The sequence below is a fragment of the Phalacrocorax aristotelis genome, chromosome Z (assembly GCF_949628215.1).
Source record: "Phalacrocorax aristotelis chromosome Z, bGulAri2.1, whole genome shotgun sequence".
In the NCBI taxonomy this organism is placed as follows: domain Eukaryota; kingdom Metazoa; phylum Chordata; class Aves; order Suliformes; family Phalacrocoracidae; genus Phalacrocorax; species Phalacrocorax aristotelis.
This window is the reverse complement of record NC_134311.1, coordinates 38946552-39090730: the sequence shown is the minus strand read 5'-3', so window position 1 is coordinate 39090730 and position 144179 is coordinate 38946552. Positions and strand designations below refer to the sequence as shown.

Here is a 144179-nt window from a genome sequence, read left to right as displayed (position 1 = left end):
TTTCTTTGATTTACTGTAGCAGAGAACTAACACTCCCGGGTTTTAAGCAGAGGTTCAATTATTTGCTTCTATAGGAAAATAATATTAATTAATGATAAGGTACCTTACTTCAGATACAACTTTATAAATCTTCTGTCAACTTACATTAGAAATTAGCTCAGCTTTGAGATCTGAACAGGTCCAAGCCCACACGGTCCACATATCCAGAGCCAAACTTCATCTGGGCAAACGTTCTGTTCCAGTTATTTGCTGTTCCCAAATATCATGAAAGGGACTCTTAATATTATGTCTGGGAAGTGTAGCCTGGGCTAGTAATCTTCATTCTTTTTTGGTCACCATTTTATTAAAGAATTTTAAGATGAAAAAAAAAAAAAAAAACTATATGAAAAAGATTAAATAATACACTAACTTGCTATGGGAAGACACCTACACTTACATGGAATGGATCTTCTGGATCGTATCTACCTGTTAAAGGATAGTAAACTATATGATTTTAAAAATAACATACATGCCTCAATTTTTCTAAAACAATAATAGAATTAAAGCATGGTCCTGATGATAAACATCAGCTGGATCACACCTGGATAATAATGAATTCTGTTTAGAGCACATGTATAACCACCACTGATAACAACACTAAACTGAAAAAAAAAAAAAAAAAGAGAATAAGATATAGCACAGGGGACCACCTTGATCAATTAAAAGACTTGCTGAGCTGGACTGGGAGTCAGCAAGATTAAATGGAACAGACATATGAGAGTTTTAAAAGCTAAGAGAACCATGAAAACTGGGATTGTGAAACAGAGTTGAGATGAACAATAAAAGAAAGATTATCACGCTCTCACAAAGATGCACTGCACCTGGCCCTTTGCAATTATTTTCTAGCATTCCCACAGCGGGCAATGCACCGTGTGCACAGAAAGAGTCATTGTTCTTAGTAGCTATAAATATTTACTCTAAAAAACAAAAAACTCAAAACAGAGCCATTTCCCTCTCTCCTCCCACTCCCTGTCCCCCACCTCCCAAACTATAGTTAACTTCCCACACCTTGAGTGAGACGGCTGACAGGAGCAAAACAACAAAAAGGCACATTGCCCAGTTTTGGACCCCTCCCTCCACCGCCACCCCCTACCTTTAGTTGTGAGACTTAAACTGCAAGTTGCAGGCAGTTATCTACATAATTATTTGATGAGAACCCTATTCTTGTTTCAGCCTGTTACTATTGCATCTTGCGTAACTCAAACAGTAGCTTACAGTCTAATTACTTTACTCTAACAATCTACTCCCACCAGTTCTGTCAGCAGAATTTGACCCAAGGAGATCTTGCTGTTCACACCATCTTGCAATAAATCAGGAGTCATATAGAAATACCTAAATACTACTTCTGCACTGTAAAACTGAAGATAACTGTAAAGGATTGCTATGTGTACTTCCACGCGTACAATGCTCTGAAAATAGGAATCTAAATAGCCTAACAAGGTGTCTTCCATATATTGTGTTGGAACAACTCTGATGCCCTCATGTGGGAAGAAGGTATTTTAACACCTGCTAACTTGGCTAAAAATTCATGCTAGGAAACAAACGAAATCTTGCATGAATGAAATCTTGAAATAAAATTTTGTAACAAAATTTTGATATTAAGAACAGAATAAATTCTATTTCCATTTCAAATTGAGCAGGAATATGCTCCAAATACACACACACACACACACAAAAAAAAGACAAAAATTATTTTAATGCAAAAAGTCTTTCTGAATCTCGGAAAAAATCAGGTTACAAACACATAAAATATGCATCATTCCTATGATAGGCTTTGCTTCCTGTAATTTCTTATCTAAGTGTCAGTCTTTAAGCATCTTGAATTGTGATTTAGTTATCTATTTAACTAAAAACTGCTTTCAATAGTGAAAGAGACATTAATCTCGCTCTGCTTATTACAACCATCAGCTCTTATAAATACAGTTGCTCTTTTGTTTAAATTCACTCACATCTACATCCCAGGGTAGAATAAAATTGTAAAAAACTTGTCTTTTTACTGATTATCTCTCTGTAGCTTATTCTTCATGTCACACTGAACACGAATAAAAAGCAGATCTGTTGAAATTGATTATGTCTGCATTTGGAAATGTACTATAACTACATATTTGTACTGAAATCGTACCAAGTTGTTTCAGGACTAACCTACACTTCTAGACTTATTATAAACACCCAGGAAAAAGAATTCCCTATGTGCCAAAGACTTCAAAATTTGTGTATTCTTATGACCTGACTACATCAGAGCTGCTGAAAAAGTAAGACATAAGGGCTACATGATTTAAACCATTCCTTGGGTTTTTGCCCCCAGATTGTCTACATAAAGGTTATTTTATTCCCTATGGAACCCCTTTATTTCTTTTTCCATGATAAAATATATATGGCAAAAAATTACTTAAAGGACTCAGGTTTTTTTCTTCTGTTAAATGATCTGTGAACAGTCTATTTTCTGAGTGTATTCATTATTTCACCATAAATACTTCATGTGAACATAGCTGCCCAAGGGTCTAGTGCAAACTATTTACTTTGGTTACTGTATTTCTTTGACTATTTTTTATTCATTATTTGTGCCCTGTGACTAAATCACATGAGGTACATGGCATTGTTTCTGTTTGCCAATTACTCAACTGAAGAAAACCTTTGTAAAACGGGAGGCAGATCATTTTGGCATGAATAGCATATTCCCAAACAAATGTCATTGGGTTTATATGTACAGGAATATTCTTCTGAATAATAGTAGTTCCTCAATATTCATATAAACAAAAGTCTCTTCAGAGCAAGTGTTTTCAGCAAAAATCAAAAAGGTAAAGAGAGGCCTACACTTCTGACGGTCCAAAACCAATCAATCAGGGCTTTAGGCCACAAACATACTTTTTTCCCCATTACTTACTCAGCTTTGGTGTCTTTGATTAAAAAATGCTAAGGAACTAATAAGCACTACAATTTCTAAGCCAGAAAACAAATACAACACAAGAAAAATACAGTGATGCTTCAACTAGCATGAGTTAGATCTTCAACTTCATACACAAGTTTTTGAATGGTCATTCATGGTTATTTAATGAGATCCTGCTTATAAGGACAGAGGAGAGAGGACCATTGAGGTGCTTTTTTACTATGGGGTGCATGATTTTCCATTTGAAGAGATGCTAGAGATAGGATTGACAGCAGCTGGTCCATCAACAAACTGCCTTAGCCTGGGGTGGACTTTTACCTATAGGAATAGAAAGCAATAGAGTCTACATAATTTAGAATTTTATTATATTTCCCACATTTTGATATCTAAGTGCCGTTTATCTAATAATATTGGAAGACGCATCTCTTCAAAGGATTATGGTAGACCCCACCTCCCAGTGCATCTCAAGAAATAGATACAAGGAAATTGAATTCTGCTCCAATAACCAGGAGAGTCAGATGTGGCCTGAAAGTCAGCCTTCAAAATATCACACCTTTTGTCTCCACATTCACAGAAGCTTGTATGTGAGTATTGTATGGCCAGGGCTTTATTTCTTCGGGGAAACATTGTTAGACAGTGAAGCTGTCTATGAACTATGGAGGATAAAAAAAAGTCCATAAAGCAACAAGCATCTTAGAACAATGTCATAGGATTATCTTTTTAAGAGTAAATATTGGCGCTGTCATAGTTTAATTCCTATAGAGCATTTTCTATGTATTGGGTGGGTTTACCTGTAAGGCAATGGGTGACACATGGGCAGACAGAAACAGTCTCAGAATAAAATCAGTGAACCATCCTCTGGTTTTGAAGATAGGCTTTTAAAATCACACTGAAAATCTCAGAAACTTTGAGTATTCAAGCTGACCTTTCTTTAGTGTATTCTTTTTCTGGATACCTACCTGGCTTTGAATCCAGCTCTCAAATATCCTAGGAAAAAGACTGTTCCTTTCTCCTACATCTCCTACATCTCACCATCTTAGGACAGACCCCAAGATCATAACAAATCTGATCCATAACATTCCCACATTACTGTCTGTCAAAGTGGAACCCACAGTTCATTGCTTACAAGCAACCTGATAAATGTTAGTCTCCCATTCTGTTAAAACTAATGCTTTTCCTAATGAACAATATAATTTTATTATACACCTGGATCTAACACTTTTTTATTTGCCCTTTTGCTCTTTGTTGAAAGGCCTCTCTTTTTGTTCTATCTTTGCACAGTTCAAAGAATTCAGTGGAATTCTGGACTTTGAATTTTGAGCATTTCAGTATTATAAAATACACTTTAAGAGTGAAAGCAAATCTTTACATATTGTTGCACATAAATTAGACAACAAAAGGAGAAATTGGGCCAGGGAAGAAGAACTGTATAATTATAAACAAATTAGATTTGAGTAAGAGGAAATTACAGTCTTTCAGACATCTGTGAAATCAACCAGTATATTTTGATATTTTGGAATACTCACTTCATATTCTGTATGAATATCCATCCCATGCCCATAGAGAAGAAGTAGTATAAGCTTGATAAATATCCAAAGGATATAGCTATGAGAAAGTTGCACGAGGTATTAAATGCAAGATAATCAGCATATTAGATTAGGGTAGGTAAAAAGTACTTTTGACTGAGAAATATTGTATGATTAACTAAGAAACTCAAATGTGGTGATAGGAGCAGAGTTGTGTCATGAGAATGAGATGCCCAGCTCTCAACACACTTTAGTGTTTTCATTACTAATGGGGCAGATTGTATGAATAATGTTAATGGTGTTCCTGTGAAATAAGATCTGAAGTTGGGAAAGACAGCAAATACTGTAAAATTCAGTACTGGAGGATACTAAAATGTACTAAAACTCAGTAAGAGCAATAATATAAAATTTTATAAGGATAACAAGCAATTCATGTAGGAAAGAAGAACCAAAAACAGGTAAATAAGGGTACAGAAGGTAGTTGGTAACACTACAGAGGTGTATGGAGCTGTATAAATGGATTAAAAATAAATTTGTATGAATATACTGTTGCAAAAATGTAAAATCCTACAGTGCTGAATACTTCTAAGAATTGTGTAATAAAGCTAACTATTGCATTTTGAACCGTTTAGATCTCAGCTACAGCATTGGACTCAACTTTAGGCAGTTCATTTTTTATTGCCAAATGCTCAGACAAAAATAAGAAATTTGGAGCATTCAAGGGAAAGTAAGAAACAGTATAAACTATTTGGAAAATGTGATACCGCAATGACAACCTTAAGTGCACAGAACATGACAGCGGAAGATACAGTAACTACCAGTGCAAAAAGGAAAGTTCTAAAATGAAGTGCAATCAATTATTCTTATCAGCCAATGATGATGAAATGATTATCCTAAATACTCCATACACAGCAAACTTACAACTGGCAGTACTATAAGCTTCTAGGGCAGCCTAGGGGAGGTGTGAAGTTTCCACCTGTAGAAATAAGACAGGACAAGAATTGGTCTATTAATTACTGAATCAGCTTGATCAAATGCAAACACATGAGGCTAGACTCATCACTGATGTTCTGGGTTTTTTTAATGGCAGGGAGCAGCAAGGCATTTACTCATGACCCACAAATGCATTGTAACAGTTGTGATTATGCTAATGTTTTCACAGTCTGTGTGGAAGACTATTACAGCAGCTAGTTTGCAATGACATGCCAGTTCTTTAATACATTCTTTTTTCGCTGGTAAAATAAAGTTAACCTATTTTAAGTTACATAGTGACAAACACTTTTACTGCAAATGAGCTTAAAGGCAACATACCAAAGAGCAGCGGTGAGTTTGGTTTCCAAAAGACATATACAAAGAAATTAGTTTAGTATAGTGCATCAAGAATTAACATAGTATTTTACTATTAAGGAGAACCAGTAAATCCCTGACTAATTCTATGTGTGCTGAGCTGAAAAAGTATTTCAGACCTCACAAAGAGCTCAACTTTCAACAGAACAGAAATACGAATCAACTTTGGCTCAAAGATCACTTGAACTACTGTCCAATAATTCTGCTTTGAAGTACCAGCCTTTAGATAGAAGTGTGTAGCATGAATAAGTTAATGCCTTTCAAAAACAAATAAAAAGCTCCTTGAACTCTCCAAGATATTGTTCTGAACTTCTGCATCTACAAGGAGTTTTGGATCATGGTTCACTCAGAAAAAGGAAGGAAAACCTAATATCACTTATGTTTCTTAAGGCCAATATCACCTGCTTGTTCACATAACTCCCTTCAAAGTTGCACTGAGGAGTCTCACTACACTTCCTCAGAAGCCTATTTAAAACCACCTCAAAAAAAAAATACAACCAAAACACCCACCCCACAAACAAAAAACCCACAAAACAAACCAAGTAAAACGAAGTAAAAAGGCCCACTCTCCAAAATAACGCAACAGTTATCCTGTGAGAGACAAACCTCTCATGTTGTCCTTTAGTGGTCTAACAACCTTGGAGGAGGATTTTAACATCCCTTCTGTTGTCATTCAAAATCTCCTTAAGTTTCCAGAATTAGGGAAAATTCCTGGTGTTCAGGAAAGACTTGGTGGAATTTAGCTCAGATTTAATTAAAACTGAAGTTAAGTATGACTGACTATATTCTACTCCTTTTCAGATTCTAATAAAAACTACAGGCAATGTGTCTCTGTCACATTTAATGTCTTTCAGCCCACAAAGACTCCAAGCCAGGTCTGTGACGAACACTGGAACTGAGACCAAGGAATTGCTTGCCTTCCAAACATGCCTTCTTCTGGCACCTCATCACCCCTGAAAAGGAAATTCCCCGATTTGAATACAGAGGAGACCAAAAATGGTTGTTTGACAGCAAAAATGAATGGAGTAGACAGGAGTGAACAGTATGTTAACGATAAGGATGGAAGAGGTGAGAGAAGTTAGGCTTGGCAGTGAGAGGAACAGAGAAGTCTCAGAATGGTGAGGACGGACTGAGGAATACTCCACCCAGAAGCTAGCACTGTGAAAGAAGCACTTTGGGAAAGGCTATGAGCTGAGAGAACGGGTAAGCGTGGATGGGCTTTTCAGAGACACAGAGCATAAAACCAGTAACAGGTAGGTCAGAAAAAAAGAAAAAAAAAATCATTCTTTCCTATAGTGCTGCATCTGTAAAGCTACACCTAGAAACCCAAGTCAGCAACTCTTACAAGCACTAGCACTTTTACAGTTCCCTTAAGGGCATTTGGTACAGCTGGACACTGAACAGCTGGCTACCAACCAACCACTGAGTCTAAAACTGGTTGTTAGGAAGATTATTCCAGGTCAGCAATCCTGCTGAAATTTATAGAATTAAACCTAATTTAAATTTTAATCAATGAACTTGTATTTACAAGTTCAAAGCCAAATATGCCCAAAGCTTGAAACAAGGAAATTAAATACTTTGGTAAAAACTTATTAATTAAATGCTGGGGGAAAAAAAGGTAGATTTATCATTTTATTTAAAAATAGCTGCTAAAAATGTGAAGAATGCCTATTAATAGTGCATTTACTTTTATCCTGTGTACAAGTGACTTGTGCTAGGCAGCCTCATTTCTAATGTGGATCAGACATTCAGTCTGCCTCGTAGCTGCCCCTGGATCCCTGTCTCCCTTGTTGCCAGCACCTGGACACGCACACACAGAGCAGGCCAGGACTCCCCTGGCCCACAGTAGAACGCCATGTGCTCTCACCCTTAGAGAGACACAACCACTCTCACACCCATAGCTGTCTGTTGGAGACCACTCACCCCTTGCCCCCAGGTCCCTTCACCTACTCACCAGCTGGCCCAGCTTGATCTTTGCTGGCCATCACACACTCACTCACACACCCACACTGGCTCCAGTCACTGGCACCATGTACACAAGGCCCTCCCACACCTGGTCTGACTCCAGTTGCTGGAATCACACACACACGCACACTGAAGAGTGTCCGTCACCTAGGAAAGAATTTAAAAGGAATTTAATAAGAAGATAGGACAGACTGTGCTGATCAGGCACGTGGGAAGGCCAAACAAGCATATCAATCACACATGAACAGCCCTTTTTATCCCCTTACCCCTCTATTTTGCCACATTTCTTCCCCTCCGAATCACCCAAGTTCTTCTCTTTTTCCACCTTTGGTTTCTTCCTTAGTAAGTCTGGTGCAATGCTGAAACTCTCTTCACCTTCATGCCATTATGTCTCACGCCTGGACAGCAACCACCCTTAGTCCACAAGGTGATTGAGAAGGCTGCTCTTCATGACTCATCTTGGAGGGTTTCAAACCTGGATGTGAGGGTTGAAGGTCTCCTGGGTCAGCTCTGGAAAGATCCACACAAGGTGTTCGTTGCTCAGGAGTCTGTAGTTTGAGTTGCCATCTCCTGTGTTTCTCCAGGCTTGTGCAGATGGGGCTTTGATAGGCTGGTGGCTCCTGGAATGGGCAGCTGGGACAGGGTATCATTCTGTTTCTCAAGTAATACTGACATTGTCTCTCTGTGCTCCTTGGTGGGTGTGCAGACGAGTTTTTATCGCATAACCTAACAAAGTTTATTTCAATTATGAATCATAGTTCAATACTTTGTATTAGTGCTAGCAGCTAAATAGTGGCTAATATTTCCCTGCTTATATTTTCCAGAGAGAATATTTGACTGCTTTGAAAGCTTCAAGTAGTAGTTTAAAGTGAAATATAAAGATATAGAAGGCTTCTTTTATGCCAATGTCTATTATATCAGATGGTTTGTAAATTATTTATCCTTGAGAGTTATCCAGTCTCATTAGATATAGTTATTCCTTTGAAATGCTTGACTAAAATCCAGTTATTGTTCAAGTCAGTATTCTGAGTTTGTCTGATCAAACCTGACAAACAGCTTATGCTACAGAAGTCTTTCCAAAAGAAAAGTTATAATGATACTGAACTGTTGCTGAACAGACCAGATATTTCCAGATTTAAAGTTAGGCTGTTGACTGTAAATGCAGAACTTCTTTTTTTAAAAGGTCTATAGTTTGATTTGTTTGTACTAATGATAGAGCATTTCCATGTTCCAATTTAAGTAAAACACCTTCCAAAATGAGCCTACATAAACTTTTCAGTGAAATTAGTTATTTCTTAATCGGTAACTTTTTCTTTCATCTGTTGATTGTAATTCTATTCTAGCCCCATGCTCCCTGAATAACCAAGGTCAAAATTAAAATAAAATAGATGAATTTTTCCTCTAACGAGGGGCAAGAACTTCCAGCAATGCTGATACTAAGGTTGCCTCTTTTTTCCTTTTACACTACTTGACACCTTTATTATAATTATTGTAACATTTTATAATATCACAGTTTATTCGTTTTTTCAAAGTCTGTGGTATTTACACTCATGTACTCAGCATAGGCTTATATGTTTACTTCATTACCCAAAGTAGAGCTGTGCATTTTAACTTTAAACATTGCACAGCAGCAGATTTAATTGAAAACAAGTAAGTGATAGATCTTTTTTGGTAAAAATACTGAAATGTACTAATGATGACAATGTATGTTACTTTATGCCAATATAATTTATGGGCCATAACTCAACAATATTCTGCAAAAGCTGATGAAGTCTCATATGAGGTAAAACAGTAAGAGAAAGGGGGAGAAAGGGTGCTGCTTCCATCACACATTACACACAACTCATATTAAAGCTCCTTAGAAGTACTGATAAAGCCCTGCATCAAGTGTCAAGGAGAGAAAAAAAAAAAAAAAAAAAAAAAGACTACCTCTGAACTACAGACTGTGGTTTCTGGAATTCATAGGAAGGGAGATTCCATAAACCAGATAAAGTGAAGCGTAAAAGTTGAAAGGGTGTGAGTTCTATTTTGCCCTTTGTAGGGTTCAAAAATATTTCCTTCACCTCAAAAATAAGAATTGAATGAATGAAACAAATTTAAAGCCCCATAATTACAGAAGGTGTTTCATGTTTTCTTCTATATGAGCAACAGAACTTGTATTCTGGCTCGATAAATTGCACTATGTTCTGACACAATAAAGTGCCTTATTGATGCTGGCATTGCACTGGATTTTCATTCTGATCTGTTTTGGTTTTCCCATCACAGCTTTCACAGGTGAACGCTAACACCCTTTCTCATGACTCGTTATTAGAAGCTAATATCCTATATCCAGAGGAAATAGCAGCCTTTAAATATGGGAACATTGCTGATGAGACTGTATTTATACAGACCATCTGACACTACCTCTATCGTAAGATACAGTACAGGCTTCTGTATTGTAATTTCATGCAGGAACAACTGCAGCGATTTCACACTATCTAATATGTGTTTATGTATGGAGTACAACTAAAATATTGCTGACTATTAGACTGTCCTGGTTTCAGCTGGGATAGATTTAATTATCTTCCTAATAGCTGGTATAGTGCTGTGTTTTGGATTTAGGGTGAGAAAAATGTTGATAACACACTGATGTTTTAGCTGTTGCTGAGCAGTGCTTACACTAAGTCAAGGACTTTTCAGCTCCCCATACTGCCTTGCCAGTGTGTAGGCTGGGGGTGCACAAGGATCTGGGAGGGAACACAACTGGGACAGCTGACCCCAACCGACCAAAGGGCTATTGCATACCATATGACATCATGTTGGAAAAAAAAAACAGGGAGAGTTAGCTGTGGCGGGGCGCAGCAGCTGTTCAGGAGCTGGCTGTGTATCGGTCAGCAAGTCATGAGCAATTGCATTGTGCATGACTTGCTGTGTATATTTTTTATTATTATTATTATTTTCCCTTCCTTTTCTGTCCTATTAAATTGTCTTTGTCTTAGCTCATGAGTTTTATCTTTTTTCTGGTTCTCTCCCCCATCCCTCTGGTGGGGCAGCAAGTGAATGGCTGTGTGCTGTTTAGCTGCCTGCCACATTAAACCACAACATAGACCAAATAGTCTCAGAAATTCAGACCCAGTACTCAGAAAACTCTGCATAGTCCCCAGGCTTTGCCATGCTGAAGAAGTAAGAGCCATGATATTTTTCTTTCCTTGTTAAGCTTTGCCTTGGAAGTTTTTTTGCGTTTTAATCCCCAAAAAACCTTTTTAGAATCCCACTGTAATTAAACTAGTCTTCCTTTAAACAATACAAGTCTTCCTACACTGTTATTTAAATCATTGATCTCCCCACCAGGTACAGATGAAAGGTAACTGTGATTTGCTAGCCATCTAGAATGGCTTTTATATGGGAGTATTCTGTAGAAGGGATGCTTTCAGCTAATACTTTATCAGCACAGTCACAGCAAAAATTATTTTTATTCTCCAATACCATATACAACACCATTTAAGAAACACTGCCAGATGCTGAAATAATTAACCAGCTGGATGTATGCAGCATCTGCTTGTGTTTGTATACCTCTGTATCAAGCAGAAAACAGTGGTTTCCAAGCTGCATAAAAAACCTCTGGTCAAGCACTGTGAAGGACTGACTACAATCACAGAGTTAGGTATATTCTTCACATTACCTCCTGTACAATAAAAGCAATAAAACATTCAATAACAAATGAAAATCATGTTTTATTTCAGCAACACTGGAAGATTCCTATGGTAGCTTTTTAGTCTCTTCACTCTGGAAACATGAAGATATAACACTTACCATCAGATATCCAAAATATTCATTATTTAGAATGCATGCATTACCCGTCTGCACTTGTATGCAGAATGTCAGCACTGGGCAGAAAGCTGGCATCTCTAAAATCATGTGAGAAACCTATGGTCAAGCAAAAAGAATTTTTTTCTAATGATCTTGCTCCTAAGACAGTGCATCCTTAATATGCCACATAGAAAAGCCATCACCAATAAATACAACTGAGCAGTAATTTTATAAAAAGGAACTTATTGGTGAAATTATTAACTGCTGAATTAGAAATCTTATGCTGATTTTCCATAGTATTGTGTTACACACTTGCTAATAGAGAAAGAAAGCCAGCCCAGGGGAGTCTTGAAAGGATGTCCTCCAATGGCTAGTACCTGCCATGGATGAGTTTCCTCTATAAATTTAAGTACTTCTCAACAAGTTGTCACAGAGTCCCTCAAATGATATCAAATCTATTTTTAGGTACTAAAGAGATTATTCTGAAAAGAAAATATTTTGAGCGAAAAACAACCTCATCCCTTAACATGCTATAATAGAACAAAAAAAAGTAACTTTTTCTAAATTTATATTAGAAAATTTTCCCAAAAAAGAACTGCTTGTATTCTACTCTTTAAAACAGGTTTAGTAATTTCAAGAAAAAAATAAAATTCTCCCTGTTGTAATGTCCATAAGGCAAAAGCAGAAAAAGAACAATTGTAAAAATCTTACTGGAAAGTATTTGCCACTCCTGCTCCCATCCTTGTTCTGTAATTCTAGATTATGCCAACAAATGCATATTTGCTATGCTGTGACTACATGTGCTGTGGTCACAGCATCCAGAAAAACATACAATGCCTCCTAGCAACTTGGAAGCTTCCAAAATTATTTTTTGCCATAGTTCTTGTTTAATTATGAAGAGATAAGGAAGAGTTCAAAAGGGTCACATCACAGCATGTTAATCACAGAATCACAGAATGGTAGGGGTTGGAAGGAACCTCTGGAGATCATCTTGTCCAATCCCCCTGCTTCAGCAGGGTCACTCAGAGCAGGGGGCACAGGAACGCATCCAGGCGGGTTTCAAATATTTCAGAAGAAGGAGACCCCACAGCCTCCCTGGGCAGCCTGTTCCAAGGCTCTGTCACCTTCACAGTAAAGAATTTTTCCCCTCATACTCAGGTGGAACTTCCTGTGTCCAGCTTGAGCCCATTCCCCCTTCCCCTGCCATTGGGCACCACTGAAAGGAGCCTGGCCCCTTACTCTTGACACCCACCCTTTAGATATTTATAAGCATTGATGAAATCCCCCCTCAGTCTTCTCTTCCCCAGGCTGAACAAACCCAGGTCTCTCAGCCCTCCCTTATAAGAGAGATGCTCCAGTGCCCTGATCATCTTGCTAGCTCTCTGCTGGACTGTGTCCAGTGGTCTCCTGTCTTTCTTGAACTGGGAAGCCCAGAACTGGACACAGCACTCCACCTGAGTAGAAAGCTGGGGTAATATGTTCACATACCATTGGCAGTAAATAAGCTCAATCACTCAGAGAATTCCTTTCTGTCTCTCATGCAATTGGCATCATTGTGTTTTTATGACTGCTTAGTAATTTTTTGTAGCAGAACTTTGGGCTCCCATGCAGAGGAGTCTGGAAATTCAAATAGTTTTCAGCCAACTGACCTCTAGGCTTATGTTATTTGTTTGGTCCAGCAGCAACCCATGATTTGTTTCACTTCCACAGAAATGAACATTATCAATGTATAAATGTAAAACCTCAATATGTATGTTATACAATTTTACAGGCTAGAAAACCAGTAAAAGATTTGATGTATGTCCAAAATGGTCAGATATATAATTTTGACTCTAAACCAGACTACATAATAAGTGATATATATTAAAGGTTAAATATTCTTACCTTTCCCATGTGAAGATTTACATTAAAAGTCTGACATAATCTGGGCTTTGTACTTCTTCAATACTGCCAAATATGCTAATAACATTTCACTGGTTCTTCTGGAAAACACTAAGTTCAGGGTTTTTCATTGTTTTGTTGGGGTTTTTTAAGAAAATGAACTTACTTATTCATGTTCAATGATATTACGGTACCCGGGAAAATAAATATGTTTAACAAATACTAATAAAAGGTGTGCTCCTTGTCTTAAAATACTGCAGCAAAACATGCAGCTGAATACCTACAAGTACTTATCAGTGAAATTTGAACTGTTTTAACTCAGAACAAGTGTTGTATATTTTTAAAATACTTTGCTATGCAAATATTTAGGATATGCTACCTATGATGTGAATAGACTTCCACATATCTGCTATTTAACACTGTTAAAATATTTTTTTCTAAATGCATACAGCTCTTTCCAATTAACTGCTGCAATATGTGGAGGACTATAAGCAAAAAGAATGGAAAAGACAGACTTCTGGCAAAGAGTTCAGCATATGAAGAGAGATAAGCACATTTACCCCCCCACCATCCTTCCTTCCATCATATTAGGATGTAAAGTCATTTACAGAATTCTTTTGAAGAGCTCAGAGCTCCTTTATGAACACTATTACAACACTTCCTTCTTTTTTAAATTATTTTTTTTTCTAAAATGAACCGTATTAGTTACTGTAGAAAATTATTTAAAACAGACTTCAAAAGAAAGGCAAGTCACAGTGTTACAGTCATATATCCTATGCAATTTTTCAGATTTGCTCTCTCAATGCCTTTGCCTCCTTCCTTTCCCACCTCTCTGGAGTCATCCATTTAACATGGAAGTCATCACTGTCTAAAGTTTTCCTGAAAGTTTTTCCATTGGAACCCAGCTTTTCTTCAGAAACAAAGATTTCCTTTCAAATAACTGAGCCAGAACTGGTCCTTCAAACTTTAGATTTGTCTCCAAGATCCATCAAATGTCTCCCTTCCTCTAGAAACTATCACAGCTTTGATTTATTTTTAGAAATTGCTTAAAGTAATGCAGAAACAACCAAAATGTTTGAAATAGCCTTACTAGACTTTTTTTCCTGTTGCATTGTTTGAATTCAAGGGAAGTACAACTTCAGAAATGAGAAACCCATTAAGCTGCCTAAACGAAGAGAAGGAATGCTTAGATAATCAGTAGTATTCTGAAAATTAAAAAGATAAATAAAAGTTATCAGACCCTACACCAGAAGACAAAATTTTTTTATCAGTTTGCAACAGGTGACGTTTGGAAGTAAAACCAATAAATTTTTCTGGAGTAGAAGAGTATTGTGCAGAGGAACATGTCAGTCTCTTTTGGATTAGCCAACCTACCTGTTCTCTGTCTATTTTCTTCTATTGCGCTCCATCAGATTATATTTGGAGTTTATTTTACTTACCCTCCACTGCTTTTACTCAAGGTAATTCAAGCAGCTGCCCTAGTTCCAGATCACCTGTTGCTGAATTACTACTAAAATTGGCTGCTAGATGTTCCTTCAAAGTTTGCCTGTCTAGAGAGTCTCATTAGACTTCAGTGGCAGCTCCACGCTGATGGGCAATTGTATTCTCTTTCCACATTTATTGTATAACAGTCACCAACCACAACAGGTCAGAAATATAGATTATTTAAGAAGAGATTCTTCATCTTTTCTTGAAATACCAATTCAGAACACTGATCCCTACTGAGACAGTGAATGGCATTTTGCACCAGCGATCGCAGAAACCTGGTGGAGCATGAAAGCCCATATTGCCCTTAATGTTATGCTCATTGATCTGTTTGAAGAACAACAAGAAGAAATGTATCATCTTTTAACTCCAGGAGCCTCCAACCTGCACAAATTCTAATTCCTAACCACATTATTTCTTGGTCACATGGTGGTTTAGAGTCCTGATATATTGCACTCATACAGGTTGAACATCAATACACATCATCATGTCATAAACACTTGTGATGAGCATCTATTTAATCACTTCACTTTCAGTCCTGACAGCTAACTTTGGTTCCTTCCAAAATGACCCTTGAGTCTTTGCACCAGCAATTTTGATCTTATATTACTTCCTCAAACCGTTGCCATTCCCTGAGTGAAAAACATTATCTTCTTGGAACAAGTTGATTTTTCTTCTCCTGTAACTTCTCAGTTCCTACCATATAGAAACTAAGCATGTTTATTTTACCTACAGGTTTGGGGCATTTGAAAACTTCAGTTAAATCTCCTTTTGTCAACTATTCGTATCAACAGTATTTGTTAGGATTCTTTACCTCTCTTATACACCAAACCACTTGATGATAAGATCAGGAGCATTGCCTAGCTTCTGCTCTTAATGTTGTTGCTTCTGGCTTGGAATGTGTACACAGAGGACTTAATTTCTCATAATCATATGTTCTCTAGTACTTTTACCTCCATCTAGCAGGTATTTTATAATTTAATGGCTCTATTTTAAAAAGAGATGAACACCTGCATCTTCCTCCAAAGCAGCCCATAATCATTAAGTGTGTATAGTATTATTTAGCTACAAACCCTCTTTATCTTCTCTTAATCATATGGGGAATATTGACAGATACTTTAAATAACCTCATCACCTTATTTTTGCTTACCATTATCATCTCATTTTCTTGTATATAGTTTTGTTTTCCTTAGCTTTTAAGATTACAAGTGTTGTCCAGAATTATCTTAATTTCTCTTTTCTAAAGTGTGTTCCTAGCTTGCTTTGTCCTTCTTTGCCATGAAGAATATTTTAAATGTATAAAACCAAGTATTTGCACCTATTCCTGAAATGATGGTAAAAGGTATTTCTTTTTACTTTGTTACTCACAGCTTCCTTACACAGTAAGAAGAGGAAACACAACCCTAAACCCAAATATGATACTTATTTTTGTGAAAGAAAGCACTAAAGTAGATTATTCAAATTTTTAAAGGTGGCTTATTCAGTAAGACCCAAGAAAATATACACAAATCAAAATAAGTAAAATCTCAGCTAAACAGGCACACATTGCAGGACAGCTAAAATCCACAATCACTGCACACCTTCAAGCAAAAAGTCAAAAGAAAAAATTAATAATGATATGGAAGGTTGACACAATGAAAATCACATCACTTAAACCAAACTCCAAGCCTACTTTCAAACTAGTTTTCTTCATATTAAATTCATTATATGATACCAGGATCCAATGCTCAAAATATGTGGAAAAAAATCTCCAGAAGATATCAGCACTTACAAACTCACTAAGCTGGGAACTTTTTCTTTTTTCTTCTGTAACCTTTCCACAGTTCATTTACTCAAAACTAGATAATCTCTATTTTATACCACTAAAAATAATACTAAGCGAAATGATCAACCTACTCTCTCTCCAAGAATTCTATGTTAGTAGATCAGGATAGATAAAAGCATGATGGAGTCAAAGGCTGTTAGTTTTCTAAAAATGCCGTATTGTTTCATTATTGAATTTTACATCACGTTAATCTGTTAGTAATGCAATAATTAACAAGGAACTGAATAATACGGGATTTATAGAAGTTGCACAAAAATTAGTGATATTACAGATGAAAAAAACTTGTGTTCTTCTGCTATACATAAGTTCCAAAATGCTAGACTACAAATTATAATTCGTTATGGTTAGTTGCGGTATGAGGCAAACCAACTAGTTCTCAGCTCATTAGTTCTTCTTTCACACAAAATTAATCAAAATTTAAGGCTGTATGTGTAAGCAGTTTAGTAGTGTGATTACAGATCAGCAAAGTGTTTTTATTCTAATATATGGGTTTGAGTTTAAATCATACATTTAATCATCTATTAATTTGCAGATTCATAAAATCTTGCAATTAACTCAAGCTAAGAGGTATTTTTTCCATTACACTTATGTTAAGTGCTTACACACATATGCGTGCATATATATGTAAATTTCTGATGCTTTTCAAGAGCAAAAGCTTTATTTTTAAATACTTATATTCCCATAATCTGCTTTACAGGTTCTATGTGTCATCTCACATAAAAGTTTTATTGCATATTTGACATCATATTTTCCAGTGAAGGGCCACAAAGTTGGTTAAGGGAATGAGGCATTTCACATATGAGAAGATGCTGAGAGATCTGGAACTGTTCAGCCTACAGAAGAGCAGGCTTAAGGTGGATCTTATTAATGTGCATAAACGCCTGAAGGAGAATGTAGAGAGGACAGAGCCAGACTCTTTCCAGTGCTGCCCAGTGACAGGACCAAAGACAACGGGCACAGACTGAAACATGGTGGGTTCCTCCTGAACATCAGAAAACACTTTTTTGTGAGCGACCACAGGCACAGGTTGCCCAGGACAGTTGTGGAGTCTCCATCCTTGGAGATATTCAAAAGCCATATGGACATGGTCCTGGGCAACCTGTTCTAGGCAGTCCTGCTTGACCCACCCCTTGGGGATTGGACCCTTCCAATCTCAGCTGTTCCGTGATTCTGTGATTTGGTGATTCTGTGACACAGTAAATAATAAATCTTGGTTGCCTCAGTTCAGTCACTAACAGTTTCTGATGACTTTCAAGCTCTCTACCCACAAGAAAAACGAAACAGGCTTAAACAATGTATTTTTAGGTATGCCACAATCCACTTGATTAACATTTGAAAGTATCTCTTTCATATTTTCTATGTTAATTTCACCCAAAACCCCCAAACCTGAAACCATTTCCAGGAAACACACTTCAATGGTCAACTTTTCCTTCATGCTTCTCTACATATGTACTCTGAGGGTAAAAGGCGGGATCATTTACAAGGACTAAGGATCTCTTTTTCAAAGTTCTCCCACAACAAATAAAAGCTATAAGGCATCATATAAACCATAAAGAAAATACATATCTGCATTGACATAGAAGAGAAAAGAGACACTTGGACGTGTACCTAAAGATCCCAGGTCAACAGTGCAGAGTTTGATGATGAGACTGTTTAGAACTCCCTTTTCCACACAGCACAAAACTCTTTTTGTTGTAAGAAAATGAAATCCCAACACTGCTATCTCATTCACTGAATGACCTACTGGTTGTTCTGCTATGTCTCCATCTTGTTATCAGCCTGGATCAGGAGAACTGCGAAGTACTGTCCTATGTCCTATCACTGATTATTTAACACCAAATAAAAGGGGGGTGGGAGGACAGGCCTTAGTGCACTGCAGTGGAAGACAACAAATAATTGCACATCCCTTGATCTCACCAGCAAGTACAAAAGCAGATACCATCAGACTCAACTGAGAAATATACTAGTAAATTAGTTAGTTTCACCACTAGATGTTTGAGTTTTATTTCAAGTCTGACTTCTCTATCAGTCTCTGGGTCTCATTAAGCCACAGGACGACAGGGCAGAAAATTCTCTGTTCACAAGTATCTTATCTTCACACATATTCTTCTACACTTCAGCTGTAGGAACCAGACCTAAAGGTCTACCTGACCCTCACTCTGACAGTGGTCCTACAGCAGATGTAAAACAGTAAGCCTTGCACACTCTCCCAGACCTCAGTAGTTAGCAGCCCAAGACTTTCTTGATTCTGAGGTGATTTTAGTTTGTTTCGTTTTAGCTTGAGTTTTCAATGCATTTTTATCATAAGTTCCTTCAGGTGCTTTTTCAACCAACATTACCTTTCTGCATCCACATCTTATGAGTTCTAGTGCTTAACTCTGCATAGTGTAGAGAAGCCTCATTTGTTTTTAAGTAGTCATTTGTTAATTTTGCTTTAAATTCTCTAGTTTTTAAATAAGAGTAGACAGCCCACAGTCATTCCTTATTTTCCCCTTTCATGTTTTTGTGTTTTCCAGGTACCTACTCTCTCTACTTTTGCTCATGTCCCTTCCAGTCTGAAAGATCCCACTGGCTTTAATTCCCAGCTGCACAAACACCGCCCATACCTTTGATGTTGCCACCTTTCTACAAAGGTGGAACCTTTTCCAGTTTGACTTCCAGCTTGGCTTCTCCTTGCTGAGACTGTAGAAGAATGAGGACTATGCACACTGTTCAAGATGCAGGCTTATTATCCTCTATGCCAGATTTTAGCATACCTGAGAGATTTTGGCTATTCCCATAGCTCTTCTTTAAAGCCTGTTCAACCTTTCAGTGTCCACACTGAGTAGTTGGTACCTGACCAAAATGCACTGGTCCAGCAATAATTACATGGGTTCCAACCAAGCACAGAAATAATGGAAAACTATTCCCAACAGAATTTTTTTGGCCACAGTACTATCCTCACATTCAGTTGATGATCTACGATGAGCTGCAAGTCTTTCTCAGAGCTACTATTTCCTGTCATAGGAAGCTCTGACATACTGTAGGTGGCTGGACCATATTGGTTTAGAAGGATCCTGATGCCAGAACACTAGGCATGCAAAAACAGTCTGCAGTAATTTTTTTGTCCCTGTAGGAAGTATGTATCACTGGTTACACACAGCTTACAGAGGTTTTAGCCAGGATAGGGTTAATTTTCTTCATAGTAGCTAGTATGGGACTATGTTTTGGATTTGTGCTGGAAACAGCAGTGATAACGTGGAGACGTTTTAGTTGTTGCTAAGTAGCACTTACACTGGTCAAGGACTTTTTCAGCTCCCCATGCTCTGCCGGGTGCACAAGAAGCTGGGAGGGGGCACAGCCTGGACAGCTGACCCAAACTGACCGGGGGGATATACCACACCATGTGACATCATGCTCAACATATAAAACTGAAGGAAGAAGAAGGAAGGGGGGCATGGTCAGAGTTATGGAGTTTGACTTCCCAAGTAACTGTTACATGTAACAGAGCCCTGCTTTCCTGGAGATGGCTGAACACCTGCCTGCAATGGTAAGGAGTGAATTAATTCCTTGTTTTGCTTTGCTTGTGCAGGTGGGGCTTTTGCTTTACCTATTAAACTGTCTTTATCTCAACCCATGAGTCGCCTCACTTTTACTCTTCCGATTCTCTCCCCCGTCCCACCAGAGGGGAGGGAGGGAGGGAGGGGCTGCGTGGTGCTTGGCTGCTGACTGGGGCTAAACCGCAACAGCTCTAGACTGTTTGGTGTCAGTGCTCTGACTTCTTTTTTATTGATCCTCCAGCTTTCACATCATTAGTGAATTGATCAGTAATGATTTTATGCCATAGATAAAAAAGTTAAACAACTCTGGGCCCACAGAACTCAATGCAGAGAAACATCCACTCAGCGATGCTTACTCAGCAATTGTTTCTCAGAGAACATAGTTTATGTAATGTTTTCACCTGACTGATACATATTGATTTAGTATTGGTTTTGCTTCTTATTCAAAATGCTTTGCAATATCAAGTTAAAATACCTTACAGATCCCTAATTGCATTAACTCAACACTTTTAGCAACCAAGCTTACTGTGACAATTTTTTTCCTAAGTTAGCTTAACAAGATCAATTTGCAATAAATTTATGCCTATTGACATTAATTAACTTTTCTTAACTCTTAAAAAATGTCACATCTATTATCCACCATTCCAATTGTCCAAAATCTACACAAGACAGACAAGTTTATAATTACTTGAGTCACCCTATTTCCTCTCTTTAAATATTGTCACAGCAATAGTTATCTTTCGGTCTCCCAGAACTGTCCCAGCATTCTACAACACATAGACAGTCCAGAAAGTTTAGCAGCTCCGATACATTACAAAAGTCAGAAGCTAATATGCCCAACTTTAAAAAAACTGTTTGAGTTTACTGGCTAATATCTTTCAGAAAGAATTTGATCATGATCTTCACATCATGCAAATACATTTTCTGGCATTTTCTCAAATGTATAACAGAAACACCTATTCTGCCATTTTCATGTACTAATGCACATGAACACTGTTCCCATTTCCTGTTTCAGTCATTATGAAGCAATACCAAGACTTTCAGTTGTGTGCACACCATCAGATATATGTACATTACAGGACAGGACAGGAGACTTTTTTTTCCTAGACTGATAGATGGTTTTTTGGACATTATCTTCTCTGTGTTTCCCTCTGCTTGGTGTGTTCTGACATTTTGGCTTGATTGCACTACAGATACAACAGGTTGTTTTTTTCCTGGAAGTACAACAATATGGCCACTCAAAATCACCTCAGCAGCAAGTTACTGTTGAGTTTTTTCCACATAGTAGTTTTGAGATAGCCTAGACAAGATCACTGCAGACAGCTACCTTATCTTAACTGTAAGCCTCCCTCAACTCTCTGATCCTGCCCAATGACTCTCAGAGTCTATTTCTTCTATCTGAAAATTATAGACAATAGTCACACATGCTACAATAGTCACAATAGCTACACAATATTGTCACAATATTGTGACAATAGTCACAATAGCTACATGCATGTGTTGCTCTTACGCATACCTGGGATCCTAACAGTTTTTAAATACCGTATGTGATAGCATATACTAGTCCTTCAAGATACTGTGCTACAGAGCAAAAGGAAAAATGTAACATATTTAATTGTATAAGTCAACTTATTCCAGTTCAAATTTTTACCTGAAAGAAGTTAAAGACAGGTCTCATAGTTCTGCTTTTATCCACAAAAAAATAAATCAATGTGGTATCAAGCTTTGGAGGATAAAAGCCACATAAAACAATGGATTTCGCATGAGTGAAGTGTGGAATGGACAAAAAGCCATAGCTCCACACTCCTTAATGTTGAAAATGCCCAACACTTACTTTCTGTCAAATTACTCAGGGTTCACACTAGATTTACTCCTTCACAACAGCTTCATGACAAATGCAGGAAACAGAAAGTGCACATAGTACAAGGTTCAAAGATTAATCTGTTAAAGCATTTTTTTTTTTAAATTTGAACCAGCAGAATGAGTTTATGCTTCAGGAGTACTTTGCATTACATGTCCAAAGTGTTTCTATTCTTGCAGTGTCATCCAAGTGGAAAAAAAAAATCATCAATGCTTCTGGCTCTGCCTGGAAGCTCTAGTGCTTGTCAAGGTTTGTACCCTCTCTAGGCTTCTCCTGGTGGCTCCCAGACAGTGTAAGCTCTAACTATACCATAGTATATCTGCATAGGTAATAATTCCATTCTTTTCCCCACAAAGTAAATTTCCACTAAAAAAAAAAATAAATGTTTGCCAGATCAAATGCAAGCATTAAAAATTAAAATAAAGCTTTTTTTTTAATATACTACTTACCCTTGCATTCACATTATGGTCACCTTGTTTCACCAGATCTCATATTAGTTCGCCTAAGGAACTTGGTAGGCATGTAACCAAATTCAGATAGTGATACTAAATACAGCAAGATAGAATTATAAAAAAGAGAAGTAATGAACAGGAACTAACCTAGAGCTAAGAGCATAAACAGCCTTGTCAATGTAGGCGTAGCTCTTATTCTAACGCAGATAAAGTACAAATTTTTTTCCAGACTTTTAGGTATTTTATGTTTGGATTGATATACAGCTTCTCCTTTCTTCCTACATCTGCCAACCCTGATATCATGATACCCTGCCAGCTAAACTCTACTCTCATTTGAACAGTCAAATTCATTGTGGGTTCATACGCTGTGTTCACACAGGGCTCATGATATTTGCTCAGTTGAGATAACTTGGACCTCCATTTCCAGCATATTGACGTTCATGGTACTATAGAGTTCCATGCCAAAGAGCAAAGTCTTGCTGGGTTTTTTCCAATTATCTTTCAACATACCATTGAATGTTTGTCTATTTAAATAAGCTATTTACTTGTCTGGACACAGCCATAAGATATTTCAGCAGTAGCCACATGTCCCAAAACGATTTTAAAGAATCTTTTCTTCACATGGCTCTGATGGAATAGGAGGCTATTCTCACTTGGAAAGCAGGAAATAAGGCAATGATTAAATTAAGGTAACTGTTTAAGAACAGAGTGACAGTCTCCAGCTGGACCTGTGCCTCCCAAGTTTCATTGTGCTGCCTGATATGCCACTTTTCTGCCCCAGCCTGCAGATTGATATCATACTTTTTTTCCCCCCTTGCTATACTCCATAGCCTAAAGAAGGCTAATGACATCATAGGAAAATGAGATATGTAGCTATGTTTGTCTTTTGTGTTCAAGTTATTGAAAAATATAATAAGACCATATTTCTCAATGCCACCAGCCTATGCCAACAGTTTCTTGATGAAATATACCCATAAGCACAGCAGTATACTATGAGTCGCAAAGAAGCCTAGACTTGGATGAACAGAAGGTGATAAATATACACTGAAATTTCATGAAAATTATTGATTCCATATAGTCACACATAGAAGTCTACTATAAAGTGTTTTGTTTGTGTGATTGCAAATTATACATGTTGCATTGAACTGAATAAAATCATGTTTGAGCGAACTCTAATAAAGTGAAATGTCACTTCATACATTTGAATTAAAGTCCAGTTACTTAAATGAATCAGGCTGTGCAAATTGCAATTTTAATAATAACGAACCTTTAATTAGTGATGTTACACTGTGTGGGAAAGACTTTTGAAATGAGCATGCACATGACAGCCTTGTCTTTGATTGCTAAGTTAATGAATGCTGCTTAAAACTGTCTCCTCTCATTTTCACAGCTTAGAGACTTCTTAAAAGTAACACCACCTTTGAGCACTATGAAAAACATCAGCAATGCACTCGTTTATAGGCGCTGTATAAGAAGTATGCCAATCTGATTGAAAATATGAAGAAATAGATAAAATTAGACAGCATATTTATTCTAAGGACATCACTTTTTATTATTTAAAATTTTGTCGTTTTAAGGTTTGGGCTGGGGAATTTCCCCCCCCCGCCCCCCCTCCCGTCAGGGGAAAAGGGGAAAAGTCGTTGTACCAGTCACAGTTTGTGCCTTTAAAAACTTGAAAAGATCTTACACAGCTTGGAATAGTTCAACTAAAATAAATAGATCATGACTGTATTTGGTTTAAACTGTCCCTAATTGACTTTCCAACACCTCAAAGAAACTCATAGACTTAAACTGTTTTTATTGACCTGGAAAGGGTCTGGATATTTTTTTTTTTTTTTTTTAAATCTAGAAAGAGTCAGCAGGGCTTAGACAAGAAACGCGCTGACCTGGAAAGACTGCTATTTCAGCCTTGCTTGCTACAGAATGATTGTAAAAGACTTTTAGCAACTTTGCCCTTACTAACAGATATTCTACTTTGCTGAACTGACTAAGGCTGTTACCCTTATTGCTTTCATTTCTAAAAGCACTTTAAGGGACCGTGCATTAATTAAGAGAATACTACATTGCGTGCACAACTTCTATTGGGTGAATTAGTTGGCACAGAACATTTCTAGTACTTTAACATGGTTTTGTTCAGTCTGTTACTGAAAACAATCTGTTATCTGAGACTACTTAGCTAGTGCAAGGACTTTTCAAGGTACTATTTATTCTTAGCTAAAAAAGACCAGTTCAGAAAAAGAAATTATTCGGAAGTCGTTATCCAGAAAGGTTTCTTGATTTAAAATGGTATTTCTGGATATAATCAGCTGTAGCAAGAGATCAGGGATTTGGGATCTGGTTTTAATGCTGTAAGTGAATGACCTGATGTAAAGAACCTAAAAATATTTTGTAATATTTTACATTGATTGTTCATGCTTTTGTTTCCCATCTTTCAGTACACTGTTTATAGAGGAAGAGATACTTAAACTTTTTTTTTTCCTGGATGAAAGAAGATTTGAGTTCATGGGTTGTTACCTAAGACATCATTTAAGAGGTGAAAATACATGGGCCATTGACTGAGTATCAGTCACCAACGAGCTCTCAAGCAGCCAGTTTTCTTGCTTTTTCTTAAACCTCTGTTATTAGAGGTGTTCTAAGTAGGTGTGCACATTAATTCAGTAGAGAGCTGACAATAGTTCAGCAGAAAAGAATCAAAGGACAATTACAGTCCTGCTGTTAAAAAAACATGGGCTTGTGCCCTATATGTTTGGTTTTATAACAAATGACCAATACACGTCTCTTAGAAAAGCTGTCTTTGCAAGCTATGTACGCCTTGCTCCCTGGTGCTTCCTGTTTAAAAGAACTTACATTCAAGAACAGAGGTAATTAATTCTTACAGGTTAAGATGTTTAAATAATCACACTGTGACTTTCTTAAAGTCGGAAGAGTAAGTACAAGAGCTTTCAGGGTTCCAAGGAAAATTTGTAAGATCATGGCCTGGAGAAAAAAGAATATGTTGGTCATTCTTGAGTCTATCAGTTATTCGAGATATTCTATATCCCACAAAACTACAAAAGATCCTAATTGCACCATGACATGAGTAGTATTGTTTCTACTAAAAGTTGTTTAGAACAACACAAACTGAGCTGAAAATAACGAATTATGCAGAATGGGAGATAGCATCTAAGTCCTACACGCACCCTGTAGTTCCAGTTTTCAGCTGTGTGCCCATATTGCATGAGAAAGGACTGCAAAAATAGTTTTCTCACCATCAGTTCCTGCATATTTAAAATATATTAAATTAACTAATTACATTAATATATAAGGAACATTAATTGTCTTCAGGCAGGGAAGGCTGCTTCATGGTACAACTTCAGCATCACGCGTCACCAGCACAAGGAAATGTATGAGTTACCAATAAGAAAATAGCAGGAACATCATGTAACCAAACCATAAATATCTGATATATTTTCTGAAGCAGTAATTTTTTCTTATTTGAGGTGAAAGGAGAAAGAAACACAATTCAGTCTCTATGCCAATAGCTTCATTTTAAATTATAACAGTTTCTCCTCAGACTTTTTGATTCAGAACCAACAGATCTGTAGTCATTTTTACTCAGAGAAATGAACATATATCAGTTTCATTATTCCCCCCAGCAAGCAGCTATTACAAGGATTAAAACTTTTTTGTATCATATTCTGTGATGAAGGAAAGGTAATTGTCAGCAGGATTAGTCCAAAGAAAAAAAGGCAAAGATTCCTGAACAATTAGATGACCATACCTTCCAGAGAAAAACAACCTGGCCTGGTATGATTGTTCAGCAATTTTTCCTGCATGGTGGAGGACAAGCCAGATATGCACACCCTGAGCAAGCGTCATAACCTAACTAAGCTTGAAGTGAATGAAGGCTGTTTGCAATTCTCCCTCTCCTCTTGTTTTTCCAAATATTGTATAATTAATTCCTTTTTCTTCTGTTAAAAGGGCCTGATATGGAAATGAAACATTATTACAGGCCAAATCTTTAAAAAAAAATATCATCACATCCAGATATTGGTCTTAGCAATTCATCAAAATCAAAAGAAGAGTGAAGACTTTTTCCTCTCTGCATAGGATAAAATGTAACCAAAAAAAAAAAAAAAAAAGAAGAATCAAAAGTCCATTTTATCTTCCTTTAAAAAGAAGGTTCCTGAATTCCACTACATCACACAAGTGAGAATGTCCAAAAGCAATAGAACAAGGGAATACAGTCAATATGGTAAGGAAATTCTTTCAGATTGTCAATTAAAAAACTTAAATGACTAATAAAATAATTTTAATTCTGTTTTAAATTAAAAATTGAATCCCTTAAAAGAAAGAAAGAGAAAGACCAGAGAACAGAAATTGTCTATTAACCAAATATATTTTTATTTTCTCCAAAAGACTGGGTTTTGATTAATTTCTTTAGTTGAAGGAGAGAAATTTCTATAATATAGAATAGAAAGCTAAAGCAGATACAATAGAAACCATGTGGTTAAAATAATTGACAGTCTATACATGGTAATTGCTTTGTATCCAGCGTGATCACTATCAAAATATTTGTGAAGAAAAGTAGGACTCCCTAGAGAGAACAATATTGCTGAATGTTTTTATGGGATCTTTACTTTTTACCAAGGAATACAATAAAGCAGCTTATTACGAGAAGTTGTTCATGGTCTTGCTGCTTTGAAATCATCTAAGACCATTATGATTGTCTAGTTATACTGGGACAAATCCTTGCACAAGTCATTTTAAGTGTACCCACCTCAATTTACAAGAACTATGGATTTGACCTGGACATTTTCTCTTTAAAGAGAAAGGTTGCAAGTTAAATCAGGCTAGCTATAGCAAACTTTTTTATTGAACTGGTAAATTTTAATGCCTTTAGAAGGGGGATTCCTGGAGCGGGAATAGGTTAAATATTACGTTAAAAGTTGAAGAAAGAGAACATTAAAACAAACCTTGCTTTTGAATTCAGCAGAATATTTATAGAAAATTGATTTCCAGTGCCGGACTGTATTGTTGTTGGGGGGGGGGGGGGGGGGGGGGGGAGTTTAGAAAGATACATAGAAACAGCTGAGATTGTTGTGTTTGTGATGAGAAACCCAGACCCAAAACCAATTGGAATTGTTTTTACTGCATGACAGGAAAAGTATCAGTAATCCTTCTTACACCTGTAAAGGCTGCAAAACCACACTGTGCATTGACAAGATTTAAAGTTCAGTAACAAGATTTGTTAGTGGAGAAGGTGTCCCAGAAAACTTTGTCAAACTGTGGAATAATTTAGATGGAAAGGACCTCTAGATATCATTTAGTCCAACTTGGCTTGTGCCCTTGTTCAAAGTAGGGACAACCTGAAGTAATTTTCTTAGGACCTTGATCAGTTAAATTTTGGTTGTCTCCATGGATGGAGATTCATGGTACAGCCATGCAGTTAACTGATCTTTTTCTTAATTAGCAATTTTCCCTTCTTGTTAACCACAGTGCTAATAGATGCAAAGCTAGAAAATGCTGTAAAATAACTCAGTGACTCACTTTTACCAAAAACTAATTATTTTCGTATGCAATTGCACTAAGGACTCACATGCATTTTTATATACATATATATCTGTTGGAATCTATTTTCAACAACTTTTAAAACAAAGCCAGGGAAACTGTAAGTTCAAGAAACAAACAACAACAACAAAAAAAAAGAGGAGAAACAGAAGGTCTAACTCAACATTTTATTTTAATTTCAGCTGATTGTCCAGAAAAGTTCTATTTAATTTATTATTTGCTTCAAGTTCCTTCACTCTAGAAAGATTGGGGTTTTTTTTCTTTTTTTGTTTTAGTTTGGTTTTATTCTGGAAAGAAAGAAAAATGGATGAAGTAATTTTCAGAGGGTTTTTTATTTTTAATGCCTCCTCTGATCTGCTCTTTTTATGCAGTTCCCCCTCCTCCAGGAGAATCTAATAGCTTTATTTCTTGGAGATGCTGTCTGTTACAATTGACATAATATGAACACAAAAGAAAAGAAAAGAAACATCCCCATTAGTGATAAACAAACTTCATAGTCAAAAGTTACTTAAAATTTCCCAAAGTTTTGACATTGCTTACATGTAGTATAAGTTGTTCATAGGACTCTGGTATTATTCTTTCCCTGTGCAACGCCACTAACGTCCCATCAAGGCACCCTTTACACTCTGTTAAAGAGTGGCTGTGGTGGTGAGTGTCCATAGTCTCACTCAGACAGGCTTTGGGAAGTACTCAGGACAGACACTTGCTTAATTCAACAACCCTGTCTCTGTTCTGATTTTTTGGAACTGGTGCATAGCTCAGTCACTGTCCATTGCTATATAGAAAGTCCCTTTCCAATAAATAAAAGTTCCCTCATTTATTTAACAAGTGTTAGTAGAAGGGTCTTAGGTATTGAATGACCCTTTTTCCATTAACTTCAGCACTAAAAATACACAAAACACAGCACAGACAAAAATACTGTGCATTACTCAGTTAAAAAGAAAATGCTACCATATTATGCAATTGTTCCCCCACTGAAAGCGAATTTTAATCTTCTTCTTTCTCCTCCATTTGATTACATTATAAAAACATTTTTCCAGTTTAGACAGATTTTTTTTTTGCTTCATTACATTAGCCTTTTCCTTTCCCTCAATTCTGCAGCGAGCAGACCGCGTGCACACACACATGCACACACACACCCCCCTTTCTCAGTCTCTCTGCTTTTAGCAATAATTTGCACATAATGGAACAGCCAGAGGGGGGTTTGATCAATGACCTCTGTCTCAGAGATGCTGTTCCAAGGGAAACACATCTGCCAACATAAAGTATTGGAGCAATCATAGCTCAGTGAGCGCCGTAATAAGCAACTGTTACACTGGAGCCATCAGTCATGTTCAGTTACAGACCTGAAAGGATATGGCACCTCAGGGAGCAATGTCCTTCCATAAATTTGGGCAGCAATGAAGAATGATTTGCAATCAAGTAATAAAAGGCCTAAAAAAGGTCCACCATGCATACTAACATCCAATACAGCTGACAAAGAAAATAAAAAACCTTGGCATTGTTTGCTCGTTATGTAAACTACACAGCTGTCCAAGCAATTAAGATATGATTTTGGGAATTCTCTTGTAAAAATTTGCTAACAGCGCTTCCACTTGTGAAAGTGACATTCTTCTTTATCAGTAAAGTGCATTTCATTAAGGTAATGCAATTTCATCTAGCTTAATAGTAGGAATTGCTTAACCTTATGGCAAGAGTACGTAAACAACATAAAATTAATGACATTCCATGCATTGTGGGAATAGATTTGCATTAGTGACAGCATTGATCAAGTAATAGAGAAACTAACATGCACTTCCAATTGTTGGTACTCTAGGGATTTCTGTTCACTATCTGCAAAGTCATATTTCTGGTCTTCCGGTTGCAAAACTGGTAGAAAAGATAAAATTCACAGTAAGTTTTGCAATTTTTCAGTACTAACAGTAATGAAATAAGTATGACAAAAAGGGCATAGGTCTGAGCAGATCCATCTTCACAGGCAGGATAAAAATATAAATGAAACAGAAGAGACATGCAAGGGTCTTTTAGAAGCGGTGATTCACTTTAAATGTGCAACACCCCCATGATTCAAGAGGGCTTTTTTTTTCTATTCCCTCAGATGAGAAAATCTGTAAGTGCTACAGCCACCACTTCATGTTCTGATACTTTTATGGATCCAGCTACAGGAATGCTTATTCTGCTTTATGTGCTGTACTTCTACCATTAATGGTACGGCTGCGTGTCATTATGTAGTATTATGGGCAAGGCAATTCTCTAGTGTGTGAGATTTTTCACGTGCCAAAATCAGGAAAAACTTACATCTGCTCCCAGCAGGATCTTCAGTGTTTTGTACTTACTTTCTCCAGTGATGAGACTTTACAGACACATATACTCTGCAAGGATACCTACAAAGCCTAGGGTGAGTAGTCTGACCCCTTTCTTATCAGGAGGTCCTTTTCTTTAGCACCTTTTGATGCCCGCGATTCAGAAAACTATGACCTCTTAGAGAGGTTCGGTGACTTCCCGAGAAGTCTCTCTTGGGCCAGCACAAACACGTGCAACCATAGAAGTAGCTCCCATTAATTCAGTTTAATCTTGATTGCTAGTGTTTTTATACAACACTAAAGACCTGCTTTCAGCTCCTCTTCTTTTCCAAAGGAACTACTTAAAAAAACTCATCTGAAATGCTCTCATTTTATTAATTTTAGTGCTAGGAGTACGAGCAAGGAACCCGTCACAGAGACGATGGGAAGTAGAGAGATAGGGAGTCCTTTAGTGGAGATTGACAAGTCACCTCCATCAAGGAGCACTACTTCTCCTGGGGCTTTTATTTTGGTTTGTTTTGCACTTTTTCAGTTTATTGCTTATTTAAGAGATTTTAGTTTAAAAGACAAAAACTGATTCTGTCTCTTTCTTCCAGACAAATGATGTAAATGGCATTATTAATGGTAAATTGTCTTCACTTAGATAACTTCATGACAGAAAAAATGCCTTAGGCTGCAGAGATTCTTACTAAAAAAACATACATATAGTAGGCAAGCTGAGGAGAAAACAGTATTGGTCTCAAATCTCCTTAAGCAGTAGCAATCTTAGGCGTTATTTGAAACAATATTGGGTGACACTTTCAGAAAATATTGGGTTAGACTCTTTGTTCAAAGTGTCCTTTTCATATCAAAGTCATTCCTCAACAGGAAAAGTATTCAAAGTTGTGGAAACAAGAGCCATGTAACTAGAGGGAAAGGGCATTTTACCAGCAATCGGCAGGCTCCTTGATTATACAGACCTAGAATGGAAAATCCAACAAAGGGCAAATTCCTCTTACTTAAGATGTGCCAGGATGTCATTCCAGATGGCAGGCCAGACACATTGCTGGATTAATGAGAGCAGGGTAGAATGAACATTATAAATCTCAAGCCTAAAAAGCCTGAATCAGTATAATGCCTAAACGCATCAACCGGACAATTTCTAGGTAAAGAATACGCAGGTTTCTGCATGGATGATCTCTAAACCAAGTAAGAAGGGGACTAAGAGGATGCAATATGCAAGTTCCTAAAGGCGTTTTAGTCTTAACCACTTTACTACGCATCACAGTAGGACTCCAGGATACTCTAAGTAGTTAACAGGGTTAACTTATGACAGGGGAACTGATCCCAAGCAATGCTAAACTCCTCTAGGGTTTTAGAAGTCTGAGAGACTCAGACTTACAAAATAAGCCTTTCTATAATTATTGAAAGATTTTTTTTTTTCCTTTTTTGCAAGTCAGCCTACAGCAAGTCTAGGAAACCTAGGCAAAGATCCCATTATCTTTATTTGCCATTATCCATCATGAAGTGGCTTTTTAGAGGGGAAAAATACACTTCAGAATAAATCTAGACAAGAGTACTGCCTCTTTCACAAGTTAGTGGCCCATTCTTAGCGGAAGGAAATAAGTCTGACAGTAAGCACTACAGGTAGTGCCAAACAGCTCTCCAGAAACTGTTAGTTTCTAGGGGAAGTCCTGCAGTCATTGCTCATTTCTAAATATGAAACTATTATATTGTTTTATAGTTTTTCCAGTTATAGCTCCCAGGGCTTACAAAAAGCACTGATATATCACAGATAACATCAGGGAAAAAGAACCCATGGATTTAAAGAGAGATCTATTCCTATGCCTTAAGACAGAAGAAAATTTCTGAAGTTCTCATGGAAAGGATTATTAAATCACAGGAGAGCCACCACGTCTTAATTCCTCTAACGCTGATTTCATTGATCCCATTCTTCTATTATTTGGACTCAAAAACTACTCTCCACCTGTGGTTCTCCAGTTTCCACAGGGTTGTTTATTGCTCTTTACACAGCAAAGCATCTGTTTCTTAGAAGATGGTCTATCAATACTGACCTCAGTCATGAATGGAAACCTACTGATCATTGAATGAACACAGTAGATCTGAGGGAAGGGCAGGCAGATTTTAATGCTTTGCTTTCTTCTTATTTTAGAAGATTTATCTGAAGCAGATAATAGTGTCCATCATAACATGTTTTTTAATTTATACTTTTTCTGTGCCCCAAACACAGGGTTCTGATTTCTGTGAATAGTTAGAACTTATTATTTCTCCTTCCTTGCTTCTCTTTCAAGCACCCTTTAGTAAAAGTCACTGCTGTTGTAATTTTTTAAGTGAGGACACACAGTCTCCATTGCACTGGCTGACACTTTTTGCAGCCCAGAGGACTCTACAGCTCATATAATACAAATTATGACATGTTCTGAATCATAGTTAGCACAGTGGCCAAAACCAAGGTATCTATTCTCTTTTAGGTTTGACAAAGTATAAACACCTAATGAAAGAATTTCCTCCATGAGGAAATGACCAACATATAATGTTCTTGGACCTTAAGGCATTCATCGTAAACTACACCATTTGAAAAGAAGGCTCAGATTTTTAAAAAAAGTTCATGCCAATAACCATGTACTTTATGTCATAATTATAGTGTTCAACTTAGTTGAAAGCCACCTATATCATATATAGCTTGCCCTCTTTAGTCTCCCACTTATTTCAGTGACAAATCAGCCTTAACACTAGCTTCAAACTCAAGAAAGCAAGTATTGGACTGCTTAATGTCCAGTACTTTGCACCAGAACGATGAAGATGTTGCCTCACCTGATACAACGTACAAAGATTAAGGGGAGCTTCCATGTAATGGAAGATGCTCAATTTCCTGAATGTTGAATATCTGCTTTACAAGAGACATTGATTAAACAGGGTTTTGTTATTCTAAAATGTTTGATAGGATAGATCCCCAAACCACTGAAGACCTAGCCCTTCTGCTTTGTCTGGGAGAATGTATAAACTCTAATGTCATGCCCTAAACTTGAGTACCTTATCTTTGGTATTTGTTTCATTTAAATATAAGACCAATAAGGAGTTATACTTAAAGATACTCTAAAGATCTGTCTTTAAAAATTCTGCTACTTTGGTTTCATTCAAAACAGGAAATAGTGTCCAATCAGTCTCATCTCTCCACTACTACAACCACACTCCTGGTTTGCTTTAAAATATTTTATGAGAAGATATAAAAATGAAAAGCACTTACACTAGCCATTTGTCATCTAGCAAAGCTATTTTTCATGCAAAGTGACTTAACAACTGGATATGCACTGACAGCCAATACCTACACTTTTGTAAGCGTATCCTGCCTATTTAATTACTATTGAGCTGCAATTAAAAGCTTTTTCTCCCTTTCCCTAAATTATTTTTACTTGCTGCATAATTTGGGACAGTCATACAAACTTGAAGGTTTCAGCTGAAAAAAAAAAAGGAAAAAAGCAAGCAACATTTAGGCATTACTTTTTGGCTTTCAAATAGCAAGGTTGAGTGAAAAAAAGCCACAATTAATATATCAGAGAGCTCTGCCAGGCTTTTATAGCATTACAGGATTTTTCAGCTATAAAGAAACATATTGAATCTTTAGAGCACAGCCCATTCTTCACTGCTTCAGTTGTCTTCTTTTGTTTACAAGTCCCTGCCATCCTTCTCTGTGAATTGAATGCTAAACTGTCTCTGGAGAGACGTTATATTGCTTACAGAATGCCTCAGCAGATGGTGCTTCCTGTTGCAACAGAAGGCTGTGATTACACCTGAACTCTTCAAGAACTCTAACTTAAACAGAAAAACAAGATAAATGAAAGTCTTAAAGCTCTATCCTCCTCTGTTCTCCCACATTCAGAAAAAAAAAATAATCTAGATTTGGATACTGCTAACATTTTAACAGAAAGTTTGTCCCAAGCTCCATTTCTGATATTTGTTCGCTCCGTACCTTGTTATAGCACTTGTCATTATAGTTATAAAATAGAATAAACCTCTACCAGGAAGAGTCCATAAACACAAAATGAAGCACCACAAACACCATCTGGATTCAAAAGTTCAATGTCCTATAGCAGTTTGCTACTGAATGTGAAATGGACCCTTTTACAGAAGATCTATGAAGTCTTTGCAGCAGCATTCATTCCATCTATTTCCCTTATTTACTAGTTTCTGTAAAATGTAAGAAACCCTTAGACCTAATTTTAGGACCAAATAGTTTAAAACCAAGAACCATAACAGTATCATAAGCAGTTGAATAAGTTTTTATTCTCTCAATAATGAGCAGATCAATAATTAACATTGAAAGGCAGCCATCTGGAATAAAGAATTCCTGTAAATTACTTTCCATTGTCTTTATATCCCAAATCCATTCTGCACAGTTTCTACAGACAGCCTACAGAGATCACTTGGACAAAGCAGGACAGAAAGTGGTCAATATTACTCTCTGCATGTATTAGACCTACAAATTAAAGTCTTACCTGGAGGAGAAAGGATGTTTTCAGTTGCATGGCTACACCAGGTTCTGCCTGCCTCTACCACTGCTATTTTGAGCTTTTATGGTCTGAGAGCTTTCAGACCTTACCTAGGTTCAGATGAAAACTCATGCTTAATTTGTTTGTAGAGTTCCAGGTGGCCAGAGACCTCTTGGGATCTTGCAAAACAGAGACAGATGAGAATAGGTCCAGGTCCTTCTCTTAACCAAGTTTAATTGCTTCCCTCACTAAGTGATTATCTCATTTCTAGCAGAGCTCATGCTATCAAAACAAAGTAGACACATTTTTCACAGGGGTTATAAGGTGCTACTGCTACATGGGTCTGCCCACATCTCAGTGGCTATTGACTGAAGCTAAAAAGGCTGCCTTTATCCAGTTTTCATAGTCATATCAGCCTATTCCCACCATAAATAGTTTCCCATCACAAAAGGCCTTCCCAGACTGAACTAAAAAGGTAATTAAACTTGTATCTGGGTTCAGTAACTTTTATCAACCTCTCACCTTTCATACAGAGGATTCATCGGTTTCATTGTAAATTAACAGAATTAAGCCATTTTCAGTGAGATTTCAAGTCTCACTATAGAAGAGTGTTTATAAAAGCTATTAGTTTAATAAAAAGTCTCTTCAGAATATTGCAGGTTTCAAAGCTTATTAATTTCTTACAAACTTTTTGTGTAGGAATGTTTTCCCCAAAAAGTATGTTGTGTCAGGTCTGAATAGCAGATGGCAATTATCAAGCCCATTTCTTGAAATGGGGGCAAAACCCGTTAAGTTATCAGGATCCTGCCAGTGCAAAACTCCTCTTCATTCTCTCCCTCGCGTTCTCAGAATGTCTATAACAGTGGAGGTACGTGAAGGTAGCCAAGTAATTGTATTACTGCCGTGGTTCACACCAGCTTATCAAGCTCTAACCAGACTCACCCACACGGGATCTGTCTGGACTCTCCTGTTTCCACACTGTGCCTTTCTTCTGGTCTCTGCATCCACGTTCCCTCTTGCTCCTCTCTGTAGGTGCCCTCTCTCCCCACTCGCCAAACTCAGCTGAGGGAGAAGGGTGTTCTCAGGCCATTCTCTTCGGTGTCACACTTTTTACTAACTCGAGTATCTGGCTGATGCACCCGTTCTTAAGGCTCACAAGTAAAAATAATTGATTTGTACTGACCGATCATTTAATGATTAGGATAGCACTCCTTCACTATTTAGCATAAGCCTGGCAGGCAGTCTATGAAGAGGCCTCTAAAGAACTGGTGGAGGGGAGGGATAACTGAAACTCAGTTCAAGGAAAACTTTATTTTAAAAGCAGTACTAATTCTAAATCTAAAAGATTAACTTCTAAATCTAAAAGATTAACTAAATCTAAAAGATTAACTTCTTTTAAATATCAGTGTTGATATAGACCTGCTTAGCTATATGAGTAATTAAGTATGATGGACAAATATAGGAACTGGAGAGGACTAACATTTTTGTTAGAACACAGAAATGAGAAATTATCTCACAATTAATAGGTCAAGTGTCATCGTGGGGAGAGATGCACATTTAAACATATGAGAACAGGTGGCAGCATTGTCATTCACACTAATTATACAGGGGTCAAAACCTGGTGGTCATCTAGGATTCCTTCACTTCTTTTTCCTGTACATCTGGAACAATGGCAAATCTTGTCATCTCTCAGCTATGATGTTTTAAAAACCTCTTCACCAGTCATCCTCCTGCTGCAGTGGAATCAAATAAAATGTACTTCAGTTCAGTTTCTTCTGTCATCATTAAGATAATATATTGCTCAGTTCTCTAAATGTCCTACGTCATGAAATTTATGTCCTTCTATACTTCCTTCACTCCCCCTCAGTCCTGACATCTGCTTATCTGATGATACCAGTTCTGTAATTTCACCTTTCTTATATTTGCCCACTGTTTTCCTATGGTTGCTCATCTGCTGATGCCAATTAAGTAATTTCATCTCTCATATACACCTCCAGATTTTGCCTCTTTTATTCTCAGAATAAAAGCTCTGTCCCCAAGTTATCAATTCAGATAAACTGTATTACATTTTCAATTTTAATAAATAAATAAATAAATAGAAACTAAACCAAAAACCTGCTTCTCATGTAATGGCAGAAAAGAACAAATAGATAGAAAAATTAACAACTGCTTAGTCACTGTCACCTATGTCTTTATCCTTCTTGCTTGCTGATGAATATAAGTGGCTCAGTGAGTGAAGACAACAGAAGTGTTTCTTTTTTTCAAATGGGAAAGGTAAGTCTCAACCTCAGGCATACTAAAATGGCCCTGTGCTCTCATCCACCACTCCAAATACCAGGTATGTTCTTTTTGTACAGTTAAAGTTGTGCAAATTGGGCAGGACACCTTCAGCAAGCCAAAAATCTACACCTAGGGCAATATTATTTTTTCACCATGGTGGCAATGCCTAGTCACAGCTTACTTGTCTTAATATCAGACAAGACCATTTCCTTCTTTCCCCTAAGACTAGTTCAGAAACCTTCTCTATTATTTAATGTCCACTGAGCATTTTCAAACATTTTTTTTGTAGTACTAAGGAATAGTGATTCTTGTGACTCTCCCTAGCTTTTGGGCAGAAATCTGAGGGCTCTCTGCCCCACCTCCCCCAAAAACAATACCAATTACACTGTCACCACTGTCACCATCACCTTTCTTTCTGAATGGATTTTTTATCTTTTTTTTTTCTTTTTTTTTTTAAGAAAGATTTCTGTTTCTCAGAAAAATGGCTAAAATTTTTCCATGATCATATAAACACTTCAATATATTTGCCAAATTTACAATCTTGTACTCGCTGGAATCTCTGAAGTGCAATAATCCCCAGTGTATTTTTGTGAGGTGCTTAACAGACAATGAGTCATCCCAAATATTGCCAAAACATTTCCAAAATTACCAGATAAAAGTTTTCACAAGTTTTGATTTGGAATGAGCATTAAATGGTCAATAACAAAAGGGAACTGGACTAAGCAGGTGCTGAAGGAACAGTCCCTTGTGGTGATGCATGGAAAGAGCGATAGGTTCAAGCAATAAACCTTGCTGGGTACATGCAAAGACAGATCCAATGTCAGTATTCTTCCTGAAGAGGTTTAGGAGCACTTTTTTAGAGGTAGGGAAAAAGGTTTTCTCAAATGGTGTATTCCAACAGTACTAGAAATAGCATATTTCAATGAATCCTCAAAATTCAACACGTTGGCTGCTGTTCATCCTGTTCCTCATCTGAGGAATAATTATGTGACACCCATTAGAGAAGCAGCCAATGATCTTCAAGACCTCTGTGCCTTTGTCCTCACACGTACCTTCTCATGTGTGTTGACACTGTAGATACACTTCTCAGATGGGGTAGTGAAGGAAAAAAAGGCAGAAGGCCTGTATTTTCAAATGAATTACATATATAAATATTACTGAGAAACTGGTTAATAGGAGCTTACATAAAGTTGTCGGAAAGTCAGTGGTACACTATGAAACTGAATCCAAGGCTTACTAATGATATTAGATAAATGCCCTTAGTTCCAAATCTCTTTTTCAGTGCAAAGTTGTTTCTTACCTTTGATTTTACTGGGACACTGTGTATGAGCCAAACTCTAATATCAGACACATCAAAGGAGTTGTGTTTTCTACATTGAAAATATCCCCAGGTGTCCAGAGTCAACGTTTAGTGTTGCATGTACTTCAGCATGAACAGTAACTAGAATGAAGAGGATAACCTGGGAAAAAAAAAAAGTCTAAGATCTCCCTTTTTACTCCATTCAGAAGACTTCTGAAGAGCTTCTGGTATCAACCAGTTTCAGGAAGGTTCACTGTCACTATATGAATCACATATTCCATTTCTCTCCAGGACATCACCAAACCTGAGACACTCAAGATGCTTATCAAATTTCATAACATTTACCAGGCTATAACAATGATGGTTATAAAAAGGTCTCATGTAAGAAAAATTCATACTGTTATCAGTTCAAGCTGATTTAAACCTACCAAATCTTATTCATAAAATAGAGTTTATGGCCGAATGAATTTTTCACATTTTTCACATGAAAAATTCTGATATGAAATACTAAGGTTTTGTGCTTTTTCCCCTCAGGTTAATGCTAAAGTTGAGAAAACAATATGCAATGCACACTAACAAGAAAAAAATGTGTTTTACAGTAGGACACAAATACTAACAGTAGAAAGTTTGCTGAGATTTCAATGATTTTTAAATTTAATTTGGTTTTAAAGTGCTTCTTCCCAGGACATAGCAATTGCAGCAGGAAAACATACATGCAACAGTGACCCATGTTCTCAAAAAGTATGTGGACTTAAAGCATCTTTAAAACAGTAGATTTCTTCTTAGCTGACTTTATTACTACTTTGAAGAAACAAACTCCTCTAACAATTCAAGTGCTGGAACAAAGCAGCAGTTTTAGGGAAGTTATCAGGTTGAGAAATGTCAGGCTTGCTAAATTATTGTTATTCTGTCTATGTAAGACGAAATTTGAGCATGTGATATAGGAGATCCAGAGGAAGGATGAGATTTGAAAACATCTGACGGATCTTCCATCTTTTTTTCCAACCATATTGGTAGACTAGCAGACTTGAGTCACTATGTAAAGCTGTATGGTATAGTAATTTACAACTGTTTCAGGACCATTATAACTGTCAGTCAGGTCTTCACAAGAAGAGGAATTTATGCCCACGAACTAAGCTCTACTGATGTAAATATCAAAGTTAATTTTAAAAACAAAATACACATACAGGACATAAGTGTTTCTCTAGCATGAGGTAAGAGAGCAAGGTTTTCATCTAAGAGGTAAGAGTTCCCAAACTGATAATCCTTCTCTGTATTTCCCCTTTAAAGTCAAGAGAAGTTTTGGAGGACATTGTGTGCTTCAAGTTACCAAGAAATTTACAGACAATTTCCCTGGGTTCATAAGCAATAGCTAAACACCCTTCCTTTAGTGATATATATTTTAAAACTCTGTAAAAGTTTTCACAAACTTCATTGTACAGCTCCTTTTCCACTCCCTAATATTTTCAGCTAAGGATTATGGATCAGTCATGACGACCAACCAACTCTCTGTTTGGAATCAGGTCAGAACAACAGTGGCCATTACACGTTACTTGCACAGGTAGACTCTAAAAAGCTATAAAAGTGAACTTTATCAACTTGAATGTTTAGATTAGGATTTATTACAACACTATCTAGAAACAGTTCTCATTTAATTCAGGTGGTTAAGCTACAAAGTACTAACCTACATCTGTAGAGTTTACAGTTTAAATGCTGTGGTTTGCAATGAATGTACTTCAGGGTTATTGTGAATATCAGCATATACTCAAACTTCCGCATGGTTTTCTGTCTTACAAGGAGGTTAGTATTTGACAAAAGAATAATAAAAATTCTATATAGATTCAACAAGGATGAAATAAAGTCTCTGTTGATACGTAATAGAATTCTTTATGAATTTATAATAGCCTACAAGATTTAGTAGAGAATAATAGACTCTGTAGATTTTTCAACCATCATATAGAATTTAGTCATGTATTAATTTTGTCAGTGAAAAAGTCAGACTTCAGTGTGTATCTGAATTATACCTATAGATCACAGCAAAGTGAGGAATGTTCATAAATACACATCAGTAACATGACAGGTATAATCATTGCCAGACCTAGCAAAGAGGACATTTCCTTTTTGAAAATAAGAGATTATTTTAGCTGAGATTCTTTGAGTTACCACTTTTAAACTTGAAGCAATTTCAGATTGGAATCATGACCCATACTTTGTAATATGAACTTACATCTACTGGAAAACTTAATGAATGGTGGAATTAAATCATGTTAGCTGGGACATTTTGTACTTTAAAAGTACATAAACTTTTTCTTTCTATGACCGATGAGGGCAGTTCTGTTCAAGTTCACCAGTTAGCAACTGACCTGCAAACAAATTATTTTGCTTGGCCAATTAACAATTACCATTCAGTAATATCCTAAAATGTTACTTTCCCTAGCTACTCATCAGTATACTTGCACTTGGCCAAAGATGTCAGGTGGCATCTCAATTAAAGGTAAATAAAGGCATATCCTTTCCAAATGGTTGTGCTATGTGTTGCCCTTTTAATGATACTCTTCAGGTTTCTTTTACATTGTCAGAAACTGTATTTTCTCAAGCATTTGACAGATGTAGGTACACAAAATTAAAAAAAAAAATCAAGTTGGTACAGACATGTCAATGCTACATGTACAGAGACACAAGCTCTCCAGAAATTCATGCCCCACCCTTCCCACTCAGCCCCATCCAGGGGAACAAAAGTACAGGACACCACAGTAATTTTGCAACATTTTTGAATTAATGTCATGGTTCTACTTTCTCCTTCATGGGAATGTTACCAATATGTAAAGAGCTGCTTTTTTTTTTTTCTCCAATAGAGCACGAAGGAACTCTTTGGGAAATAAGCACTGATCCTCTTTAGACACATTATTCATTTCTTATCTCACTTTTTTCCGGGCACTAAGAATCAGTGCAGTTTGCTGATACCCAAGAAAAACAGAAAAAGTTCAACCACACAGGAGCTTTTCAAAGCTCTCTCTTCTCTGTCAGCTCCAAGACTGACACCTAGTGCCCAGGCTGAGGATATTGCTCAGCTACTAGTCAAAAACACCCACCCAAATTAACTTTACATTGATTTCCAATAAAATGAATTAATTCAACAGGGCCTAAAGACTCCCATTCCTTTTAGCTCCCAATTTGCATATATATTCTAATTCTCATTCAAATCTATTAAAAGAGTAGCAAGCTTATGGACCATGATTTCAGCATTGTTCATCCCTTAACAGTTAGAGTTGCTGGATCATTAATACCAATAATGAGCTAGAACTACAATTAGTGTCTAAATGAAGTATGCCACGAATTACTGATTTATTATTATGTTTGTCAGTGAAAATATACTATGGCATAGCAGGGTAAGCACAGAAATTATACCATTCCAGAGACTTCAAAACTGCTAGTTTTTCCTAGAAGGTATTGGAGAAAAATATTCAGAAGCACTGCCATTTTATTGCCAGACAAGTTGTGTGAAAGACACCATATATAACACAACAGGAAAATCCAGCAATTTTTTAAAACTCCAACATCTTAAATGCTGTCTGTTGAACAACTATTTTCTTGCTTGTTCATTTGACCCACTCGCCGCCTTCTTCAGATGTTTCCCCTTTCACCAGCCTTAAACTCTGTAACTTCATACTCTTTCTGGACTAAATTGCAGACACTTTCTCTCACTAAACTGACCCAAAAAAAACCCAGCAAGGCTGCTTATCCACCCCATTCTTGTCCTTTCTTTTGTGCTTATTTTCCAAAATCTGTGACAGAGAAATGTCCTAAAGCCAGGTTTGATCCTCATACATGGTTTACACATTTCCTGTGAAGTCATGGACATACTGATCTCACAGACATATGCTGTTTGTAGTGTGTAAAAAGTCTTTGTAATTCCAGCTCATATAGATAACCATTTCTAACATTCAAACTTCTCAAACATTTCCCTGCACCAGGAAGAATCCAGCTGATCTGATTTTTTTTTAAAGAGCATGCCATGGATTACTTCAACATTAGTTTCAGCAAATCCTCCGTTCTCCGAATTCATCTTTCGTCTTACTTCCTTTAAAATATAAACAGCTCACTTCAGTCTTATATAGAGGTAGGCATTTTATTATTTTCTTGTGTACTTACATTTGTATAGATGTATAAAATATCCTAAAGGGCTAGTATTATATGTGGACTATCAACAGCAAAAAAAACCAAACAACCAACATGTAATGTTAGTTTGTTTTAATTTATTATAGGATTTTCAAAGCATGCCCATTGATTGGAATGTGACATTACAGCAATAAGGAAAAACACTTCGCTTAAAACTTTTTTCCGCAAAGACAGTAATTTGTGGATGATAATCAGTGAAATACAAAGCAGCCAAATTGTGATGAACTCTTTCTAGTTACTAATTGCAAATCAGCAGTTGTCTATATAAAAGTTTGTATCAGATATTAAAATACCACGATTCCTAGTGCTCAGCTGCATGGAAGAAATTTACACTGCAGATTGCCTGCCACTCAGTTAATGTCCTTCCAGCATTCCTTTAGCAGTTTCCAAAAGTTCTCTGAGAAGATGCCTGCAGCAGCTTATGAACTCTAACCATCACAGAAGACAACACAAATTTGCCCGTTCCAATAAAAGTGACACTCAAAATGTGAACAGTGAACAAAAAAGCCATAACAACTGCTATGTGAAAGAGCCACACATTTGGAGCTACAGTGTATTTGCAGAGTCTCCCTGTGACCAGTTTCCCAAATGAAGTTTTACCCCACATAGTCACAATTTCACAAGATGCTTAAAAGTCACTGTAGTCCACTGAGAAGGAAACCAAACATTCCTAAATCCTACCTTCCATTAAAAAAACCCAAACCCCACAACCCAGCTTAAAAAAAAAGAAAAAAAACAAAACAAAACAAAAAACCACTTAGATTTGCAGTGTATCTCACACTTCCTCACAGGGACTTTACCAAGAAATCCCATTGTGGGGTGGGAGAATGAACTTGTGATGCAGTACAATCACTGTAGGAAGAACAAAGGCATTCTCACCATCACTATCTATCAGGCAGGCAGGGCATTCACAGCCAGATGGCATCCACTTCTCAATGCAATCCCTTAAAGAGCCTCCCCTGTCCCAATTTCCTCCTTCATGGATGTCAGCCCCTGAACTAGAGGGGTATAAAGCTGCTTGCTATGGAGTAGAAACATTAAGTAAGACTGTGAGGAAGTCTTGGAAGCAACCAGAAGATGAGAGTGATTGAAGTAATGTCACAGAATTACTCTACAAGCCTAATGACATCAGTTTTGAGGTCTGTCTTCACAAAGATTAACAGTTGTCAATTTGGCTTGCTTATTCAGGTGAAAGCTTTTATTCTAAAACAAATAGCAAAGCCAAAGAAAGTATTTTCCAGGCCTCTCATGCAAGTTGGAAATTCTCACCCTGTAATAAATCAAAGGTGGTGGGGAGAATATATCCTTGTGCTTCTTCACAGTTGGCTTAAAGGATTCTACCAAGCAGAGCAAGTGACCTGGGGAACCCAGCTGAATGGTTGCTCATGTTAGCACCTTCAGTTCCAGGTATCCAGTGTGACACGAGCCTCTCACTCCAAGAAACCACTGCAGTTCACAATAAAAAAATTGAGACCCATTCTGGGAAGATTTAAGTTTGACTCTGTAAGTTGTAAAACCAAAGGCTATAAAGTATGTCACATATTCTCACAGTTTAAAAAAAGGGCCTTCCTGAATGTTTATCATGACTTCTGGGAAAAAAAGTTTGGAAATTAATAAGCAGGAAACTCACATTATTAACCCATTTCTCACAAGTAGAGTGCCAACATTCAAACGTCTCCCTCTACCATAACCACTTTTGCCCCTGTAGTCCTTTTTCTCAAATCAGATTTCACCTCTGACAGAATATTTTAAGCAGAGGAATACTAGCACAGTAAGAGACCAAAACCATGTAATGCAACTTGGATACCACCTCATAAAAAGGATAAATTTTACATGATTATTGTCTTGAAGCACAAGCTTATAACCCTGAGGCTGGATTTATTGATCTGACACTAGACACCCTTTGAAAATTCTGTACATCAGTCTTATTGCAGTTATGCAGAAAAAACTCTTGGGTTTGTATTCTGTAAGTCAGATCCCTCTGTGCATAAAGCGTAGAGCACAATCTGCATGCCTGTAATAACTCCAACTTGTTAGACTTACTTTCCATAGAAAATACTCAGAGTAAGTACTTTCCATAGTTACTTTCCATAGAAAGTACTTACTTTCCAGAGCTTATGGCTCTTCAGCTGCCCTTCTTTATCTTCTGTTAGATAATGCATGATAGGGGAAGAAATATTGGTCAGTCACTTTCAACATGAAAAGCAAAGGGCAGACCTGGAGCTTTGTCGTTTACCTCTAGGCATGTCCTCGTCAAAAAGGTCAAATTTTCTATTAAAAAAACTATAGTGTCATTTTGTTGCCAGGGGATAATTTGCGCTCAAAGGTTTCCTTTTCTCTTAGACTCTTGTCTTCACTATTTAACGTTCAGCATCAATGTCATACACCATCCCTCATCATCATCAACATCAGAGACATTAGTTCAGCATTAGCAACAGGGAAGTCACTAAAGGCTTGGAGGCTTAGTTCAAATAAGCATTCAAAAGTTCAACTGTTTATCAAAATCATTTCCATTTCTAGAGCAGGCTGGAAATCATATAAAAATAAGCTGTGGTGAGCTTAGTCCATGACATGCAAAGGACCCTGAAAGGAGATATGAATACATTAAGTATTTTCAGTAGGCCTGGAAGGCTTTTTATTTTTTTTTTTTAATTGGCAATTTCTAATCAGTAGTGCCTGTCCTAAAAAGAAAAAAGTTGATGTTTAAAGGCAAAATTGAGAACAGAAGGACTAAGGGCAGACAGAATTCCAAGCCCAAACTGATGCATCACTTAGGAGAACTTTAAAACCAATTTAGCAGGGATTGGTCTGCAGGGTCATCTTCACATAGATCCCTCTCACCTGTCCTATTACAGGAGTACCTGAGTAAGAACAGACTAATATCAGCTCCCTGCAGCTCAACCCTGACTCCCTTCCCAATCTACTATTCCAATCAGCCATTTCTCATTCCTTCTGGTCTAAGGAGTCTGCATTTTGAGGATAAAGCATAACATAAGTCAATTTGAAGGATGGATGGCCAAGAAACAAATAGGGGTGCAAATTTGACTGGGTAGTGGGAGAGAGTTAGCATGCAGTCCTTCAGCATGCTCTCTCATAGACAGCCTGCTATGAAGACAAGCATAAAAATGAGCAAACTTTACACACAAATCTTATTAAAAAGGAAAACACACACTGCCCGTGGCAATATCTTTACATGTTGGCAACCTTGCAGTCAAAAAGTATGTTTTCCCACCTGATGGTATGTTTTCATCTCCAGATGACTCCAACTGATTGAAGGGACTGTGTTTCAACTCCTTTCCCAAAAATGTATCTTCAGGGAAAGTGTATGGATGGAATATTTCAGCTGAAATAAGGAATATTTATGACAACAGCTATAATGGAAACTTCCAAGCAACCTTCCCAGAATTTCAGTGTGAAAAAGTGTCGAAGATGTTTGCTTGATTTTTTTTAATTACAATGTCATTTTAATAATGTACAAGGGCAAAGGCCTGGAAAAGAAATCACTACATTGGACTAAAAGATGAAAATCAGAGGATGGTGAGGTGTGGAGAAATGTTCCTGTATTTGGTGAAGGTAGGTTGAAGATATTTAAGTAAAACATGGAGGTTTTTATTCATGAATCCTAAAGGACTGACAATGCAAGAGTTGTTGGCTTTGGTTTTGCACAGAAGCACTAACACAATATTCATAACGCACAATGTCATTACGTTAGGCAGCTACTGGGTGTCACTGCTCCTGAAAAGGAAAAGTCTGGTTGTACGAAATCATTCTGAATCAGAGCTAGCAAAGAGTGGCCTTTTCCTCCCCCTTCTTCAAGGAGCTGCCAAGCATGTCAGATCATTCATGTTAAATTATGCTGGATGGCATTGAGATGTGCACTACTGTCATCTAACGGCTGATTTGCAGCTGTCGGAGCCTTTGCACTGTAAGCCTCCTGTAGCAATCCAACAGTGGCCCAAACCGGGGGAACAGGCCTTTATCTGCTAATTTATAGCTAGTTCAAACCTGATAAAATAAACAATGCACATGACAATCAGAGAAAAAAAATAATCTCATCAACTCTATCACCGTCTGCTGACCTACACACAAACTAGCTTATTAAAATCCCATGGCACAATTCAGTTCTGGCACGACGTGCAATAATCTTGTTGATTTAGTCAGCAGCTTATTTGGCTATATATTTTAAACCCTTACAGCAGGCAGAAAGAAGGAAATTAACTGAAAATTAGAAAGAGGGTTCATACAAGCAAAATGTTTGCCTGCGTATCTATACCTTGAATCGTGCTGTGGCTTTAACGATTTAACTCAAATTAAATTAGAATTACCAGCTGAAACTCAGTAATAATTAAGCTTGTACATTTTACAGGTTTATTGCCCTTACTGATCCCTCTATTTACTTTACTAAATCTGAAACAATCTTTCTGCAGCTTTTCTGTGGTTCAGTCCACACTAGGAAAACACTAATCTTTCCCGGGTTTTAGCTTTCTCAGTTCCCCTGCACCATGGTTTGACCTGCAGGCAAATGAAGCCATTCAAATATTTGCTTATCTTGTCATCTGTTCTCATCAGACCTTGCAATTCCTGTCATGCCCCACATGTCAGTTTAAAGCATAACGTCATTAATACCTTCAGTGCACTAATGGATGCTTCACACATGAATGCATTAATGAAATGTGTTATTGTTTTCCCTCACAGGACATTAACAATCTCGCTCACGCTGAGCCCCTGAAGCCCTGCAGTGCTGCTGAAAACCACTAGCTATCAAATGAACCCTCAGTTATGCCTCAGTAACTTTAAGTTCAAGTTTATCACTAAAGTGTCACTCATGTGAGGAGAAGATACAAGCCTCTAAGGTCTTTTGGGCCCAGCTTCAATTACCATAAAGAGTAACAGGAGGCAATAGCTGTAAGGGAAAAATACACCATCGTATAAATGAAACCCTGTCAAGATAAAATAGGAAAGATCTGGGTGTCAATGTAGTCATTTGTTTCTTGTTTCTCCCCTTTGTCTGTGGACTGATGGCTTGGATAATGAAGACAGGATTGGTTTTCTAGAGGAGAGAAACACAAATAGTCTAGTTTCCTGATAGAGACGTTAAATATAAGAGGCAATAAAGATTCCTTACGCAAACCATATTTAAAACTGCTTTTCTGTATCTTTAAGAATTATTTCCAGAGGAGTTGTGAAATATCCACAGCAAGTTATGTAGCTTTTACATACAGGTTAGCTAAATAAGGCTACTTGTGTTCTGTGAGGCTGTGATTGCAAGAGCACTTTGGCAGCAGAAATAGGGTAATAGCTTTTTCACATCACAAATAATGTCACTACCTTTTCTATAGGTCAAAGGACAATACAAATCAAGCTTTTCCCTGCATTCACATCCACTATAGGAATCAACCTCTGAGCCCACATTTTAAGTTTTTATTTCACAAAACCAGTAGATTAAGTTGTCCACTGTATAGTTATCCTTAAAGATCAGAGTTCAGAGTAGCTGGTAACTTTGAATTTTCCACAGAGTGCAATACATATTACTGCGTAAAGTTCTGAACAGAAAAAATACAGCAAAATACTGGCATTTCTCCTAGTGTTTCAGGTATGAAATCAGGAAGTTGTCTTACAGTAGTCATCCTTTGTCTCTCCTTTATTCTCAAGCAGTGATACTCCTATATGGTGGCCACGAGCATGACTAGCAGTGAGGCAATGCTGGGGACAGGCAAAAGAGATCCCTAGCTGTGGAGGAAACAAGTCAGCAAGTCCTGCAAAGGCCATTCATGGGTTATTCTAGGAGCTGTGACACTCCAGGGAACCGCTAGCACCCCCCTCCTGTGAACTACACTGAAAGCCCCATTTTTCCTCATCGGTCCAAGACACAATATGAATCTCAGAGCTCTGAAGCATAGGAAGGTTCTGATGAGCAGCCTGCAAGGTCAGGAAGGTCAGCCACCCTTATTTCTGTTTATTGCCTATTAACCTCTGAAGACAAGTCCCTGAATGGCTTCATGATGATATAATGTAAGTCCCAAATACATTCTGCAGACTGTGCCAAATAAGTTCCACAGAAATAAAACATAGCTGGGGAGAATAAGTCTTGTAATCAAAAATAACAAACTAGCCCAGGAAATCAGGAACTTCCAGTGCCACAAATGCACAGGTGTCTTCTATAGGATAAAATGGATTGCCGCAAAATATTTCACTCTGCCCAGGGTACCTACAAATAAATGCGGTTCCCTGTTTTTAAAATTCAGACAAGTGGAAATATTATTTCAGAATTTCTAATATTTACAATGCAGAACCATCTCTAAGTCTCATCCCCTTGTTCACATAGCCAGTCTTCTTTTGCTGGAACATTTTGTTTTCTCCAGCATATATTTCCATAAAGAGAGAGTGGTGAAATCAGTGTCAGCACATGAGAGATTTTTCCTCCCTGTGGATTTATTAGCATACCATGTCATCCTTCTCAGGATCTCACAAATCAGTGATGGATCACAGTATCTTTGGCTCAGATATCACAGACTGTCTGCAACATCCTGATCTTTTCTTTTTATTGCCATTAGCTGATCAATATGTCCCATAAACCTATGACCACCTAATGCTATTACATGTGTTATTGAACTTCATTTCTGAATATTTCCAACCAAACATTTTTCATTACCTCCCCATTTCTTCCTCTTAATTTGCTAATGGGAAGGCTTATGCAGGAGTGAAGAATTTATCTCATTTGCTGCTGAACAAGCTAAAATAAGACTTGCACCACAGCCAGCAAGGATTTCTTAATGACTTCCCCTCCTTTTTTACAGAGAAAAGAAGTGAATTGCCTGCTCTTTGGAGATGCAATACAGCACAGTGTTAAGTACATGATCACATGCTTCCCACATGGCTATGAGTACACTCAAGTTAAGCAACTCAGCCGTTTCTTTGGCAACATGTACAGTAGTAAATTGAAGTGCCAGGGAATGTTCCTAGACACTTATAATCCAGTCATTTCTAGCACTAGGTTCTCATAATGTCCCCTGTTACTATCCTAAACAACAGGCACAGGTCAGGAGATGGCAAATGCCTCTTACCCATGCTAATTGCCAGTTTAGGAGCAAACTTTTCCTTTCAGATGTCAGCAGTTTAAAAGAGTCTGGACACAGGCTTCTCTGTGCCAGGTGGTTGCAGTATCAGAGAGGTTCTAACCTCATTTAGCTTACTAGGGTAGATTACAGCCTTTAATATAACTGCAGATACATATGTGTGTATATATATGTAATGATATATGTTGCACAGCACCAGGCCTGCTGGAGACAGATGGGGTTCACCTGTCACAAAGGGGGAAAAGGATTCTGGCTCAGGAGTTAGCAGGCCTGACTGAGACAGCTTTAAACTAGATACGAAGGGGGAAGGGGATAAAACTAGGCTTGCTAGGGATGAGCCTAAGGGTGGCATACCTGTGTTGGAGAAGAGATCCATAGATCAGCTGAAGTGCATTTACACCAATGCACGCAGCATGGGCAATAAACAGGAGCTGGAAGCCACTGCATGCCAGGGAAACTATGATGTGGTCACCATTACGGAAACATGGTGGGATGACTCACACGACTGGAGCGCTGCAATGGACAGCTACAAGCTCTTTAGAAGGGACTGACAACGAAGGAGAGGTGGATGGTAGCCTTGTATGTTAGAGAGTGTTTTGACAGTCTAGAACTCAATGACAGTAATGATTAGGCTGAGTGCTTATGGGTAAAGATCAGGGGGAAGGTCAATAAGGCAGATATCCTGGTGGGAGTCTGTTATAGACCACCCAACCAGGATGAGGAGACAGATGAAGTACTCTACTAGCTGTTGGCTGAAGTCTCACAATCTCTAGCCCTTGTTCTCATGGGAGACTTCAACTTACCAGATATCTGCTGGAAATACAACACAGCAGAGAGAAAGCAGTCTCGGAGGTTCCTGGAGTGTGTGGGAGATAACTTCCTGACGCAGCTGGTAAGCGAGCCAACCAGGGGAGGTGCCCCACTGGACCTGCTGTTTATGAACAGAGAAGGCCTGGTGGGTGATGTGGTGGTCGGAGGCTGCCTTGGGCTTAGCGACCATGACACGAAAGAGTTCTTGATTCTTGGAGAAGTATGGAAGAGGGTCAGCAAAACTGCTACCCTGAACTTCAGAAGGGCAGACTTTGGATTGTTAAGGAGTCTGGTTAACAGAGTCCCTTGGGAGGCAGTCCTGAAGGGCAAAGGAGTCCAGGAAGGATGGATGTTATTAAAGAAGGAAGTCTCAAAGACAGGAGCAGGCCGTCCCCATGTGCTGTAAGTCGAGCAGGTGGGGGAGAAGACCGGCTTGGCTGAATAGTGAGCTTTGGCTGGAACTCAAGAAAAAAAGGAGAGCTTACCGCCTTTGGAAGAAGGGGCAGGTGACTCAGGAGGACTGCAAGGATTGTGAGGTTATGCAGGGAAAAGATTAGAAAGGCGAAGGCCCAGCCGGAACTTAAACTGGCCACCACTGTTAAAGATAACAAAAAAATGTTTTTATAAATACATCGGTGACAAAAGGAGGGCCAGGGAGAATCTCGTTCCTTTGTTGGATGCAGAAGGAAACCTTGCCAGGAAAGATGAGGAGAAGGCTGAGGTACTTAATGCTTTCTTTGCCTCAGTCTTTAATAGTCAGACTGGCCATCCTCAGGGTTGTCAGGCCCCTGTGCTGCGAGATGGAGATAGTATGCAGAATGAAGTCCCAGTTGTTGAAGGGGTGGCAGTCACCAACCTGCTCCTTCACCTGGATGTTCACAAGCCCATGGGGCCAGATGGGATCCACCCGAGAGTACTGAGGGAGCTGGCAGAGGAGCTTGCCAAGCCACTCTCCATCATTTATCAGCAGACCTGGCCAACAGGGGAGGTCCCAGATAACTGGAAACTAGCGAATGTGACACCCCTCTACAAAAAGGGTCAGAAGGAGGATCTGGGGAACTACAGGCCTGTCAGCCTGACCTCGGTGCTGGGAAAGGTCATGGAGCAGATCATCTTGAATGCCATTACACGGCATGTGCAGCACAACCAGGGAATCTGGCTCAGCCAGCATGGGTTTATGAAAGTGAGGTCCTGCCTCACTAACCTGGTAAGGCAGGTTATGATAAGGTGGCCCGCTTAGAGGATTAGGGGAAGGCTGTAGATATTGTCTACATGGACTTTAGTAAGGCCTTTGACACTGTCTCCCACAGCATTCTCCTGGAGAAGCTGGCTGCTCACGGCTTGGACAAGTGCACTCTGCGCTGGGTTAAAAACCAGCTGGACGTCCGAGCCCAGAGAGTGGTGGTAAATGGAGTCAAATCCACTTGGCGGCCAGTCACGAGTGGTGTTCCCCAGGGCTCAGTGCTGGGGCCGGTCCTGTTCAATATCTTAACTGATGATCTGGATGAGGGGATTGAGTGCACCCTCAGTAAGTTTGCAGATAACACCAAGTTAGGTGGAAGTGTTGATTTGCTCAAGGGTAGGAAGGCCCTACAGAAGGTCCTGGACAGGCTGGATTGTTCGGCCAGAGCCAATGGTATGAGATTCAACAAGGCTAAGTGCAGGATCCTGCACTTGGGTCACAACAACCCCAGGCAACGCTACAGGGTTGGGGAAGAGTGGCTGGAAAGCTGCCTGGTGGAGAAGGGCCTGGGGGTGTTGGCTGACAGCCAGATGAACATGAGCCAGCAGCGTGCCCAGGTGGCCAACAAGGCCAACAGCATCCTGGCTTGTATCAGGAATAGTGTGGCCGGCAGTGGGGCAGTGATCGTGCCCCTGTACTGGGCACTGGTGAGGCCACACCCTAAATACTGTGTTCAGTTTTGGGCCCTTCACTACAAGAAGGACATGGACATTGAGGTGCTGGAGCGTGTCCAAAGAAGGGCAATAAAGCTGGTGAAGGGTCTAGAGAACAAGTCTTATGAAGAGTGGCTGAGGGAGCTGGGGTTGTTTTGTCCAGAGGAGACCTTAGTGCTCTCTACAACTACAACTACCTGAAAGGAGGTTGTAGCGAGGTGGTGTTGGACCCTTCTCCCTAGTAACAAGCGATAGGACAAGAGGAAATGGCCTCAAGCTGCGCTAGGGGAAGTTTAGGTTGGATATTTGGGAAAATTTCTTCACCGAAAGAGCTGTCAAACATTGGAACAGGCTGCCCAAGGAGGTGGTTGAGTCTCCATCCCTGGAGGCATTTAAGAGAAGGGTAGACATGGTGCTTGAGGATACGGTTTATTGGTGGATTTGGCAGTGATAAGTTAGCAGTTGAACTCAATGATCTTAAGGGTCTTTTCCAACCTTAACTATTCTATGATTCTATGTTTCCACATTAAGTTGTTACTGGTTTCCTACTTAGTCTCTGCATATCTGTGTTCAGGAGAATAAATACATGAAACATTATGGTATGTTCAGATACTAGTGTGCTACTTGGCATACCAAACAGAGGATAAAATACATACCTATGCCTACATTAACAAGTAATTCAATGCATTTAGAATGGATCTGTACATTTAAAGAACAGGTCCTGAAGCCCCTTCATCTATATGTCTCCACAACATGCAACAGAAGAGGGTGTTACTTCAGTTTAGTGTGCAACCTAGGACTGAGCATTCCCAACACGCATGTAGTTTAAAGCTATCCTATTCTCTAATGCATATAGAAATAAACTTCTTGGGAAGCTGAGCACTGACAAGTTATTTTTCTTTGTTTTACTACTGTGGGTTCTTTCTAGCTACTCTTGACCAGGGAAAGAGTCCCAAGAGCAGCAACAAGAGAAAGGTCTGCCTACAGAGACAGACCCCTCAGTTTATGGGGGTGCATTTCAAAATGAATTTTTAAAAATTAAATATTTAAGTGCCTTAAGAAATTGCAAATTAACTCCAGCTTTGGTAAAAAAGTGACTTGATCATAGTTGCTGCTGTATTAATTCATTTATCTTCATACACATTTTCTTAGTGCCACTTCGATTGAAATGAAGTCTAGTGCAAGGTATAAAATTTGGACAATATTATCACTCATATGAGGAACTAAACATAAAAGTTGTTTAATTAAGAGCTATCTTTTCTCTTTGTTCAGTATTTTCTTTCCACATTCTGGGAGCAGTTGCTGTTTTTATTCCTTCCTTTCCCATCAAAGCATGCACAAAGCATCTCCTCAGGCTGAGGAGAATCTCTACCCAGTTGGTACTGCCTGCCTGAAGCTATTCGTTTTCTGTATCTTTACCCAGAGTAGCATCTAGCCAACATTTTCATTGGAACAATGCCCAGATATGCTACATTAATTCAGGAAACTACCTTTTGTCAGTGAGCATTAGGGATTATTACCCAAGAACTATATATATCTCTCTCTATAACTGTAGAAAAGTAGCCAACTTTCTATTAAAAGTGCCCAACAGCCAGATTTTTAGAGGTGTTCAGGTGTCTAAAGATTCAGTACCAGCGAGGTCTGTAAGTTGTTTTGAAACCCTCCCCATTGATATCGTAAAAACACATTTTTAGATGTTTGCAGATGCCCAAAGTTCTTCATATCTATAGGTAATGGGAGAAGACAGGGGGCGGGAAAATCAGCCCATAGGGAGAAAAAAAATTTTGCTACATAGAAGAGCAATGCCGATTGTTACTGGTCATGCCTGCGTTTCTTCTAGTGAGCAGTCCTCAGAGCAGCTGTGAATAACAGCGTTCCTCCTGTCCATGTGGCAGTCTGCTCTGAAGTGTCTCCCTGTACACTACACTACTAAACATGCACACACAGCTTCATGCACTTTATAGGACACCCTCCGGCTATACTCCAGGCCATGTTTGCAGGCTTATTTTCTGTATGGGCAGCAAGTTCAGTCTTTATGTCACAATGTAAACAGTCACCAGCAACAGAGAGAAAGCCTACATGTGTGTAACTAGTGGTGACCAGATACCTCAGAGTTTGGCTTGTATTTACCTGCTATAATAAGATGTAGTGAGTTGCAAGAGTTAATTTTCACTGAGTAATTTTGCTGGGAAAGATAGGGATGGAAATAGGAGGTAGTACAGCTAGCAAATGGTGACAGAAAGGTAGAACACCAGACGGAGATCTCAGAGTACCCATGTGCAGCAAATAGAGTTACTCTTCCTATGAACCTCTACGAAGACCCATGCTGCTGTGGTACCCCATACTCTGAAGCTTCTCAGAGCTCATCCCTAATCCATGTTACATTGCCAAAAATGTGCCAGGGTGACAGGACTTTTGGGATGTAGGGCAGAAGCCCAACAAGAAGCAAGTCACAGATGATATAATCCAGCTTATCCCAACTTATCCCAACAAGTGAGGCCAATGAACTTTTTAACCATTGGAAGGTGATGATGTTTCTTTTGAAATTTGCCTATCCACATAATTTCAGAGTTTTTAACTCATTTTCATTACCTCTCCAATTTCACTTCTCCAAAATATGTCGGGATATTAAAGAAATTAATTGCTAAGGACAGAGTGTAAGTTTATCCTTCACAGTATTAGTACACCCTGCTTTAAATCTCTAGTGCCACTACAAACAGTATTTGTCGATGACATCAAATACTGCATAGGCAAGGACGATACAGCTGATGCACATGAAAGCACCGCTTACTATTTTCAAGGACAATAATCAGATTTACACTATACTTCTAACTAAGGAAGTTACTTGAATCTTTTAAGGAATAAGTATCAATTATAGAATATTATCTAAAAAGCTTTATGTTTTCTGAAAGTTGGTAGACATTTCACAGGAAGTCCCCTATCCAATCTAATATCATTAATGCATGAAAACAGAATTAATAACTTAGTTACAAAAATACATGAAAAACCTTCATAGACGTCATCTCACTGACAACTCATGGGTAAATTCTACCCTGGATCACTAATATAATTAGAAATTTAAGGTACGTTGCACTACTGAAACTATCTTCAGAAAACAACTCTAAGAGTGGTTTAATCTGTCCAGTAATATATCAAAGAAATCTTTTAATGAATAAAAGTCATTAATTTGATTCAGTTGTATTCATGTTTCACTTTCTGCAGCTGTTGTTACTGAATTAGATTCTGATCCTAGGACAAGGTGTTAATAAATCAAAACAACTCTCCTTCTTGTACTAATAATTTCACTAGAACACCTGCCTCAGAAGCCCCAAAGTCATGCAGTTGGGATCAGGAGTCATACCACACCGGCTGGGAAAGCAAACAGTACAAATATGTGGTAAACTAAAACTATAACCAAGAATTTTGTACACTCTATTTCTAAGTACTGTAATTGCATAGCTTCAGATTTTGAAAAACACTATCAAAAAGTTATGAATGAACATCACATTGAATAAAACATTCAGTGGTTAAGACCAGTATTTTTTGACTGGAGAAATTCTTGCATTTATGTTTTGCATAGATTCTGGAGCAGCTGCCATTCACCTTTTTCAGACTATGACAATATGCTGCTGCATAGAGGTCTGAGAACACAACCCATTTTTCAGATAGGTGCAATATGAATCAGTGTAAATCACCATCTTTGCTCATGATAGTGGACAAATAGCATCACCTGAACCTTGACAAAATGCATCCTCCACAGATTGTTCATCATTAATAGATGTTGAATCAGAGACCAGCTGACCTTATTATTACTGCCATCATAATGGTAATGTTTAATCATATCACCAAACCTAAAATTCAGTTAGAAAGTCTGGAACATTGAATGTTTATCATCTAAGAAATCAGCAGTAACATTTTCAAGGACAATGGAAGACAAGAAAGTCTGTAACATCCACGTGTATATCCTATTCATAAGTGAATTTGTTTGACTAATCAGTGATCTTCAGAAAAAAATGCAACAGCACAATAGAAATATTTAAGATTACATTCATTGGTAACTCGTGTTCTAAAAGTGTAAAAGGTACTTTGTTATAGAATACATATGCATTAGTGAAGGGAAGATTAAGTTACAAGAACATAGCGGCACATGGAAAGACTTAAATTAGATTTCTTAACATCCACTGTCTTTACATGTATAGAAATAAATGCCTTAGTCTCAACGATGCTACCTAGATTTCTGAAAAATATCAATTTTGTTAGCCTGCCTACTTCTAACTCTACTTCAGTTTAAGTAGGCTGCAGCACTGCCCTTCCTTTGGCCTCTGAGGTAAAACAGGTAGTTCATTGTACCTTTGTGAAGAGGAAATCTTTCAGCCAGACACAATAGACATCAATTCTGACCAGTTCCACACCTGCCTTGAACTTGAAAAAAATCCCTTCCTTTAACATCACATCTCTCCATGTCCTGTATTTAAACTAAACAGTTTGGTGCACTTTGTAGGCCTTGCATACAACACAAAGGGGGAAAAAAAAAAAAAGTCTTTATATGATACAGAACCATGTCAAAGAAAAAGAAAAATCAGAAAAAAAACCAGGACAGCTAATATGTCCAAAACAACATCTCATTTTCCCAAATGTATTATTTGGTCTGACATATTACTTCTACCTACAGTCTCCTGTCAAAAAATAGGACAACTTTTATATATCAGGTCATCCTCTAATTTCATGCAAGTCTTTGGAAACTAAGTGAGGGAAATCCACAAGGCCCCTCTTGGTGACATGATCTGGATAGTAACAGCTGACATGGCGTGAGTGTGAAGAATGTATACAAATGGAGATGTAGCCTGCACCCCTTGGTGCAGGGAGCAGCAAGCAGGGACCCCACCTCTAGTAGGCCTGTGTGACCTTGTGGGGGAGGTCTCACCAGCACGTGGTCAGAAAGCTGTGGAGGGTTGCGTGGATGCAGATGAAGCTGGAACACCTGCACCTCTTCCAGAAGGGATGGGCAAAAGGGGATCACACACTTGTGATCTATAGGGTCCATTACAGTGGGATTAGGACTTTGGAGAGGTATTGAGAATTAAAGAAGCATGTTTAGAAATTTGTAGGTGCCTAATGAATATTTTATAAGTGTCTAGTGTGTGGTTTCTGTTGTATTGCTGACACTGACCTTGACTGTGTAGTTCACAGATTACCAGATAATGGTAATTAACATGTTGTGAATAAAACAATAAACAATTATCATCTGATTTAAGCAACATGATTTGAGCAGTTTTTTGTCCAGTGACACTAACTATGACAGTCTTCCTTGCCCTCAGCTGGTGCCTGTAACTGCTCCTTCCCAGAAGGTCAGAAAGACCTATTCTTGGATTCCTTTTGAAATGAAGACATTTCTCTCTTTTGCTCTAGGCCAGTTAACTCTGAAACAGAAGTGGACCCACAGCTAAGCAACTGTTTCTCCCTTTCCAAAGAGCATGCTTCATACCTCCCTCCTTAACAAGTTGTTCTAAAAATTGAGAATTTCAGGAGCTCTACCCCACTATCTAACGAGACATGCTACTGCCTGTTTTGCTGGGACTCATTTTCTCCTTCCATTTAAGCCACTTTCCTACAAAGAACCTCAGTGAAACCTGCCCATTCAGACACTACCCATGGGCTTGACGGAGCTATGAACCATTAAAATTATGACACTGAGGAGTCTACAGTCACTGTCCCAAACAGCAGCTTCACTTAATTACACAGCATAAGCCGAGTTCAGGCATGGTGCCTCTTTCTTAAAATCACCACAGAATATAAATAGGCTAATTAACCCCCAAGTTATTCAGTCCTAAACTTGTACAGTAATAGTAAAATGTTTTATGTAAATTAGCAATTTCTTTATAAATATAAAGCCCCAAACAGTCCTTCCTTACACTTAATTTAATAAGAATATTACTTATCACTAAGTCTATCAGAACAGCACAGCCCTGTGGGTAATTGCCTTATCTGTTTACTAAAACTGCATTCATCAGTTCCTTTCAGTACATTCTCACCAGTTAAACAGTGTTCAGGCAGAAAAATGTCTTATCTGTATTTTACCTCATCAGTTCCGGGACAATGATTCTGCTATAATCATCTTTTGTCATTCCATGTATGTCATATCCCATCTCATTCGTCACTTAAATTTAGATCAGCATTATTCAGTCTGTTACCTTCTTGCATAATTTTTTCTAGAAAGTTTTATAATTAAAAGATTCTTAATTATAGCTTCATTGTAATTTTCTTCAGGTAGAACAATTAAAAAACAGTAATGATGGACACCAGACAGCATTCCAGGGCTCAGGAATAAAATGGTAGAGCACTACTTTTTCTTTTCTTATTAAAAGAACAATAAAGAATGGTGTTGATCATTCATACTAGGAATGTACGAGGAATATCCATTCCTCATATTTTGTTGTTAAAAAATTGTCTTATGCAGACCATGCCAAGTATTCTCAAACAACATGCCTACCACATCTATAGTTAGCTTTTCTTGTGGGCTAAGAAGTTCTGAGTACGTAAATTCAGAAACAGGTAAAGTTTTTACTATTAACATAAACCCAACATGGTGATGAGTAATACCAGAATTTGAAAAAGGAGTATTTATTTTCACAGAAAAGACAATGTGAATCACAAAACAAGGCAGCAGCAAGCATTTAAGACAACATCTAGTTGGTGATCCAGAACAATTGGTCCTTAATATAAAGGCCTCAGGTAAAAGAAAGTTGCTTATTCAGCTCAGTGGCCAAAACATCCAGGATCATCGTCAGTATCAATACCATAACAGAACTTCAACAACTGACAGTTTTATAGGTGAAATAAAAGAAAGATAATCTTTTACTTTGTAAGATTTGGGTTAGCTTCCCATTGCAATCTAAGGGAAGACCTCATAGGTGTTTTGTTGTTTGATAACGTAATCAAAATCTTCTATTACAGAAATCTCCATGAGGAGTAAAAACTGTTTCAGTTCTGATGATTTGCTAAAGCTATAAAACACTGGTTTTCACTATTAAAAAGCTCTCGTTTGTATGTAAACAATAAACAGAACTTTCTATATTTTTTTAAAATTGCAAAAGAACTGGTCCCTTATCTTTATAGACTTCAAGTCTACAGGTTCATTAAATCAAACTAACTGCTACAAAATAATGAAATATGTGAAAGAAAATGGCACAGAAAAAAAAAAATCAACTCTGCCCACACTGCTAGGGAGGAAAGGAAAAACCCCAAAGACAAAGGGACCAGTCAATTATAATTTCTCATCGTCAATGTAAACAATATTTTATAGACCAACACCTTGCAAAGCAGATGATAGATAATGGATCTAACTTAATCTAGATTAGGTAAATACAGCCAGATAGGAACTGCAAAACTCTTTGAACTCAAGACCAAAGTTAAGCAATCAACTTGCCTAGTCATTGAGAATTCAGTGCCAATATACCCATGTGAAACAGCCTCAGAAATCTTAAAGCAACATGAGCTCTCTGTATGCAGTGTATAACAAATGTGCCCGCAAGACAATGTCAGAGATATTTACATAAACATCCAGTACAACCAGTAGTATTCCTCATATTAATGCAATGAGTTACTGAAGCGTCATTTACTTGTACCTTGTCTGTTACCTTAAGTACAAACACATGCTGGGAATGGGGAAAATACCAAATATACACCATGCACAGATTCATCTTTCTGGTATAAACTAATTGGAGAGAAGACAAAGAGTAACCAGACAACTTCTAGTCTTGGAAATAACAGAGCTTCTGTAAGAAGTCACTAGAGAATGAAAAACACCTGTTCATTTCTAATGTTATTCATAATATTATAACTGACCAGAGATAGGGATTCTGATGTAGATTTAAAGCACTAATAAAAGCTTACAAGTTCTGACAGTTGTCAATCATATGAAAAAATTTCTTCTCCTACAGGATATCAAACAGTCCCTACAGAAAAGGGAAAAAGCCCGTCCCTATACTGTGTGGGTCTCTAAGAAATCCATATGGAGAACTTGCGTATCTGCACTTCAGCTCCATTTTTTTAATGTCCCATCATTTGGGCCTGTTTATTTATGTTGCTGAAGCTATAATCACCTCTCTGTTTATTTAGTACTGAATTTTATATATGACAACATCTCAGTGAATCAGTAGTGTTAAATCTAGTACCCCCTGAAAATGTTTCAGGTGAATTTATGGTAAGTTTGGTAGAATCTGATGCACAGTCAAATACAGTAAATCAAATGTTCTACAGGTTTATGGTTTATGCTCAGTGATGAGTGTGCACTGAAACATATACTGAAGAATCACAAGATGCTTATAGATAACCAGCCTATGAAAGAATGAAAAAGATAGTGAGGCTTCATTACCTAAAGCGGAAAATGAGAAGATGATAGAAAATAACAGTAATGGGTGGAGAGGCAAATGGTGGAGCAGATGGGGAGGATGGCAAGGTGTTGAAAAATTAATTAATGATTGAAGCATCTTGAAGAGGAAAACTACTTTATAATCAGTAAGTACCACCATTAATCAGTTTAAGTTGATTTTCTTTTTTCAAACAGCCTGTTAGGCTGAAAGATTCCCCTACAGGTTGTGGAAGGACATAATACCCTCAGCATTTCTTTGAGCTGAAGGGCCTGTCAACTTCTTGACTATTAGGGACATGAAGTTCAAATGCAGCAGCTCTGTAATAGCTCTTATGTTCAAACAAGAAGGCCACAACAAAGCCATTACAAAAAAGAAGGCAGTCTAGTGAGAGACAGATGGATTTCGTGCACACTTGTGCATACACACACAAAAATCCTATACAAAGGAGTCTCCAAGTGTACCATCAGAAGTCTAAATATGGATCAAACAGAAGCAAAGTAATTACTGGTCTCTATTGTGTTAAATATGAAAACACATAGAGGCTATGGACGGGCAGCAGTCAAGGTTTTGACCAAGCAAGTATTTGTACATACAATTTACGATCTCACAAGGAGGATAGTGTTGCAAACAATCCATGTTTCACATATTATGATCACAGATAATTTGCTAATCTGTTAAGACCTGACTGGTTATATATTCTGTTATTTTCCTGTAGTTGTCATCAGCTATCACCACATTACACATTCTCTGAAAGACAACTCTTCTCTGTAATGAGAGAAATGAGAGTAATGAGAGAGACAGTAATGAGCTGGTCTCAATTAAATGTGCATCTATGCAATGGAGGCTACAGTCTAGCATTATTTAGCACGCCAGAGATAAAGTTCATAGTTGTAAGTGAATCAATGCTTTGACATGCAATCAGTTTTTCAACAAGCAAAAATTACTATTTTCAAACGCTACTTAATTCCTTCTTTCACATCTGCAGGAGACAACCCAGCAACATGGAATTTCTGCTCCAGTGACTGCCCCACTGTGTTCTGCTGCCACTGATAGCAGCACTGCCCTGTTTGCTAAAACATGAATCAGAAGATTTACCTCATGCCCAGATATTACAGGACCTTTCTTCTTCCATTCATTCATTTATTTATTGGGTTTTGTCTTTTAATACAAATTTGAACTGCTGAATACTGACACCATTGTCTGAATTTAAGGTATAACACTCTAGGCCTTAGTTATCAGAGATTTGTAAATCCAGGTCAACAGACATGCTTACTCTTGATCCAAAAGACTAAATCCCCTCTCTTCAACCAAAAGATTTGAGCAAAAAAGCCACAAAGAAGGATTATCTTTGCAAGAGTACATAAAGGTTATTCCTTTAGCTGCTGTAGTAGAACACAACTACTTAAAAGCCCTATGAGTTAGCAACCTTCTTTTCAAAAAGAAAAAAAAAAGAATATTAAAGAAATCAGCTCAGACCCACAACTTTCATATCTTAGTAGAAAAGATTTGCACACATCAGCCACACATTTCAACCTATGCCACAAAAAAATTCTTTTGTTCTTGAAAATAGACCCAAAAAAGCAGAAAAAATGAAACAAAATTTGATGGCAAGTCAGTAGTTGTATAATTCTTTGGCTAGACCATTGTATACCTCTTTTGGGGAATAAAATATGGATAGTCAGTAGAATTAGACACTGGGATTAAATGACATTGCCATATTCTTCCCAGGAAAAAAATTATTTTCCATTATTTGCATTATATCCTTCTTTGGTGCGAAGAATATTCTGTATGTGTCATTTATGAGCATACATGAGTGGCTGAGGTCCTTACCATATGTACGGTAAATTGAAGAATTATTTAATCAGGAAAAAAAAAAAAACCAAGTGGAAAAGAAAGATAAACTGATTTAACTTTAATTGACTACTCATCCCTTTCTGTACATTCCTTAGTACTATACCTAGATTAATTTTTAATATGCCAGTTATCTTGTTCCGTTTTGGTTCTTTTTAATCTACAGGATAGAAAAGGAGGTCTAGTTTTAATCAATATTCCATAAAATGATACAACTGTGACTTCAGTGTTCTCAAGCATTCTTTTCAAATTCTTACTCCACAATTTTAATAAAACGCATTTGAAAACATAAGTAATTTCTCTTTGATGGCAGTTTTAGCCTTTGATTAATTGCAAATTAATGTATCTCAAGTCAAAACTGTAGTCTTCACATAAACATACACTATCTACGTTTGAGTGATTCCTCGCATACTGTAAATCTCAGGTATTAATTTAAGTTTTAACTCAACTTGCCTTTAAGCTAAAAAGATACCAAAACCAAGTAACATGACTGAATCAAAACATAAGGAGACTGAGAAGGACAATTTCACTATCAATAACAGAAAAAACTCTACTAGATCACATGAAAGATCCCTGCAGGCTAAATTCCTGTCTCAAATAGCATCTAGTAGTTAGTTTCTTCCTGGCTTCCTAGAGAGAGAAGTCTAAGGTTTTGAAAGGGAGAGGTGACACCCATATCCAGGGAGAAGACCTTGAACTTTTCAAAAAGTATCTTGTAACAGATAAGTAGCTGTGGTGGGTTGAACCCAGTCAATAGCCAGACAGCTGCTTGCTCATTCACCTCTCCCATAGGATGGGGAGAAAATAGGAGAAATGGGAGAAGACCATAAAAGTCCATTGACTTTATTCAGTCCACAGCTTGGGCTCCATCTATTACAGAGGTTGCTCAGAAGAGAAGACATGGCTTGTTGTGTTGCTGAGAAACAAAGTCAGCTCAGGCTGAGTCACCACCGCCCTTGCCCAGTTTCTTGTGAGGTTCACCCTCCATTCATTTGGGTGGTTCTTGCTGTAGCACTTTCTCTAAGGTACAACTCAAACCATGGGTTACCACAGGTTACATGTATATCCATTACACTCTCCACCCCTTAGCCATTTGAGGCTACAGTGTTAGTACTGCAACAACATCCACTCATTGCACCTGTATCAGCAGGGCTCCTCCATGGGCTGCAGTCCCTCTGAGGGAGTACCTGCTCAAGTGTGGGCTTATTCACAGGCCACAGCCCCTTCAGGGGTGTTCCTGCTCCAGTTCAAACTTGGCTTCCTGTATGTCTGGTATGGCAGTACAGGAATGGCAGCATTGCCAGGGTCATACACCAGCCCAGGCACATGGGTATATACTGTTATCAAAATGTTACCAGGAATAGCAAAGTAAGATGATAAGTAGTACATCAAACAGCAAAACCCAAAAACAGCCACTAACAAGCCATACACTGTAATATACAACAAAGTAAATGAGCCCTGTGGCAAGGACAGGAGCCTGCCAATTAACTGCTAAGAAGTTATAAGAGCTGTAAATTCAGACTAGCACACTATAATCAAATTTGACATTATGTCAAACCCCTTAAGCACCATGTTGGGCAACAAAAAGGCCTGTGGTGGATTGACCCAGGCCAATAGTCAAATACCTATGCAGATACTCCCTTATCCTTTGGGAAGGGGAGAAAACAGGAGGAAGGTGAGAAGACTCATGGATCGAGACAGACAGTTTAATAGGTGAAGCAAAAAGCTGCATGTGCAACCAAAGGAGGAACTTACTCGCTATTTCCCATGAGCCAGCAGATGTTTAGCCACTTCCTGGAAAGCAGGGCCTTAGCATGCATAATGGTTACTTGAGAAGACACAAACCATAATCACAAATGTCCCTACTCCTTCCTCCTTTCCTTCAGCTTTTATTGCAGACCATGGTGCTATACCGCATACAATATCGCTTTCGTCAGTTGGGGTCAGCTGCCCTGGCTGTGTCCCCTCCCAGGTTCTTGCCCACCTTTAGCCTACTCACTGCGGGAGGGAGAAGAAAGAGGAAAATAGAAAGCCTCGATGCTGGACAAGTTCTTCTCAGCAACAGACAAAACATTGGTGTGTTGTCAACACTGTTTCAGTTACAAATTCAAAACAGAGAACCATACGGCCTACTATTAAAAAAAAATTAACTCCATCTCAAACTGACAGAGGGAAGAAAAGACTGATGAATTAAAGATATTGATACTTCTCTGATGAACTTTCTTAATTTTCAAAAGTGCACAGCTTAGGGACTTCCTGAGGCGGTGGCATTAAGCATTTGATTGGATAGCTTGTGCTAGTACTACATTTTAGTTAGAATTTAGAAAATTCACCAAATAAAAACCTCCTACTCTTTTTTGAATATATGTAAAGTACTGGCATACACACTCTGTATGAAAGATAGTGTTACATAGCTTTAATTCGCAAGTGAAAAACATGTTTAATCTCTGCTGGAATGGTTCTGTCCAGGGAAGTACACACGGAAATAAGATTTAGTGCCACACAGTGCATGCCTGGGGAAAAAAAAAATTATTTGCACTGCACAGACAGTCTACATGCACACCACTAGGTCAGGTCATTGAAGTAGGTTATCACACCCCAGGTTATTAAAGCTTATCAGACCTTTGGAAATCTTGGGGGAGTGGTCAGAATCCTCACATTCTGCACAAAACAGTTCAACCAGGGCTGAAAAAAATAAATAAATAAGCTCCACAAAATTGGCCCTGCTTCCAGGTTTTCCTAAATACATGGCGATGAGAACCACTGCTCTTAGGTGTTTTCTGGACACATGCTTGCATCTCTCCACTAAACACTTGCATGACTAGTTATTTCTTCTTCCTTTGTCTTTTATCATATTCTGGGAAGCTCCTCTTTTTTGTGTTGATTCATTCTGCTATATTCTCACTGTTTTTTCTGTCCTCACACATCCTACCAGTTTAGCAAAGCCTGTGCACTCTGCCTCTTACGCACTCGGCATGAAAACACATGCACATATCATCAGTGCTACACGACTTAGGTACCCCTCAAAAAATCAACACACAGACCAATCTCACCCCATCAGATTGTAAGAACTGTATCCACAGCCTTTGAATTGAACAGTTCACAGAAAACTACCAAATAGTTCTGTAAAACCATTTTGTGTATTTCATGTTGGATATCAATGCAGTAACAGATCACACAAGAGTATGATTCTGCACATTTATCACCATTTATAGAAGCAATGATTTTGACATGCATTCTTCTTCTTTCCCCCTACAACAACTTGCACTTCAGTTCTACCAACATATATTTTCATCTGAGTTGCAAGAAAAATGAAGGTTGCATTACGCTTGTTACAGTTCTATCCCTTCCTTATAATGTCAGCAAATTTTACTAGTTAGGAGTGAAATTGTCATGCTTCTCTCTCCTTAAGGCTATATTAAGTTTATTTAAAAGGACCAGCAGACACAGCTCAACCATTTCTCAGAAAGAGGTCAATGTAAAAAAAAGAAAATTAGTGAAACTACCTAGTTAAGTCAGATGATTTTTTTGGACACTACTAGGCACTTCATGACTTGTGTTCTGCAGAGGATGAGCAAACAATAAAAAAACTTACATTTGTTACCTTGATAAATATATACAGATTTGTAAAAGCATTTAGAAAACAGAGAAATCTTTTGTCCAAGATTTAAGTGAAATTTGTATCTTAATTCCTTGAAAGGTCTAGCTTTCCTTGGCATTCCCAAATCACTTCAAACAGGCACCTTGGCAGACTGTTACCTACTGGCATGAAAGTCTCATGAAAATACACTTTTATTTACCAGGGATAATACTATCCGTTTTGTAGTATCTTCTGGTACAACCAAAAGAGAACTAAGTCTTCTACCACACAGAGATATACCATCTAGGATGAGCAGACCAAGTCTAGGCTTGACTGTTCTATCTTCTACAAGAGTTTTCCCAGAAATGTTATACTCCTGCCAGGGTCAACAGTCAACCACAGGAACTTCAGGTATCAGCATGCCCCTGGTTTCCAGCTTACACACACTAGAGCTTCAAGTAACATCATATCTCCAGTTACTTACTGTCATGGTTTAACCCCAGCCAGCAACCAAGCCCCACCCAGCCACTAACTCAGTTGCCCCTGCCACGGGATGGGGGAGAGAATCAGAAGGGTAAAAGTGAGAAAACTTGTGGGTTGACATAAAGACAGTTTAACAGGGAAAGCAAAAGCCACACATGCAAGGAAAGCAAAACAAGGAATTCACTCACTACTTCCCACCAGCAGGCAGGTGTTCAGCCATCTCCAGGAAAGCAGGGTTCCATTAAGTTCCATTAAGTTACTTGGGAAGACAAATGCCATTACTCCAAAAGTGCCCCCCCTTCCTTCTTCTTCCCTCAGCTTTATATGCTGCGCATGAAGTCATATGGTGTGGGATATCCCTTTGGTTAGCTGGGGGCCAGCTGTCCCGGCTGTGTCCCCTTCCAGCCTCTTGTCCACCCCCAGCCTACTTGCTGGTAGGGTGGTGTGAAAAGTAGAAAAGGCCTTGACTCTGTGTAAGCATTGCTCAACAGTAACTAAAACATCTCCACATTCTCAACACTGTTTTCAGCACAAATCCAAAACATAGTCCCATACTAGCTACTATGAAGAAAATTAACTCTACCCTAGCCAAAACCAGGACAGTATCCACCCCTTATTCTATACCATTTATTTAATGCTCCGGTCTCACACTATCCAATACATCTCAATTAACTACCAACCTCCTTCCCATCCTTTGATGTAATACACAGATACCAATCCCTTAGTCTATGGACCACCCCTATAAACGGTCTTTAAAATGCCCACAAACATCCACAGAATGTCCACTGAGTTCACTTAGTTAATGACTTTGGGCTCCATCTGTTCTGGTGGTCTCTCAGGACAGGAGAGATAGTGTGTTGTGTGGAGTTACTAGGCACCAAAGCCAGCTCAGATTGGGTCACTGCTGCACTTGCACTGCTTCTTGTAAGGCTTGTCCTCCATTGGTTCACATGGTTCCTGCTATAGTAATTCCTATAACATGCAACCTAAACCCCAGGTTACAAAAATTTGAAGGTATTCCCATTACAATCTCCAGTCCTGGTCCGTTTGGACTAGACCATCAGGTTTAACATTGTAATGAACTCCTCCCCTTGCCCCTTCTCTGGCTTGGACTTATCCACAGACTGCAGTCCCTCAGGGTTGTACCTGCTCCAAGTGGAGCCTTATCTAGGCACCCCAGTCTCTCCAGGGGTATATCTGCTGTGGCATAGACTTATCCACAGCCATGGTCATTTTGAGGTGCACCTCTTCCAGTGTGGCCTTCTCCATAGGCCACAATGCATTCAGAGATACACCTGCTGCAGTGTGGCCTTATCCACAGCCACAGTCCCTTCAGAAGTAAACCAGCTCCAACAGGGCCTTGCCCATCACTGCAGTCCCTCCAGGAGTTACCTGCTCTGTTGTGGGCTTATCCATGGCCACACACTTTGAAGTGTTCCAGCATGACCTCATGCACAGCAACTGATGCTTCAAGGTGGACCTGCTGGAGTGTGGACTTATCCTTGGGCCACAATCCCTTCAGAGGTACACCTGCTGTGGCACAGACATACCTGCAGCCACAGATGCTTCAAGATATACCTGCTCTGGCATGGGCTTATCCACAGCCACATATATTTCAGGGTGTCCTGCTCCTACATGGACTCAGGCACAGGTCACAGTCCCTTCAACTCAAATTCACACTGGAGTTCCAGACTGTCCAGTACAGCAGCACAGAAAAAACAGCAATGCCCTGGCCATCTGCCAGGCCAGGCACACGGCCATTGCTTTTATCAAAATGTAGCCAGGCACAGCAAAGGAACATGATAAGTAGTACAGCAAGAGCAAAATGCACCCACTAACGAGCACTAAACTCTAAGGCAAGCAAGCCCCATGGCAAGAACAGGACCCTGCCAATTCATAGCTAAACAGCAATAAGAGCTATAAATTCACTCTAGCACATTCCAATCAAACCTGTCATTATCTCAAACCCTTTGAGCCCTACATTGGTCACCAGCAAGGACTCTGGTGGTAACACAGCCAGCAACCAAGCCCCACCCAGCCACTAACTCAGTTGCCCCTGCCACGGGATGGGGGAGAGAATCAGAAGGGTAAAAGTGAGAAAACTTGTGGGTTGACATAAAGACAGTTTAACAGGGAAAGCAAAAGCCACACATGCAAGGAAAGCAAAACAAGGAATTCACTCACTACTTCCCACCAGCAGGCAGGTGTTCAGCCATCTCCAGGAAAGCAGGGTTCCATTAAGTTCCATTAAGTTACTTGGGAAGACAAATGCCATTACTCCAAAAGTGCCCCCCCTTCCTTCTTCTTCCCTCAGCTTTATATGCTGCGCATGAAGTCATATGGTGTGGGATATCCCTTTGGTTAGCTGGGGGCCAGCTGTCCCGGCTGTGTCCCCTTCCAGGTTCTTGTGCACCCTTGCTGGTGGGTTGGTGTGAAAAGTAGAAAAGGCCTTGACTTTGTGTGAGCACCCTTCAGCAATAACAAAACCATCACTGTACCATCAACACTGTTCTTAGCACAAATCCAAAACATAGCCCCGTACTAGCTACTATGTAGAGAATTAACTCTATCCCAGCCAAACCCATCACACTTACATTAAGAACACAAGCAATAGAACATAAGAATTTCTTCTTGTGTACGACAAATCCAAGGCTGAGATGCAAACAATGAGTATTACATGAGCTTTGCCCCTTTTGGGTTCCTTTGATCCACTGAAACGAGAGAATAGAAATTATTAGCCAGATCATTCAAACTACAAAACCCAGACCACTGCTCTGGTAGTCTAAATGGATCACTATATGTACTTGCACTCTGACAAGATGTAACCAACTTTTTTTTTCCAGACAGATGGAGTTCACCATTGAGGAGGGGTTATTATTCAGAAATATGTGTTTTAAGGAATTTATTTTAGACCTCATGTACCTCCATTTTACATTTACAGTAGATAGTAGACACCAGCTCCACAAACCACATGCTTCTCCCTCCACACTGCTGGGGGTTCAGCTGTCTCTCACTGAAGGTAATCATGCTGTAATTAAGAAACCCTTAGCTTGAGCAGCTGTTTGATGAACTGGGTTGTTGTGAATTCAGCCTCTCCAACACCTGACTTACCCAGACAACAGGAAAAACAGATTGGACAAAGATTATCACAAGTGCACAGCCTATGGTTTTCTCAGAATAAATTAGAGTTTTGCAACACAGACAGTGGTCACACTCCATCCTGCACTCAGAAGGTAAGTTCTATACAGAATCTGTAAAGAACAAAAAGGACAAGGAAAATAAAAACAGACAAAAAGGTTAGATAAAAACAAATTATACATGGAGTTAGACTTTCAACATTCCAGTTAAAGCTGTCTTGCAGCAACTTTTGAAGGGCTAGAATACCTTTACCTGCTGTGCATGTTTAAAAAGAAAACCCTCAAGACAAAATACGGAAAAATAATTTGTCTTCAGAGTTAAGTTACAGAACAGGAAGTTCTATTTTCCAAGTGTTTAAAGTTCTTGCTCTGAGGTCAGCGGTGGTTTACCTCCTCATTGTAAATACGGAACAGATTCATATCCATAGCTCAAGTAGATTCTGAATGTACTTATTATGAAGTTCCTGAACCATGAACAGAAGAGTCCTTGAAACTGTAATCCCAATATAACCACTAAAAAATGAATAGCAAGCATCTGATGTCAACATTTCCTGCTACTTAAAAAAGGATTAAGCAAATCTTCAATCTAGATTTCCGGACTTCTTTGGCAGACAGCTACAATTCACAGACTGGACTCTGGAGCATACTCTGGAGATGGTATAATTACCTTGATTTTTCATGTTCCTCCTGATAGCCTCTCTAACTGATAGTCATTTCCTTGCTAGGCAGAAACCCTCCTAGACACTACTAGTTTCTTATTTGCTAAATTTTGAGGTGGTAAACTGAAATAACATAGCAAGCCTGTAGACTTTAACATATTCTACTGACTTGAGCAGTCACAAACAGTCCATGAGAAGTGACTTACCCAAATACTTGTCATGTCCCTCCTTCCCTAGGTGCAATCAGTTGTTTTCAAGTCTGGATTGAATTCCAGGCTTGGGTTTTAAGCTATTAGACTTCACAAGTATGGAACTCATTTGAAAGAAAACCCTTCTCCTTTGCCATACTCTTAGAATTACTAATACCAGAGTCTGAGCTGGAACTTCAGTGACACATGAGAAGGCACAGCTGGTAAGACTTTCAGCTTCAAAACTCTACTTTCATACTTGTTCCAGAAGAACCCTTATCTGTCTCTGGGGCATACTGAAAGAAACTGCTGAAGTGGAGCTGCCAGAATGTGGCTGGAAATGCATACGACTGCTGAATTAGTTGAAATGTGACTAGCCTTCTATATCTATCACTTCTGGATTAACTTTATCTGACTGAGTTTCACTCATCTGCTAGGACAGCCAATTCAACTCAGTGAGAATAGTTTGGAGTACTGGTAATATAATGGTTAAGCCTGCTTTTGTAGGCTAATCTAGATCAGCATCACACATGCCCTGTAATGATTGTTCCACTATCGCCTTGTGAAGATTCTGTTAAGGTCATAAAGATATTTGCCTACCTGAAACAACTTTCATCATCGATCCCTGAAATATACTGCCAATTAGGAATTCTTATTTACACAAGGAATTAAGATCTCTTAATTTACAAAATCTATATTTGCCAATAATTCACATTTCAGTTCTACCACAACACGCAGCAACATTTACATCAATTATAAACAAGCTGTTCAGTCATATATTTTAATGTATATGTTGAAACCTAATTAGCCTCTTAGGTCAAACTGATTATGTCTTTTTAAATCTTTGCTTTTCTTATTTGCTATAGTAAGCTTTTAAATGCAAAACATACTAAGCAGCATTTCATCTGAATCCTATCAAACAAAGTTATTGAAGCATGAGGTCTGTATAACCAGTGAAGCAGAAGTCCTTGCTATTACATGGATAAATGCTCCAGAGTTACTGAAGCAACACAAAAACAATCATAGAAACATGGCTTTTGAAACCTCATAAGCAACTCATTTTGGAAAAAAGTTTGTGTGTGCATAGATATATATACAGATATTTATGAGTATACCCGCACATAAAAATATAAGCCATTTGACATCAAACTCCAGAATAGATACACATGGCTTTGATTAAAAAAAAAAAATTTTCCACTCATCTGCTCCCAAAAACAACAGAATACAAGCCAGAAATCAAAGCTGTCTAAGTGAGTTAAAAAAAAAAAACAACAAAATCAACCTTAAAATGAACCTTATTTCCTTATGGTTTATTGTTCTTTTTCACATGTTCAGACAAAAGAGAAATAACAGTTATCAGCCTGTTTCATCTCTGGACACACAGTACCTTCAGCACCCACCATTTTAACGAAATCCTCCAGGGCTCCAAGGGTGTTCTGCACGGCCTCAGTTACCATTTAGGATTAGATCCTACTGTCTGGCCTACCTTTTAGACAGCTGAACTTATGCCCATGTATGTAGGGCATCTGGGCATTTTCTCCCCAGAGTCACTGAAGTGAGCTACTGGGTACTCAGGCCCAGATGCCCCAGCTCCCAAACCTTCGGCAGCTGCAGCCAAGACCACCAGGGAGGTGGATGATAGCAGGGCTGGGGCTTTTCCAGAGAGTAGACATGACTGACTCATCTTGGTTTAAAAAAAAAAACAAACCCAAAACCTTATGCAAAACAATATGAGTTTGTACAAAGCAGTACATCCGAGTCCCATGTAGGGCTGCGCCCCGCTCCCTGCATGCTGTGTGGGCGCATGAGGCAGCACCAACACCCCGAGCAGGGCAAGGCCGAACACTGCAGAGAGGCTGGCCGAGCACGAAATTTTACTCTTCTTTATGCAATTCACCCAACGATGTGGGAGAGCACTCTTAGCAGCCTGCAGCCCAGACATCCTCTCGAAAATAGGTGCTGTTACAGGCTGCCCATATAAATAGCACTCTCTCAATGCCTCCATTTACCCACTTCGTCCTTTCTGTCCCCATCTCTCCCCAGCCCTCTGAGCCTATTCCCCTTCATAAATGTTAATTTCCTCACCACCCACACCACAGCCTTCCTAGGCTGCAGCAGGGCCATGTCTGCTGTCTCTCCTCCTACACACAGAGCCTCCATGCAAAATATGGGAGGGCTTTGGCTCAAAAAATCCACCCTGGGAGATATTCCTGACAGTAGACATCAGCACTCACCACCACCGCCTCGGTCAGAGGGGGCGGCCCTGTGGCTCCACCCTCACACACTCACACCCCCACTCAGCAGCCCCACTGCCAGGGGGGGAAACCTTCACGTCAACGCCCAGGACCAGGGTCCTGTTTCACCCTTGCCCACCAGCTCCAGGAGCTCCAGCCTCCTTAGACATCCCCCACCAGCACCGGTCAGTGTCTTGCAGGGCTGGGACCTCACAGGAGGGCAACAGCAGCTGGTTAGGGCAGATTCCTTTTTCTCCCATGTTTGTGCAGCATGTGGAAATTTTTAATTCAAGCCTCTCATGATCTCAGGGGGCAGCAAACTCTCCACAGCAGCAGGCAGCTAGCCCAGGGCTCAGCAACAGGGACACTGGGCTGTGCAGGCCATGGCAGGCCAGCTCTCACCTCAGCCCACAGCCTCCACAGTGAAGGCAAAGGCTACCATAGCACCAGGACAGCATCTTTGATCCAGGATCAGAGGCTTGCCACTTAATGAGTAGTTTTTTCCATGTTTGCAAGTGTTTTCCATGGCACACAGTAAGATTAGCGCGGAGCTCATTTGTTTCCAACTGCAAACATTTGTTCATTACCCTGGGCTGATCAGCAGGGTAAAGAACAAACATTTGCTGCATTGATGAAATGGGGCAACGAATAAATACCTTGGGACTAGCCAGTCTTAATATTCACAATTGTTTTAGTTAACTTGAGTTAATTGCCAATTAATGCATGCCACTACACAACCAAAAATTCTAATCAGGGTAGTCCCAAAGTGAAGGCCTTCTATTTCTTATATTTTAATTATTTATCTATTTAAAAATTAACAAATTCAGACTATCAAGATATATGTGTAAAGGGACTCTTAAAAGAAGTAATCTCTTCAGCCCACAAGATATTCCAGGACACAAACCATGGCACACATTCCTCATTCTGTGCAACATTGTCAGTCAGGAGCTGGAATGGGTTTTTTTCCTTCTTTCAAAGACCATAATGAAATGCATTTCATTACAGAAAACTACCCTACAGCAATTTGTTTTCATAGTAATAATAACCTAAAAGACAAATGAAAGCAAAGAATGAAACTACTCCAAGAATTTTTGCAAGATAGCAGCTGGCAACCATAGCCACAGATATATCTGCTGCACACTAACTGCAACATGAGAAGAGCCAAACCAGTGTACGGCAAAAGAGATGTGCTATGAGAGTGGGAGGGGGTCTGTGTGGGTGTGAGGGTGGGAGTGTGTGTGTGTGTGTGTAAGATTTTTGAATGTGAAATTTAGCTTTGGGGTAATTTTTACAAGCAACGAATAAACCACTCAGAAGGGTTGTTTTACTGAAAACAGTACTGAATTTAATTAATGTAGTACAAATGTTCTGCTATACTAACCTACTTATTGACTGTATGTATTTCTAATGCGGGAGTTTTGTGTGGTTTTGCAACAGGAGCCTAACTGATGGATTAACAGAATAGAATGTTATGCTGGACGTTGCTGCCCTCTAGTGACTACACAGAACAAGTAATTGGAAAAGAGTGCTGCAAAAGGTTTCTTTGCTTTCAACGTACAAGTGATCAGCTGGGTATCATTGAACTGTGACAGAAATTTATTAAAGTGAAATCTTAGTTAATCTTAGCCTTAAAATATCATTTGAATAAAGAAAGTACGTGAATGTAAAATAAATAAACATTTCTGTAAATGGAATATGTAGTGCAATAAATGATCACAAATTATAACCAGCAATACTTTTGTGTTGCATTAAAATACTGCATGACAAGTAATTCAGAAAAGTTACAGCTGCAAACAAGAAATCTATATTACATGACAACTAGTTCAATGAACAAATTAGTCTAATTTATCTAGGAACTGTGTTACATATGTTATAGTGTTTACACTACTGAGGATTTTCACAATAAACAGTGTAGGACATTTCAATAGAAACCAGCATAAATCATAAATGTGCACCATTGCCTTCATTCTATAAATTGCGTATGTGCAGAATTGCCCATCGTTTCAGTAAGAGTAAATGACTACTATAAGGTGAGTTAAAAATTCAAATTTTTTTTTTTCAAAATCTCTATTTTATGGTAGACAATTTGTTCAATTGTTCTTAATAGCGTAGTTCCAATTTTCCAATACTTTGTGACCATGGTGTTTTGTTTAGGTTATAGACCTTAACTCTAATGGGATCTTGCCCATATTATGAACAATGCTGAAAATCATACCCTTTGATGCAGTTTCTTGATGCAAAATCTCAAACCTATTTATTTCACCTACATAAATACCAGTTAACTTGACCAATTATAACAAACTGAATCATCATAGTCATCATAGTAAAACACTTCAGTGAAAACCCTGGTTTTTATCTTGATATGGAGCAAGCAGGTGGAGAATATCTGAATCCTACAGACATAAACCTCCAGTTTTCACTGGAGTTTGCCTGGAATGTCATCACAGTTATTTGTAACAATATAATCAAATTACCGCAGCTAGCAACATAATCACGTAACTAGCGTAGGTTTGCTGGTGGGAAAGGGGTTTGGAAAGGGCTAATGCACCATTAATGTTTCCTAGTGTAATAATTTTCGAGAAACTTAACTGTTGTTTTTCAAAAGTAAGTTCCGGATTATGAGATGGTTGTTTTATAAAATTACTGCTGATTTCTCAGATTTAACTTTGTTAAACTGGCATTTCCTCCCAATAAAGAAAGCTATTGCCACTCAAGTACAGTTATAAGTTAGGAAAAGGAACAGTCTGTTCAAAAATTACTATTTATGGTGTCGTTGACTGTGTTAAGGCATTGCCTTGGACTATATTTGGCCCTATCAGGACATTAAAAGTCAGTTGCTGACCCAATGAGATTATAAACTAAGTAGAGGGTGCATCTATTTAAGCCAGACTATTTCCTTTTCCAAGTTCTCAGGCTATATCTAAACAGCATGCACCACAGATGTTCCTTGGATACTCCAGGGAAGCTTCTTCTGGACCTCACTCCCATTTCCTTTCTGCCAAAAACCAAGATGAAAGTGCAAAGCAAGGAGGAAAGGAAACAAACATGTTGTGAATGGGGAACACGATCAGAGCACGCACCCAGGTCTAACAGATCAAAGTTAGTCCTGAGTCCATAATGGTTTTTTTGGTAGTGCAAACTTGTGTTCTGTAGCTAGTTTCAGGAAAATTCTTTTGAATCAGATTTGTACTGAAAAAAAACCCCAACTTGTTCATGCCACCTTTACAGTCTTCCTGTTTGCCAATGCCTTTTGGTTTCTCATGCATTTCTGCTCTGACTAGCAGAGCACATTCCAGTTTTTGGTTAACCAGGGACTACAATGCTCCAGGTGAATGCAGCAAAACTATTTCTTCTGTCATTAGCAACCTTTTATCTCTGTAATGAGCCTGGCAGAACTGAGGGTGCTAAATACTAAACAGCTACCTAATAATCAACCCCTGGAACACACACATGCACTCCTTTAGAATCTTGCATTGCACTTTTCTACTCCACCCATGAGCTTTTATCTGAAAAGAATCAGTGATAAAAACAGCTACCCATTTTCCTATCTGAAATCAGACCAATGCCAACCACTCTCAGAGAAAGCATCTACCTCCTGGGCTCTTTAGTAATTTGGCAAAGAAACTACAACACGATTATATGAGAAAGTTTTCCCTGAGGTAGAGCAGAGACAGGCCCAGGAGTGTCAGAAGACAGAGCCCTTGCACTGGGATCACACTGAAGCAGAAGGGATAGAATTTTGCAAAGGAATAGCTGTGGGTGAAAGAAAAAGAGAAACTACATGAATAATTGGAAGTAGATTAATCAGAGGGGTGTGGAAAAGCATGGAAGGAGAATAGTGAGAGTATGGGATGGATAGACAGGTAGAGATGCAGGATAAAATTAAAAGTAAAAAAACTAAAATAACAAGAGAACTCCAGTACTTGGGAGCAAAACAGCAAGCTTTTCTGGGTGTACTGTGCACGTCAGCTTTTGGCCTTCAACTGTTTGGTTATATTTTGTGGATATATGACTTTCCTTCAAGAAAAAAAAAATTTAAATGTCTTGATGTATAAAGTACTCAGTTGCCTAAATCCTAAATCTCAAATTTAAGATAAAAGCAAGAAAAAGATGGGAATTAATAAAATGTTATGACTTAACAAAATGTTTACAGAACTTGTATGTAAAGGAAAAGACCCAGGTTAAACCTGCTTATACCTCTTTCATTCAAAGTTATATAGGCATTTACATGGTTCGCTGGCTGGGAATTTAAAGCTCCCCATCTAGCTTGAGATATATTCTTTGGAAGTATAATTTTACCACTTTTATTCAACAAAATCCTATCAGTAGCTAATCACCAAAGATATTTCACACTCCACATCACCTATTTGTTCCATTCACTGCAAGTGTCATACTCTATTTTGAACTCACTTAAAAGCTCGATTTGTCATCACAATCTCTGGGAAAGCCACTACACACAGGTTGCAGGACTCCTATCCTCCCCGGTACTTCATTACTTGTAGATACACTTCAAAAAAAAGAAGACAAGTCTTTAACAGGCAGAAAAAACTATCTCTCCGTTACACACACGAAATGATCCGTGTATGTTCCCCATTTAAGGACAGATTTTATGCCCATCACAGCACTTCACTGCTCCAATTATTCACGTTCCTCTTCAAAAAGCACAGTTATTCTGTGAGAACTGTAGTGCTCAAATGGTCCATGAAGTCTTTAGGAAAGACTCTATTTATTACATGGGACTACCTTGCAACCTAAATCATTCAAACAGTTCTTGGGAGAGGATCATTCTGAGGCACTACCACCTCAATTGTTGGTGCACATTCCCAAGTAATTACAGAATAAAAAGCAAAAAAAGTTATAGTACCTTTGCCCAGGGAAGTGGAGGACTCTCCGCCCCTGGAGGTGTTTAGAAGACATGTAGATGTGGTGCTTAGGAACATGGTTTAGTGGTGGACTTCGCTGTGTTCAGTTTACAGTTGGACTCAATGATCTTAAGGGTCACTTCCAACCTAAATGGTTCTATTATACTATGAACAATGTAGCCCAATGCACTTTGCAACCAAACACTAAAAACAAGCTGCGGGTTTCAAAAGCAAAAGTAGTTGCTGGTGTGTGCTTAGCAGGGTACAACCTGGGATTCAGAGCAGACTTACGCTAAGAGGAAAATATTACAAGAACACTGATGTCACTGTTGCTGTTTATGAAAACCACTATGGGAAAGCTCCTATGATCTAGGATTTTAATTTTTTAAGGGAAAGATGGTAGTCATTGTTTCATGTACATATATGCATGAATAATACATATATAGAGACATGTATGTGTCTATATAAAAGCCAAATAAGAACATATATATACTCTATTGTATATGTGTGTATATATATAGGCATATATATGTAGATACCTGCCTAAAGCTGTTTTTCCAGAATCGAATACTGCTATGGAACAAAGGGTTACTAGTCACTGCTGCTAGTCACTCGTGTTTGGTCACTTCAGATGACTTGAAAATAAATGTGGGAGCATATGTATTTTTGTGTATTTGCTGAAATCTCTTAGAGTAGAATTTATTTCACCCCTCCAGGGTTGTTCAGAGTTCCACCACTTTGACCAAGGATAATAGTTAAGAATGGGAAGAGTTACAGAGTTGGCAAGGGTTGTGTATGGTTACAGAATTAGTAATTTCTATTTTTATTTCCATCACTTATACACACAGTTTAAATACAGCACCGTGTGCTTGCACAGGCCTGTTTTAGTTTGACATCTTTCACACAGTTAATTTGCTACATTATTTTAACTTAGAATATGTATTTATTTAGTATCTAGAGGTTAAGTGAGTTTGTTTAGTGGAATCAATCCAAATCTCAGGCACTTCGACTTATTCAATTGATAAAGGGAACTTTTCTCACAAATTTACTGCAAAATGCCTGAAGCTTTTCTCTGGCAACTTCAATAAGAGTTACCTCTGTAAAGACAGGTTTGTGACATGAACAGAACGATTCCCTAAGAACTACAAAGGGAAACACTATGGGAATGGATACAGACCAAAGCCGAAAATTACTTTCAGTAAAAAAAAGCCACAAGGCAGTCAGTACTCTGTTCTAAATATAGTAGCTTTGGCCTTCTTTTTGTTTTCCTATAACGTAAATGTTTCCATTGTTCTTTTATTCTGGTGTAAACACTTTTAACATTCTTCCTCCTGGAAATTCACAGTTGGAGCTGGGAAGCAGAAAAGAAAAAGCAACTCATAAGGAGGATTTTCTCCATTCTTATAAGGATTCTATCTTTGATTCTGTCTTTGATTTTTTTCCTATTTTTAAATAAGATTGAAAAAAGACCTTTTGCAAAAGGAAAACAATATGAATTTCTTAGCAAGGTCAGTGTTTATTTGCACAGGTAACAGAAGAGTGTAAGTGGAAAACTACCAGGTGAGTATTTTTAGTTACAGTAAAATCAACTTTCATTGCTGCGTATCTTTTTCCTTGGATTACAACACTGGCTTATGAATGAGAATTCCTCGCTGACCACATAAGTAAGAAGATATAGCTCCTTAATGTAGGACTATAAAAATTGTTTCCGATTATATGCAGATACGGCTAAATGTTTCAGTTTCAAGGACAATTTTTAATATGTGCAAATTATAAAGAAGGGAAAACTACATTTTAATTATTACTACTTTTATGGCCACAGGAAGAAGAGGTTACAGAAATAAGGGAGGAAAATACCTAAAAAGGAAAATTAATATGAAAATTAAATTTGATGCCTTACTTGTTAGCTATGTGTTCTAAAAGAAATTAATTCAGGCTTTGAAAAGGTCAGTTTTGTAGCGACACATCCCACCCCATTCTTCCAGGCTTATTGCTCTGTGGCAGAAAGCAGCACACATTCATGCTTTAGTGCCAGACCCAATCAATAACGAAGCTGCGTGTGAGCTTAGAAGAATAGGACTTGCTCTCACACTATGTGTGCTGTCCCAAACCACTCTTTTTCTGTTGCTCTAACTCTAAATTGGAGGTTGATATGCATGAGAACATAATGGCTTTATGGACTTCAGAGTAGCTACAAAGACGAACTCAAGCAAATCCAGAATTCCTTGAGAACTTCCAAGAATGTCAAAGTTTCTCTCCAGCTTAGAAACAAAAAAAGGTACACAGAGTACTGCTAGCCAGTGTCACCCCAAACTCATCTCATCAAGGAGCTCAAGGTGTCAAAACTTTGCAAGGGCAGATGTCAGTACTCCTCAGGAAAACAGTAGTTGTTCTGAAGCCTGGGAACATACACCGCAGCAGTTCTCCCAGTGAATCTAACGACTAACTTAGAAATCTCTTAGGTTGTTCTCAACTACCTTGTTATTAAAATAGAGTGTATTTAGTACGTTAAGTATTGTACATATTAAGAATATATTTGTTAGCAGGTAGACAACAAAGTGCTTTTAAGGTCCTATTGGACCAACATGGACAGGCAGGCTCAAAGAGTTGCTGTGAATGGAGTTAAATCCAGTTGGCGGCTGGTCATGAGCAGGGTTTCCCAGGGCTCAGTATCAATGATCTGGACAAGGGGTTTGCGTGCACCCTCACTAGGTTTGCAGATGACACCAAGTTGGGTAAGAAAGTTGATCTGCTCGAGGGTAGAAAGGCTCTGCAGAGGGATCTGGATAGGCTGGATCAATGGGCCAAGGACAATTGCATGAGATTTAACAAGGCAAACTATCAGGTCCTGCACTTGGGTCACAACAACCCCAGGCAATGCTACAGGGTTGGGGAAGAATGGCTGGAAAGCTGCCTGGTGGAGAAGGACCTGGGGGTGTTGGCTGACAGCCAGATGTACATGAGCCAGCAGCGTGCCCAGGTGGCCAACAAGGCCAACAGCATCCTGGCTTGTATCGGGAATAGTGTGGCCGGCAGGAGTAGGGCAGTGATCGTGCCCCTGTACTGGGCACTGGTGAGGCCACACCCTAAATACTGTGTTCAGTTTCGGGCCCTTCACTACAAGAAGGACATTGAGGTGCTGGAGCGTGTCCAAAGAAGGGCAACGAAGCTGGTGAAGGGTCTGGAGAGTAAGTCTTAAGAGGAAAGGCTGAGGGAGCTGGGATTGTTTAGTCTGGAGGAGGCTGAGGGGAGACCTTATCGTTCTCCACAGCTACCTGAAGGGAGGTTGTAGCAAGGAAGGTGTCTCTTTTCCCAAGTAACAAGTGATAATGGCCTCATGTGGCATAAGGGGAGGTTTAGACTGGATATTAGGGAAAATTTCTTCACCAAAATTGTTGTCAACCATTAGAACAGGCTGCCCAGGGAAGTGTTTGAATCACCATCACTGGAAGTATTTAGAAGACATGTAGATGTGGTGCTTAGGGACATGGTCTAGTGGTAGACTTGCAGTGCTAGGTTAACGGTTGGACTCAATGATCTTAAGGGTCTTTTCCCACCTAAATGATTCTGTGATTCTATGATAACATTTAAAGTTGCCAATTTTACCTGAAGCAGCTTTTCATTTGGGTTTTGGGGCAGTTTCTTCTTTGACATATGGACCCCTAAGTATTTTCTATTTGAGGTCTAGAGCCCCTTACAGAGTATATTTCCAATAGGCTTATTACTTTTGGCTATTTTTTCCTTTTCTTTCTTGCCTTACCAATGTCACACATTAGAGGTTAGAGGCAGACTGGCTAAAGCATCTCTGTAAACAGATACAGCAGCATAACTTCAAGACTTATTCAGGATTCACAATGAGGGACATCTCAGCTGAGATATAAGCTGATGGCTGTTTACTGAGAATAAGAAGTTAGAGGCAGCTAGAGATAACAGTGGTTGCATCACTCTTGTATGTTGTTGGCCACAGGAATTGGTGAACCCTAGCGACATTAAGCTGACAGGTCACAGATGCTATGCCAGACTGCTGCTCATGAGCACTGACAGAAAGAAAATACACTGAAGAAAAATGGTATTGAAGCATATTTTATTATACAGCAATTTGTAATACAGGAAATGTGTAGTTCTTTTTGAGCATATATATGTACAAAATCACAGTGAATGCAGTGATCTGTAGTTTTGAGGAGGAACAACTGCATGAACACCTCAGTTTTACTTGTAAACAGTATAAATTAAATTTCCAAAATTTTTCACAATTTAGAGCCTTATTTATATAATATACAGGACTTTTAATAAAATTGGCACATGCAATTGGCACTGAATTTCTTCCTTATACTAGTATGAAAATACAGTTCTATTTTAAACAGTTCACTTTATATTCAGTGGGAAACCTTCACAGCTTGGGTTTGTTACTCAGCCACCTAATGACTAATTTCCTATAAACCCAGCTATCTACAGCCATAGCTCAAAAAGCAGAAATTGTACAAAAATGACTTTTTACAAACTGAGTAGCACATTTGAACATACATTCCACAGATCTGAGTCAAATTGTCTTTTACCATAAGAAGGGTTTTCTCAAAAAACAAGATAGGTGAAAAAAAAGGAATAATTATTAATATTAATATCACCAGTCCTAAAGATACCAATAAGAAAGAATTAGGTGTGATAGTAGTAGAGTGGGAGAGAAATACGGAAATAACTGGTGCTGTAAAAGCTTCTCCAATCCATAAGTAGCCTGGACAGGGTCAGAGGGATAGCACTACATGCTGTATCAAATCTGGCACACGGAGTGGTAAAGGGCATTCGAATTGCACATGCAATATTAGTCCATTTTTTAAATTATACAATACAGCCAGAAATGCCTTGGAAGTGGGTTTCTCTGTAATATAATAAAGTGCCTTGTCTATATGAATAAATATCTCCCTTTGCTTTATGAATTAGAGATCTTTCACTGACATCTTTTTCCCTAAAAAGTTACCTAGCATTGTTATACAGCAGTGGATTAGGGAAAAATTGAAACCTCTTTAAAGAATCTATATATTGCCTATAGATTGCCTACAGAACCTATTAGCTTAAATGGGGATCTGCATGGGTGCACATGTGTATGATGCTTCTTGCAGGAGAGGCCTGTAGATACTTTCCTTGGGATACATTTAACAGGCTATACATATTTAAAACTATAATTTATTTCTCCTAAAATAAGAGGACTTCTTAGTCCAAACAAAAGTAGCTACACAGAAAAATATACTTAAATCACTTTAGGCCATAACTGTACTTCTAAGAACAATTAAAAGAAGCTGCAGCTTGTCTTATTAAGCTCCTAATGTATGCTCAACAGGCACAAAGTGGTTACAAGAACTTACACGAACAAAATATTTTCAGAGCATCCCACAGAAGTTATTGCCTCAGAAATGTGTACTACACCACAATTAAAAAGGGTCAAAAACAATACAGGATAAAATAATACTTCTGTGTCAACTGAATAACAATAATTTATCTACAGATCATGAGGAAAAACACAAAAGGCCTTTCCTTTTCAAATAAATACATGCATTTAGGGAACACATCTGCTAACTAAAATAACTTTGTGCAATTAAATGAATAGTCCTTATGTCTAAACAAACCCATAATAATGTTCAAAGTACAATAGTGCAACCATGTCAGAGCATAAAGCTGATGTTTACCATTTTATATTTTTGGTAGAAAGCAAGGTAACCTTTCAAAGCAAAACAACAGAAAACTTTATATATTAATTATTTCCATGTATAAATACATGCTTTAATTCCTAAATTTAAATAATTCTTTTCCAAGTTCTCTTGCTTTAACATGAATTCTACATGATATTATGTAAATATTCATACTTGGAGTTGATCATCATAGGATTTCCAAAACCAGTTCCAACTGAGCTATAACTACATCCCCATTTGGTAGTGCTTTTTTAGTAATTTAGACATTGACCATAAAACTATGCCACAGTAAAACTTTGTTAACCATTTCCAACACTGAATCTTACTTAAAAAACAACACTGTTTCAAATTAAGGTTCCTTTACATGACACATAAAAATTACAGAGCTTTAAAAAAGGGATTCGCTTTATATAACTTGGCCAAAATAACACAAGAGAGATTTTGGTCATTAAAATCAGTGGGAAAAAAAAAAGTGCCCAAAATATCAATGGCCTAGTCCTGCAGAGAGAAGAAAATAGGTGTCAAGGCAGGTCCCTGAATTCACATCCTCCTACCAGGCTCTCTACAGGCATGGACATTCACGTGGCACTCTCTGTATGATAAGAATCTTAGATATGAAAGCAATTACTGCACATGCATTCACACAGCTAACTCTGGGATGTGGAACTCACATTTGCAAGGGATACCTCACAATGTTTATTATACCAGTGAAAGGAAGGCCAAGGGGGATCTAATGGCCTACATACACTGAAAGGGAAGTTGCCAAGATCACAGCCAAACACTTCTCAGTAGCAGGAGATGATAAAACGAGGGGAAACAGCTACAAATTTGTAGCCACTTGGGAAACTGATGTTGGACGTGGAAAGAAATCTTTATCTAGAAGGGGAGTGCAGCACAGGAACAGCTTGCCCAGAATGGTGGTGGTATCTGCCTTTGCAGATTTTTACAGCCTGCCTAGCCAAACCCACAGCTAACCTGATCTAGGGCTGGCAACAGTACATCTCTGCTTAGGTGCTTGGGAGGTTGGACAAACCACTTCCAGAAATCCATCCTGCAAACAACTTTATGTGATAGTCTGTATCCAACCAAAATGTTTTCTTCACATAGGTGTGCCAACAAGGTTTAGGCAAATATATTTCACCTCATTTACTGCAGGCCAATACTACAGAGCTGGTCAAACACTCTGGTTCAGGAGACACACATAGGACACTGAGCCTCAGTCTAAGCCCTACAAGTTAACAGAAATTAATAACACTGACAGAGTGATATTTTGGAACATAATCAACAGCTCATAATCATGACCTTCTCATCCTGAGGAAATGCAAATGCCTACGTGTTGTAAGCTTACACTTCAGAAACCAAGCAATGGATCATCTCTCTCTCTCCTCCCTACTGCTGCAGGAAGAACTATCTGCAAGTACAGGCCACATTAATTCTACTACCATTTCACTCCTTTGGAGAGACAGAAGCTTTTACACGCAACACAGAAGAGGCCCTCATCAATGGTTAAACGTGGTTTTCTCCTCAGAGAAGCTAGTTACAGCTGTAGTTTTCTTGTTTAAATAATACATATGTATTGTTTACTATTAACCCTGTGACCACACATATTCCTGGTACACCTACATCTCCTTCATTCTCTGCTACCTGCTCCAGATAAGTCTCAGGACTACAGTGAGGCCTCTTGTACTGCTAGGTGGGAAGATGCTTCAACCTTCTAAAGCCTTCCACATGGAATCAGGTAGTGTGAGAAGATTCCCTTAGTACTTCAAAAAGGACACCAAGCATGTTTTCTATTCTAGGGCTGAAGTACAATACAGTGACATGAAATGTCTTATTCCTTCTGGCATTAGATTTCTCTGTCTTGTTAAGAACAAGCTTTCAGGTACTTATTAGCTGCTGTGATCTAGAGGTTTGAAAGGATGCCTAAAAACACTGCGCTTCCTACTTTAAAACTGTATTTTTTTTTTCATTATGAAGACCCTGTTTCTGAGAACTCTACATTTTATAAAACTGATAACACAGCACAGACTATACAGTGTTCAAATATAATGCTGATAAAATACAGTAGCAGCTGTTAGTCATGTGGGTTTCCCAACAGCCCATAAAACTTTATCCAAGGTTGATTTACTGAGCTAGGTCTCAGCCTGAAGAGGTTTTATTAATATACATAGAAAAGACTGCAATGGTTTGCTGGGTCTGAAGGGGCCCTATCCCATTCCCATCAAAATCAGTGAAAGCAGAGAAGTGGATCATGATTGTTAACTATAGAAATATCTACAATTTTTACTACACTATAGGACTGTTAGGAACTATTATAAGCAATAACAACTCAGTTTTTAGAGATGCTGACACCTAAAGCTACCACCCACTGGTGAGTTTCTCAGAATTTTCCTAAAATCAGGCAAACGAACTCTCATTAAGCTAAATGGTTCATTTCAGGGACTTCTTTTAATGAACAGTTTATACAGATGGTTGTGTATGTGCAGCAATTCTTTCACATGCAGGTTTAAAACTTTAAAAATGTATACTGAATATCCATTAAAACAGGTTCCTCTGTACTATTACAATCGCTCAATTAGTGTCTGAATGGAAGACATTTGAAAAACAACGGGAAAATTACAAACCACCTCTCTCTGTAATACTAATAATGATCTAGTCTAAACAAACAAGCAGGTAGTGGATCATCAGTCTCACTAATCCTACATATCACACATATTATAGTCTCTCTGGAATTTTGAACTGAACGGTCCATGCAATTGCTACTTTTACTTCTGAGCTGTGTAGGATCAGATGTAAAGTCTACTTCTCAGTTCTGAATCAAACCCTAAGTCCCAAAATTAAATCAATTCTTACTCAGGAACTTTTGCAGAATTACACCAGAACCCTATCAACCTGCCACTGTCTTCTGACAGAAACCACCCTGCTTCATGCCCTGAACTCAGGGTTTAACCTGGATCTAGGCAACCTTTCAATGGTTTGGGGTTTTCTTGGGAAATGTTTCATCAACATATAACTTAAGGCCTTCAAAAAACTAGATAAGCAGACATGAGCAAAAAGAGATTAAATTAACTGTAGCTGTAATTTTTTGTTTTCCAGGAAGTTATATATGATATTACCATGTTCTGTATGTAAGGAATAATGAGCCTATAAAGAAGCAAGCAGGTAAAGAAGACAAAATATATTACAATGTTTGATGCAGTGACTACTGTAGCAGTTATTCTGAGCTTACTTCATCGACTTATATTACTTAAGAAAAGTGAAACCAGAGCCTACGGGGCAAAGCACGTGCACAAATATGAATGAGTAGAAAGTAGATTCTGGATTCTTAATATGATGTGCAATTTCTAAATACACAAATGTATAAATCCCCAATAAAAAGAATATATTATTGAAATCCTTCATTATGTTACTTTAAACATACAAGTTGCTTAGGTCAGGAAAAGTATCTGTCACTTAAACATTACAACAGTTTTTCATGAGTGCCGATTTTTGGACAGGTGTCCCGGCCAGACTGGTTAATGACCTTGTATCATCTTGCTTATCACTTCGTTTTCGCACTTCACTGTAAAAAAAGCAACAAATAAAAAAAAATTGCACGCAATTCATATGTTTTTATTCATGTTTACTGTTCCACTTCTCCCACCGTATCTTACAGAGGTCACCATCATCTATTGCATGGTTAAAACTGTGGGTTTTAGTGCACAGAATCAACATGTGTCATAAGTTTCCAATTTGGGCATCGTATCAATATTTTTATACAAATCATAGTTACAGAAATGTAATAATTTATGATATGTAATAACTCCACAACATTCCGTTTTTCTTGGTTTTTTTGATAGTTCTTCTTTGTTTGCTTCACTATTTTACCATCAAATCAGCATATGTTCATAGCTGAAAGTATATAACTAAATAACTGCAATTTCAAGTATAAATCTACCCTCAGAGGAAAAATGCATATTGTTGGATGTTTTATTATAAATGCAGGCTTAGAAGCTGTGTATGTATGAGTGATTATTAATCAGTATTCTTACTATGGGCCCCCTATAATGTCAAAAGCCAGCTCTAAAATTTCTTGCTTTTAGATGTGAGTCCTCCTCATATTAGTAAATCAAATTCTTTAAGTTCGTTTCAGAATACTGTATTATTCAACATAACAGTAATGAAATGTTAATTTAGAAATTTTTCTTTCAAAATGAAATGCTTCTTTCAAAGAATACTAATTAATGCGACTTGAGTAAAGAAACTGCAGCCAACCATTCCAGACCAAGGTTCTGGGCAATGTCTACACCATCTGAGGATCAAAGAAGAAAAATATCTTTTTTTTAATCTTTTTTTTTTTTTTTGAGATTCTGAAAAGAGAGACTCCAACTGCCAAAACATTTTTTATCCTTGAAAGAGTTAAAGTTATCATGTTTAAACATCAAGATAATTTTCCAACTGTGATTAATTTTACATAACTGTGCTATGCATGTTCTCTAATTTCATTATACACTGCTGCATTCATGGCCAGGTTCTTGGAAATTAGTCATTTAACAAATCAGCAATTTATTTCCCATTGACATCGACAGACAAACAAATGCCTACATTCTTGCTGCATCTGTGACAGATGCATTTTCCTGGTGCTCTTCAAAGTCTCATTTGAAGAAGCAAAAATCCTCTCTAGAAAGCCAGCATTTTGTATTCAAGCCATGTTAATCAGTTGTATTTTAACAATGACTAATCAAATACTGACCTAATGTCAAAAAGTTTTATTATTGCATTAGGCTGCTGCAAAAACCACATGAATATGGTTTGTAATTCTGGCCTTGAGCTCCATGTATTAAACTGAAAAATCAGAGGCTGAGGATTCATGACATAGCACCAGCCCTTCAAACTGATATTGTAACCAAAAATGCTTTGGAAAGTTAGAAGTAGTGTAATGTTTGGCTCACACATTATCACTGAAATAGCAGATTGCTAAATGGATATAATCAGAATTTCTATCTTTTAAATAGTTTAGAGAAAGGGACATCAAAGAAAATATGTAGATTAGAATGATCAGTAATAAAACTGAACATATATTAATATATGTGAAAGATTTAAGAATTATACATAACCATACGCATTTGAAACTAATTTAAGAATTAGAAAGTAAATCCATGTACCATTAAAAAATGTAATTCATTCACCAAACAGGTTTTAAAATTGTGAGCTCCATAACTGAACTTTAATTTAAATATTAGTTATTGAGACAGCTTTGTAATATTTGCATGCAAAAACACTTCTTGATTGAACTGAGAATAAATCCCGTCTTGCATTTATCTGTAAAGATTTAACATGGCATTCTTTTTTAAGTTTTGTTTGTTGAATTCAGATGTGTTTACTTGAAAATAGAAACATGACAACTTACCGAGCAAGATGAAGAACTGCTTCTACAACATTAGATCCATCTTTAGCACTTGTTTCACAGAACAGCGCACTGTAATTCTGTAAGTAAAAATAATATGTTAACCCATCTAATCTGAAACAGTTCCCACGTGAATATGTATGTTCAATTACAAATGGTTTCCTCAGTAACACAAAGAAAGACGACACACACTTAAAAGAACAGTATTTCTTCTGGTACTCATCATTCTCCAACATATTCACTTTAGTATTGTGAAAAAAAAACAGTAATTGCTCTTTAATTTTATCTTTTTTATATTAAGTATATTCTGAATTAACAAACTGAATAAAAAACGCATCCCAGGCTTAACATCCAAACTCAATCTTCTTGTCCACAAGATGGCAAAATAGGAAGAGACTTGCTAGGACTGGTTACTGAATCCAGCTTGTTAGCTACTCAGACTACAGCATCTGGCATTCTAGGTTAACTGGAAATGTAATTCCATAAATAACAAACACGATATCTGCCTCAGTATAATCAATCAATTGCGCAAGTACTCAGCAACTCAAGACTCTTCCTGCAAAATATGGGATATGTGTATCCCTTACCCCCATATAAATACACACAAAAAAAACCTTGTCTACACTTCTATTTTTAGCAGAGTTCCCTTTTTTCTTTTCCAGACATAGCAGGAATACAAGATAGTCCCTTGAAGATGAAAATACTCCACTCAAAAGCTGGACAGACAAGCCAGGTGAAAAGCCTCATACACTCACTAGTGTCCTTCCTATTTGCACTGGCAATTTCTCTTTGGCAGCAGAAAAACTCAGCCTCCTAGTCCATCCACTTTTTCACCATAAAGACTGAGAAGACTATCCCAGCCAATAACGAAGTTCAGCTCAGTGGACACTGAGATGCGATTTAGCCCAGCAAACACCATCCAAACAGAACAGTTTTCATAAAAAGTATCCATGAGTCGTAATTACTAAATTGAACAAATGACCAGAAAATTATGTTTGTTTACTAGCTTCTCACATGACTTTCAGAGTAAAGTTTTTAAGACCATTTTATACTAAAGAGGTAGACTCGGACCTTACCATAGCCAGCTTTTCTCCATAGTTTATAGGCACACATTTTTGCCCTTGTTCTGTAACAGCTTGACGGAGATCAGCTTTGTTTCCCACCATCATAATTGGAATATTCTCATGAGTTGCATCCTGTAAAGAGGATTTTATTTCCTTATTGCTTTAACACTCAGAATTCAAAAAGGTAACTAGTATCATCACACCACACTGATTTCCTTCCACAAAAAACATCATGTGCACTGTCACAAAAAATGACAAATGATGAAAGTCATGCTGAGAACTTTTCATGAGCTAAGTCAATATTTAAGCATCCAGCTTAAACATCAGCCTGCAAAGATATGCTTCCACTCCCATAAACCATGTTTCCCAGCAAGGAATTTCATGTGTTAAGTTAATAGAAATGCTATATGACAAAATTACTATGGGAAAAGTGAACAACTCCTATACCATGATTAAAAGAAACGGCTTTCAGAAGATGAATGAAAGATTTCGCTTATCACTCTCCCTCCTATTAAACACCTCTGGTATGAGAGAGAAAAAACATTTTCATTAAACACAAATTTGTATTCAAATAAACAGATGAGAAGTAATAGTAGAAAGAAGTACTGAAAATTTCACTTGAACTATAGCTATTTTACAGAATCTAACGTATTGATTTAAAATGCAAAGACTCCAAGGAACACTCAACCCATCCACATGAGGGTATCTGAAATGGGTTCTCATGTTCATTTCAAAAGAAAATGAATGGGAAGAGTGTGATTACATGAAACCCTTTTATAGAAAAAGACGTGCCAGTTTTAACACTAACAATACATCAGGATACATTTACAATTTCCATGTAGATTTAACTCCTATGAGAGACTGCAGTCTGGCTAATTCCAATACACAGATCTTCAAATTTTATAAATAATAAGGTTAACAATGCAGTGAAACATAGTTTTTAAGTTGTATATACTTAAGGGTCTTACCTCAATCATATCCACCCATTCTCGCACATTAAGAAAGCTTTTTTCACACGTTACATCATATAGCAGTAAGACACCATCTGCTCTTCTGAAGTATGATTTAGCAATACTTCGGAATCTTTCAGAAAAAAAAGATTTGCATAAGGCCACATTATCAAAAAAATAATTCAATTTAACACCATTAAGAACACAGCATTACTTTGTTGCACTACTGAGTAAGATTCTCTCCACATTACAAGATGAGTGTTCTCAAAGCTTTTTTCATAAGTAGTTCTTGAACACTGGTGATGCAGGTCTACAAATGATCCTCAAGGATCTGCAGGATTCTGTCCTAAATAGCAATCAATATTTTTTTTTTGTATCAAAACAATTTATAATGTATCTATTACAAATAACCTGCTTTGCACTGGACTTCTGATTCAGTGGCAAGGCTTTTTTCTCTTATGTATAAATTCATAAATTGAGTGGGTTGCTCTGCTGAATTTGAAAAAAATAGGAAACCAATAAACTCATTCCAGGAATGAATTCACTGGTTACAGTCATCTTTGCCATTAACATAACATAATCTACTTAACAACCAAGTACAGCAACTAGGTATTTACATTTTATACTAAAATATTCTTCACAAATTTATTATGTGGGAGGTGACTGATTAGGCCTCTGACTATCTACTTCACATAATCACTCATTCAGGAAAAGTAAACACATACAGCCCAGTACAAATCTTGGTCAGTGAACAGATTAAACTGACTTCCAAGGTGTTAGATTAACCTCTTAATAAACCCTAAAAGCTGTCAGTAAAGTAGTACTGGCTCTCAAGTAAGATGTCATAGGATTTTGATGAAACTCTAAACAATAATTTTAAGAACCTTGGATATGCATTCAGCAACCTGTACAGTTTAGCCATAAGTCTTTTTAGTCTCTGGAAAGAAGTTTTCATACACTAAATACAAGCAAATCAGGATCAGGACTTTCAAGGAAAGGAGAGAAGGGTGAAAAAAAGGGAATTTCCAAGATCAAACCTGCTCAGAAATACAGGTCTGTAAGTAAGAAGAAAGCTAAAGACTACAGATTGAAGAAACAATGAACACCTGCTCCATCTTTATGTATTGCAAGAGAGGGATACATGGATTTAATCAATTAATGTTGTGATGCGCCTCAACTATTTCTCTCTGCAGAGAGAAAAGATTACCTCAGACATCACCAAAGCTAGCAAATGAACATTCCACCTGTCTTGGGTTCTCAGCTGAGCAAAATCACATCTGTTCATAGACATTTACATACGGCCACACTGGCTTACTATAGGGCAATCTAATATTTAGTGAAATTTTTTTCACCTGGATGAAAAAAGGCAAACATCTTTTAGAAACAAAACAATTGAAACTACGTAAGTGCAGAGAATCACTAACCTCTCCTGCCCAGCTGTGTCCCACAGTTGTAGCACTATAGGTTCTCCATCAACAATTAGTCTTTTCATTTGAAAATCCACACCTAAAAAGAATAATGTGTATAGTCTAATAAAAAACATCAATAACCTTAAAAAAACCACAGAAAATGAAAAGTTGTGCTACATACAATAGTTATATCTTTTTAACAGATTATGAGATTTCAGTTGTTCACATAGCTTTGAACTGCAATAATCCCCTGAATGTATTTAATTTGTCTTTAGAAAAACATTTAAAAGAAATATTTTACCCACACATTTTCCCAGAAGCATTGACACAAATTTGGCATTATAACCAGCAAACAAGACCTCGCTCTGCTTTTTTTTGCTACGCAGTTTTATGGAAGAAGAAAAAATGTTTTATAATACAGACTTTATTTCAAAGGCCAAGGAGGGCAAAGATAAATTAGAAGACAAATCCTGGATCAGAAGCAATAAAACACGTATATAACTATGATCTGATTGGAAGACCAAATTTCAGTCTTTGGAATCAGTAAGACAAGTTTGTTAGCTGACAGCTATAATATATACACAAGTCAGTCAGAAATCCCTGCAGCTGCATTTAAACCAAAGCTTCAATAACACTTTGAAGAAATGGAGACAGAAGTAGTATGGAAAACATCAAAGGATAGTACGAAATACTAAGGAAAGAGGAAAGAGCTGAGAAGACAAGAAAGTAATGAAAAATGCAAAAAGGATCATTCATATATTCTAAGTTCATTACACTGAAACTCCCTTTTCTGGTGCTTTGTGTTGTTCAGTAACAAGCTTTGTACTTTGCAAAGAGAAACTAAATTAGAGTATTATCCACTCCAAATAGCAGTTAGGCACTTCCAAGCTTTAGTACCCAATTAGATCTCACAGCCTAAGAAACCGTGTTTGTACACTCAGGAAACCCTGGCAAGCAATCACAGAGCATAATCTTTTCACCCACTTCTGCAGAACAGCAATGAAATTCACTGTAATATTTTAGGAACAACAACAACAACTATACCCAGGGTTGCACTGGTATTGCCTCGAAATTCATTCTTGCAGAGTCTCATAAGGAAACTGGATTTTCCCACTGCTGCATCTCCAGCAAGAACAATCTTGTAAGCCTTTTCTGAATTGGGGTATTTCGGAGTACATTCAGCTGCACCTGACTGAAAACAAAGAGAACCCCTCTATTTCAACTCATATAAAAAAAAATTCCTGGTATCAAAAACTTTTTTCTTCCCTAAAGAACTGGTTACCTGAGGGGTGAGAGCAGATATATATTTCCTCGTTGATGCAATTGAGCTGCTTCGGCTTACTGGTCGTGAGGGCTTCCAGTCTAATACTGTACTGCTGTTATCAGGACTGTATGCTTCTTCATCCCTGATCTCTGGAACCTGAAAGTACAAGCTTGTGTGTTAGCTCTGGTGAAAAAAGTATGCTATTTTCAAAAGGCACACCTAAGACTGATTAAAACATTTTTTTAACAGTTTGGATTAAAGAGAGAGAAATGACCAAATAGAGCTATGCAATTTCAGTCAAAATACTGTGATTATTCTGTTCTTACTCACATTTGCTATTCACTATAGCATACATTTGGTCCTTAAACATGTGTGCTGTTTGGCATACGTGCTTTCATTATTTTCCAGATAGAGCAAATTAATTTCCATATGAAAAACTTCAGCTTAAAAAAATAATGACAATAAATCCTTTCTTTCAAAGCTTATTTTACCAAAATTAAGAATTTCCCTACAAGACATTATTCTCTGTGCTATTATTACTCAAGCTAAATTAAATACAGCACAGCTGTAATCAGCACTATTCACAGCATTTTGAACCACAGAGACTAAATGTCTATACTACTGGCACAGTAAAGGATCTGCTCTAAAATAACCCATGTTCTGCTGTGCTTGATACTAGCCTTGATATGTAGTCACCAGTAATGCTCTCCATTTTACTGACAATGAAATGGACACAATAATACCTCCCAGTATTTCTAAATTCTCTGAGACTTACTGGGTAAGTCAATGTATGCACTAACAGTATTCTTTTTCTCATATATGTAATTTTTTCATTCACTGCCACAGCATGATGGGAGAAAGTGAACAGAAACCTGATTTACTTCTATAGTATCTGCTTTTGCATCATTAGAAAATGGGCTCCTGTCTGCATGCGTTTAAAAACCTTAAAAAAAAAAAAAGTATTTTAAAAATGAAGTTATTACTCAAAAATCTATGAAAAATGTAAAAAAAACATTTTATTTTAAGAAGGAGTAACTATGCATTCTCAAAAAATCCTGTCACTATTCTTATTTAAATGCATATAACCCAGGTACTTAGCTTTAACTACCCTATGGGCAAAGATCCATTCCATTTTAAAAACACGAAACTGATTTCGTCTCCAACCAAAGGTCTTTCTCAGAGAAGGAGTAAATCCGGCACTTACATCCGTATCAGAAGCATCACCACCAAAGCTTTCTTGCATACACTGTGACCTTTGAAAAATCCTTTGATGTCTGTATTCCACTTCTGAATCATACTCATTTGAATCCCTCAGGGTAGACAAACCACTGTCAAAACAGCTCTCAGGTAAGCTGTCAACTTCACAGTTTATCCTTTGCATAGGATCACAAAGGGCTAAAGAGTCATAATCTTCATCCACATAAGAAGAATGAGATGATCTAATAAAAAAATATCGGGGGGGGGGAAGTTATTCCACAATTGTTTTTCCCAACAAAATCTGAGCCATTCCAGAATAGTCAATACTGAGAAATGCTAACTATACAGTTTAAGGCATATGTCAATGTCTATTTTGCTCTTCTAAATAATTTCTTTTTCAATCGTATCTCTTAGGATGCTCCAATTAAATTACATAATCTATGTTATTGATAATGACTTCCTGAATCTCAGTAAGAATATCTATTTATTCATACACAGAAAAAATAATTGTTTAAAAAAGATTCAGAAAATATCATACTATGAAGACATCAAAGGCAGAAAATGATAGCTGATGGCGTAGCTAATTTTGGCCTAGACTAAGACAAATAAAGTGACCTCAAATAGTGTATCTAATTTAAATGAATGCATTTGCTCACAGAGGCACACAGGCCAATAAGTAACAGCCATAAATATAGAAAAGGGGATAACTGAGTTCAGTACATCAGTCATGGTGGAAGAAGTCACTGAATCGTGTTCTCTTGCAGTTTGGTAGGCTATGCAAAACTTAAGGTTTTACAAGAAAGTCCTTTCTTTCCCCTCACCATTCCTTCAAAGGTCTTTTTTTTCATTCTGGGTGCTGTAATATATAAAAATACTTCAATGGATGTGGCAATGACAGTATGGCTTACAGAAAAAACAATTTTGTTTTCATTTAAGTAAATGAGAGCACAGAAAAGAAAGATTATCAGAGTGAATCTTAGAAGAATCTATCTTTTTAAAAAGTTTACTGTGGCTACAATCATTATCCTGCTCCTGCAGCAAGACAGGGACAGGCACAAATCACTGCGGGGAGAAGAGAGAACCAGTTTGGCACTGTCCTATTGGGAATAGATTTGAAGCACTAAACTGCTAGAACAGACAAGGTCAGCATCAATCTTTGTAAAGACAGTTTGCTGCCAGAGGGGGTGGGGGCTCCCAGTGCAATGACACACCACAGAAGAGTACACTGGGGAGAATCACCAAATTATGAAGCTGTTACTGAGTCAAATATAATTCCTCTCTGCAAGTGGCCTAATAGAGGTGACAGAGGCATCATTGTCCCATGTAACAACATCCAGAACCACCCAATCTACATCCTTCCAGGCTAATGAATAACCACATGAATGAGCATGATCTTTCCTGTGGAATTTCACAGCATCCATGCTGTTTGTATCCATGCACCCACTAGCCTATACCAAATCACTGAAATACAGAGAAAGGGTGCACGCTATAATGAAGTTAAGCCTGTCAGGCGTTCCCTGAAATAAAGGTCTTTAGTAGTCAATTTTCAGCCTCACTGAAGCATGAATTCAATGCTGAGAATTTCATATGCGCTTAAACCAAGTTAGACCAAGACGTATGATACATCTCAAGAAAGAAGTATACCTACTAATGTAAATTGCTTAAAACATGCTATAATGCAAATTAGTATCTCTCGATGCTGATCTGATGTCAGAAGCCAGACAAAGTACTGAAAATCATTAGGTTTGGGGACATTCCTATCTCCTTCTGTCTTTCAATACTACTAAGTCACACCTGTTAAGAGTAAGTTTTTTTCCTACCACATACACTTTCTTCTAAAGTAGCTTGCATTTCTCACTTTTGTGGGAATGCATAGATTCTACCATGAGGCAGGTACTAATAAAAAGACATCACTAAGCCTCCAGAGAGGCTTTAGTTATCCCTTCAGAAAATTACTCAATATATTATGCAACTTAGTAGTAGATGCCTGTGAAGATTTGCAGAGGGTCCAAGAGAGGGGAGTTGGTCTTATCTGCATTCAGCAGAACAAATCAGTTTGTGGCAAGCAAAACTTTACAGCCAGCAAGCACATCTCACATGGAGATAGCAGAAGACAACTAACACTATTGAATTAAAATGAATGGGGATACTACTAGCAAGAAGCAGAAGCCAACTTAATCCCAATCAAAGATATTAATCTCCTTGGCAAAATGTAAAGCACAGACTATTAAGAACTTTCAGAGATCTCTCTAGAGTTTGAAGTACCACTGAAAGAAAAATAATACAAAACAATCTATCAGTTGAGTAGGGACACATATTTTTGCTGTCTGTTCCAGCTGCTTAGAAAAAAAAAACAGTGTGAAAACATAGCATGATGTCCAGCACGTGAGGTTGGATCCAATGCCCAGTGACTTCAGTGAGAGTCTGCAACAATCTGAGAAAGCTCTGATCAATGACCAGCATCCAGCAAGTGCAAAACCAAAGTAGGTCTGACCATTCGATATTTGCATTTAGATAACTTACTGTTCTCTGTGGCTCTTACCCCGTTAATATCCAAGTCCGTTCACTACCCTTGCATGTCAGTGTGAGATAACGATGTGTATTCCTTTGACAAATTAGGCCCATATACCTTTGTAATAATTATTACATGGAAAAGCCAGACATACAGGCTGAAGATAGGACTAAAAATGTTTGATTTCCAAGTACTGAGTAAGCTAGCTAACCGAGTACCTCAGTAGATGTTTATAGTTTCTTGGAGACAAGGAAGGGAGATTGAGAATCAAATTAGAATCAAAACAGTCCAACACCAAACAAGAGGCTATCTGAACTCTCTGTAAGTTCATGAGTAACATGAACAGAAGAGTAACTTACTCTCCTGTAAGTTCATTTGTTCTGAAAAGAGTATTCCTAAGTTTTCTGAAGTCACTGAAAAGATTCCTATTGAATTCAGTGTAATTTAGGTCATATGCTATGGTCACATATTCCTTTCTCAATCAGACAGAGCTATTCTCTCTGTTATTTGACAATATTTGTTCTTCTAAGAGAAGTGTGATGCCCTAGTCTTTTTAAACTTAATAAAAGCAAACCTGCCTTACCTGTCATACCGTGGGTTTAGAGGAGACTGTCCACCATTAAACTTAGGACTGCTTCTAGAAGTGGTACTTCCTGGTGAGGTGTTTGCTAACCGCTGTGACAGATACATAAAAAATGCATAAGTTCAATGAACACAGGGTAAGCATCTAGATTTGTCATGAAAAAAGTGTGCATCATCAAAATTACTAATGTGTATTTTCATATATATTCAACTACTTATTTTTAATTAAGCCTCATGCTTTATATAGGACTGGAAGTCAAAAAGCCCCTTACATATAGCATTTAGGCTCCACTGTTCCCTTAATACTGACCCTGCTAGCCGCACTCAACCACAAAAGAAACAGAAAGTTCCAAAAGGATGATTTCATTGACAGCATGTGAAGACTTTGAAATGCTGAAATTTGAAAAGTGACACTTAGAAAAATGGCATGTTGACTACTAAAGTGAAAAGGGAAATGCCATGGCTGAGATAGTTGCAGTAGAGATACCTCCTGGTTCTCGAGTGAGATAGTGGAGAGGAGGAGAGAAATCAACCAATAGCACGTGACAGAGTATTTCATACATTCTGCTGTCCTTCTACACGTTTATTTACTGGGAATAGTTTCCTCTGCCTTCTCTGTAAACTGCCTCCCTTATGTTTCAGGGCATGGCAGAAGCAAATGGTATCTCTTGTTGCATCTGCAGTGAATCTCTGGTAGCCTGTATCAGCAAAAGGCACTCATCTTCATTGGTACAGTATGCTGGAAACAGGCAATGACCCCTATTTTCCTCCTTCCCAGCCAGTATTGTCTCTGTGGGCCCATTATTTCGGTCCCATCCTTCTAAAAAAGTTAACTGCTTTCCTGATGGCATGAGGGCTTGCCCGATCATTAGTTTTGGAGTTTAAGAAGTTTCCCAATATTGCAAAATAGCGGTGCAGAGTAGATTTTTTGTAACTTTCAAGCCTTCCTTTCTCTGGTTTGGAAGATGCCAGGGGATATCTGTTGCAATAGATCCCCATACATTTGTGATAGCCTAAAGGGTCTGACTGAGGTGCCTAGACTGCCACTAGCAGTCTCTTCTATTTGTTTTCCCAGTGACTTGCCTGGACAAAAGTTCAAATTACATTAAGACTTTGCTACTAAAAGAAAGCAGTTTTCTGAAAAAGCGTGTTTTCAGTAGTAGGGCACTCCCATATACACAATACAAACATATTCCCTTTATTGCAAGAGAAATTGCTGAATTAGTCACCTCAGATATATTTGGCCATACCATACCAAAAAAATCACTGCTTTCCAAACCACCTCAGAAAGCAGTTGTGCTCTAACAAACTGCATTATTTCACAAATCAGAAGTAAAATCTAACAAAATTCACCTATGCAAGTGTATTCCCAGAGCGAGTACACTGAATAAAACTCAATTTTCTGAGTACCCACTGAAGTACAAACAAATTTGTGTTTGATGTTAATTCTTAAACTTCCTAGTACAACACAACAAAATTATAAATACATACCAATGATCTGTTGTACTTGCTGAAACTGTTTTCAAGGGCACTTCTTAAACCATCATTGCTGTCATGTAGCTTTCTATTAGCTGATCTGACAAGGAAGCATAGTTTAACTTGCAGGAGTACAGTAGAGAAAACAGCAAAAATTATGTAACTTATCACAAAGAAAAATTGAAAAAATACACATCAAAAAAACCTTCTGTTTTTCTTTAGATAAACACTAAAGAGTAACACAGAACTGGAAATGTGTTGTCGCATACTAAACAAATGATTGTATGTGAAAAAAAGCAGCCCAGAAAACCCTGTTTCACTTCTGTAGCATCGTCTGTGGTCAGCTGAGGGGGAAAAAAAACAGTGTAGGAATGGCCCCAAAAAAACAGCTATGGGGTAGTAAACCTGTACAGCCATTTCTGAAATACAAAGAGACTACCCTGACTACCCTTTAAGTATTGGTGAGATGACTCTAAGGACAGATGTGATTCAGCTGCTTGAAATAAAGCATATTTTTAGGATAAAGAAATTAACTAAAGATATAAAAAACCTATTCGTCGTGACCCTCCTTGAAAGCAAAAATCTGCATGCCCCTTGTATGATACTGCACACACTTAGTACTTTCCAGATAATGGTAAGACAGGGAGTTACTGGAGAAGCAAAGTCAATAAAAACAGGAGTTGAGTAATAATTTTTATAATAGCATTGATAGACTCAAAACCCATTCAGCTTATCATAAAGAAGAAAGTCAGTAAGGCCAAGAAAAAAAAAAAAAACAAAAAAAAAAACAATGAAGAGTTAATGGCTCAGTAACACTGGAGAGTTAATAGCACAGTACCTTCTACAAGAGTTGAGGTAATTTCAGTATTTTTGCTTGGTACTTTTTCCCAAATCTCATCCCAGTTTTTTGCATACAAAAACATTCACCCCAAATATGTTGGGACAGAGTTTGTTAGGAAAAACCTAAACTACTAAGAACTTACTGAAGTATTTCAATTTGTCTTTCCAAATTATCTCTGTCTTCAGTATACTCTCGGATCATCTCTAGGTCTCTGGAAAAAAACCCAAGAAGTTATACTTTATGGGATATCCTTTTTTATTTTTATAATATTGCTTTTGGCAGAGGACAAAACTCAACAGTCAATATTTATAAGAGGTGATAAATATACAGTGGGGAAATGATATTTCAAAATATTTCTGAATACAGTTTTTCTATGTTTACATTTCTGCTGAATTATGTTAAAAGCAGTTTTATGCAAAGTAAACTCCCTTGCTAACTTCATTGATCTCTGCCACTATATCTCAACAAAGACTGAACGAAAAATAAAAAGATACACAAAACAACCATATGGATTTCCTCCTTTCCCCTTGAAATATCATGTGTTATCTGAAGATAATCACATAATAAAACTGTCATTTATGCCTCTTTATCTAGAAGCAGCTTTCATTCACTTTAGAAAAAAACTGGTTGAGACTGATGTAAGAGACTTCCAAAGCTATTCTCTCTAAGATTCATACAGATATTCATCTCAGTACAAGTCATCGAGGAAGAGGCTGCCTGATGCTGAGACTTTTACTTGTACCTAAAGTCCTAGTAAAAAAAAATGGGCTTCCTTTCAAGATTATGGAAGTTCGCATCATACCCAGTACTTGCTCTTTCAGTGACCTGACAAGAAAAGTGAACAGTAGTCATGGCATATTTTTCATGGTGTCAAATGTGTACCTGCCATTTACGGCAAATTTAGAAAATAACAGCTACCAGCTGCACATATTACAACTATATCAGACAACAGAATTTTTTTCCCTATGGTGAAAATATTATCATGTAAAAGTACGTTACCTCTCAGTGTTCAAAGTCTGATCTGCATACTCGCTTTTCAAGGTATCTAATTCACTCTGTAGAAAAGCTATATTTGTCTGTGCTTCTAAGAGATCTTTCTTAAGTTTCTGGTTTTCCTTAACAAAAAAAAGGAAGGTATTAGACGTTAGCTGGCATAGTCATCTGCATATAAAGTTAACATTAAAATGGTAAAATACAAACCATCAAAACGGTAATGGCTAGAAAATCTGAGCATAGAGGGGGAAAGAAAATGAAAGAACTCTGAATCAGAGAAGTCAGTAACTTAGCATGCAAGAACCACTGAATTTTTATTTTCCATTTCAGTTTCACAAAAAGGGGCCTATATCATCTCAAGGCATTGCTAAACATTATACCTAGAATGTGTATGTATTTATACACAATAGGTTTTTTCCAAGTTAAAGATCCTCATACACTTACCAAAGTCTTTAAACATTTATTTAAAAAAAAAAGAAAAAGTATTACTGAGGTTAAATCAATATGTTAATTATAGGCATCTCTTACCAGCAACATATCATGTATTCTTTTTTTCAATTCAACCACATCTTCCCTGTGATTTACATTTTTGGACTGCTCCTCCAGCTAGAAGGATAAAAAAAATGCACAGTTAATGTATGCTATTGTTCTGATTTAAAGTAAATAAAAATAATGAAAATCATATTAAATTACCGCAAAGAGATTTTACAGCTATTAAAGTTTTTAAAACCCAGAGTTTTCCCAGCTGTGTGAGTAGACAGCATTACTCTAAAAATCACTGGCTTTCTATATAATTTTTTAAATCAATACATAGAATTGTTTAATGGGCATTTACACTTTGTAGGTGTTGAATATGTGTAACTAGTAACAGAGAAGCCAGCTATTGAGAAGATATAAACAGGTGGATCCCTGCTAATGTAAAAAAAAAATTTATATACTACCTCATCTGTGTAGTATTTGTACTACAAGCTCTCAGTTTCTTGTGAGAAATTTCCATTTCTATCAATAATCCTAAGTGCAATTCAATATGAAGAAACAGAAATATATCCTCATCGGTCACTATAATTCTGGTAAAACTTAAAGCAAAAAACTAATGGCAAAATTAAACCCAAATTCCAAAATAACCCAAACCAATATTCATATCTGAGATTTCAGTTTACCTTACACTTAGGTATCAGATGAAAAGATCAGGTTGGATTTAGGTTGAGACTAGTAATAATTAGTTCCACTAGTAATTTCAGTTTAAAATTACAGCTTAAACCACCTCTACCGTTAACATTTAGGAGAAATGCACTTGCGGCTAAATGGAACTATATTACTGTAAATTACTTGATTTGGGTGGCCAATTTCATCTAAATTTATGAGTTACAATTTACAAATACTTAGAGGCAATATATTAGACTCTTTCTAATGCATCAAATACAAGACTTAAGTAACTGCAGAGTTAACAACTTGATGGACCTAGAAAATTATTCAGCAACAGAGTTTGGCTAGAAGTTGGTCCCCTTCCTAAGTGTTTCAGTAATTTACACAGAATGAGTACAACAGCACTGAATGACAACACAACCTAAAAAATTAATTGCAGTTGTCATTTACTAATACACACTAAATTAAAAAACTACAATTATGATTATTCATCTTGGGAAAGGCACCTCATACAGTCAGCATCTCCCAAAATACTTTATAAACTCTCACCACAGCTTCAACTCACTCACCTTTTTAAGTTTTTTTATTGTCACCTGCAGATCCCCAACTTCAGTATCATACTGGCGCTTCAGCTCATTTAGTGCTTCTTCAGCTTTTCTCTTCTCCTGTAATATTTTTAATCTCATTACAAGTTGAGACAGGTTTAAAATGTTTATTAAAAAAATGCATTCATCAGTTTGGAAACAACACGCTTTCCCCTTAAATTAATGTGTGCAATTTTGTCTTTCCATATCATCAACCTGCCCCTTCCTTAAGATCCACAGATTCTGATTCTCCAATTGCACTCCACTTATAAACTATTCATAGTAATGAAATGGTAAGGGGAAAACAAAGATATGGGTCAATTTAGTGTTGGTTTTTACATGTCATAGTCTCCTGTGCTTAACCTTCTTGATGTCTTAAAAAAAAATCTGAAAAAGAAGGGTTCAAGTTTTATTTGTAGACATATTTAGCTGTGTTTCGCATATATAGATGAATACATACACACCCACACGCAAATCAGGACACTACACCCTTTTTTTCAAACCAGCCTTTCATGGCTCAGCTTACAATGTGCTAGTAATAACATTACTGTGACACTATCAGTTATCTATTTATTTCTGGTTTTTAGATTTTTTTTCTGCTTGCAGGTGTTGGAGTGTTACAGGCCCATGTTCAGTAAAAAGTATGTGGATGACAGCATCTTTAGTTTCATATGGTACTTGGCCTGGATATCAAACCAAGTACGCTATCCTGAGTTTTATTTTAATCAAAACAGAGAGATTTTCAAAGGAAGTTACATCAAGCACAATGAGGAGAATGGTATGTTCCGCATGCTATAGATGAGTATGCGTTTAATTCGCTCTGGTCACTCCCCAGGGACGTCAGTGCACAGTTTCACAACACAAGAAACCAGAATGCGTCAGTGATACTTGGTGCCCGTGGGACAGGTTGAGTTTTTTCACATGAAAAGGACAGACATGGACTTTGCTCAGAATTCAGTGCTTTGCTGTAGGTGATGCTGACATCCGTGTGTTAAATGATGATAATCCGTGTGTTAAAATGATAATCAAAGTAATCAGCTTATAATACATTCTCTTACAGCTGCCACCTATATAAGACTCCTGAGTATTGTTTGGTAACTATTTGCTTCCCTTGAAGAAACAAAATATATGCTAGGCTCAACCTGCAGATACTATCATGCAGAGGCAGGTGTCACAGTGGCACCAGTGAGATCACTCTGACAAACAATAGCCTTGAATACAGGCATTAAGATTAATGGCCTAGTACAATCCCACAAAGTAAATATCTTATATTTACTCTCAGGGCGTTTTAGTAGGTGGAGTATGTGGAGGTAGAAGCTAAAGGGAACATTTAGGAGTGAAAATGAAGAGTGTTGTGAGAAACAAGTTACAGCCCACCTTTCATATCTACAGCCACGTGTGAACAGTGAAATCACAATCCATGCAACTTGGTGACAATTTGAGGACAATTTAGAATGAGAAGCACAAACTAGATGTGGATAGCCGATATGTTTTTACATAATGCTAATACATAACCGTGGATGTTCTCAGTGAGCGAACACGCACATGCCAGTCATCTCTTCACAGTAGTGAAAAAGAGTCTTCAGGGCTTTTTTCAGTGATTTACCACTTTCTCTAGAACATAAATTTTCCAGAGCAAATTTATTTGTTTTCCAAACATAAATGCTTAGTCTCCCTGGAAATTGAAAGTTTATCTCTACTGAGAGTTGCACTATCATTAATTAAACATATTATGATACGCTTTTTTTGCTGGGATGGTAGCTTTAATATTTCTGTGTCATATTTTTTTTCCTAGGAAAACAACTGACTTTGATGGTTTGTTAGGAGTATTTTCTCTTGTATATAAAAGGATGCTGTTTGAAGCAAATCTATCAGAATATCATTTACCTTCACAGATCAATTACTGTGAACTATTTAAAATCACCAAGTTGGCAGGCTGCACTTTGCTGCTTCTGATTCTGCAAAGGCTTTGGTGAAAGAACTCGTACCAATTATACAGACTTTCAGTATACTGTGTACCTACAAAGCAATAACTATGCCAATAGTATATGTTTTAATTAATGTATTTCTTATGCCCACATTAGAACACTTTCACAAACTGTTATTCTTATGCACATTATAAAGTTATGTTTATCTTATGTGAATTTAGTAACAGTTCAACGTGAAGCAGACAACACAGGTAGGGTGGTTTTACTGTACTGCTTTCTGCTTAGAATTACACAGCCACATGTGGCTTTAATTTATCTGTCACTGGGTAGGGGGAAGAGGATGCTTGTACTTTTCCATCAAGACTGCAAGCCGTTGAAACAATGGCTAGAACTTGAGCACATTAAAAGAGAATTTCCCATCAACTTTGGGAGGTCCAGGCCCTCATACACCATCATCACAATTACCCTCTCTTATGTCCATAACTCTCTAAAATATAGTTGCAGGATGAGAATGGGGGAAAGACAGATGACCACTCCAGGCAGATATACAAATTAGGAACAAATGATCTAAGCATTAATTTCTATATAAATTCATCTACTAGGAGCACTAAATTCCATTCTTTTATGGTAAAAGGTAATTTTCTCCAATCTGCTTCCAATACCAGTCTCAAAAATAAATTCCTCTAGTCCATCATATTCTCACACAAGAGAAAGACTTTTTCTTGGTTTATTACATCTGATCACCCATTCCTCTTTTGGAAAGCATTAAGATAATACATTTTTGATCTCATGGATAGCTTCTTTTTATTAAGACCCTGCCTTCGGCAGCTTTGAGTGAGCTGATCAGGATCAAAAACACACCTGGCCATCAATCCTGCTTAAGACCACTGAGAGTTTGGTAATTATGAAATTCTGCAAATATAAAATACTCACTTCCTTTTTAGCTTTATGCTCTGCAGCCTGTATCCGTTGTTCCATCTCTTCCTCCAGCTCACTGAGCTGAACTGCCGCTTTATCCTGAGCTCTAAAATTTAAAAGTAAATACTCTCTTAGGAATTGACCTCTGGCTTGACAGAAATGTTGTGTGAAACAGATCTGCCTACCTCAGCTGAAAAATATGAGACAGACAGATATGGAAACCATTTAACATTGCCCAGACCTTGAAACTGGTATGGCTGGGAACCAAAATCACAAATTAATTTGAAGATACAGGCAAACAGGATTTTACGTAATAGCTGACAGCTCATGATTAGTAGGAAATATATCACATCTGCATTTTGAAAATTAAGTTACAGAGATAAAAGGCCCCTCTGGTTATTCTATGAAAGGACTTCAAAAGGATAACTACAGCAATTGCATCACCCACACATACAGGATCTCTGTTCTGAGTTAATCTGTTTGGTTTTGGCAGTAATTATATGAGATTGCAAATGCCAATTAATTGCAATAGGTAAATGCACCCCTTGAAGCTGAAGAAGCAAAAATATCACTTCTAAAATGAAAGTATAATGGGCATGTGTGTTAGAACTCAAAGTTACAGCCAAGGAAGGGGAGTCAAAATCTTTTAAGACGATAAATATAAGAATAGAGCCAGCGAAAAATCAGGTCCAGACCTTAACTGACACATGAACAGGGAATCGTTGGCAAGCTACTACATGTGCTTATGTACATGTATGTGCATGTAAACTTTCAACTCAGTTTATGGAAATACCCTGCATGACATATTTTGGAATTAACTACCAGTAGTTTAATCTAACAAAGTGTGACAGAGGAAAAAAAGTAACTGCATAGCTGAACTAGAAACACAGCTCACTATACCTTTTTACTGCAATGGCCAACGTTTCCATCTCTGTGCTTTGAAGTTTGATCTCTCGAATGAAGTTCTTAATGACATGTTCATACGGCTGGATTAATCTTGGTTCCACTATGTGTATGTTCTGATACAGAACACTGACCTGCTCCTGTCTGAAAAAGAGAGATACCATTTTGTCACTTATTTGGAACAAAGTTCTATACAGGTTTGAAAAATATATTACAAATATATACCCCTTTTTGTATGTCTTTAAAAACTAGCAAGATAGATAAAGACTTTGAACATTCAGCATAGTATGTCTGAATTCCTCTAAATGAAGTTTACCCTTCCTGCTTCTCTACTTTAATATAGCTACTGGAGAAAAAACTTTTTAGCTGGTGTAAATTTTTTTTATGCTTCTATTAATGGTGTATTGAAGAGCATGCCACTAGAGTAACCCATAATGCATACCATGTTTGTTGGTGGCTCTAATGTTAATCATAACCTATGAAGAAGTTTACAACTTTAGGAGACTGCATAAGAAATGAAAATCACAGAATCCCAGGTTGGAAGGGACCTCAGGGATCATCTAGTCCAACCTTTCTAGGAAGAGCACAGTCTAGACAAGATGGCCCAACAGCCTGTCCAGCCGAATCTTGCAAGTGTCCACCATGGCCGAGTCAACCACTTCCCTGGGGAGATTATTCCAATGGTTCACTGTCCTCTCTGTGAAAACTTTCCCTCTCGTGTCCAATCAGAATGTCCCCAAGAGCAACTTGTGTCCATTCCCCCTTGTCCTCTCCATGGGACTCCGTGTAAAAAGGGAGTCTCCATCTTCTTTGTAGCTACCCCTTAAGTACTGGTACATGGTGATGAGATCCCTTCTAAGCCTCCTTTTCTCAAGGCTGAACAAACTCTGTTCTCCCAGCCTATCCTCATATGGCAGGCTGCCCAGTCCTCTGATCATCTCGGTGCCCATTCTCTGGACCCCTTCCAGCCTGTCCACATCTTTTTTGTATCGCGGGGACCAGAACTGTACACAGTACTCCAGGTGTGGCCTGACAAGCGCTAAGTAGAGCGGGATAATGACTTCTTTATCTCTGCTGGCGATGCCCTTTTTGATGCAACCCAGCATCCTGTTGGCCTTCTTGGCCACAGCAGCACACTGTTCGCTCATGTTGAGCTTCTTGTCCACCGGCACCCCCAGGTCCCTTTCCACAGAGCTGCTCTCCAGCCAGGTGGATCCCAGTCTGTGCTGCACTCCCGGATTATGTTTTCCCAGGTGCATGACCTTACACTTTTCCTTGTTGAACTTCATAAGGTTCTTGTTGGCCCACTCCTCCAGCCTATCCAGATCCTCCTGCAGAGCAGCTCTCCCTTCTGGAGTGTCTACTTCCCCACTCAGTTTGGTGTCATCTGCAAAATTCATCAGGCTACACTTGATCCCGTTATCCAGATCACTTATGAAAATGTTGAATAACACTGGGCCCCAGATTGATCCCTGGGGGACCCCACTTGTGACAGGTTGCCAGTTTGAAAAAAAGCTATTTACCACCACTCTTCGGGCACGGCCTGTCCGCCAGTTTCCCAACCACTGCACAGACCACTTGTCTAGGCCAAAACACATCAATTTCTCCAGGATGAGGCCATGGGGAACTGTATCAAAAGCCTTGGAAAATCCAGGTAGACAGTGTCCACTCCCTGCCCCATGTCAACCAGGCAAGTCACTCTGTCATTGAAGGCCACCAGGTTTGTCAAGCACAGTCTGATCTTAGTGAAGCCATGTTGGCTTTTCCCAATCACGTGCTTCATTTGACTTGTGATGGCCCCCAGCAGGATTCATTCCATAACTTTCCCAGGGATTGAAGTAAGACTGATGGGCCTATAATTACACAGATCCTCCCTCAAGCCTTTCTTACAGATAGGGGTAACATTTGCCTTCCTCCAGTCCTCTGGGACATGCCCTGTTCTCCACGACTTCACGAAGATTATGGAGAGTGGCGTTGCAATGATGTCAGCCAGCTCTCTCAACACCCTCGGGTGGACGGCGTCAGAGCCCATCAGTTTGTAGGGGTCAATCTCCTGTAGTAATTCACACACTAACTCTTCCTTCACTGATGGTGGGTCTATGTTAGGATCAACCAGGAATTTCGTTCCCAAAGCCTGGGACCCAACAGAATTGGTAAAGACAGAGGTGAAGAAAGTGTTGAGGACCGCTGCCTTTTCTGCATCATTGCTGATTGACTCTCCTATTCTATTTAACAGTAGGCCTATATTTTCCTTCTGTTTCTGCTTGTGATTGACATACCTGAAGAAACCTCTCTTGTTATTTTTCACATCTAGAGCCAGTTTCAATTGAAGCTGGGCTTTTGCTTTTCTAACTGCATCTCTGCATGTTCTGGCAATGCCCTGGTAGATCTCGACGGATAATCCTCCACTTCTCCATTTCTGGTACCCTTCTGTTTTGGATTTGAGTAGACCCAGGAGGTCATGGTTGAGCCAAGGGGGGCCTCTTGCTCCGCTTACTTCCCTTTCCTTTATAGAGGATAAACTGGTTTTGTGTTTGTGTGAATGTCAACCCCCTAAGTTAATATGGATATTTAAAGGGGGTAGAGGGAGGTGATCATATCTCCCTCAAGAAAAAAGAAGTTTGATGTTCCCTCAGCTGTTGGGAGTTCTAGTATTTACATCTTTTGTATCAATGCATGGTGGGTGGGGAGTTGTAGGGTATATGAGAATGCAGATCTTTGATTTAAGACAAATTATTCTGGTCCAGATGACTGCATTCCTATAATGCCAGCCCTGTTTTATACCCCAATAAATTCATTGTTATACGAACTTAATTCTGTATATGATTCTCATGTGAAAGATAAGAGATATATCCCATACAGAAGAAAGAAAAAAGTTTATGTAGATTCTTTAGTTATTAAAAGCCCATCTGAAATTTACACTGCTCCTAAAATTCTGCCTCAATGTGGGAATAGTATATTCCAACTTCCACTTGATCCAACTCATTTACACATTCTGTATACAGTTTTAACTGTAAAAGCAAGACTCTTGACAAGATAAAAAACCAAGGAATAGCATAAGCACCAAAACATTGTTACACAGGTTACTACATAAAAAGAACTGATTTCTCGTCATACCACTAGTAACACCACGTAACCCATTGTATTACATGCCAGCTAGGTTCCAATATCTGGATTACTGTAAGGAAATACACCAGAAAAAAATCCTATTACAGAATTTAGCAGTCCCAGGGAAAACTGAAGCTGATTGCCACATAGACTATATGCCAGAACATGAACAGGTATTCAAGAACTTTGAAGTTAAACAGGAGAGGAAGGAAAAGGGAAGATCAGGTCTAGAAAGGTGGAGGAAGCAGACAAGAAACAAGGAAATATGGCATGTTAGTGGGCAGAAACACAAACACAAATAATCTCTGGACATGCTCCATCACCTCAGTACTTGTACTGAGGGGCCCAAAACTGAACACAGTATTCAAGGTGCGGCCTCACCAATGCTGAGTACAGGGGCACGATCACTTCCCTACTCCTGCTGGCGACACTATTCCGGGTACGAGCCAGGATGCTGTTGGCCTTCTTGGCCACCTGGGCACCCTGCTGGCTCCTGTTTTGCAAGTTCTAGTCTAACACTATATGTAACATATCACAAATATATGGCCTATTTTTGTTGTTAAAGGAAAGCTTAAATTCTGATATAATGATCATCCTTGTTAGACAGCTGATGTTTTCCTATCTTCTGTAGAGTAGTGCTATTTAATACTTTCACCACACACGATAGCAACAATCAGTGTATATTCTCTGCATTTTTTCCCACTTGAAGCAGTTCCACAACTTAGATTATCAACACTGCAGCAGCCTGCTTCTTCTATGCGATTTCCCCACTGAGGGTATAACTTATTTTATTACAACAGTACCACAATTTTTACTATAGCTCAGATTCACATTTTAAGCAACGTCAGTATTTCAGGACACCATAAAAATCTATTTCTAGCTGAAATGCTGACATTCATTTCAATATATAGAAACATAACAGCAGCACAAAGAAATACAGATTTACTGATGCCAGGGGCATTTCTGTACACATACCTGTTTCTGTCTTGCAAAGGGTTTCCTTTACAAAGGCTAATGCTTTAGCTGTATTTGGTATTTCCAGAAGTTAAGTTAAACTTAATGTAGTGCTCTGAGTATCTTCCAATGTATGCACACAATTTCTTTTTCAAAATATATTTTAAACAGGGTAATGCCAAGGTTCAAAAGTACTCACAATGATGCGCAGATTTATCTGATCATCAGACGCTACAAACTATATATAAATAATATCAAACAACTCCCAGATGTATGTTTACTCAATTAATAATTCTCATTTTAAAAAGTGTTACGGACATTTTCCATATCTACATCTTTGAACTAAAACAACACTGACATTATTGGCACCACCAGAAATACTAAAACCAGGAAAAACAAAACAAAAGTTGTAGACTTACAATCTGCCCTCCTTTCAATCTGTACTTTTACATAATACAGACAAGTGTGATATTTCTGCACTGAAGGGTTTACTGCACAACAGTTTTGGAATGGTTCTGATGATGAAGTGTATCACAAAATAAGTCTGAGGTTTGGGTTCATCAGATCTCAATTAAAGTTCAAGTGTACAGCAGATTTGTAGCATTTAGACACTGATTTTCAAGTACCCACAGCTGGACTAACGTTAAGTTCAGTGTCTCGAGGTGCTACCACTTACAGAATTCCATTAACGTTGGGTAAGCTTGAAGCTGGAGCCTGGCTGTACATCAGACATCATAAAACATAGCCTCTCCATAGCCTCTCCATTTGAAATTCCATTTATTTTTGACAGTTGGACTGAGAGCTGGTAATGTACACTGCACTTCATAAATTCCTAGCACTTCAGCAGTTGTCCTTCAGAGCTGCAAACTGCTCAACAAAACAGCCAGTAAACTGTTCCAGAATAGTTTCAAATTTTAGATAGAAGCAAATGTCATGCATAACAAGAATTAGCTGCTGAATGATGTCACTTCTTCACTGTGAATATACACACAGTTCTTTAAATGAGTCGCCTGTAAAACATAAATGGCACTAGCCACAGCAAGATGGACAGAGTTTATCAATCTTCCAAGGCAGATAAATTCTGTAAGATCTATGTCAACATACATGATTTTTAGCAACATGAAATACAAGTCTGAAATCTGTGTTCTGAAATTTTCTTTTTTCCTTTAGATTTTACCAACAAGATGCTTAGTAATAACCTTGTTGCCTAGAAAGCAAGCAAACAGCAGGAAAATTGTTATTTGATGCTAACATTAAATATTCATTACTAGAGCAAATGTTTTCCTGATTCTCTTCCAAATCACAGGTCACTGAATTAGGGTTGGATCTTTAAGGACCCGCAAAACTTTTTTCACAAGATTATAGGGTTATGTTGGTACTCTATCTTTCTCACCCCATCTTGTGAAGGACTAATCAGCTGCTGCCTTTAAATCAAATGAAGCTACACCCATAAAACTGCACGGTACCTCAAACAGTACTACAGATCCTGTGTTCAAAAACAGCACATGCATAATGTTAAAACCAGAGGCCTCCCACCATACAGATTATTAATGAAGTAGCGAAACTGAAGGTACAGTGTTTTACACTGATGGGAGCAGAGAATTAATTAGTCTGGCCTTTGCTTACTGTATTTTGTGCCAGGAGCAGAGGACATTTGTAATGGAATACTGTAATGTATTTCTGCAACTTTTGTTCTCTTTACAAGAATGCCACAGCCACTCCCTCTTGCAGCTTCTTTTCAAAGTGTATGCAAATACACATACCCGAACTGAAGATTGAAACGAAGATCAAAATCAGTATCTCCCTGCTGCTGAGCCTCTGCCATATACCTAAGTCTGCTTTAAGATGCAGCAGTGAGAAGCACAAAGCAGTTATTGTGAGAGTTTATTCTCCCTCTGTGATACACAAAACCTCTTTATATTTACCATTCCTCCTTAGCTCAGTGACCAGCTACCATCCAGATGCATTCAAAATATCTCAGTGACCCAGTTTTATGAAGCAGTACTTAGGCTTAAGAAGCAAAACAATGCCCATACAATCACAACGGTGAAGGATCCTGGAAAGGGCCTGGAATGCTTTCTTAGATTAACACTGGCCACTGAAATTCTCAGTGACACTTACCTGAGTGCTTCTATGGCAACTCTATGGGAAGTTGTAATTAAAAACATGACGGAACAACTACTGCAGCAACAAAAACACAGCGGAGAAATTAAAATCATACAACAGAATTGATGGGACTCTGCTTCATCACTTACACCTCCAGCAAGAAGTAATACACTTTCATGAATTGGGAAGAATGCTATTGATTTAATCACTCCAAGTATCTGTGATGAATTAGCAGCAAGTACACTGTGGTAATATTTTACAGATACACAGGCTTTAAGAAGGATGCAGCTACACTCTATACCAAGATGCAGTAAGTATTTGATGATTATGAGAGGAATTCTTCTGGATTGTCTTTTTCCATATTTTCAGTCACTCCTGTTTTCACATGCCTTGGTAAATATCAGTGACAACACTGCAGCAGGACATATTAGTTGAAATTAATATTGTCCAGTTTGTTTGTCTCCAGTTCCCCTTGAATACATGCTATTTCTTTCTGCAAATTCATTAGTTATTCAAAATTTTTTATCAAGGAAGATTTCACAAGTGGATTTCACCAAGCTGACTCCTGAATAGTCTATCCTTTTGCTAGACAAAAAGACAACTAGAATGCTCTTCCTTCATTTTCAGCAAAATCCAGCAGAAATGCCCTTTAAAACTGCCCTTCCTTGAAAACATTTTTAAATGGATTTAGCTGCACCCTTTTTAAGTTCCACACTAACACTAACTGTAGGCATTCACAAATACTAATGCATAGAAAGAGCATTTTCTGATATACCACATGAAAGAAACTGTCCCTTTGGACCATCTGGCACCTATAGTTATTCCACCTACCATGCATGCCTTTCTGCTGCTTCTACAAAGTATAGACACAAAACACTAGTACCCAAAAAAGTATAGTGTTCTAACCAAGTTCTGTTCTGGCTTTACCTTACGTCATCGCAAAGGTTTTATAACCTAAACTGTCCATAGAATTAGTAAGTGTAATTAGTAAAAATCTGCACAATTTCCTATAAGAATGAACTTAAGCAAAGTAACTGTATTCACATGGTTCAGGGAGTTCCTCACAGAATTACAGAAAGAAAACAAAACTGCCCTGATGATAACGCAATGTGTAATATTACAGATTTAAAATACCATGGCAGAATACAGGAGGAGGAGAAGAGAGAGAAAAAAAAAGAATAAAAACACTGGGATTAGAGAGATCAGATATTTTGATTATATTAACTGGCATAGATTATATTAAGCAGCATGATTTCATTTAACCCTCAGAGCTATCCTAATTCACATCAGTTCAGAGTATTATTTTAGTTTGATGAATATACAGTGACCATTTGCCTAATGATCCACATTCTGAGTACAGCTCAGTAGGAGTTGATGGAATTTATAAAAGAGTAACAACTCTACAGTTGCTCAGTATATTACATGTTTTCCCTAGGTAGGTACCAGAGAGAGGACGCTATGTTACACGGGCCCCTTAGTCTGACACCAAGGGCAGTTGGTTTTCCACCAAAGATGTACAAAGGGCAATAAGCTAATGGAAAACTGGAGAAAATCAAAGATGCGCCAGTGATGTTATAATGACAGCTTCTCTCATTTACATGGTAAAGATTGAGTGTTTTTTCCATTGCTATTTTGTTTATGTTTAGCTGTATCTGCTTTAGAAAGGCAGAGACTGACAAGGTGACCAGCACACCTTCAGCCCCTCTCCACCCCTGTGCAGAGCACTCTGGGGAGCACAAAGCAGCGAAACAAGCTCAGTTAGGCAGGAGCTGTGTGGGGGCTATCAGGCTTAGCTGGGGGAGGGTCTTGTTGAGAGGTAAGAAAACTAAACCAAAGTGTTCTCCAGCAGGCCTGTTCTTGCAAGTCCTTCTGTGTACACCCATACCTTTCTCAACACCATCCCTTGACAATTACTGCCCTCTGTCTTCACTTCTATCTTCGTTCTTATCCATGTCCTTACCTGCAGACTTAAGGTCCCCGAACACTTACTCTGTGTTTTCTTGACCCAGACATGTTTCAAGCACTGGTAAAATATAGTTTTTTGTTTTGTAGCTGCAGGTAAAAGCAAAGATAATCACCACTATACTTAAACTTGTTTTCATGCTGATAATATGCTCACGTTCCTAAGTTTTAGAACACTGTTCTAATGGTCTCTTCCCAGTGAAGGTGAGCTCATCATTTGTATCAGCTCTCTTCTGGTATGGGCATGAAGGGATGAAGTATAAGGTGGTCTGAGCCAGGAAGGTCTGAGCTGGGTGGATGGAGCAGGAGAAAGATCAAACATTACACATCTGATGATTACCCTTACAGTGGCGACCAATAGCCTGTGTGCGCCACCAAGAGATAAATAAATACCTCTTTCCGAAAAGCAGACACACTGGATGTGCCATCATATCAGCCACCAGAAAAGATCTACCAAATCTGTTCCAAACTGGAAAGGATCTACTTTTGTCACAGCTCAGTGCCTAACACTTCCTCCTAGATAAGTGCCTTGAGGAAAAACAGATTATACAAAATGTTAACATGTTGAAAAATTCAAGGTATTTCTCAACTTGACGCACTATGGGGTGTTTTAATACCAGCTTTTCTTTTTCTGTACCTGCCCCTTCAGAAACAGGCTGCACTGAAAGAAGACAAACAAATCTGCAACCCCGGATGAGAGAGCCCAGCCGTGGGCTGATTCCCAGGGAAGGGATTTTTAATGTTTCCACGGAATAAATACTGTTCCCTTCCCAAAGAGAGAGCTGTGATTTGGAGCAAGCGGAGCAGGAGTGGAAACAACTGTGCAACAGGGAGGGGAAAGATGAAGTCTGTGGAAAAGGAGAATGCTCCAAAGGATATGGTTATGATAAATGATCATGTGACATGAAAATACCAGGAAAATGAATGCTACAGTGCTTAAGTTATTTGGCACAGATGCTGCTCTGGTTAAAGCAAAAGCCAGAAGAGCCGTAAAACCTGAGGTAGCTCAGAAAGTCTTCTGGCTCACAGAAAGGCGTCCATCACACTTCCAGCAGAGTGCATTTGTCAAACCCCCTGTCGCGAGATGTATAAAAAGACAAGGCATCCTTCTTACAGCAGGGATTCCCCCTTCCAGCGCTGTGACGATGGGGGACCCAGCATTTGTTTTTGCTCAGGATTTGTCTTTATCCCCTCTACAGGGAACACACTTTGACTTCCAAAGAAATCTCGCCAATGCCGATATCATGACTATCATCTCTTGGAAGTAAACACAAATTGCTGACAAGAGCTAATGCTATGCTCTGTATCGACTTCAGCCAAAATCCATCCTGGCTCATGATGGCAAGAGCATGACAGGTTTTGGGTGGTTTTTTATGCAGCAGAGACCCTCTCCCTTGCTGTAGCACAGCATTATATCCCATAAGCACTCCCTGACTTCATAGTTTAAGTAGTTCGTGTTAAAAACAGCACTCTTTGATCATTTTATCACATCCCCCAGATCCTAATTTTCTATACAGCTCCAGATGACATGACTGGGGGCAAACTGTTATCAGAATCACATTAGGAGGCTTTGGAATTGCATGATGCATAAAATCTCAGTTCAGCAGCACTGAAATCAGAGTCCGGTGAACAGTCGGCTTGGCCCAAAGTACAAGGCACACAAGTAAAACAGACCCCAAGACTAAAAAGCAAACCAGTGACATACAAGGACTCTCAGAACCAGAAGAATTTAACTCCAAATAGGGATACAAACTTTCTTCTCTAGATTCTTCCACATTCATGCTCAAATTAATTTAGTTCATTTTCCAATCAGATTATCCAACTTACCAGCATCACACAAAAATAGCCTGGTAGGTCTTAAAGGGATTCAGTTCATGCCAGAGTGATTCCACAACACACAAGAATGCACACAGCACACACAGTCCCAAGCCTTTGCTCTTTTTGACTGAAGGACTTTCACATTAAAATTTTAATATTTGTTTTTGGGGAAGTTTTTTTGCCTGTAATTTACAGACAAAAATAATTGCAGTAGCATTCATAAGTACAGGTTTTCTCTTGAAGTGTCAGTGGATATTGGACCATTCTTTGCTCAAGCCGAGGAATGGAAAAGCATTGCCATTAGGAGACTTTCGCACATGCTTAAAGGAGCACATGCCTGTTAGGAGCGTGGAGGGAACCTTTCAACCTTACCACTGAAATCCAAATAGACCTGAGGTCGGCCGTATATTAAAAAAAGAACGGAACGCCCAGTAACACAGTCAAGGGCCAAACCCTTCCACTGCAGGCAGTACACTGGAGCACTCGCTTCCTGAAGTGCCAAAGAGGTAAGTTTCTTAACTTTTTCTGTCTACTTCCGTACCATTGCAAATATTTCTTAGAGGAACAAACTAACAAACCTGCCTGAGCTCTCAATAAAACAGATCTCCTATGGCTCACAGAAGCATATTCCAGCTGGCAACTGACTACATATAAACCAAGGGCATTGCAATCTTTGTGTTTAATTACTTATTATACCTGATTGAATACAACAACACAGAAGGTTAGCTGCATTTTAAATGAAATGAATGAGAGAAAAGCAAAAAAAAAAAAAACCCACAACCCTTTACACAATTCCACTAAAATCTGGCTTCACAGATTATATCAAGTCATCAGCCTGGAAAGACTTTCCACTTTTTTTGACAAGAGGCACAATTGCCCACTGAGCATGTGTAAAGACTAAAGCAACCAATACTTTGATACACAGTGACCACCTTACCAAGAAATCTAACTGAATTTAGTCCCAAAAATCCATTCACGTGGGAAGGCTGAAAAGAAAGTCTTTGATGTTACTCTTCCTGTTTAACTGCAACCAATACAACTACAGCTCCAGGACAGACTTTGACGTTTTAAAGTATAAGCTAACAGAACTGTACAACCGATACACCAAACAGCAGAGAGGCAGGATCCATCTCACAATAAAACTATCTTTTTTCAAATTAACTACATTCAAAATACACCTCTTGTAGTATATGCTTATTTTAGTACCTGGAAAGTGGCAGTACCTGGCAGTAAACCATGTTGCATCTAACGTCTGCTGCTACACTGAGGACTGGATCAGGATATTGATTTGTTACTAGGTTTCATACCTCCTTGTGGAGGCTTATTTATGGCTTTTAAAGGCTCAGTTGCAGTGAAAAAGTTCCCCTTGATTTTCACGGGCACTCAGTCAACCTCAGGAATGATAGAGACCACTGCATCATTTTCTCCTGACTTCAGCCCTGGTTTTATCTTACTACTTCCACCTAAAGCCATGCCTTGCTTCTCTGTATATAAACCACAACAGCATCAAAGCACACATGCCAGTGTTTTGCTAGGTTGGGGCCAGAAGGCACAGCATTTTCAGGGACTGAACCCCAAAATGATCACAACAGAAAACATGTATGATCAAGATAAAAAAATACGGACAGCTAACTCCACTCATCTGGGTTTGAGGAGTTTGTTCTTTGTAATTACTTTTCTCATGGTTTTCAATGCCAATGTTACAGCAAACAGCGATAAACAACAACGTGAGGACACCAACTGTTTTATAGTATAGAAAATGCAGGTGTGTTCCAAGCTAGGTCTGGTTTTCAAAGTGCTGCTTTTCCCAGAAAAAAACCTGAACTGATAAACAACAAAGAAAATATAAATAATTTAAATAAAAATATAAGTAACTTTTTTGACGTACCAGCTTGTACTTTACCTGGTTTTGTTATATTCTGTTGCTTAAAACCTCTTCTATGCGCAGACTCCTCAAACAATTTCAAACTGTCATTACTTAGGCAGTCCTTATGATTTTAGTGGGACTACTCACATGAAAAAAAAAACCCTACACATACGTTTCAACAACAACAAAAAAAAAAAGATGTGGGCCACAAATGTAAAAAAGTTGAGCTGTAACACAGATTTGCTTCTAGCACTTTGGGACAGGGAAGAGAAAGAACAAGAAAACAAAAGGCACAGTGTTCTTCAGCTGACGTTGGCACACACCTAACAAACACAGCCGCCTACGAAGGATGTTCAATGCTATTTCTAAAGCTAAAGACGAATAGGACACAGTTACATCAAATGCTGCCCACCTGATACACATGTATTTAACTATCAAAATTCAGTTCCGTTTGCAATTTTGATGCATAACAATAATAACACAAATGACATTAATTGTGTCATGATGAATTTAACAAACCTAAAGGATACGTCTGCACAGTCAAGCCAACGAAAGCTACTCCCCTTCCCTCCTGCTATCCTTAAACAAACGACTGGACTACTTTCACACTGCTGCTGCAAACCCAGTAACCAAGATACTGAGACAGGCTTATTACCAAAAGGAGATAGATGCTTTCACAAGCCATTACTGTTCATGAGTCAGATTTTTTCCATCTCCTATTGGGTTTCTGTCTAGCTTTAGGTTAAGTTATTAATTGCTTCTGCAAATTTTCAAACAGCCTTTCCTTTTTGGTTCTCTTTCTGTAGAAAGCAAGCATGGAGCAAGGAAGGCATCATGAACTAGGTAAAACAGACGTGTATGAAGTTACTGATCTGCCTGAAATGGAGCCGCCCAATATGACCAACCAATGTTATTTAACCTTCCAGTCCAAAAAGAAAAGAACAATCGACTCCAGTTGCACACGAGTAGCAGGTTAAGTAACTGAGAACTTCTCTGAAGAAACATCTCTCACAATCCAAACACATTTTTAAAAGTGGCTAGATCCAAATTACTGGAGTAGATAAGAATTTAAGGTCCATTATATGGAGACTGGTATGATAAAAATTTGTCAATGATCTGATACATGCTCCTACGAAACAACAAACTCCACATTCAACTCAACTGTTACAAAACTTACACAGAAGCTAATGTGTTTTTTATTAGCTTCTGCGTACCTCACAGCCAGGACCCGCTGCAACTCAACACAGTCTCTCTGGATGTACTCATGTACATACGTACATTTTTTTAAACCACCTCGTAACTAGCTGCCAAGCCCTTAAACTCAGATTGCTTGTTTTCCGCCTTAAATCACCATTTTTAAATTGAGGCAGAATCACTCTGTACTTTTTACAGCCAACATTTTCATATTAATTTTGAGCGCCTGAGGTTTCAGGCGGATGACTGCGCATCACCAAAACGCGCCTCTGTGAGCTGGAACCAGCTCGGTACTGCCAGACCCGTGGCAATCGCGTTTAGTCCCAACCCAAGCTACCATTAATCGCCTTCTTTTCACTGGCATCAAGGGCGAAGGCTCCGACGGACTTCAGCGATCTACTCAGCGCCCCAGCCGTACTTAGGAACACGGTTAACCTGGAGCAAAGGTGGTGCCGGTCCGCCTTTACCAGGAAAGCGAAGACGGGTGAAAGAAAGATGCTGGGGGAGGGTCAGTGGGGTAGCGGGGGAAAGAAAGTTTCGCTGGCGGAGCTGGCAGCACTTCGCACCCCGAGTTTCACCGGCCTGATTTTCCCACGTGGGCCGCCGGCAGAGCCGCGAGGAGGAAGCAAGCAAGCGGCCGCACGCTGGAAAGAGGGAGCTGCCAAGCCTCAGAGGCGGGAAGGGCTCCGTACACCTGCAAGCACGGCGGGCGAGGGGTCAGGCTGGCGCTCCGTGCCGCCGCCGCTCCCCCGCGGGGTATTGCATCAGCCCAGGCGCGAGCTGCCGCCGGCAGGGCCGTTCCCCTCCGGAGGGCGGGCGGCGGGGGCGGCTCGCCGCCGCCGGGCTCCCCGCGGGCGGGCTCGGCCCCGCCGCCACACACACACACCCCCCCCCACACACACACACACACCCCCCGGCGTGGCGGGCGCCGGCGGGGGCGGCGGGCCCGGGCCTTACCTGGGGATGTACCTCGCCTCGTCCCCGAGCCGCAGCTCGAAGTCCCGCCAGGGCTGCTCCAGCCCCGGGGCGGCCCACGCCGCCGCCGCCTCGTCGCCCTCCGTCTCGCCGCCGCCGGGCCGCCGCCGGGTGGCGCCGCGGAAGCCGCGGGCGAACTCCGGGAAGGTGATGGCCCCGTCGCGGTCGCTGTCGAGGCGCTGGAAGATGGCCTCGGCCTCGGCCGGCCGCACCCGCAGCTCGGCGCAGAGCGCCGCGAAGTCCTCCCGCTCGATGCGGCCCGAGCCGCGGGCGTCGCAGGCCAGGAAGAGGGCGCGCAGGCGGGACAGCTCGTCCCCCGCCGCCTCGGGATCCATCGGCCGGCGGCGCGGAGCCTCTGCCCGCGCCGCGACGGGACGGGACGGGACGGGACGGGGCGCTGACGGCGGCGCGACCTGCCGGCACACCTCTGCCGTCGGCTCGGCAGGGCGGGACGGCCCCCGCTCCGCCCTGCGCCCCACGGGGCCGGGCCGGGCCGGGCCGGGCCGGGCGGGCTGGGGCGGGGCGGGGGCCGTCCCCTTTGGGCGCCTCTGGCCAGCGCGGCGCCCGCGGGGCAGGTGGGTGCTTACGGGCGCCACACGTAAGAACGCGCCCCAGCCCCGCGCAGCAGTCAATGTGGTACTGCGCGTAAGGTGTTCGGCCTCATTTCTGTTTTCCAGCAGAATAAAAATGCTCCGCATGTTCACGGGGGACAGGGAGCCCACCATGACCCGAAGTTTCACTAGACAAATTCTTGCTGACCGCGAGCACTCTTGGGAGTTACGCGTTGCCGAGTACGTGCTCACTGCTAGCCCATCACCGGTAATTTATCGATGGGCATTGTTAACACACCAGCTGCAGCTGAAAATGCAAAAGCTGGATTCAAGCTCTGTATAGAAGAACTAGTGTCCTGCTTGACAGAACTCAAGACTTCTCACTTTCCTGAAGTCAAACTCAAAACTCAGATTCCATTGGAAGCAGTTAAACTTTACCTGAAGGGTTGTTTTATTATTATTATTTTATTTCCCTGCACTTATTCTTGTTTAGCCCAGCTGCAAATGTATATTGCTTATACCAGAGCTGTGACAGAGTGAAACAGAATACAAATCCAACTACCGAAACGGTGTTTCCTTACTGACTGAAACACAGCCCAAGGCTAAGTCCGTGATCCGGCAAAGTACAAAGAGTCCAGCTGACCTCCCATTAGAACAAATTTATGCACTGTAAATGGGAACTGTAAAGCGTTCCTCTGCGTAAGAGGTGTGGAATGCGCTCAGAGGAAATTATTATGATTTTACAGTTTCTGATTACTGTCTTGTCAGGCTTGGAGAGACCTAGCCTAAAATCCTGCCAACAACCTATCTCGAGTCAATAAAACGTTTTGTGAAATGTTCCCTGCACTCTAGAGTAATACAGCTGTTAGGTAATTTGGAGTATAAATTTTAGCTTAAAAATATCAGGTAACTGAAGGACTTCAATTTATGATTTTATACATTTTTGTCACTATATTTCCATTACACAACTGTAAAACTAGAGTAGCAAAGCGGTATCATGTTCAGATTCTAGGTGTAGCAAAATCTAGTGTTTTATTAAAGCAGATTTAATTTAAAAGTGTTCTTTCTGTTCCATGGTTTCTCATCTGCTTATGAAGCTTTTGTACCCAAAGAGTACTACTAAGCCCTTACAGGGCTGGTGAAGGGTTGTTCAGCTATCAGTAGAGACAAACTTATCTTGCTTACACACACCACCTCTCTGTTCACAGGAGTCGGGATATTTGGCTTTCAGTGTTGACAAGCTCCTGAGCTGAATGGGAGCAGCCTCATCCGGGACTGACTGTGTCTCACTAGACAGGGAGTTCCCACTCAAATCAATGCGCTGACCTTGTTTCCTTTCGTGGCTGCAGGTTTATGAGCTGACATTTGTCAATAATCCTTATCCTACCCGCTCGCTTACTCGGTTCTGCGTATCTCTTGTGCTAGTGACTACCTTGGACTGCGAAGTAAGGGCATAGACTTTGCACATATAGCCCCCATCTTTTTTTTTTTTCCTCTCTCTGAGATTTAACATCACCTTTTCCCAAGCTTTTCTATGTAACCCTGTTTTTATGTGACTTGGGATTTGACCCTCCTGCTGCAAAGGTCTGCATCTTTGTTTTCTTGGAAAGCTTAAAAAAAGACACCTTCACATTAACATTCAGTTTTGAATCAAGCCATATAAAAGTCTTACGATATTTGCCCATGCGATGCCTATATGGGCCAGATTTCTGCCTTCACATGCAGGTAGTAGCTTGTGTATTCAGTGGATAACATAAAATAGAATTCAGTCTTTGGCATCCACCTTGTTTCCACTGTTATAGAAGTTTTGCCACACAAATCTCAGGCACTGGCATGAAGTATGGTGTGTCATTTAGCACTGCCATAGCATAGGTATACCCTGCAAAACACATGGTGCCTCCAGTGTTACAGAATGCCACGCAACCATTGCTTGCCTGGCAGGCCATGGTTCAGTCAAATGGTCCTAAAGAACACCACAGAGATAACAAACAAAAGATGATTTATTTGATGAGACCTGAGTGGTGAAGGCAGGATTCCCAGCAGGCAATAGCAAAACAGCGCTTTGCTCTGAAATTACGTGCTTTCTCTTAGAAGGACCTGTCCCTTCAAATCCAGCTGTAAATTAAATAAGTATGCAAAAGCAAAACACTGTTTCTGTGGTCTAGAGGTGTGGATATGGTACAGGGTGAGTTTTACATTCATAAGTAGGTTATCAAAGATAGAGATATACCTCACATGCAATTTTCAGTCTATCTGTTTTACTTCCCTGTGCCATGAAGCACACAACTTAGCTGGAGCATCTGTTCGGTTGAAGAGGCACAACAGAAGATGAAATCATGCTCAGGAACTTCAGGGAGGCCTAAGATAACATGTGAACAAGAAGAGGTTCGTTGTACCACTACTAACGTGTCCTATTGTACTGAGTGGGCAAAGGTGGGTTTTGACGCAGTTACAGACACGGAGGTTAAATGGAGCAGATTAGAAGAGACAGGGTAACCACAAGCTGGAGATGTGGCACCACGTGACATCAAGACCTAGTGTTGCCCCAGGAAGCGAGTAGCAGAGGAGCTGAGCTGGCCAGTGGGATAAGCTAGAGATCTCTTAAATTCTATTTGAGTGTATGTAGTCTCAAAGTAACTTTGCAGAAATGTGCAGAAGCCCAGAAAAGCTGGAGTGCTGTGCTCCAGGCAGATCCCATACCTAAAATATCAGCCCTCTTCCTATCCCTCTCTGTGTATTTTTTTAGGAATATTACATACATACTAAAGGAAGACTTTTGCTTGGAATATCAAACATTTAAAAGTTAGGAAATAGAACAAAAACTGGAACAATTATTCAATAATTTGTTCCTCCTCATTATTGTATGTGGCATTATTTAGAACTTAATGCACACTATTCAGACCTTACTCTGAAGACAGGGTATTTCTTTTCTATAGTTCTCACATGCATTAATTAATCTTCCCAATATTATGCGTGGTTAAGGGACTGAATGAATCTCTCTATGGCTGCACTGACACTCTTATTCACCTTCGTCTGTTTTGCATTTGGACAGTTTAAGCAGTTTATCACAAACTGTACAGTTTACTTGGAAAGTAGAGGATAAGTAAAATCAAATCAACCAGCAATGTAGAAACATCTCATTGAAAGCAGTTATTATTACACAGAGGTATCATACTGGCCACAGCATGATGAAAACTAATTAATTAAACCTACTTCAGTTTCTCCACTCGCTGACACAAACGTTACCACCTCTGCAAGCTGTCATATAACTCAAAGCATCACAATCCCAATCTGGCACTCCATCTCTTCCTTTTGTACCCATACCTGTCCATGAACCTCACCCTCTCCCTACCATCAGGAAGGGAAGCACAGTGTGTGCAGGCAGGTGAAGGGCATGGTGAGAGGGTGGCGTGCAGAGTGGAGCAGCTCTGGGAGGTCCCAGCAGATGGGCTGTGGCAATGGTTCTTTCCCCCAGCTGTTTCCCTTCCCTGCCTTTCTCCTACTGTGCCTTCATTTGCATTTCTTATTACTTTGATGGCATTTTCAGCTCTTCACCCAGTTATATCGAGGCACGCACCTCCTGTGAAGCATATAGGATAGGTACACATACTTAAATGCCAACTTTTGGCAGAGTATAGACCATACTCTCATTCCCTACTGTATAATTTTTAGTACTTACGGAGTGTGACTCACTTTTTATTCTCTTCAATTAAAAACTAGGGGTAATGTAACAGCCATCATGTAGACTGTGCTTCTCAGATATGTTGCATCATTATAACCTCTGAAGGGGATAAGGCATAATCTATTCCTTTAAAAACTTAGTCCAAGGCAAAGAAATTAAGTAACTTGCTTAATTGCAAAAGAACAAAATTTGATGCTGCAACTTTATCAAAAGACAAGATTCAAAGTGACATAAAAGCTTTTTGTCAAAGCACAGGAACATTTAAAAGCCAAAAATGTCTCTCAGGCTACACAGAATTTTTCATTCAATTGAAATGTTAGCAGTTGGGACAGTGAGGTTATGAAAGACTTTCACAGTTTTATTGATATCTTTAATGGACTCCAGACCATGACTGAAGGGGAAACCATACAGATGAAGTATCTTCAGCCTGCAAGAGAGAAAATAGACCATTAATAAAAGCATAGTGAAGTACCCAAAGTACTTTTGCAGAGATTATTAAGTATTGGCAGCAAAGGAGGTATGAACATCTGACATCCTTTTTAAAAGCTTGTCTGTATGATCAGCTGAATCTCCAGGGAGATGCTTAGATGACCAACAATGACTGTTGGGTCTAGTTTGGAGGTTTTAGCAGTCACCCTCATGTTGCTTTTACAAAAGTACTCCAACAACAGAAATAACAGAAAAATACTTTTCTAAAGACACACTGTCATTTCGCGAGTTCTTAAAATCCATAATGGTTTTGAAAAACGTAAGCAGCTAGCAATAAATACTTATGAATGTCACCTTTTGCAGGAAGGCTTTCATGATGATTTCATGATATCATGGGGTTTTTTTTTTTAATCTGCCCAATTTTTAAGGTGTTAGGAGTCCTGACAAATACCTTGCTTTTTAATAAACAAGAATAGGAATGCAGAATTGGCTGAGTGAAATGCAAAAGCAGTCACTGAATCTTAAATTCCACCTTCAGGTATGGAAGTAACACTTCCTCAGAAACAAAGGGGCAAATGAGACTGTTTGACCTGGAAAGATCCACAAGCATACCTGGAAAACAGAGGTTTTTCTTCCCTTGTCTTTTCAGTCCCATTAGGATCAAAGAAATCAGAGCTGCTAGATCCATTCTGTCATTGTGTTCTTGTGTTAAGGCTGGATTGCTACAGCAAGCAGTAATTACATTGCTCTGTGGAGAAAAAACCTGACCACTGCTTAATTTCTTATTATTTCTTTCTCCATAGCTGTAAGAGAAATTAATCTAAAGCAAAATTCTCTGTCTCCATTCATGAAAACAACTGAAAAGAAAAGCAGTTATTCTATTCACAGAGGAATAACATGTCAATGCAAAAGTAATTTATTACCTTAGATTATTGCATCCTGCTCATTATTAGGAGTCTGAATTTCATCATGGACTAAATATTCCTTTGTGCGTGGTCAGAGATGGTAAAATCCACATTGATCAGGCCCCTGAGATTCCTACAGTAGCCATGAAGAGAGTCACTGGTAGTGCTCTGATTGACAGAATAGTCCAAAGAGGTAAGCAAAATAAGCTTTCTAGGTTAAGGCAGTATCTTTTCCTAACTGAAAGATATGCAAGCTATCAGGTACATAAGCCTTCCTTGGGTTCGAAAGTCTACACACTTTTTTTGATTCTAATATCCAAAACCAGATTATGTCTACTGATGAACCTTCTCCGTTCTTGAAGAAATAGGCATCTTAAAATGCAATTCCCCATCTGCAGATCCAGTTAATGGTGAGCAATGCTGAAGACAGAGGATAGAAGTGTCCTCTTCAGGAAAGAGATGAACCAAGTTAGGTCAAACGGACCTAATATCTCTTTCCAGTTAGGATTAGCTTTGACCTTTTTCTGCAGGATGGTGCCAAAGCTCTTTCAAAACCACAGCAAGGTCCAGGTTTTGCTTGCAAACAGTAAGGCCACTGTTTCACCCTCTTCTTACCTCCCTTTCTTACTCAATGTGTTGGAACATTTCCCCAAAAGCAGGAGAACCAAGTTTAATTCACTGCCCTGCCTGAAGCAAATTAATATTATCTCTCTTTTCCCCCAGTCAAGTGTCCTAACAACAGAGCTACTGGGGAGAGTGATGGATTTGAGAAACATCCAGCTGCTCAAAGCCACTGCTCCAAGTACCTGTGTTTTACAGTGCATTATAACAACCTAAAAAAGCCTTTGGAGCAGATGCTGGATGCCAGTTTTCCCTATTCCAATAGATCACCAATCCATCCTTCATTTCTCTCTATCTGGCCCAAAAAAATCTTGCATTATTTTCACAGATTCTAGCTATATGGTATATATATATATATATGTTTATACACCATTATGTATGTATGTGTATATATATGCACACACACACATATATATGTCTTATATATATATAAGACAGCCTAAAGGACAGGGTTTCTTACATGGATCAAGAACTACCTGAATCTGTTCCGAGAGAGAGGAAGACTGGATCCATATCCCAAGTTTGTACGTAATGCTTTTACCTGCAGGCTGCTTTATAAAGAAAACACGCACCTTGGGTAAAAGTAGCTGCTGCTGTTTCATTGTGTGAAACCTCTCCTGGTCATATTAGGCAAACTCTATGTATTGATATCAGAGCAGACCCTTAAAGAAAGAGGGAAGAAAGTCCCATTTCGGTATCCCAAGAGGATTTTGGCTGTTGAGCGGATCAGTGCCAGCAGGGCTATTGCGCATGCTCACAACTTCAGGCTTCTGGGCAATTTTCCTGGAGAAGGCAGAACTGTAAATGCCCCATTGAAAGCAGTCTTGGATGGTGTCTCTCAGTGCCCTTGACTGCAACTAATAATTTCAAAAGTGCCAGATCTCTCTGTTCGTACCAGAATGACATCAAAGGCACTGAAACTCAACCACCTACACTGTTAGATTGCCTAGAACACTCCCCTGGCATTGGGTGCAGGACAACTAGCATCTCCCAAACGACTTCTCTCTCCTAACAAGCACTGTCTGGGAGAGAAGGTAAGTTTCAGTATGGCCACCCTGCTTTGGAAGGTAAGTCCAGTTCAGTAATAATGAAATGGACAGTGCCATGCCCACTGGCCTCAACGCTAGAGAACAGTTCTGATGTTTATCATTTACTAGGGTAGAAAAATAGCTTGTGCAGGCCTTTTTACTTATAAAAGGTCAGAATAACATTTGAGATTATAATCTTATTAGAATCTACTTCCTGAGTATATAGTAGCTTGAAAACAGTTCAAATTTAAATGCTGAATAAAGGTGAACACAACTAATTTGACTTTTCTCTACGTAAGCAAAGTTAATTCCCTATCCTGTGAGAAAGAAAATAACTTTAAAAAATATTAAATAGCTATTTATTACAATGTATGACCAAAGATATTGCAATAAAAGAATGGAGAGCTGGACAAGAAGAAATGTGTAGTGATGCATCCAAGGATCTTCTAAATAGGAAAGTGTTAAAGGAAATTCATGGGGTTTTTAAACCAAAGGAGATTAAAGGTTACATGACTCACAGCTGAAAAGTAAAACAAACAAAAGAATCACAAAGTTATAAAGCCACACTAATTCTTCTGGAATGTAGGAGAAAGTACTGTGCTTGTTAATCTTGAAGAGGAGTGAGATTTTGTCATAGCCTTAGACAAAAAAACTTGAAAAAAAATCTGCCAGAGCTTCTACCAATTTAAGAGATCCTTTTTTTCCATCATACAAATTACAGAAGAAACCAATGCATCTCAGCAACATGGTATAAAATCAGAAAGGAAAAAATATAATATTTCTATTGGATGTTTCCTCCTCTAAAAGATCACTAAAACGAGGTCCTTTCTCATCTGCCTCCAAAGCATAAAGATAAAAAATTATGTTCTTCTGAGCCCAAATCCATTAACGGACCTCATATACCCTTCAGATGTGTGTATTATCTTGCAGACCTTCAAGATACAGATAGCTGGAGAGGACTAAAAAAAATAACTATTTCCAGTATGTTATTTTTCCACAGGTGAAAATTCTTCCACAGATTGTATTGTATTAACCTTTGCTCACAAATATTTTACAAAGTGTGTATACTGATGTTCATGTATTAGTAAACTTCAAACAAACACTCAAGAAGATCTATGGAAAGTTAATTCTGTGTGTGCACAATAAGTGCTTTCAGTGGCAGGCCGATCCTCTTTCTAAAGCACCTGACTTCTGAAACCCAAAGGTAACAACAGCCACTCACTCGGCAGCATTGTTAGGCTTTAGCTGTGACAAGGTCCAAGCGCTTTAATTGACTATGCTCAAGTCTAAAAGCTGTTTAATATATTAATATTGTATTTCTTATCACTTTATAGCTATGTGACAGTTAACATAATGTGCTCTGCTGGCTGCTGGGGTTTTTTTTTAGCACAATTGGGCCATCACATTCACCCATCTGATCAGGGAGGAAAAGCATATTGTGCTACTTTGCCTTCAGCAGAAATGAGGACAGCTCTAGTTTCGAACAGTCACCATGAACTTTCGTTCTAAAACTAAGGATGATCCAGTGGATAATTTTTAATAAATGGATTTGAGGAAAAAAGAAAAAGAAACTGTGCACAGGTAATCCAGGACAATGGAAGAAGTTTTGTTCTTTATTAGCAAACTATTTGTTAAATGATTCATTACAACAGGGTCAAAAATATGTATAATGATTCTTATTTTCATGATAAACCTTTTTTAAAACTTGGAGTTTAAATAAAATACAATCTTTATAAACAAATTTACTCTTCATGAATTTCTGTACTATATAGTAGTAAAGGTGCCACTTAAAATACATATATCATAATGCTGTAATATAGTCTGTCCTTGAGAGCTGTAATTTTGAAAAAGGGATGTACCACCTAAAAAAGTAAATTCTTTAGCAACAGACATTAAGAATTACTTTAACATGATTATAACACACTGTAGTGCAGACAAATTCCTGTAAGCATAACACAAACTAGTTGCATTTTAAAAGTTAGCTGTGAATGGCTTTAAAAATGTATTTTGCATTTAATGAGAATAATAGTGATTTCATATCCACATTAAGTTGTCCGGATCTGACAGGAAATGCTGCAGCTATAGCCAAACACTAAAGGATATTTTTTTCTGGAAAGCCAGACACTTATCTTTTGTAGTTACTACAGAGTTTTTAAATTGCATCTAAAGTGACATCTCTGCAGAAACTGAGCTTCGTGCATTCCAGACTGACCTAGCAAAAGCTGGCCAACAGGTGCATCCTGAGACCCACAAACAAAACCCAAGTTAATCCCACATCCTTCCAGAGAACTTTAAGAATACCTTCCAGTTCTATAGGCACAGAGACCTACACATCACATCATTGTAAGGACTAAGTCAGCCTTGCTTTTGGAAAACCATAAATAAATACTAAATGCAGAATCCTAGTAATGTTGATGAACTTTGAATTGCTTTAGAAAAATAAAAGGAAAGAAATGGAAATTATGTATAAGCTGGGAGCAGAAAAACCTCTGGAAATAATAGCAAGATTTAAGGTGCTGATCTCTTCTCACCGGTGACCAATGACAGGACCTGAGGGAATGGCAGGAAGATGTGCCAGGGGAGGTTTAGGTTGGGTATTAGGAGAAGGTTCTTGACCCAGAGGGTGGTGGAGCACTGGGACAGGCTCCCCAGGGAGATGGGCATGGCGCCAAGCCCAACACTATTCAAGAAGCACTTGGACAACGCCCTCAGACACGTGGTGTGGATTTTGGGGTTGTCCTGTGCAGGGACAGGAGTTGGACTTGATGGTCCTTGTGGGTCCCTTCCAACTCAGGGCATTCTAAGATTTGTAAAAATTTTTAAATAAAGCTGAATCTTAATGCATAACTTCCAAGATTAGGAAGAGGCACTTTGTCCACTTGTACAACTTAAATAGCTAGTTTTCCTCTTCTTTGGCATGTCACTGCTACTTCCTAGACACTGTAATTCGGCTGCCTCTGCTAGTAACTTATTAGACCCTTTCTTGGCACAGACTTGACCCGTTCTAACCAGCACTTTCTGAACAGTTCCCAGGCAGCTAAGAATGGTTCAGAGACTGTTCCTGAAACAGGTTGTGCATGCAGTCAGACTGCACAGACACGTGACAAGCCACATGGATTGGTTTGAGTACCCAGGAATACTCCCAGACACACTCATTTATTTACTGGTACAGATTTAAGAGCTATTTCTTTACTCATAGGACACTGGGGTGCCAATTAATTCTGAAGAAGAATTGTTGAGTGGCACATTTCTGGAAAGTGATCTAAAATACATACAAATATATCAATGACTAGGATAAAGAAAAGGAAGTCCCTTTTTCTCTACAATTCCCATTTCCTATAATGGCAAGCAGTGGCTGGTGTTTCTAACAACTGCTCCATGGCAACTGAATTGGTCTGGTAACTGAACGTGAACCAGTACATATGAATGCAAGAAGATTCACAGGTCCATCAAGAATACTGCCACTACTTCAGCAGGGTCAGATTTCTGTCCAGAGAGCTTAAGCAGCAAGAAATAATAAATAAATAAATAAATAAATAAATAAATAAATAAATAAATAAATAACCCACAGACCAAAACTAATCGATATAGAGGCATATGTGACAATTCATTGTACCATCCATTCTTCCAGATTTTATTTCAAACTAATTAAATGCAAAATGAACCAGCGGTATCTGGTAAATTTAAAGATGAAATTTATTCCATTACATTTAAGTAAAGACGGAAACAGAACTGTAACCTGATTTTGGTTTTTGAAAAAAATCTGGGTTTTATACAATAATTTAAGAAGTAAGAACAATTAGTGTATTGCAAAACACAGCATCTAAGAACTTAGGAAACATAACTGGCTACGAGGAATTTACCAGTCCGTCTCAGGTGTAACCTGCAGCTGGGAATACGGTTATTGTTCTCATACATGGGAGCGTATAGTGGTGGTGGTGTAAATTTAATTGCTATTTTAACATGAATCCATACTTTATTACAAAGCCTATGCATCCTAGAGTAAGATGTAAGAGCTTGCTTTTAATTAAGATTTTTATAATTAGTGCTTATTTACAAAATATGTAATTGTATTTAAGTACTTGATTTTGTTCCCATCGCAACTCAAGGCATAAGATTAGAAAGTGACAATATGTCAGAGGATAATGCAGTTAAAAGAAAACTTCTCTGTCTTTAAATAAAAATTGAGTTGGAAAATAACATAAATGTAAGATTATAACTAATTATAACTAATAACAACTGAGAAATTAAAATAAATTCTGATTACTACATTCATTTCAATTCTTCCAGTTGACAAAATATGACTATTAATTGGGTGAGCTCTGCTGTAAATATTCTTGTGTTTAAATTAGCGTCTGAAAAATGGTTACTGGCAGCAGCAGCATTTGATGAAGAAAGAGTTGTGGTTTCCAAATCAATAAGGGCACCTACAATTCAAATTTTCAAAATCCACAAGTCTTACTCAGCTGACAAAATCCAAACAAGGAGGTTTGATTGGCTGCTGAAGGAAGCAGCAGGGGCAACATTTGGCTCTGGCTACATGTTAGTTGCTGATAAATAGCTCAAGGCTAGATGTTCCTATCTTCTCTTTCATTTGTGGAAAATAGGAAGATTTAAAAGTATACATGCACCTGGGAAAACATAATCCGGGAGTGCAGCACAGACTGGGATCCACCTGGCTGGAGAGCAGCTCTGTGGAAAGGGACCTGGGGGTGCCGGTGGACAAGAAGCTCAACATGAGCGAACAGTGTGCTGCTGTGGCCAAGAAGGCCAACAGGATGCTGGGTTGCATCAAAAAGGGCATCGCCAGCAGAGATAAAGAAGTCATTATCCCGCTCTACTCAGCGCTTGTCAGGCCACACCTGGAGTGCTGTGTACAGTTCTGGTCCCCGCTGTACAAAAAGGATGTGGACAGGCTGGAAGGGGTCCAGAGAATGGGCACCAAGATGATCACAGGCCTGGGCAGCCTGCCATATGAGGGTAGGCTGGGAGAACAGAGTTTGTTCAGCCTTGAGAAAAGGAGGCTTAGAAGGGATCTCATCACCATGTACCAGTACTTAAGGGGCAGCTACAAAGAAGACGGAGACTCCCTTTTTACACGGAGTCCCATGGAGAGGACAAGGGGGAATGGACACAAGTTGCTCTTGGGGAGATTCCGATTGGACACGAGAGGGAAATTTTTCACATTGAGGTTAGTCACCATTGGAATAATCTCCCCAGGGAAGTGGTTGACTCGGCCATGGTGGACACTTGCAAGATTCGGCTGGACAGGCTGTTGGGCCATCTTGTCTAGACTGTGCTCTTCCTAGAAAGGTTGGACTAGATGATCCCTGAGGTCCCTTCCAACCTGGGATTCTGTGATTCTGTTATACATTTTTGAAAGAGACCGTGTGTGTTATTCTGTTGAGGGACATAAACCTTTGACTGTATTGGTTAGGCTGCAGAGAACTGAGATACCTTCTACATTCTGCCGTTTAATAAAAAAAGGGCAGAAAATGTTTGTGCTTTGGAATCCCTCTTCTGTACACTTAAAAATCTAAAATGAAAGAGAAAGCATGCGAAAGCATAAGGCAGTCCTTTGCTGTCAAAAAGCTCCACATTTTCCAGTCTGCAGGGCTACCAATTCTCCTATGATAACAGCACTGTAATTCAAGAGAATCATCCATGAGAAGTAATACTAACAGGGAAAATTGCAGGTGTCTGCTTTGTGGTTCCACTCTAGCTTAAACAAACAAACCAACAAAAAAAACGACCTCCACCAAACCCAAAACACGTACTCCATATATGGGGTTCACTTGTATAAATGTTAACTTCAGAACAAATTATAACCATACAACTGGCAACATGTGGCACTTAGTATTCCTTAGTGATTTGTTCTTTACATTCAGAGGGAATAAAAGTAACTCTCAAAATACTGACAGAAATCTTACCAAAAAGTGCAATGCATTTAAAAATCTGATTTACAGAAACAAATTCTAGCTACCTGTTCACAGCAATACTGAGCGTACAACTGAGAACAAGAACAAATGACAGCAGATAGTGAGATTCAGGTAAAATCTACAAACCCAGACACTAAGGTGAGGTCATGAAAAATCCTCTACAGTGTATGTGCTGAATAAGCAGGGCAACATAAAGCAATTATAACAGATAAAATTGAAACATATTAAGGATAACTCCCAGAAGACATTTATATTGAGCTCCTAAATCCAGATATGAACAACCAAGGCCCAGCTGCAATAAAGATATTTTGAAATGTCTAAGTAATTGTCTAAGTGGTTTAAAGCTGAGAACTTCTGCTTTAGTGACTTCCACAGGAGAGAAGAGGGCTGTGGGAAGGAGGAGGTGGAAGGGAAGGCCCACTCCTCCACATGGATAAGGGAAGAAGTGAGTTGGTTTCCTCCAGTACCTGATGAAGTGATGGCACAGAAAGCTGGAAGAGAGAAAGCTACAGCTTTCTAGTATTTGAGCCCTTGTCAAATGCAATGCAGGTAGATTCCACCTTCCAATCTAGACATGCAGTCACATCAAAATCCAGCTCCCAAAATTGTATGCTGTCTGTATGAGACAATCATAGCTAAGCATCTCTTTTTTTTTAAATCTCTTGAATGGTTAGAATTATTGTTTGATAAAAAATAAGGAAATAACTTTTCTCCTGTATTAAAATAAATACTAAAATTTTCTTTTCTTTCTTTAAATGTCAAACTGGAGCAGTCTAGCTGTGCAAAACAAATCCGTGTAATTATTTTAGAGTTAGAGCATTCATGCAACCTAACTAATTTACAAATGATACAGCACAAACAGAAACACTTTTGGTCTGATTCTTCCAAAAACAGAGAGCCTTCCATGGAGTCAGCAAAATAGGAGGCAGTCACAGGCATGAAGGTCCTTTAAAATTATACTGATAATTTATTATGCACAGGAAGATAAGTACAATTAAAAAGAAAAAAAAAAAAAAAGAAAAAAAAAAAAACCACCACCACAAACCACCAAACATGTAGTCAATACAAGTGCACTTTAATTCATTTTTATCCCAGAAAAAAATAAGAAGTTCAGCATCAACTGAAAATGCACTTTAAGTTACATATAACTGGACAAAAACAAACAAATAGAATGGTTATTCTTATAGCACTGAGCTCTATTAAAGAAACATAAATGGTAACAAAAATATATGTTGCTATAACTACCTATGAAACACAGTCTGGAATCTTAATACATTGTGACTCAGGAGAGGAAATTGAAATGTGCTGGAAAGTCCTTTAGTTCTTTTTGCTCTCTGTATTTTAATTAGCAGGCACTTAGCCTCTTTAAAAGATGGAATCATGATGAAAAGAGAGTATATTCATTATACCTGCCAACAACATGAAGCTCTGAAACCTGTGATGCATCAACAATCCATGAACATCAACAACTCCCTCAGAGAAAATGATCTTTTAAAATGTAAATAATTCACTCATCAAAAATAGATTCAATTTGTTATAATCAGATTAAAATCCACAATTGTAAGCAAGTGGACCAACAATAAGTGTATGGCATTCCCTTTTTCTCTTCAACTCTGTAAACAAACAGAGTAGCTTTATACTACTGAAAAACAGAAATCTGAAGTCCAGTATGGTTTACACCTTTTCAATTAAAAAAAAACCACAGGACTGCCTCAATGGTATAAATAATTATATGCAAACAATTCTTCTTCTAGACTTCCTAATTCAGAATACAGTTGCAAGAAATCTAATCAACAGTCATGTGGAGAAAGACATTTGCCTCATAATGACTGAAGGAGCTAGCTGTAGACCAGCCTGTGAGGAAGCAATATATAACACAAAACTATTGTTATGTAGGTGAAAAAATCCCCTGAAAAGCCATACCTGGAATTTATTTTCCTAGAGTTCAAAGTCAAACTCAGCATCTGTCATAGGTACATAGCTGTTCAGATTTTCACTGATAACCATGCTGGAGTTAGGAATATTCTTATTAAACCTTTAGCTGAAAGCTAGCTGAAAAGAGATACAAGCAAGTGAAATAGCAGGCTTAGACTTAAGTAGTACTTGGGCAAATTGCAGAAAAAACAGGATACAAATTAGCAAGGACAAAATCTTCATTAATTAGATACCACAGGCAGGGCTGATTAACTGCACCAACTGGTTGAAAAATAACTTGCTAGATAGTAATTTTTCAGGAAAAGATCTGGAGGTGTGTGAAACATCATCTGGGCATCAATCAGCAGAACAGACATCATACTGGGATCTATACAGAGGAACACAGCCTCAGAGACACCTGATACAAACTTCCACTGTGTTCAGTACTAATAAGGTCTCAGTGGGAGAACGATGCCCAGTTTTTGCTACATGGGTTAGTTGGAGAGAATCCTGATGAAAAAAACAGGATCGTAGCCTGGGAAATATGACCCTATTCCAAAGGTCTGAAAAAACTACGGTTGTCGAGGAGAAGGAACATTAAGCAAAGGTAAAACAGTAACCAGTGTAAAAGGCTATTGTAAGGAATATATGGAATATATGGGATATATGGAATAACCTGTTGATCACAAGCAAATCGCTCTAGCAGTGAGGAATATATTGCCACGGGACATTAGAACATAACACAGGAAAAGTCGGAAGTGCTACATCAGGACCATCTACTCTAGTATGCTACCTCTGACTGGCCAACAGCAGAAGAGTAGGAGAGATTCTAAGAACAGGTCATACACAGATGATGTTTCCCCCTTAATATTCTCCCAGTCTGCAAGCATTCTGAGTCCTAAGAATGCTTAGACTTCACCCCTGAGAAGTTTTAAGAAGGGATTAATAGACGCATCCCTAAAGAATAATCTAGGTATGATATTCTACCTGTGGCAGAGGCCCCTTCAATACCTCTTCTCTGTGATTCTGCACAAGGGAAAAATAAAAGCACCAGCAGCATGACAGGGAAATCACAGAGAGGGGGGTTAAGTGGCTAAAGAATTCCTGAAGTGGAAGAACATTACACCCAGCATATCAGGATAGAGCCCTCTCTCTACGTACCTCAGGAAAAAAAAGAGGGAAATACCAGGTGTGCTTACAGGTTTCTCCAGTCTTGTGAGACCAGACCAAAGCAGGCCTGACAGACCCCCAGCTCTCAAAACCAGCAATTATAATCAGGCTTTAAATTATGCTTAAACAGCCATGTTGCAACTCTTGTATCTGTTCTGGAGCATGTCACAGAACTTTGCTTGTGTGCCTTCTCTACAGAAGCTGAGCCAAAAACTGAAGAGTGGTGCTAACAGAGATCTCATAAACAGAGCCTTGTCAGTGCTAGCATGTTACAAGATCACACATGCTAGTCATCTAGAGCATGTAGCTCTCCTTGGTTTTGCAGTCACCTGAACCTTCATTCATACACACAGACACAAACACATGTTGAAGATGGTATTTGTCCTTATTACAAATGCTTCTGGTCAAACATCAAGTACACCAACAGCAATTAACTTCTTTATTTCCTGACAGATCTTTAAAATAAACATATAGAGAGTTTCTTTTAATATAAAATCTGAAAAACAAACAAAACAAACCAAAACAAACCAAGCAAACAAAAAAAACCCCAAACCCTCACATCAATTGTAAGATTCAAACACAACCCGAACAAAAAATTCCAGAACCATTTCTGGCCCAGGAACTGATGCAGTAAAATTTGCCTCTTTCAACCAGAATTTTTACTGAGTTTTGAGGCAGCCATCATCCAAAAGAAAAACTGAAGCAGATAATCATCAAATAGTCTGCACCAAACACACTACAAAAATTCCCTGAAACCCATCTTTATTGGAACCACTTATTTTCGTTAATTTCTATGGCAAACTTCGTGTGTATGTGGCATTCGTGTACAGACGCATACCCGCATATATACACATGCCTGCACACATGCATAAACATACAGAACAGGCTCGAAGAGATCAGAGAAATTGTAGCTCAGAATGATAAAACACATGCCTATATACTTTTCATACAAGACTATCTTAATATTTATTGAAATTTGAACTAATGCTGTTCCAGTCATAACAGGTCTGTGTAGATCATAAATTCTGAATGAACTCTGTGAATGTTGTGCCTGAATGACAATGCAGATTATGCTGACATATCTGACTATTTGAAACATCACCTACATTTAGGTAACACAAAACCAACAAGTGCGTAGACCATTGTTCTGAAAGACAATATTTGAAGGAAAATGGTCATGTGTGTTATGGATCATACACTGGCTCCTGTCTTCTGGTTTCATATGCATTTGAAAATTAAGATTTGTCATTTTGTTCAAGAAGAAAATTATAAGATGTTTGCTCTTTCAACGCCTTTGAATCTTCCTCTGAAATTAAAATTTGATTCAGAATGTCACCATTTAAAAAGCACCCAATTAAATACTTAATAATTTTAATGTGAAAATTAAAAAGTACAAAATGCTTTTAAGATTTCCAGGAAGAAAGCATTTCAAATAGAAAAAACATCTATTTTCCTGTTAGTATACATATAGATCAGAGCAACAAGAAAAAGAATATTGGAATCACTGTCTTCAACTATTGGAAAAGAAATTAGATGGTCGATGCACGTGTAAAATGTTTGTTACTGATTCATACTTAAAGAAAAACATCTACTGAATCAATGAGCAGAGATTGTTGTGTGGTCTGCCTGAGTCCTCCAGGGAACCCACTGACCCGCCAGGGTTTGTCCTTTCTTATGAGCAAATGATTGGCAAAGACAAAACCTTTCCTTCGTAATCATCTATATTCTTAATAATAAACTACTATCACTCATTTTAGCCAAGACTAACAGCCTGTTTATACTGTAAGAAGTATTTCTCTCCCTTAGAAGAAAAGTTTGTTAGCCTCTGCTTTCACTTCTGGGATGAGATATTTGCACCTTATCACAGGCTATCAAAAGTAAAAGTCAAGAACATTGGCTAACATTCTTCACAAATACAGAAAACTTTTATATATCTGGATATATATGTAAAAATATATAACTCTAAATGATTATTGAAATTTTTCCTGTTCTGTATTCTCTAACGCACATACATAAATAATAAATCAATTTCTCTAAGAGGGATTACTTAGCCAGAGAAATGTTCCAAAATTACATTTGTGTTAAATTTCTACAATCAACAGTTCATCTGTCTTATGAAAAAGCATAAAACATGCAGATGAATAATAATGTATTTTGATTCAACTCCACACATTATGAACTAAGAAGTATTTCATATATATGAAGATTTTACCAAGACAATATATAGCAAGTGGAGCTTTAATTTTGATTTCTAAATAGGGAATAAATTAATGCAGTAATAACCATAAGGATAGCAACTGCAATAAACTTCAAACCATAAAATGTTTAAAATGTCCTTCTTCAGCTGTAAAGCTTTACTAGAAGCAAGAAGATTTTTGTCAGGCATGTGCATGCAGGACTTTCAAACTGAGAAGAATCTAGGTTGCATTTAGGGAAGAAGTTAATAGTTATCCATAGGACAGCACAATGGGCACCCCCACATTACATCCAAGGGTGGTGTGAGGCTGTGCCAGCTGGGACTGTGTAGGCAGGGAAGGATAGAAGGAAGAGAGCCGCAGAGAAAATCTGACTCACTGACAATTTTTCATTCAAACAATGAGTCTGTGCATTTGAGAAACAAGAAGTCTAATTCCTAAGGCAGCACCCCATCCATGTGCAGTTTTGCTATGCCAATGGTTTTTTCCAAAGAGATTTAATTTAATGAGGAGAATGAACCATTCAAATATCTGCAGATCTCTGCCCAGCAAGCGCCATTCCAACCTTCATATTTGCAACACCGTGGTATAATATTTGCCTTAACCAAGGATTTATGGCATAATTCTTACTTACAGAAGGATGCCAATCACAGCGTGTGATTAGCAGATACCTATTCTTTAGTGAAGCCCGCTGTATATTCTTTACATCGAATGTTATGCCACATAGGCTGTGTTTGAATGCCCACAATTAGCAAGGAAAATTCTATGGAAGAAATAACATTTCAAAATATTTCTCACAGCAAAAAAAAAAAAAAGTTAGACAACAAAAAAGAATACTAGTTACTTTCAGCATATTAAACCTCAGACAAGTGCCTTACCCACTTTTGCTTGTTGCTGTAGAGCTGAGTAAGATAACGAAGCTGGCGACAGCTGCCTGCCAAAGCCTGAGTTCCTGTATCAGTCACCTTTTACAGCCACAAGTATCAAGGTACCTGTAGATATCAAAACAACTGATTACTTCCAAAGTACGTCTGTTACAAGCACAATGTTATGAAATTAGGAAACAGTCACATTTTCAGGGTGATATATATCAATTTACTGTATGTTTTAAAAATAAGTATACTATTATGACCATGACAGAAGTAGTTTGTTTACTCTAAAATGTATATACTTGATACTAATATATATTAATTCTGACTTCTCCTGCTTATATTATGGCTTCAGTTTAAAAGAAATTTGTACAAAAACTGGTGATGAGAAGGATTTTCACCAGATCAACAATATAATCTCTGTAGAAAAGAAAGTTTCTCAACTCAGATGCCTCCTCCACCTTGTCCTCAGGCTTTTATATATACACACTCACTTTTAACATGAAAAACATAATGATTTGCAGAATATAAATTAATTATATGCAAGCAAGAGTTACAATTGATGTTCTATAAACAAGTTGCTTCATTTGAATTCTAAATGTAAGATCCACTAGCTTTGCTTGTAATTCTCATGCCTAAGCAGCTCATAAATGTCAATCTTACATCATAAGACAAAAACCCGGTGGTGCATGTTCATTCATGAATGAACTGTACCAAAGATGGATAATAAACTTGAGAAGCTTACAACTATGTCACAACAGTATGGAATTTTATAGCACTGATTGACCAATTAAAAGCTGAAATGGCAGAATAGTTACTAAGATATGTCTTGCATCAGACTATATATATATCATATGCTAGAATAAAATTTATGCCAAATCACTGTACCAAATAACAAAATGAAATTCCATTGTTCTAAAGAGACTGCAAGAACATTTTCTTCCTGCTGGAGCTTGCTATCATGTGCTCGTTTGGAGGCTATAATCCTGAGCAGCATTTGTTTGCCGGAGAATTTCATGAGTGTGAGCATGCTAGAGGTCTGTTAGGAGAATAATGCTGTATTCTCTCTTTGATACCAATTTTCATGAGTAACTAGCAGGTGCAGCTAAAACATTCAGCAATGAGGTTAATGAACATGAGGAAGGAGTGCTTTGATTATTATCATCAGGAACCATCAAAATACCCAAGACAGATGGACAGAAGCAGTCTCTGCTACCTCATCATTTTCTGCGGTTCCAATTACATAGAACCACACAGAAAATTAGAAGGAGTCATGAGAAGTTACAGCTTAAGTGAACTCAGGATTTTGTGGTAGAGAAGGAAAGCTTAACTGAAGTAGGTGCTGTCAGAGTATCTTACTCTTTAAATAAATACTGTAACTGTTTTTTTTTTCATTTAGATACATTTAAAAGGTGAGAAAAAATAATGTTCTCTTTTAAGCAGTGAACTGCTTGTCTGCATTTATATAGACAATAATTATTGCTGTTCATGCTTGCACAACTTGCCTGTAGATAAATAGTAGACAGTTATCATAACACACAATTTTAACAACAAAACAGGCTTAGCATTGCAGCCCCTTAGGGTTACATGGTCCTTGCTCCTTGAAAAATTTACTTTAAAAAAATAAAATAAAATAAAATATGTAGTAGTAACAGTTAGGATTGAAATTTACAACAGGTATTGATTCCGTTAACACACATACATAACATGATGTGCCTGAATCTTCCCTTCACAAACTTTGCCTGCTATAGCACAGTGACCATACTGACTCAGAGGGTGGATCTTCCCAAACCACAGCATCCTCATTGACCAGAGACCTCCAGCAACACATTCTCTGTGGCTAAATCAAGAGCCACTGTTATTTGATCAACAGTTAGGCAAAATGCAGAACTATACATTGATTTAAGCTACTGGAATAAAGAAACTGATAGTTATTTGCAACAAGAGACCTCACAGCAAGAGATTTTCTTAATAGCAAAAGTTCTTCCAGTGATAATTTATCTTATTTCCTTGCTGTCTGTGTTTAGTTCATTATCATAGGAAGCATTTACATCCTCTCACTGAGGATAACTTTCCATTTTCTACCCCAAATATTTTTTTTTAAAGCTGTATGTAATGACTCCCACTGATATTCAATGAGACCTGCTAACTTGCTCTCTTTTCTATATATGAAATTCTGTCTGCAGAAAACACCCTGCAATGAAGTGTAGTTTTTAGCACAAAAATGGTGGACACCATGACAAAATTTTTAGCATTCTCTGTGTTTTAAAATATATAGGAGATATTCTTATGCACTATATTATGCCATTTATATACTACCATGCTCACAGACCTGTAGAGAAACAAGAAGTGCAGGCATTACTGTGAATCCTATGGATTACGCAGAATGCTGCAAGTGCATAGCAAATATCAACAGATTACAAATATCAGCATGTGCATATAATGCAAATAATGTAGATATAAATCAAACTGTACCTAGTTGTTTTAGACCTAATTGAGGCAAGAGCAAGAAGTCAAAATTTCCTTACTACATTGATCCCAGTCACACTGAGCGCAGTTTTCTCAGATATTTCAAAATATGTGATGAACATGCATGGATAATGCTCAGGACTCTGCCAATGTTCAGTATCTGCAGATCTGGACAGCCACAAACCATGGAGCTTACACATTTGGAAGTTAGAGGATGACAGCCAAATAATTCTAGTTTTCTAAGTCTAGGGAGAAAAAGACAAAATTACAGAAACATCAAATCCAAGATCATTAATGCCATGTTTTAAATTGTTTCAATTTTCTTTTTCCTAAATAGACTGGATCTGACACATCAAAAAGGCTGCAAACACTGGTAGAGAAGAACAGATGACTTCCTATAATCCTGTTTTGGTATAAGGTGGGAAGAAAAAAGCAAAACAAGACCTTATAAAACAACCCCAGGGAAAGAAGCAGGTAGTCAAATATTAGTCCCTGTATCTGAATCTGCTTCTCTGGGGATCAGACTGGAAACCTCTTCAGGATATCTAATTGTACAAAAATTTTCATCCTGATAAACCATAATTCTGGACATATAAAGTGGTGATTTTGGTCAATGAAAATGTGAACTTTCATGTCTCAGGATGGCACCTATTTTCTTACATATCAGCACTCCCCCTCTTTCTTCTGAACAGGCCCTTTAGCCACAGTGTCCAGTACATCATAACTCAGAATGTGAAAGGACTCAGCCTCTCTCCCAGGACTTACATTACAGCAAAACACAATCCATTAGAGAAGAGGAATGAAATAGAAATGAAAAAGATATTAAACAAGAAAGTTTCATGGTTAGCCTTGCCCTTAGTGGTATGATGATATAGACATTAATCAAGGTTCCACACAGCTCAGAGTCAGAGAATGAGGAAACCTTCCTTCTCTGTTTGTACGCTATACTGTTATAAAATAGCATTGCACTGAGCACTTTCCCCCCTCGCCCTTAGACACTTTGGAGGATCACATCAATAAAATATGTGAAACCTTTGAAACACAACATAAACTGTCTTCATAATTCCTCTGAAAGATAAGTAGATAATACCATCTTGTGTTAGTTTACTTTTACTTAAGAAAAGGTGACTTTCCAAAGGTCAGAATATCTATAACAAAACAGAAGATGAAACACATTGCTTCAGTCTCAACTCTTTACTTGCTTCTCTACTGTTCTACTATTAAATCTATTGCTGAGCAACTGCAGCCACCAAAGACCTCACTTGCAGCTCAGCTAGCGCCTCAAGCCTTATAGGGATCAAACTGCCTTGAAAATGTGGAGTATGGCTGGTGACTAACTGGAACTACCCACTAGACACCTTCTGTATTCTGCAACAAACCAGACTGGAGCTTCATACTGTTCTTCATTTATCCCAAAGGAGCCCTGCAGGACAAGGTGGTAGGTCTTACAGCTGCTTTCACATGGCAAATATATACTCAGATAAGAAAGTCCCTGTTTAAATTTCTCATCATAAGTTTAAACCCACAGTGTGCTGTGAAATTTATGATGTGCTCATTTCCTGAATCTAGTAGGATACAAAAGAGAAGAGCATTCCTCCTGAGCAGAACTATATCCTACTTATACTTCTTATAGTACTTTAAAGTTTATCTTTTGGTTTTTTTTTTCCCTTTGACATCTTTTCTTCTCTCTGTTACTTTAAAATCTATTTTTAGAAACCCATTTGACCCATGTGGCTCTTT

General features: G+C 38.5%; 1 protein-coding gene and 1 long non-coding RNA gene across 3 annotated transcripts; both read right to left on the bottom strand.

The window, feature by feature from the left end:
• Positions 1-5220: 5220 nt before the first annotated feature.
• Positions 5221-22929, bottom strand: LOC142050034 (uncharacterized). The gene is made up of 3 exons (XR_012657894.1): positions 22594-22929; positions 8031-8490; positions 5221-6752 (listed from the first exon to the last, which is right to left on the bottom strand). It is a non-coding gene; the product is annotated as an uncharacterized LOC142050034 (long non-coding RNA).
• A 62568-nt stretch (positions 22930-85497) lies between these two features.
• RASEF (RAS and EF-hand domain containing) lies at positions 85498-121182 on the bottom strand. 2 transcript variants are annotated; one of them, XM_075078579.1, is made up of 17 exons: positions 120650-121182; positions 106681-106827; positions 105796-105886; positions 102920-103015; positions 101733-101810; positions 101211-101326; positions 100354-100422; positions 99386-99470; positions 97896-97987; positions 94808-95042; positions 93622-93759; positions 93384-93552; positions 92355-92436; positions 90949-91063; positions 89993-90112; positions 88920-88996; positions 85498-87092 (listed from the first exon to the last, which is right to left on the bottom strand). In XM_075078579.1, exons 1-17 carry the CDS (start codon positions 121000-121002, stop codon positions 86984-86986), a joined length of 2172 nt encoding a protein of 723 aa, XP_074934680.1. In that variant the 5' UTR covers positions 121003-121182; the 3' UTR covers positions 85498-86983. The 2 variants fall into 2 exon arrangements, with proteins under 2 accessions (XP_074934680.1, XP_074934678.1); XM_075078577.1 differs by having other exon boundaries at positions 93384-93531; positions 120650-121093.
• Positions 121183-144179: the final 22997 nt, after the last annotated feature.

Excerpts from the sequence above, each read along its gene's own strand:
- RASEF (XM_075078579.1), bottom strand. The coding sequence starts at position 121,002 with ATGGATCCCGAGGCGGCGGGGGACGAGCTGTCCCGCCTGCGCGCCCTC. Across the intron at positions 106,828-120,649 it reads GAGGCGAGGTACATCCCCAG|ACAGGAGCAGGTCAGTGTTC; the intron begins GTAAGGCCCGGG and ends TCTCTTTTTCAG. Across the intron at positions 91,064-92,354 it reads GACACAGCTGGGCAGGAGAG|ATTCCGAAGTATTGCTAAAT; the intron begins GTTAGTGATTCT and ends TTTTTCTGAAAG.